The following is a 105,217-nucleotide window of genomic DNA, read 5'->3' as shown; positions in this document are numbered from 1 at the left end:
ACTTATTCCTGTACATTGACTCATTTCTTTACATCATCAACCCCTTTGGGATGTTAAGACGTTACATTTAAAAACCCTCCTTTGTTCCAGCAAACAGGTTTCCTCATGGTGTAATCTTATTGCTGCAGGTCAAAATGCTTTAAAAGCCAAATTACAGCAACCAGTTCACATTGTAGTTTTTACTCCATCACTGGGTAACACTGACCATGTCTGAGCTGCTGGGGGAAGGGTCACTGAAGAGGTCTAATAAAGGATTCCTCCACATTTCTTTTGAAATGCAACAGTCTACTTTCACATCAATATGTCTACTCTGCATTTTGTGTTGATCAAAGACCAAAGGGCACATATGAATATAGCTGTGATGTAAGTGTACCCAGGAATAATGCGGGCACTGTGCAGCTCACAAAAGAAATGAGCTGTAAAAAGTCTCTTTAATTTCCCTTTAAGACTTTTTTTAAGGCTGTAAGTTTGTAACTGAACGTCTGTCAATGCTTAAACTGTACATGTTTATTCTTGTCCACAGTGATCCCATTCTTAATGAGACCACTTGTCTGAATAAAGGATTCATTTGAAATAATAAACACACACTACCTGACTGCCATTAACTGCTCCACAACACTGCCTGTTTGTCTGTTTGCTGTCAGACATGTTTCTCTCTTGTATTTTTTTTTTACCCTCCCTATCACTTGAATTTACAATTTAAGGCATTTTAATATGTTGAGCAAAGTGACAGCACCATGACCTCTGTCCTCCTCATAACAGGGTGGGGGCAAGAGAATATCGACTTTCCTCCTGTCGCAAATAGAAAGCAATTGTCCTACATTGCAAAATAAAGCTGAATACGACATAAAAGACAATCCCTCAAAACGCACAGCTTGACTATACGACATCCTGAGGACTCTTTTAACACCTTAATTGGCTAAAGGGAAGCGGGTCTGCTGGGATAGGAAGCTGGGGGCAGGGACGAGCCACCAGGACAGAAACTTTGGCAGTTGGCTGAATGAAGGATAAAGCAGAAACGATGAGAGCTAATGGGTTAATCCTCTTTTTTTTCTTTTTTTTTAAACCCACATTTGAGAGGTGGAAGATTGCAAGGTCTGAGCAAACAGGACAGAGTGATAAGAAGGAGAGCTAAGGGTCTAACTCCAACGAGATAAAGAGACCCACAACGCCTCAAATACGTGCACATACATACAATACTGGCTGCCTGCGTAGACACGTAGCCTGTTGAATGTATTCTAGAAACAGGCATCAAATCCTTTGGATGCCACAACTGCAAAAATTCATTCATACTTTCTGTGTGTTTTTTTTTGTTGTTGCAGGAAATCACTGACAACTGTTTAACAATTCACATAAGGTGCTTCCGAAAAACAGGTTTTGATAGTAGAATAAAAAAAGGTGCTCACTCAGACAGCATAAACACAAGGGTTTTTCCTCAGTAGGTCGTTTTCATGTGCCAACATCAGTGCAGATACATATCTTGCATTTTCAACATTTGGAATGAAAAGGCTTCATTTCCTTTCATGTACTGAGAGAAGAAACCATCTTTAGCCCGATAAAGCAGTGCGGTTTGAGATGAACTGGGTGAGGTCTTTGTGAGACTTGAAACTAGGTATTAAAATGAACGTCTGCCTGTTCTGCTTGACTGGAAAATCAGAGACAACCAGATTCTTAAAGTGGTAATCCACAAGATTTATGTTTTTCCTCTCCAACTCTGCTGCTGCTGCTGCTGCTGCTGCTTAAACGTTCTCTCTCTCTGCTGGCGTGTCTGCTCCTCACTTGACAGATCAGATGTGTATCAGCGTGGGTGGTACTGTAATGTTCCCCATTGGATTTTTTTCTGTTGATGCCGTTTTGGTACTTCATGTACTGTACTGTATTTATCAAATTATCTATTGCATTGATGTTCATGTTACACCCTGTTCTGAACAAAAGTTTTTTTTTCTTTTCTAGCCTGACCTGTAGCCTGCAGTTGATGTCATAATCATACATGTACATAGATTGTTGTCAGGTTCAATCATCTCGTCACTCAGCGCCATCGTGCACCATGTGTCAGTTTGCTCTATGCTGCAGTGAAGGTGGTGAAACAGGTTTTGTACTGATGTTCCTGGACAAATATACATGTGTGTTGTTTTTTCTAGTTTAGGTAGCGCCTGTAAGCTTTTTTTTTATTATTTCTTCCGTCCTGCTCTATTCTTTTAATATTAATAAAATTATGTTTGAATGTGATGCAATTCTGACACTTGAATATATGAGACACTTCGGTGCAGCACAACACGCTAACGATTTGAACACACTTTGGTTTATAGTTAAGTTTATGATGTTTTAATGGGGGGGGGGGGGGGTTATTTCCTTGTTTGTTTTTTTGTGCCGTTACATGATGAGTGATACTACAATAAAAGATGTTGAAACAAGGAGGTAAAAAGACACCTCCACACCTTCCCTACTCCAAAAATCAACATGTGAAACTCAATTGCAGTTGTCACGTTTACATATATACATTTTTAAATAGCAGGGGCAAATATTTATATGTCCCTAACAAGCAAATGACCCAAGTTGCAGTTTACTTGTAGGCTGTTTGTTTTACTCTAATCAACAGTTAGTTTGCTTTGGATAACAGCTTTGAGCACTTCCCTGCGGTGACAATCAAGAAGCTGGTGAGATGAACTCGTAACCCTTTTTGTTCCCTTCTTTTTTTTCCAGGGAAAGTGACTAATATATGAACACACACAATAGACTGCATGAGGGGTAACATGATATAAAAATTAGCGCCGTTGTTGTGAGCCTGGCATAAATATTTGATGTATATACAGCCAGGATCTCTCTGAAAGGGATGATGATTGACAGGAAAATACATTTCCGCACGCTTCTTACATTTAAATGGTGGTGAAAGTGCAAAAAACTAAATGTAAATCTGAAATGTCTGAGGTATAAATGAAAAATATCAAAGGAATTCTGATTGCACCACCCTCATAGTCACAGTAGTATTTAATGTAAATATAAGGTCATAGAAGAGGATTAATTTAAAGGGCCAGTATGTTAGATTTAGTGTCATCTAGTAGAACAGACATGGCAGAAATGGAATTTAATATTAATAAGTATGCTTTAAATAGTTTATAATCACCTGAAAATAAGAAGTTTTTGTTACTATAGAGTGAGTCCTTTATATTTACATAGGGAGCAGGTCCTCTTTAAAAGAGGCCGCCATGTTTCCGTAGCCCAGAACAGACAAACTGTATCTAGATCTTTTTACATTTTTCATGAGTTTCGCAGCTGCTGTAACTTCTCCTACACACTTAGAAAGGGAGGTGTGTTCATTTGGTTGTAATCTGCAACCTCACTGATAGATGCCACTAAATCTTACACACTGGTCCTTTAATGAATTGTGTTCAATTATATTTAAAGTTACATTTGATTTCATCCACTCAGTTTCATTCAGCAAATGTCTTAATTTTAGAGGATAACTGTTATGTACTAACATGCTATTTATTTAAAATCAGCTTTTGTTTGTAGTATTCATTCATAATGTAAACACTAGTTAGCTTTCAGTGCAGCAGACATTAAAGGGTAACTGTGTGGGGAGTAGCCAAACAGTAGCCATTCATGATCATTTCTACATAAAAAAAGAAAAAAAAAAGGCATAAAAACAAGTCGGTCAGTGGTGCTGGTCTTGATTATGCATCCCTCTCTCACATTCCTTGCAGTATTACCTCGCAAGGCAATAACACAGGCTCCATTGAGCTCCATTGCACCAACAACAAGATCATTGAGGAAGTGTCGCACAGGCTGGTCACGCACTTTCCACTGACCTCTTCCACCGAGCTGCAGCAACACAGCGAGACAAATCTGATTAGCCCCAGCTATGCCATAAATTAAGTGGGCATATAGCAAAAATAATCCAGTGATCCACTGCTCAGCAGTGAAATCTGTGGCCATCTATCAAGCAACAAGATTCAGCTGTGCTAGAAGGTATCTGTTAGAGCCACATGTATGATATCAGGTTGGCTCTTATAAATATTAACTATGTGGATCCAAGTGGCAGCGTAATGTTTTACTCTTGGAAACAGGCTACGTGAGAGACATTTCTCTTTGCTGGGATGTTTAGTGCACACTTGCACAACAGTTCAAATTTAATGTGTTTATTTGTCCATGCGTGCTTTACACAGAGAACAATATCAGCAGCACAGAGTCCATTATTGAGGTTTTGCAGATTTAGACAGCAGCCTTAGGTTAATGTTTCAGGGGCTTTTCCAGTCTTAACACTGGTGGAAATGCTTGTAAATCATATTAAAAAATACATGGCACCAGATATCAGATAAGAGTGGCTCAAGTGAAGAAATCAATGTATGAAAAATCACAATATTCAAATCTTTGTTCAGGAGTGGGTCAAAGACACCAGAGGCCACACATGGGGTGGAACAAAATATTCCTGTGTAGGTTGCATATACATGTTCAATAAATGCTATTTAAAGACAAATCAGCCCACAGGGAAAATACACACAAAACATCAGAGGCCAGCTTTACGGAAGGACTTCATGTAGACACAAAGAAAAGACATTAGATCTGAATCTCTAAAATGGGGGAGAAGTATCTGCTGATTCAGCAGAAATGTTCGCAGGCATTCATGTTTGCCGCCCATCTGGTGGATATTGACCTCTCCATGTTACAAACCTACCAACAGCTTCACTTGGAGACAGTAGTATTATGAGAGCAAACATAAATCTCATGTGATGACGGCTCTGGCGGAGAAACACTGGTCCTTCTTATAAGGAGGTGATCACTGAAGCCAAACTACGTCACTGTGCGTCAGGTTTTCAGCTCCGTTCTGGTTGAATTGTTGTATTTCCAGCTCATGCTCATTGGCCCTCCCCTCTTTTGTTTCCATACAGTCCAATCACAAACTCAATCAACACATTTCTGACACAATCTTGACAGCAGGTGAACAATCTGTGCTTGAACAATAATAGAGCTGAATGTGAGGTTATTGTACTGGATTGCATTAGTTTTGTTTAGCTGTGCATTCAGTGCACACTTCACTTCAACAGCTTCCGATTAGTCAGTTTCACAAGAGAAAACAATTTTTACACATTTTGCATTGGGAAAGCATGTTTCCTGGAATAAAACATGTTACTAAATTGAATTAAGCTGTAGCACCTTTACAACCTGCCTGTGACTCACTTTCAATTAGCTGCAGAGGCAACCAAATTCCTCCTGTGTGCAAGCTGACTTTGCCATAAAAAATACCCGGATTCAGGAGACAGCCTGCGTGTTGCTGCTCGCAGAGTTCAATGCACTGCTATTGTAACCCTAGACTGACGGTATGATGATAGTTCCTCTAGTGTGGGAGAGGTGGGTGAGGGGGTTTGCATTTTCATTCAATGGCATGAACGTCCCAAACTGGATTAACTTGTTGGTTTATATGGTGACTGTGCGGTCGCGTCATTGTATTGTGATCTTTAACAATCAAGTCTTTTGTCTGCAGAGAGCAGTGGACGAGTGGAAATCTTAGATAAAGAGCTTTACGCAGTCTACATGGAGACATCCAGAACAGAAATGGTCACATCTATGCTAAATGCATATGCGTGTACACCTCATCTAATAAAAAACTACAAGCTCACAAGGGATGTGTACTTTTTGGAATGGATCTAAATAAATTAGCTTTAGATTGCTTGGGCAGGTTGCCAGTGCCAGCAGGACACAAATATGAAATACAAATGCTTCAGGTTTGACGGACATGTCAGCATGTTGCAGCTGTGTGTTGGTATCCAGGCAGACATGTACCAGGATAGATCGCGCTGGCTGAAAAACACAAGACCTACAACTGTCCTAGCAGCTCGGCTGAGAAACTGCAGGGCATCCCAAAACCTTTCCTTAGGCTGCACTCTGCCTGCGTCACCGTCAGCCCTGCCGGGATTCCCCCATGGCTTCTACCCAAGCAGTGAAGTAGCTTGTGATTTTTTTTTCTTGTGTTTTTTGGCAGGATAACACAGTTAAAGCCCCACGTGCCGTGCAAGCCCTTCAGAAATGTAGCTTTTGGCACAAGAGCAGCTGAACGCCAGCCAAGCCACGCTGCCTCCCACTTCTTTAATGGCAGGAAAACTTGTGGTGCACAGACACAACATGCAGCCACTGTAACGCAATTCTTGCTGATATTATTTACAAGTGGGTTATTACTAAAACATTTAAGTAACACCATGTAGGCCTTAAGCCAGAGCCCACACCCTTAAGCCTTGAAGAGAGATTGGAATCTAGTGACAACATAAAAAGCTGTCTTTACAACCTCGCTACACAGGATTATTGTTTGATAATGAGAAAACAAACAGGCGCCGGACCTGTTTGTCTTTGTCTGTGTATGTCATTTATTCACAGCAACTAACCAGTTTAGAGGCCAACTGCCAGTGACTGCCGCTCGCTCAGCCATGATGCTCGGAGCCAAACTGACTGATATTTACTAAATACACTTGTTGCTAAATGCTCTAAATATTCTTCACATACCCCACATCCTGGGGCTGAGATGGGATGGGCTGTATTTCTGCTTGTCCATCTTGAGCCTTAATGTTGAATAAAATCAAACACACTCTGAGGTGTGAATTCACAAACATCAATCACTCTGACAACAGAACGAGACCTCTGGCTCAAGATGAGATACAGATGACAGATATAGATGTCTTTGTGTAAACCTGAGTTGGTTTCAATACAGATCACACCAAAAGCTCGATTAGAAAAAGAGGCCATAGGGACCAGTTTACACGTCAAGAGGAAGAAAGTATGGTAAATACACTCCGGGGAACCAACAGTATGTTACATCAAAACAACAAAGCAGCGAGCAGGCATACCACCAGAAACCAAATCTATGAGAGGACAGATGTGACCGACTGCCAAGCAGCAACACGTGTCCCTTATGTTCATGTGGACCGCTGATAGGAAGACAGTTTGTCACTGACTGTAAAAATGGTCTTGAAAACAATAAATGAATATTAATAAAAATTAATATTATTCGGGGCTACACCTAACAATTATTTGCATTATTGATTTAACTGTTCATTATCTTTACAATGAATCCATCAATATAGTTTCGAAATGCTCAGAAAACAGTAAAAAAGAGAAATCCATCACATTTTCCCATAATTCAGGGTGACAGCTTCAAACAAAGTGATTAATTTACACTTATAGATATGTTTAATAAAAGTCAATGTTTGAATTTATTTCGTATAAGTGACTTAAAAGATTGATCAATCAATAATTAAAATTGTTGACAAATTGCTACTAGTTCTATAGATGTAATCTTTTTGAATCAATTTCATAAAAACACTCATTGTCCAGATGGAGTTTCTATTTTCTGTTTCAGAGGCTTTTTCTCCATTATAAGAACATTTTCCTGGAGGGCAATACTTGACATTTTTAGGAGGCTATCGACGGCTATTGTCAACAACAGTCAAAAACTATCAATAGAGACCATTTAAAATGCTTATTAGCACTTTTGGTGCTTGTATTTAGATGACCAAGCTTTAGACAGATGTTCATTTTATTCTTTAATAGTTCAGATATGTGCATCCTGTAATGGGTTCACAAGTCTGTCTTAAAACCTTAGTCAGGTGCCCATTAATGTGTATTTCCGTAATCATTCCTCCCGTTCATGCTGACTTTTAGAAGATCCCTTCATAATGCACTTACAATGTAAGTGATGGACGACAAAATTCACAAAAAATATATATTTAAAAGTTTATCTGAAGCTAATATGAAGTTTCAGTTTTCGGAATGAGTCAAATCAAGTCAACATCTTTCAAAGTTACAGTTTTTATAGTGCAAATTTCCCTGTTTTTGTTACTATCCTTCCTCTGCAGCTGAACAGGAAAACATAAACCTGTGGATTTGGTCAGTGTGAACAGGAGGAACAATCACAGCGAGGAAAAACTCTTTCAGTTTTCAATTGGGTGCCTGACTCTTGTTTTAAGACAGACTTTAAAAAAATTGTGAATATATTATTTAAGCCTTGAAAGACACAATAATCAAGTATTATTGTCATTGTTTACTAATCAAAACCCTATATCATTTGATGTCACAATACTGATATTATACTGATATATGGCCAGGTTAAAGTCTGCTTATTTCAACACCTTCCTTTGATGGGAAATGACAAAAAAGAAACCCAACACAAGCATCAGTTCTTCAAATCAAGCCCAACCACAAACATTTTTATGTAAACTTGGTTTCATAAGAGAGCGTGTTACTGATTAGGCCAGCTTACATTATGCAAAAGGCCTTTTAAGAAATGAACTTGATCGCTGGCTATACGTTTCTAATCCACAATGGGCCAATCGCAACGTAAACACCCCCACCCCCATGCTGCACAAGTATTTCTCTCCATTTGAAACACTGAGCCGGTGCAGTTAGCCGGTGCTGGCCTGAGGATACCATATGCCAGATTGGACCAAACAGATTAGTGCAGCAATTTGTAGGCAAGCCCCTAAGGTGATTGGAAGATGGAGGGGTGTGGGGTGCGATAAAGGCCTGGAAATCTCTCTTAAGAATTTCAGTGCTTAATAATCACATTGGGAAGCCACAGGTGCCATGTTCAATTTAATATCTCACATTTTCTTTCTCTTCTTTCTCTGCACTTTGACATGAAAATCACGCACATTTTAAAAAGTCACACCAAGTCACACCAGGAAAGAAGATGTTTAGTCTCCTGCAGTTATGGCTGATTGAATAAGAAACCAGATGGAGTAAAACCTGACAAGTATTTGTCTTTTTCAACTTCTTTTGCCACAATAATCTGTGAGTAAACTTCCACCACTCTCCTAGCTTCCGTCTTCATCCAGTTCCTGTCGTTCAGATCTGTAGTTCATGTTGTCAGCTTTCAAAATCTCATTTCCTCATTGCTTTGTGGCATTAACGTTTGTGTGGGTTAACATAAACTTTTATCATGCTAAGGATATTTTGTAACACTGTCTAGCCGCATTCACACCAAACTCAGCAATGCATGGTGAACAGCACTCCTCTCATTCATTTGAATGGAGTAAGTGCATTTATGCAGTGGCAGCAGGGAGCACACAAAGCTCAGCAAAAAAACACAGTGGCTCTCTGGCAAGAAGTTCAACCACACTTGACTTTTGCCGAAATGCAACCCGACATCATGCCTCAGCAGTGGCCAATCACATGCATGCAAGCGCACATTCTTGGTGGATTATTTTGTAACTTGAACACCGTATTCGGCTGTTTACCTCGTGATCATCGCACCGAAAGATAAAAGTCGTGAAAACTTTTCGAGTTGTAAAATCTTGGAAAGTAGGGAAAGAGTAGAGCGGGTCCTGGTAAAGTAATGACCCACTCTACTCAGTCCCTAACCCTCCATACCCTACTTTGCCTCTGATTGGCTTCCCCTGATATTTTACCAATCTCACTCCTCATGTGTAAATGTAACAAGCCCAACCAATGAGAGTAACCAGTACAGAGAAGGGTAGGTCATGAATCTGCCCTCCTAAAGGAAAAAAATTTGACCACAGATACCTCAAACAACACCCACCCACCATTGTAACCTCCGGCATCTTAGCGTCACATTGCCGGATTTGTGAATACAGTCTTTCTGTTATCTGAGTTACACAGCAGAGTGAAACATATGGGACAATATCTTGTGTCTCTTCTATCCGTCTGAAAGCATTTCAATACAATAAAAAGCACAACTGAAACCAGACATATTTAAGGTCATCATGACAACATACTATACTATACATTTCCTTAAAGCGAAACCAGATTCCTATGTGTGTACTTCCCCACCCCCACTTTTCAGTGAACCCCTGGTGAGAAACTATAACACCCAACCACAAACCAAATGCCCATCACTGTCACAGTTTTGGTTGTGAATTTGACCTGTGAGGTTTGTCAGCTTGGCACAACCCACCGGCTTCTTTTAAAAGAAATACAGTAAGATCCCGACCTCTACATGGGATGAAAAGTTGCCTTTTTCAAGTCTGCTGACGTCATACAGTGGAGTTTCCCACCACCATGCTGTAGCACTGAAGGCAGCGCATTGTATCCACGTCTCTCCCCTGACATGCTGGACTTGTCTTGTGGATGTTTTGACATGACTTGATCTTAGCCACTAAGAGATGCAGAAACACTTTTTTATCCACCTACTGCACGTTTGTGTTGCACTTCCACTGAAACAGTTTTAGGGGATTTACCTGTGAGAAACCCACAACATAGACCTAAAACCTTTTTCTGAAATCATGGTAATAATAATAATAATAATAATACTAATAACTTTATTTATATAGCACCTTTCAAAAACAAAGTTCACAAAGTGCTTTGACAGACAAGGCAAGCAAAAGCATTAACAAGACACACAACACAGAGAGAGGTAACAAGACTGGCATTGGCAAGATAAGAGTAGAGGACAATGGAATACAGTTGGAGAAGGCTTCGTGCAGAGAAGTCAAGTGTCCAAATGAACACAGAAACAGGTTTTGCTGGCTCTAATTATACAGACCTCTTCATATGCTTTCAAATTAAGTGAGCAGAAATTTATTTTAAAAGTTCATCTCAAGATAATGAGGCCTCAGCTGTCTGAATTAAATCAAATAAAGTTGATATCTTCCACAATTACAGTCTTTTAGTAAGAAAGTGTGTTTCCTGACAGACAGCGTTCAGCCACAGTGGAAGGATGGGTATAAAAACACAAACTTTTACACTAAAAAGGCAGAGGATGAAGCTCCATATTATCTTGAAACACATTTGTAAATACATTTTTGTAGAGAAAGAGAGCTGTGGATTTTGTTCTGTGGATCTCTTACATTGTAAATGCATAATGAAGGGATCTCCTAACGATGAGTATGAACAGAGGAAACGTGTCAGTGTTCGTTTAGGGCACCTGACTATTGTTTTAAGACTAACTTGAAAAATTGCGAACCCCGTCTTTGAAAGTTATTCTTACATTTTTAAACACACGTAGTCCATTTAATACCTGCTTTGGTCTTAAGTATGACTGAAATCTCTATGAACCTGGTCTGGACAATATGACCCTGACGTTACTACTACTACTAGTGTTTTGTAAATGTGAATAACAGAAAGTCGTAAAGGATATCAGTCGTAAAGTCGTTCCTCCTTTATTTAAAACTTATTCTTACACGTTTAAACACATGTCCATTCATTGCTTGCTTTAGTCTTAAATATGCCTGAAATCTCTCTCAGATTTGGACAATATGACCCTGACGTTACACTCTGATACATTAATGTGAATAATAGAAAGACCAGCTGTAAAATGGTTCATGAACACACCTTTAGACCCCCCATAGCATGACATTTTAACAAACACCAAACTTTCTGTTAAGGCCCTGCAGTCCAGCATTGTAGCTGCTGTCACATGCGCTGGCTTTTATATAGTGACTTAAAGGGGGGCAATATAAAGGGGGGGCAATATGATGTGTAATATGTAATGTTACACAATCATGTAGAGCGTGTTAAATGGCGTAAAAAAAAAAAAAAAAAAGACAAGCAGACAGCAACCCACAATTATTAAAAAACGTGCAACCCCCATTGTAGACAATGCGTTTTAAAACACAAAACTAAACCCACTTTAATTAACACTTTTATAACATTAAATCTTTAAAAGCGGACTCACGGGCAGCGGGTTTATCCATTATTAGACTCTAAACTAACCGGATAACGACACTGTAAATAATCAGCTTGTATTAAAAACTGAATCCAAGTTACGAGTCTAACACTGTGAGAGACTTTTGGTCACGTTAATGGAGGAAACCCGACGAGAAAAGACGAACAATTGCAGCTTTTTTATTATTTGACTCTTTATAATCACGTTAAAAATCGATTAAACCGCCTACAAATCGCGAACAAACGTCAAACACACGCGCTTATGTCACATTGTAATAATATAAATGAATCTGCAGGAGTACAGGTTGTGTTATATCTGCTGAGGTGACATAACCAGACTATCGATCAGCTCATTTGATCAGCTACATTGTATCGATAAAAAAAGAAAACGACGTCGCGTCCTATTAGTGACTATAGAGAAACAGAAGGAGAAGAAAAAAAGAAAGAGAAGCCATGAAAAACAATCGTTTAAAAGACTGCACAAGACAATAAATTAAAATAAAGAGAAATATAAACTTACCACACCGGCTTCCGCTCGGTTTTTACACTCTTTGGAACCGGAAGAAACATTCCTGCTCTCCGTCTCTCAATCCTTCTCTCTCTCTCTCTCTCTCTCTCTCTCTCTCTCTCTCTCTCTCTCTCTCTCTCTCTCTCGGTTACACACAGAGAAGAAGAAAGCACCAATGCTGGGGGGAAGAGGAGGAGAGGTGGTGTTGGTTGGTGTGTTTATCGGCTAGAAATAAAATGGTTTCATGTGACTGCATGATATATCCACGGGTGTAATTGTGCGTTTTTCAGAGTTTGCGTGTCGCTATGAGTGAGAGCCCGCATCAGCTCAGACAGACAGACAGGCGGATGGACGGATGGACGGAGGGAGGGAGGCGTGGAGACACTCGCTGGCCTGCACAGTCAGATCATTGGTTGACAAACAGCAATCAGATGCAAATTCCTAACCTCTGAATCAGCAGGGGCCAGACCCCCTTCATGCACCCCCGCCCCCTCTGGGGCAAGGGGCTGTCGGTAAATGCAAGGGTGTGAACTATATAGAGAGGCAGAGAGGTGGAGGAGGGTGGAAAAGGTGCAGGTTGTGTCATTTATAAGCCTTGTATTTTCTATTAATACAATATCTGAGTCTTTAAAGAGTCCATCCAGACATGTTTTAAGATGTTTGCAAAATACTCTACTTTGAATGTGTGTGGTTAAATAGTCTTTTTAAGTTTCCTCTCATTCATTAAAAATCCAGACATTCACATTTACAGTGAAGGAGCTCTCCAGTGCAGTCAGAATGCAAATTATACAAATATATTTCATTTAAAAATGTTACATCACAGAAAATGTCTCCTACTTCACTGTAAGGTCCATTCTCAGTGTTTGTGCACTGGAGGCTTTGAGTTTCCACATCACACTTGTATGAATTGAATATTTGGACCAGAATTGGCACTAAACTATTTTTAAATAGTACATTCAAATGTTCAATAACATTTGTAAACAAACTCTGCACATGCATCGTTCTGCACAGTGACACTCAAATATTCAACTAGGAACAAGAATTTTTTTTTTTTTTGAGTTTTACAGGGCACTTTCTCATTCAGGTAGTTGTGGGGCAGGGGTCCATGATTTTGCCCCCTAAAGTCCGGATTATTTGGCTAGTGTGAGTGCAAGTGTACCGTGCTTGAGTACACTTCCCTGGCACGGTACGCTTGGAAGAGGTGTGCTTGAGCACGGTACACTTGGTCACTCATGCACACTAGGGATTAATATTTTTCCCAAAAATAAGACATTTTAAATCCCGGGAAAAGAAGTCAATTTTCCCGGCCAACGAAAATCAACGATTTTTAAAAGGCAACACTAGCTGAGCCCTGGTCATTTCAAGCAACACTGAATGCAACGAGGAGACATTATGCATATATGGGTTCCCAATCCGAGTTTATTGTCTGTGACTATGACCCTCATAAAAGTAATATTTTACAAATCTGCATTATATAAACTAATGAAATTAGTTAAAGTAAGTCATTTGGCGACTTCTAAGTCATTCAGTTAAACTAAGTCTATTCCTGCGAGCGTGAATGATCACTCGAAGTGATCGAACTTTCTTACTTTTACTGGAATAAAGAGTTGAATCAGTTCGTCTGCTTTTACTAGAGTCTTTTTAACACGAGTATCTGTAGTACTGCATACTACACAGGCATGGCTCAGAAGAACATACTTGCACTTTTTAATCATAGTGCGTTGTGTTAATTGACTGGCAGTGTTGTGTTTTAACACACACGTGTGCATGTTTTATGAGAGTAAACTGTCTGCCTGTTTTTGCACAACGTATGTGTCGGAGGCAACCGTGCTTGAGTACACTTGGGTTTTGAGGTAATGGGAGTGCGGGCCAGTGGGGGACAGGGGAGGGGGGACATTTGTGCTTCAGCACAGTACGGAACAACTGGCCCTAGTGTGAGGGCGCCCTAACTATTGACAATTCATGTCCTTATTAAGAACGTAACCTGTTAAGGAGGGCTCAGAGGCAGATATTTTAAGGAATCAAAAGTCAGTGAACTTGTGAAATGCTGAAATATGGGAATGTTTGGAATGAAAAGTATAATCTTTATGAATGTTTCCAAAAGGTTTTAAATTCTTGGGAAAAAACAGTTAAAAATCAAGCAACTTAACCCCATCAAGGGCTTAAACTCATTAATACAATACATTTATATTTTATGCATGCAGTTTGCTATAAATATTTTTTTAAATAAATTTGTACAGTTACAGTATATATATATATTGTTGTATTTACATTTCTTGCCAGTGTTTATTTTTGGTGACGGTCCCTTGGTGGAGACCTCAGTACAACAGGGAGGCTGAATACAGTGTTTGGTGTAAAAACTGCATAAAACAAGCTTAAAAGCAAAGTCCAATACCCCAACTGATCTAATTTTGTTTTCTCACTGAAGTATATATATTTAATTGAGTTATTTCACTTTTAAAACTAACATAGTATTTTTAGCATATATATTTGAAGCCATGTCAGCTGAATGAATGTGTTCAATTATTAATAATAAACACAAGGCATGAGCTATATCACGCTGCTGCTCCTGGTCTTATTTGACTTATTTGACCTTACCTCAAATAATATGACAGAATGTGGAAAACCCTCAGTGGAGGAAACTAATGATTTTTTTCATTATCAATTAATCTGTCTCAAAGATATTCAGTCTACTGTAGTAGAAAACTAAAGAAACCAGAAAATATTCACATTGGAGAAGATAGAATCAAATTAAGTTTACATTTTCTTCTGAAAGAATGACTCAGAACAATTAATTAATTATCATAGTTGGATATTAATTTAATAGTTGGAAGCTAGACTGACTATTTGTTGCAGCTCTACCTCAATGCAACTGTCTGTTATCAAATGTTCTATTTATGAAACTATCAAAAATCTCCAGTAAACGCTAAAAATGGAGGGGGAGGGGGGAATTGTATTCAACACATTTTGCTGCATTATATTTCAACAATTCAATACTGTTTTAGGACTATCAGATACTGGAATTACATGTTAAAAATGTAAAAAAAATCCATCATAACCTTTTTACAATAACTATACCCTTTAAAAAAAACTTTTCCAGCTTTGACAGCCTGTGTATGAAACACAGGGACTAATTATACACATATTTGACAGTGAAAAACCCACAATGTAAACAAAAGGCCTGGGTCTTCCATATAGATTAAACCATGTGGTAAAAACGGCAATTTTAGAAAGGAAAACTCTGAAAATAAACCATTCAGCTGCAGATAAATAAACTCAGAGCAGGAAATTGTCTTTTTTGTCCTCATCTCAGGTATGTTGACAGCTTCTAAAAGTCACTGGTCACGTTATCTATTTCCAAATATCATTTTACACTTGTAAGAGAGGAAAAAAAGCCTGTGAATGCTGAGTGGTCTGTAGCTGGTTGAGTCCTGCAGCTGTTTACTAAAATAAAGAGCTCGAGATATTTAAAACAGAAAAACGATCCTTCATCTGCCTCATCAGATGTAACAGGATCCTGGGCAAGAGCGTGCTCATTGCTCTGACGCAGTGACAGATGAAATTAGTTAGAAGTTCATAATTTGACACTTGATATCAAAGTAATTAAAAAATGTGCCGTTGTTGCAATTCAGCTTGAGGGTGCAGTCAATGCAGGACAGAACTAGTTTTATACCTGCGATGACATTAAAGTAAAAATAGGATGGTAGATGAAAACGGTCGATGAAAGTAAAACATAAATCATCAGCTAGAGCCTGCTGGTGAAGACAGACTACTTAACTAGAACCAAAATACTTCAGTTCAGCAACATTTGTGCAACTTGGTGTTAATTTCCCAGAGTGCAGAGAACAGTACAGAGCAATACAACAAGTAGAAAACCTTCTTAAAACTGACATTAACCACATCTTTTCCTGCTGCTGTTAAATTACTTTGACTTCCAACAACTTCAGTAATGGTACAGCTTTGAGTATCTCTGGTTTCCTGTAAATAATGAAGTGTTTGTCATGCAAATATAACTTTAGTTTTGGTCGTTTATTTGGATTTGAACCTGTTTGTACTACTACATTAAAAAATGTGTTCAGCCTTTACTCTTAACTGTTATTCATATTTTTAATGCATCAAATTAATTTAATAAGTATGTGCTCTTATGTCTTGTGTGATTGTTTTCTAGTTTATGTTATGAAGCCAAATTCCTATATAATTATAATATTTCAGTTTGAATATACATGATGTATACAAACTTTAATATTTGTGTAAATAACATAGTTCTACTTAACTGATGTCGTAATCATACTGTATAGTTTCAGCTCGTGATTGCTTCTCCTATATGTTGTTTCAGTTCCTGTTTGCCATATGATGTCATGGATTTTGAGACTGTCCCTCTCGGCCTTATTTTATAGAACAGGTTCGCACTTTTTCAAGTTTGTCTTAAAACAGTGGTAATGTGTCAATATGAACACTGAAAAAGGTTTTTCTTGTTGTAATCATTCCTCCTGTTCACTTATATGAGGCTTCAGCAGTCTGAATTGGTCATATCAAGTCTTTTTAGCTTCAAATTCCCTCTTTGTGTTTTTCTGCTGCTAGTGGAAGTTTAGTAAGCTTTTAGAAGCTGAAAGATATCTACTCGATTTGACCAATTTAGATGGCTGATGCTTTGTACTGGCTTCAGATAAAGTTTTAATAAATACATTTTTGGCAGCTTTGGCAGATTTTGGCCCCCATCATGTACCTTATAAGTGCATAATGAAGGGATCTTCTAACGGCCTGTGAACAGGAGAAATAATGGTAGCAAGAAAAACCAGTTTCAGTGTTCATTTGGGTATCTGATTTTTTCAAGATGGATTGAAACAATTGTGAAACTGTCAACAGTCCTTTAATTTTACAGGGTTTTGGACACTGTGGAGCTGTTACTTGTCGTGCTTTGAAAACGTCATCTCTAATAGCTGACAAATACTAAGGGTCATCCATCCAAATAGTTTCATTAACATAAGTCCTTTTTGATTAAATGTTTACATTGTAGAATACATTTTTATAATTGATTCTGTAAGAATCAAACTGATCTGTTGCAGCAAATTATGCGTGCAACAAAAAATGATCATATCATTGATCATTGAAAATGAAGCATGTAGTGGCTGATGGCCAGAATTTCTTTGTACTATACTGCCATCTAGTGGATATAACCACAGCAAAACCCACAGAGCTTTCCTCTAATGTTGACAGAACTACTCTAAATCTAAAACCTAACTTTATAGAGACATCAGAAAAAAAATATATAAAAAAGAACGTTATTAAGTTAATTTAAAAAAAACACACACACTAATATCTCTTAAAATAAATAATAAAATGTCATTATTTGGACAACATCCTAAAGTCCCTATACCACTTTTGACAATTTTGTTGTCAAAGCATCATGGTTGACACTAGTTAGTGTATTCTCCTTTAGAACACAACCTTTTACCTTGAGGTTTGGTTTGTAAAGTTAAAACATAATTATAAAAAATGAACATTACAGTTTAGCCTAATTTCAAGCAAGAAGAAGAAGTAGTAGAGTGGTAAACAAATTGTCTAGTAATTTTTCACATGAACAAGTATGTAGTAATGTGATAAGAACAGAACCTAAAGAATGTCAGATATGGAAGAAAGACTGATGAGATTTGGAAATTAAATATATGAAATAAAGATGATGAAAGACTGAACTTGTTACTGGATCATAAATGGTTTTTAAGAAAAGAGATGATCAGTGGAATTAAACTTGTATTTATTAAAACCGTCTTTTCAGACATGGCTTTCATCTTTCTTAATTACACAATTAAATGAAGAAAAAAAAGTCTTAAATCCTTTAATAGTTGCAGTGATAATAATTATAAATAAGTACAGTAGCACACACATCCTTATATACACAAACATGTCTTAGGGTTTGGCTGACCGAGGGGTCTCCTGAAGCAGAAGATGAGCACTGAAGGGCCATAAGGGCAGCAGCTTTGGTGTTAACTGAAGCAAAAAATGGGTGTGAGAGAAATTTGGGGAGACTATGGAAAAGAACTTTTGGTTAGCCTTGACTGAGGACATCGTTGGGCGGTGGAAGGAACACTTTGATGGTCTGCTAAACCCGACCTACATGCCCTCCATGAAGGAGGCAGAGTTTGACGACTCAGGGGAAACCTCACTCATGTCCCCGACAGAGATCTCTAAGTATTCAAATAGCTCCTCAGAGGCAAGGTGCCAGGTGTGGATGATATTCTTCCTAAAATGCTGAAGACTCTGGACACTGCAGGCCTCTTAAGTGTCGCATGGAGGTGAGGGACAGAGCCTAAGGACTGACAGACTGTGGTGGTTCCCATTTCTTAAAAACGGGCCTGGAGGGTTTGCTCAAACTATCAAGGGATCACACCACTCAGCGTCCCAGAGAAAGCTTATGCCAGAGTCCTGAAGAGGCGGCTCTGGTCAATTGTCGAATCTCAAATTCAGGAGGAACCATTTGGATTCTGTCCTGGCTGTGGGACAGTGGACCATTTCTTCACCCTTGCAAGGATACTTGAGGGGTCATGGAAGTTTGTACATCTAGTCTACATTTGTTATGTAGACTTGGAGAAGGCTTACAATCATGTCTCTCAGGGCACCTTGTAGGGGATGTTGTGGGAGTATGGGGTCCTGGGGCTGTTGCTCAGAGCCATTCGATCCTTATACAACTGCAGTGAGAGGTGTGTTTGCATTCAGAGATGGGGCTAAGAGCTTGGAGATCTAGGGGGACCTCAAAGTAGAGCTCCTGCTCCTTGAAAGGAGCCAGCTGAGGTGGTTTGGGCACCTGGTTAGCTGGCCTCCTGGACACCTCCCTCTGGAGATGTACCAGGCACATCCAACTGGTAGGAGACCCGCGGGTAGAGCCAGAAAACGCTAGGGATTCCCCCAAGAGGAACTAAAGGGTGTTGCCAGGATGAAAGCTGGGTTTCCTTAATTAGCCTAATGCCAATGTGACCCCATTGCAGATAGGTGATGGATGGATGGATGGATGGATGGATGGATGTTTGAGTCGAGTCTATAAAGCTTTCAGACTATTACAGGATTTTTCAATGCAAACGTTGGCACAAGTCAGATACTTGATTTTACTATTTACAGCACAACTACTACTTCATGTTTTTTTTAAGTTGGCAGAGCCCCAAGGTGCTGGGGTGAACATGCTCAAAACAATTTCATCTTGAAGAGAGTACACAGTACACATAAAACTGACACCATGTGAAATCACAACATGACATTCAGAGTGAGAAAGTTGACAGCCTGAGAAGTGGATTTCCACGTAACAAACACACAAACTTTGGTTGTTGACAAAATGCACCGACAGCTCAAGTTTTGATACACTGCAAACAGTATAAAAGAATCAGGGATATATCTTTGTTTTTAAATAACCTGGATATATGTTTCCAAAATCCAGTAAGTAGAAATGTAGAAATATATGTACAGAAAAAAAACATAGAAACTTGTATTTATAAGGCAGAAGTGCTTCTCTGGGGTAGTAAATAATATTGAGATGAAACACAGAGTTGAAGCTCTGCAGTTTTCACCATCAAAACACCTTACATCTGGTTATTTTTCCATCAATGTAACATCTACTGTACATACAGTATACATTCAAAACTGTATCACCTGTCTACGTAGAGAGAGTGTAAAACGAGCACCGTACATTAAATCTTCAAGTGAATGGCAACTTTAACAATAGTTCCTTATCTTTTTTTTTTAAATATTGACATGACTGGAGTAATGTTTGCACCTTGTGTACATCAGTGTGCAGTGAAAGCAGAAGTAATGATTTATTTTACAGGCCTGTTAATTTTATACTAACTTCCTAGAAATTTTTGTAATTTAGAAGTATTTTAGGGTTCACTTTCATTACATTTGACAGAGAGCATGGTGCAATTTGATACAAATTCTAAGTAAAAACCAAAAAGGGTGAAGTTGGTGATTGTCCCTCATTATATTTGGATTTATACATAGTTGATAAATTTACAGAAATTCTTATAAAATCAGATTATTTACAATTCTTTAACTGACGACATATTTAGTTTTCAGTGAGTAGTTTTGTGTGACAAGACTACATAACCAGCAGATACTTTTAGGAAATTATTGAAAAGCCTAATACACTGACATATTGTTTGACATGAATTCTTATAAATTAACATTTTTGCATGAATCCAAGTATAATGAGAGTCATTAACCCATTAAACCAATTCAACACTTCTTTCCCTTGTTGTCTTGTACCATATTGCACCATTCTGTCAAATTTAGTGCAAATTACTCAAAAACCTGCAAGGAAATAAGTATAAAATTGTTAAAAGCTTTAGCAAAGCACCAGCTGCGTCTATGTGGGATATGTTCAGCCACAATACTGCACACTCAGAAGCGTTTTGACAAAGCCCAGAAACAAGTACCCACAAGTATGTTAGTGGACCGTGTAAATGGAAATAAACAGACTTGCAACTGAAGCCTAAAACAACATTTCAGGTGGAAATGTTATACAGTTGTTACTCTCTTATTTCTCAGTCATGTTCTGTCAGATGACTTAAAAAACGCAGCTGAGACACATCTGGTGTAGACAAGGCGTTAATGCATCAGAGACCAAACTAGCAGAGATAAATACAAAGAAAATATGTTTTCCCCCAAAAGTAGATCCTGAAGAAATTGTACCTAAAAGGCTAGATTTCTTCTCATACATATTACAGATAATTATCCAAGATGGTTTTTTTTTTGTTTTTTTTTAACTTACCAAGCATATTAGAAGCTGTTCTTTCACACCACCGACAAAAAAAGACATTTACTTCTGTACCTATGAAGAGTAATGTGTCTGCACATATAGTGAGATTACTAATATTCATGCATCTTATCTCACTATTGACACAAATCCTACTGGCTAATTGTTTAGGCAGTGTTGCAGTTCCTCTGTCTTAGCACCTGTACACACTGTCAATCATAAATTAGCACTAAAGACTCACATGTCTTTACACAGCGAAAACAGGTTCCAAGTAAATCTTCCATTCATTTTACATCAGTACTGTCAATCGTTAATGTTTTGACATTTTAAAAAATATATTATTACTGACGTTTAATATGAGCTCCCTACCCATAACTACGACTTCCCACCAACCAGCGCTGGAAGATGTTATCGAAACTCATAAGAAACATATTATGGATATGATGACATCAGTTTGTAAGAAAACTTCCATTGACATTAAAGACAACAGTATGGCAATAATGTGAGATTTACTGACTGTTACTGTGAGATTTGATGTTGTCTAAACTTATGTTGTTGAATTCTACTATTTGCACTGTAAAAGACTGCAAGAAAAAAAGCATTGCTTAAAAGGATTTCTGGCTTATAAATCCATTTTGACCTAATGCTATCATCCTGGTAATGACAACTACTCCCATCTATTTGATATTTGCCTGAATTGTATCATGAACACCAACTTAAGTGATCAGATCATGAATTTACCACATTTTCACAATGTAAAGAATCATTCCTCACAATTATATATATTACTATATCCATGAGTAATTTAAGAAAATGGAATTCATGTAAATGTCAATGCTGTATGTGAACAGCTGTTAATTTAAAAAAAAAATCAAGAGTAAAAGTTTATAGCGGTCTCATGACCCTGTAATGCCTATTATGCACCATATTATAAAACATACTTGATAAGTCTAATAATATGATTTAATATGGGGCAATAATAATTGGCTTGAGAGATGTTACCTAAATCAAAAGGGAACATGTCGTGTATAGCGGCCGTATCAGGTCATCTCAGACTGAAGCTGGCCAACTCAGCTCTGTTAGACGTGGCTGAAATTTAATCAGATTAAGATTTACATGTTAACTTGTGCTTTGAGCTGAATGCTAATGCATGCAAGCATACTAGTGTTTGTGTAGAATTTAATATGTATGTCCTCAAGAAGGTGGACTAACTGATTTAGTTCATAGATAAAATGAATGGAAAATTAGCTACAGAAACCAGAAACCAACCAGAGAAACCAGATCAAAACTAAGCAGGTATTTTTAAGTGTGTGAGACATCGAGCTTGGCAGACATTACACAGACATTACGCAAAGACTGCGTACTTTAACTACATCTCGTGGAGCTCCTGCCTGCAAAAGATCCTCATGGCGGGAGAGGGGTAACAGAGTACGGTCCTTGTCTCAGCTCATCTGCTCCAGGTAGGCAGACAGCAGGAGGCCTGGAGGCAGGAACACCTCTTGTTTGTTCACCACTTCAGTCTGGCGTGACCCCTGGTAGTCGGTGCCTGAGTGTTCAAACAAACAGCAAGCAGACTTTGATCACGCTCGTGTGACAGCGACACATTAAACCAGTTTTGTAAGTGCTGCTCACCTGTGTAAGCATGATTATGTAAACAGGAAAGTATTCATAATTTATAAAAAAGCATCTTTATTAAAAGCCTTATTAAAAGTTGTTTATTTGCTATTGGCATGTCTGTAGGGTTTTGATGGATAATACAGATTAACTGATGGTTTCTGTCTTTACTTTTTCTCCTCTACCAAAATGTATGAATTGTCAGTGTAGAAAAGCTGTGAAATGGTTCAGAATAATCCTCCAAGACCAGCAGGGAGACATTAATATCTGTAAATGGAGAATTCATTTACAAAAATGTCACTAAACAAGCACAGAGCAGAACTTTCTTTACACAGATAGTAAATGAAATGTTCTGGTTTTTTAAAATCATATTAAAGGACAAAATACTTCCATTAGTTTGATACAATGGCCCAAAGTGTCCAGCATGTGTTTCCACTCACTTGCAGAGATGAGATCCATATACTGGCAGACGGCGTGAAGCAGCAGTCTCTCAAAGCTGATTCACAAACAACAAACAACAAAGTCATGATTCCACACACAGCGTCTATTTACAGAAACAATCAACTTGATTCAAACTGAATACTGTGTTCCTGCTGGAGTGACCCAGTTTCCCCAAAGTGGCACTAGTTTGCCATTTTCTCACATCTTGGTTTTTGTTTGCTGTCTTGTAGTTCCAGCTGCTGCGATGATGCCATTTCCTCACATGTAATGTAATATAAAATGGATTTTCCAGGTGGGGAAACACGACTAGTTTCCATCAGCCTGAGCTTGGGTATTCAACCTGTATATTTATAATGTGTTGAGAAGTATGACTGTGTGCGTGCAGAGGTTTTAACCAACCACCTCCCACAGCTTTGTACCAAATTATGTCAAATACAGTTAATCTGGGAAACAGTGGGGGGTTTAGTTTTGTAACAATTTATGAGAATAAGGCTACATTCACACCGCAGTTAAAAGTGACCTGAATCCGATTTGTTTGCTCAAATGTGACCCATATCTGATTTGTTTCTGACAATGTGAACAGCGCAAGTCGCATAAAATCTGACATTTCCAAATCCGATTCAGGCCACTTTCAAATGTGGTACTGAATCGGATCCATATCGGATTCTTTTGAATGCGACCACGATCTGAACAGTTTAATGTGACTTTGACGTTATTCTGGAGCAACACACAGCTAATGCTCTGCATAAAGACATCATTAAAGTATTCATTTTCTTTCTCCTCTTCCTCCTTTTTAACATCACCTGCTCACAAATTTGCCGGCTGCCGCCACACATTGTTTTTGACATTAGACCATAAATGAGACTACCAGTAACTTCACCAGCTATTGCTGTTGCCATGTTCTCTTCCGTAAACACTGTTCTGTGCGTGACGTCATTAATGATCAAATAAGCATGCGGGTCACTTCAGGAGGCCACATTTAAAAGTGTAATATGAACAGCCAAACAAAAAATCGGATTTGAGCAATACATTGGAATTGAGCATTAAGGCCTGCAGTGTGAACGTAGCCTTAGAGGTTGGATGTAAGCTAGAAGTTAACATTAAAAAAACAGATGTGTAATTAATGGTTTCTATGCACTGGAAACCTGAGGATTTTTACCTGCTGGCGAGGTTGGTTGTGTAAACTGAGTGAGGTTGAGCATTGAAGAAGCTCACAAGGTGCTCCTCAAGCACTTCCAGAGTTCCCTGTGAGGAGAATCAAACACATCAGTGGGTCGAAGGAAGAGAAACACTATCCTGTAACCACAAAGTCTCCTAATGCATGATTAGTGCTGCAGCACATCGCCCATGTGCTGTTTAGATAAAGTGCATTAGTAGATTTTCTTCTTCTTTCCGGTCATACACCAAACTTATATTAGGAGATGATTTATTTACAACTTGTATAATGTGGGTAGTTTGTAGAAATAATCTGAATCCTCCTGAACTGTTTTAAATGTATTTGTCATTTGTAAAACTGCATTAAAATGGACAGAATACACTTTTTTAGGTCTTAAAACAACAGTCACATGCTCATATGAACACTGAAACAGGTTTTGCTTGTTTTGTTAATACTGGCCAATAGAAGATCTCTTCATAATGCGCCTATGATGTAAGTGATCTGGGCCCAAATCCACAGTCCTCATTTAGAGCAACAAATTTATATCATTATTATTATTGTTTTTATAGAGCAATATATTTAAAAGTTTATCTGCAGCTAATATATGACTTCAGGCATTCTGAGTATGTCAAATAAAGTAGATATCTCAAGTAAAAAAACCCCTCTTTGTGTTTTGACGGATATTGTTTTCCTGTTTGGCTGCAGAGGCATGACTGAAACAAAAAGAGAGATTTTGGCACCAAAAAATCAGTATCAATGAAATATGAGAGGTGACACTCACTATGGGGATTTGTTTCCGTTTCAGAGTTGCTCGCAGTCTTCGATCGATCCTGTGGAAGCAGTCCTGAGCAGTGAAGGCAGGATTTACTGTGGAGAGCAGAACGGCTTTTAAGCATCGTCGTTAAAAAACAAAGACAAATGATGACATTTTTAAAAATCTGGACACTCACCATTCCTCTGGTCTTTAAGGAGCCGGTTGGTGTTTTTCTTCTTGGCTTCCTCTTGCTCGAGAAGAGACAACAGCCTCTCCTGCTCCTCACCAGAGCAATTCATGAAGTCGTTCCAAGGCTACAAAAACAAGAGGAGGATTCATTAAAAACTGGACATCATGTCTAGATGAGTAATGACAGAGACTCTTTAAACTTAAGACGGTCAATAGTGCTTAAAAGGAAAAAGGCAAAGCTGACCACGATGTGACCGCAGCTGACTCACCTCAACATAGTTTCCGTTGGTGCAGGCTTCAGTGAAGATGGACGGGATGGCCGGATTACTACAGACCTCCAGATCATCTTTGGAGCACTCATCCTTCTCAAGAAGATTAGCAAGATAGCGCGCTGATTTTCAGAAAAGCAGAGAAGAGTCAGAAGGAAAGTGGTGATATATGTATATATGACACACAAAACTGCAACAACAGATTCATAAATTTTAAGTTTTTATTCTTGAGATCAACATGAAATACTAAAATTTTGAAGCACTGACATTTATTGTAATGTAGTGATTCAATGTAAATATTTTTTCCTTTAAACGTCAGCTAACTGCACACTTAACAGCTTTTCCTGCATCATTCAGCCTGCAGCGGACGCCAGTATCGTCTAATCAGATGATGTGAAACAAGATCTTACTGTTCTCCTGTCGGCGGAGGCTCTTCTTGCCTTTGGCCCGGGGAGTGAGGTCAGAGTTGCGGATGGCTTGGTTGATAAAGAACTGCTTCTTTTTGGTGGGAGACACTCGCTTGGCGGGAGAGCTGGGCAGGGAGCTGCATTTACGCTCCTCTATCAGGCTGCAAAAACACACAAGATGTCATTTTAATCCGTAGTGCCTTCATGACACTGGATTGAAATTTGCTTTGTGTTGTAACTTTTTGGTAACCCAACTCTTATTGATCTGATTTATATACTTCTACTTCAGTCAGTGATTATTTTTTTATTTCCAATGATGCTCAGGAAATAAAATAATCTGTGTCTAATGTAAGAGGACACACAGATTACAAAGAGCTTTTATTCAGTATACAGGTTGATTGATTTCAGGGGTGTTATCCTTTTTTAATGCTGTGTGCTCTTCTCAAGCATGCAGGTCTGCAACTAACAATAATATCCATCATCAATTAACCTCTTGATTATTTTTGTCCCGACCAACAGTCCACAACCCAAAGATATTCAGTTTAGTATCACAGAGGACAAAAGAAACCAGAAAATATTCACATCTCAGAGGCTGGAATCAGAGAATATGGATCATTTTCTTTAAGTTTAAATGATTATCGATTATCAAAACAGTTGACAATTAATTTGCTGTTTACTAATCATCTAATCGTTGCAGCTGTACAATGATCATTTACATTGTCGATTCATCTGCCAATTATCTTGAATTAAATCATCACATCTGAGGAGCTAAAACAAGCTATAATTTGTTTATTATTCGATTATGGAAATAATGTCAGATTAATCTCCTGTTTATTGATTAACTGTTGTAGCTTTACATACAACCAAGGAGTGTTCAAAGTCCTCCAGCACTCGTTCTAATGAGTCCAGGTTCAGTACAAAAGTCCAAGGTTGCAGCACTTCAGAGAAAACCTGTCCGTCTCATCAACAGCTCACTAACAGCGTACCTGCCCACTATAAATAATAACCTCATTTACTGCTGGTGCTTTACATCACACAAACATTCAGATTTTCAGCTGGACTGAGAATAGAGCATGTCATTATACTGCAGTTTTGTAATAATTTAGAAACTAACCCAATTACAACAACAAAAAAAGTGGCCAAAAAAGGTGAAGCAGGTCACCACCCTGCTAAAACAAATTGGTCTTAAAACAACGGTCAGAGGAATCAAATGAACACTGAAACATGTTTTTCTCACTGTAATCATTATGAGATCCCTTCACATTGTGCGTTCAGTGTTAGTGGTGAGGACAAACTCCACCAGCCTTGTTTTGTGTATGAATGCTTTGAAGCTTATCTGAAGCTTATATGAGGCTTCAGCTGTCTGAGTTAGTCAAATAAAGTGGAGATCTTCCAGAGTTACAGTCTGTTTCCTCTTTGTGTTTCCCTGTTGAGCTGCAACCATTAGTCAATTAATTTGTTTGAAAGACAATTCATTTAAAACTAGTATGACAATGGAGTAATCATTTCAAATAATTTAAATGTGAATATTTTCTGGCTTCTGCAGTTGTCATGATAGCAAACTGAAAACTTTGGGGTGCTAGAGCTTGGGTTGAACAAGTCATCGATATTTTAACGAAATTGCAAAATGGCCTAGTGCAATTGCCAACCTGCATGAAGCGTAATATTTGTCAATGAGTTTAAATATGTACAAATTGCATTTTAAATTACATATTGTTGTGCTGCAGAGATGTCCTGGCCTACACATTATATCCTACAGACTTAAAAAAACATATTTGTTTGGTACAGATACCAGCAAAAAAAAAACAAAACAACTATAATCCCATTATAATCATTTTAATATTGGTTTCAATGAAAATGAGAATAATTATGTAAAAAAATAAAAAATCCCTCTAATGATAATAATAATAATAATAATAATAATAATAATAATAATAATAATTTAGTTCAAAGTCATTCAGCAATAGTAAAACATTTTAGGTTGCATCTTGGGCTTTTGGGAAGTGCTCATCAACATTTTTCACAATTTTTTAGACAAAATAATTCATTGTAGGAGGCTCAGATTAAAAAGGAGGGATGATTAAAGCAAGACAGTCAGGTTTCAGTATCCATTTCAGCACCTGACTGTTTAAATCTGTATAGTATTAATAACCGGATCATAGTGAGAAGGGGGCGTCCTATGGCAGCCTCAGATGTAGGTCAGTGTGTTGTGGCCTCTCTCTCTCTCTCTCTCTCTCTCTCTCTCCAAAACAAGCTCAGCTGATGCAATTTTTAGCCTGCAGGTCAACCCCACTACAGCAACCCGATAGTTAAAAGGTTTACAAAATAAGACACTGCAAAACTCAAGTGTAAAAACTAGGTAATAATAATAACAGGCTGCAGGATTTATAAGCATTTTAACTATTTTCCTCTCACTGAGCTTCCTCATCTGTCACACTATTCCCTGATGCAAACCAGGAAATCTCTACAACATCTGAATTTAAGGGGGGAAACACTCAGATCTTTGTCTTTAAAACACACTGAGGTTATTTTACAGAATGACAGCTTAAAAAACAAACAAAGCCCACACTAAAACACACACCAACATATCCAGATCAGCTAGTTAGCAGCTAACAGGCTAACGAGGACTAACCGGTAAAAACCTAAACATATAACCATAACTTGATTATCAACACGGAATTTATCGACTTTTATTGATTTATGAGCACGACAGTAAGATTACATGGTTACAACTCCTAACCTAAAGCTAAACTATCAATTTAAATGGAGTTAAAGCTAATGCTGCTAACCGTGAAGTTAAGAGACACTCACATATAATCCTGGTCTTCATTGTTATTTGTCAAAACGACCATCTTATTGAAGAGAAACAGACGTCAGGAAGCCGCGTTGAGGCTCTATTTTGAAGGAGATGCGTGAAAAATAAGCAGAGAAGTAAAGATAAATAAAAGTTAAAGGGTGTCTGCAGCTCCTTTTGTTAGCAGCGGGCTGAGCCTCCCTGACAAAGACCAGAGGACAAGGAAGAGCTCTCACTCTGTGGCTAAAAACAAGACCTCAACATCTCGTCACTTCAGTGTACAGAAATATGAGGGGTGGAAGTAACACAAATTCATTGATAAAAATGGATTTGAATTGAAAAATAGAGGGGTAAAAATGGATATGAAATGAAAAATAGAGTGATAAATTATCAAAGGATTTGATTAATTTAAGGTTGATTTGATTAAAACAGTCGTGATATAATGAAAACAGCCATGTTTCATCATTTTCTCTGTCTTACATTCATCATTCATCATTCACAACACAAAATTGCCATTTATCGTTTAAGAAAAGTGGCCTCAAGGGTAGAAGTAACAAAAAATAATTTTAAAAAATGGAAGTGATTAAAATGCTTATGAATTAATAATGGAAGTGATGAAATGTATGTGTATTGAAAAATAGAGCGATAAATTGTCAATTGATTTGATAAACTTCATTTTACTATTCATCATTCACCACACCTAACTGACGTTTATCATTAACAGCAAGCAAGTTTTGTTACTTCCGCCCAAATGTCAATCAAAAATCACGCTCACTGACGTAGCTGATGTAGTTTTTGGCTCTCAACTTGCAGCCAAAAACTCCATCAGCTGGTCAGATTCTGTGACTTGCAGTGTTGGAAGAAGTACTCAGATCCAGTGATGCCCTTCAAAAAGTCTGTGCACGCCACTTAAGTAAAAGTATCTGATATAAATTAAGTTGGACAAAGTATATCATTAGCAAAATTAGTACTTGTACTTCAGTATTTAAAGTAAATTTAGCTGGTAAGTGTGATTCAAATGCAGGTTGTTTTTTTTTTAAAGAAAGGGAAAAAAGCCGCTTGCCATTACTGGAAACATGGCTAATGGGAGCAGTGAGACTGAACAAAATGGTGAAGCTGCATTTGTGAAACCAAAACAATAAACTTGTAGCAACTACGCTCCAAAAAAAAGGCAGCTGAGAGACTTATTAGGCTCTTATCTGTGACACATCCACACAAATCCATGCTGAAGTCCAGATGAAATTTTAATAATGTTTATTAAATGAAAAAACTGTTGCACCAAAAATATTAAACAATACCTGATGTGATACGATTGTGAGAATGTTGTGACTATGACGATGATGGTCAACAGAAAATATCAGAGTCCTACTAACCTCCTTTTGTCTAAAACTCCTGCTGCCACCCAAGTGAACAGGTAAAATAAGAGGAAAATGCATCCATGTGTCAATCAATGCAAGTAATGCAATATGTGCAGCCCAAACAAGTATATAAACACAAGCATTTATGTATTTTGACACTAAAATGGTCGACAAAGCTGATCATTCTCAGTGGGTTTGTCACATTATAAATAATCATTTGAGTCATTGTTGATTTTGATATGTGCAACTTTAAAATCAACCAGAAACCAGCTTTTCTTTGGATAACCTTCCATGTCTCCACAGCTACTACTAAAAATCACCATAAAGAGAGTAAATGATCATTTCTCTCCTCTTGTCAGAGAGTAATTCTGTAAAGCCAGCTTGATACAAATGTGCACGACTGTAGTGTGAAACATGTTTTTTTAGCTCCTGAGTGATTCATCTTTAAAATAGACAATCTTCGGCACAACTCATCAGCAACAATTCCTGTCATATCTTACAAAAAAAGTAACTTCTGCCTCCCTCACCTGTAAAATCCAGCAGCTTTGAGTAGTTTAAAGTCAGAAATGAACCCCTTTTCAACCCCGAATTGAAACAACAGTGATTTCCCCCCTACTCATTAGGAAATAAAGAGTTTGTGTGCATGTTACCATAACAGCCAGTTTATTAGGCCTGCCACAGTCGTCTAATTGTTCTATGCTTTTCTCACTGCTGCCTGCAGCTGCAGAGAAAAGGAGTTGTTCAGTGTGATATATCCGAGAGGAACATAAACAAAACTCTGTGGACTTTGGGCAACGTTTTATTTCTTCAGAGGCTGTTTTGAGAGATGTTTGGACCCATTCAGAGAAGAATCGCAGAGGCTTTACATTTTTTGGAATGTGGAAAGAAAAGAAGACAAGGTCAGAAAAACTAGAAAAACATGAACCAGACACATGTCCGATGATTGTGGGTGAAATAATGACATCAGCTCCCAGGATGAGGACGGTAAAGTCAAAAGAGAAGATTAAAGTTACCACAGCTAACAGAAAACCCACCACAGGCAAAGTTACTACGACATGTGAGAAATCAGGGAATATAATGAGGATTTGTGTTAACTTGATGCCTGTTTTAGCCTCAGCCAAGGAGCCTGTGGAGGAAGAGACAGAAGAGGAGAATAACTGCGTAAGTGAAAAGGAACCAGAAACCAGCAGCAAAAATAAACTACCTGAAGAGACACATGATGATCCAAATGTCTCTCACACAGGATTAACTTCAGCCAGACTCACAGAAACCAAACAACTAGTGAGTCCACGATTTGTTCTGCCACCGATAACTCAACCTAAACCAACTCCTGAGTGTCAAGATTGTCAAAAGGCTAAGAGCTGTCACACACTTCTACCTCCCATCAGTTCATCTGAACAAACTACAAACATCTCTTCCAACGTGAAAGCTGAAGACTGTGGAGGCGACAGAGCAGTTACAGAACAAGCAGCAGACAGCAGACCCTGGTTAGACAATCCCCTCTACTCTAAAACTGTGAGTTAAAATACAAAAGTTGTTTTTTTACTTGTTTTTACCTCAGTGAGGTCCATATGAACACTGTAAGAGGTTTTCTTCACTGTAATCATTCATCTGGTTCATACTGGCTGTTAAAAGATCCTTCAAATGTGCTTTCAATGGAAGTGATGGAGGCTAAATTCAGTGTGTCCAGTTACACTGTGCAAAAATGCATTTAAAAGTGTGGCTGAAGCTTATATGAGGCTTCAGCAGTCTGAGTTAGTCATATCAAGTGGATATCTGACACATTTGTCTTTTTAGTATCAAATTCCCTCTTTGTGTTTCCCAGTTGAACTGCAGTAGAAGTACAGTAACAAAAAGAGGGACTTTGGCACTAAAAAGACTGTAACATTGAAAGATACAGTATCTACTTGATTTGATTAATTTGGATAGCTGAAGCTTCATATTAGCTTCAGATAAACTTTTATATTTTTGTATAGAAGTAGGATGGTGGATTGTCCTCCTTCACTTTGTAAGAGCAGGAGGAGTTATTACAGAAAGAAACACATGTCACTGTTGTTTTAAGATAGGTTTGAAAAACTGTGAACATATCCTTTAAAATCCTAAACTAAGCTACTCAAACAGAAACAGTTCAGTTTCAGTAAAATGGGTGTTAGAGAAAATTGGATTTATTAGTTTATCAGCATCTTGCATCATCACACACAGGTCTGATACCACAGCACGTGATTGAGACGACATGATTAAGTCACAGTTTTTCACAACAAGTGTTTTATAAACAGGAAATTGCAGCAGCTTCCTGAGCAGTGATTGAGTTACTGGCATTGTTTAGAAACAACAGGTATGAAACTTCCCATACTGTGCATATTTACGCAAGTAAACATCTTTGTTATTGCCACGTTGCATTGGTCAGAGTCATCAAAAAGACATGAAGAGGCATCAGTGTTCCAGATTTCACCATCAAAAGTATTCAAATATCAGTGTAAATATCATCTCATTATCAGGTTTTCAAATTCTAATAAACTCAAGAACATTTCTTACAAAATTAACTTTAGAGAGTAAATACATAACACATTATGCAGGCTGTTTACTAAATCAGAAGACAAGTTTTAGATATTGTGCTCACTAGGGAAAATGGCACATAAATTAGTGTTCTTTGTGTCCAATACTTTCAGAATTTGTGGATTTTATAATCTGGGACACTGGCTTAGAAATACATTGTACATTATCTGCCAAAATATTCTGAAATGTGCATACCCATATTTGGTCATTTAATTTAGTAGGCCTATAACTGTTTGCTTTCTTCGTTAGATAGATTTAAAAAAGTAATAGCCTGTGTGTGTAATGTTAACCAATATCATTTATACAGTATGCATATACTAGTTAGCTTTAAAATAACTAAATAGAAAAAGAGATAAATTCATTGGATCTTAGTTGTCCATCCTACATTATCCAAAGTTGGACCCCCCACCCATCTCAATACTCATCCAGTGCTGCAGATCACTTTCACTTCACTTTCTTTCTATTTGGCAAATGCATCACTACAACATCAATCCACCAAAGTGTACCGCACCTGTCTTTTAAAGGCCAAAACACACCCATGATTAATTAAGAGACTGAAATACGACCCTTTTGAACCATGCGCTTGGACCACCGACCAGCTTTTCCGCCATTAAGCCATCAAAAGTGGTTTTGGACACGCCCTTAATGCACTTGAGTCATGCACTTCAGACATTGCCCTACAATAAGGCACTCAGGCACAAAACACACAACAACAAACAAAAAAATCCCCTCCAAAAAATAACGAACAAGAAAATCAATAATTTGACAATTAAGAGCAATTATAAGACACGATTTAGAAAACTGTAATTAAAAGTGAGTTTGTGAATAAAGTCTGGTGCATCTGCATCTGGCTTTACCTTCAAACTATTTACTTTAAAGAGTATTTTTGATTTTTTACCGTCTTCTGCAGCGATCTGCAGAGTTTTGTCTTCCTGACATCTCCTTGTCCAGTCTGGAGGCTCTGCTGCAGACAGTCACTCAGAAGCTGGGGAGGAGACGAGGAGGACCGCAGAGACTGGTCCAGTCTGACCACCTCTTCACTTCCTCCTCACACAGTCTCAGTGAGAAGACTGGACGATGCACTGAGGAGGGAAACCTGAAAAAAATGTATGTTTGGTGGTTCTTTGGTGAAATTTGGCAAAGTGTTTTATTTTCCCTGAAGTATAAACAGGAAATGTGGAAAATAATATCATAGAACAAAATGATTTGATGACATGGTCTTTATGAAAATAGATTGAAAAGTCTAATCTGCACATATTTATAATATTTTAACAGTTTGTTGCTTCTGTTTTTTGTAAAGAGTATACCTATTTTAAAGGTATTGATTAAAATATTGGTGACTGTAGCCTAAAATTGACATAAATTGACCTCAAATACAAAACTGAATGAAATCAAAAGTGCTCTTGCTTGATGTATAGTTTGTTTCATTGATGTAAGAATGAGTAATAGGTTTATTGTTCTGAATAGCAGCATCTTCTATTTGACCATCTGGATAATTGAGACAAATCTTCACAGTCACATGAATAACTTTAATAAATGGAAGTGTTTTCTGGTTTTACTTTAAACAGTCCAGCAGTTTCAGGCACATCAGCAGGAGGATGGAGTCTAAACAGGCAGCGGAGGCTCACTCCACTCTGCCCTGCACCGACACCAACGCTCGTCCTCACTATGACTAAGAAAAACCTCCTAAATCCTGACACGTGGCACTGACTCATCAAAAACAACAAACTGGACTCACAGAAACACTCACAATGTTCGTACAGTACACCCATGTTTTCTTTACTAGCATATTTTCAGTATACAGCGTACATCTTACATTAATGTTCAAGTAGAACTGTTCAAGCATAATACCTTTATAGTACATTCAGTAGTAAAGACTTCACTCCAAAATGAGACATAGAAAACTTACTTTGATTACTTTTTTTATTTGTTTGTTTCAGCCTTTTTTTTTAAAAAGTCAGTTGAGACTTTTAATGAACTTTTCCACATATTAAAATTGGATTATTTTAATGCAGCAGTTTGCATTTTGGAGTGAAACCCTTCAGTTTGTCTCATGCCTATACTGTAGTTACATCATGTAACACACTTCTGTATATGTAACAGTGCATTACAGTGCAGTCACAACCAGCTTCACACATTCAGTTGGCTGTGTCTTTTTTTTTTTTTTTTTTGGTTTGAAAATAAATAGATATCCAGTGTTTTTGATTAACAGAAACATTTAACAAATAAAAAAAAGCCAGAAGTTGACCAAAGGCATTGTTGTTGTTGTTGTTTATAGCTCAGACTGGCCATGACAATTAATTCTATTTAAATGTATTTATTATTTATCCAATAATTTAATATTTTGCGCATATTTCAATATTTTTTCTAAGAATCTTTCTATGTTGTGATTATACGTACATGGAGAAATAACACAAATGAGAGAAAATACCAGCCAGGTGTTTTTTTTTTTTTTCACCCTCCATTTGAACAGTGATATTGTCACTAAATGACAGATCACATAAATAAAAAAGGTTTTTAAAAATTCATGTATAGACAAAATAATGATTTATAAAACAACAACACTTGTAAATATCATCATTAAATATTTAAGAGGTATTCAACAATGATTGTGATATACTGTATATTATTTTTGAACAACCTCTTAAATACTTCCTGATATATAAAATCAGCTTAATAATGATGTGTAACAAGTACTGGAGCTACTATTTGAGCGCGTGCAGCATTTTCTTCAAAATGAAGATAAGATAGCGAGAGGTCTAATGATTGAGCCCTGAGGAATGCCACTCTTTGTTTTGAACCTATAAATATTATTTGAGGATACATAAATCATAACTTTGGAGTGATGAAACTGATACAGAAAAGAAAAAGACAGTGTAGGATTTATAAACCCAACTTGAGGGTGTAAAGCTGCAGATCTGTTTACGGGTGAACAAGGCACCGAAGCCACATTAGGAAGCATTAACTTTTGGTTCTTTCTTCAGGAGGTAAGGGGATGGATTTACCTCTACGGACTCAGTCTCACAGTAACAGAAACACTTTCCATGTCCATCTTTTCCATTGTCCACTTTTCGATTGTTCTATGTTGCATATGGAGGTCGCTGCCGGATTTGAGCAGCATTCAACTGAATATAAACAAAGAGATAAAAAGCTTTTTAACTGTAGTTGGTCCTTTCAACCTGAATCCTCTGCTCACGCTGCACACGTTCACTTCACAGCGAGCTGTCTTGTGTGTTGGTGCCGATTATAAAGAGTGCAGAAGGATCCTTGCTGGAGCTCTCTCCTGTGTGTTTGGACCCACTGGGTTTACTGGTTTCTCCCTGAGCACCACTATAACTGCTGTTTGAGCCACTGCTACTCTTCCGGCTCGTCACTGGTTGAGGTATTCTGCTCATCGCCGTGTCGCTGCTTTTCTCTTTGTTGCCTTCTTTAGACTTGCCTTTACTACTTTTAGCTTGTTTTGATGTACCCTCTTTTGGTTTCCTGTCAGGTGATTTCTTGTGCTGCTGTGGGGTCGTACTGGGCTGAGGGGGTGTGATTGATGGCGGTGCTTGGATGGTGGGTGGGTTGATCTGGGTACACAGGCTTGCCACATTGGTCTGTATTGTCCCGTTGCTGATGACTACGTCTGTGAGGTGATCGTCATCAGTCTGCTCTTTGGCAAAGTTGACAAACACCTACAAAAATGAAGAAGCTTTAATGTCAAAGGAATCATATGAGCTTGTTCAGCTTTTGAGATAAGGACAGTCATCTATCCGTCACTTTCTTTCCAATAACAGAAGTAGCATGCATGCTAACAATGATCTGTGTGTTTGGGAATAGCAATGTTCTGCTGTCTGTGCAATCTGCCGGCTCTTTTAAATAGAGATCCCTGATAATAGCCGTAAACATGCTGTATAAAAGAACCATATAATGACAGCTAGGAGCACTACTGCATTTTTTATCCTTAGTTTTATGGTATACATTTTTATATTTTATAAGTCAACATACAAACCACAGTGAGACGATGACGTACATTTCTTCCCTGGTATCTTTTTTCTGTTTTCCTGTATTTTTTGTCTGTATTTAAACCTTTTTAAGAAACAACATCCTCTGACCAACTGACACACTGCTACATAAACAGAATATACCAGATCAGGGCCATTTCACCAGAGTTACGCCAACATATTCATTACTTAACACGACCTCACCTGGTCTAGAGTAGTCTGAGAGACAGAGAAGTCAACGATGCCCAGCTCCTCATAGTTATTGGCCAGCATATCAAAGGCACGAGCCAGGTAGCAGGCGTGTGAGGGCAGCTGGTACCGCAGCACGTTCTGGTGGCGCTCCTTCAGCTCGATGCTGGGGAAGGATGTCTTCATGTAGGTGTCGATCGGGCACGAGTCTGGGTCGGTGTTGGTGTCTGCCAGATGGAGAATGATGGTGTAGCCGTCACCAAACCTAAATGATTAAATGATGAAGGATGGAAAGAGAAACATTATTTAAAGTTTAATACTTTACATCATTACTGTTTATAGGAATTGGCTTCTGAAAATAATCCAATTTCAATAAGCAGTAACAAGATTACAACAAAAGTTATAAAAAGTTATTCTGCACAAGTACATACAATAAAATCATTCACATCATACAGTTGTTTTATGAGACCCTTAAGTGTCATAGCTGTTACTTTTAAATTGCCTGACTTCTTAGATGGATGGTGCTACATTTTAGTCTCTATTTTATTAAGTTTAAAATGGGAAGAAGCAGCTGGTCTGTCAGGCAGCTGAGTGAATTGGAGCCTGTGGAGGAAGCGCTGTGAACGTCAGCGATGAATCAGCCTCATATTGACAGAAATATTCCATTCAGGCCGATGCTGATATTTAATTTTAAAGCCTTTATACGAGCTGAAATTATCATGTATCCCTACATTAAATACAAAATGACTTTCACTTGGTTGAGCTGCACAGACACTGACAGATGAGAGAATCATGTGCAAAAGCTTTTAGTTTTAATGGCAGTAATGATGACTTGCATGTAAATTGAGTAAAAATATTGTGGAGATAAACAGTCTAAGTGTCCTTGTTGCTCTCTTTGGTGATTTCTCTTGTGAGAAATCTCATCAAGTGACTCAGCGTAAATTTAGTGTTTGACACAGATGATGTGGAGTGAAATCAGGTGACGTGAAGATGTGAAATTTGTGTGATCTGCTTAATGCAAAAGAACCCAAAACATTCATTTATAGACTAATCAAATGTATTTGGAGTGTAACATTTGTGACAGTCAGACCAAAACTATGCAGCAACAGACCAGTTAGGAGTGCAGTGTGAGGTTACCTGTTCTTCAGGTGTTGTACAGATCCAAGACACTGGAACCTGCCATTGACCATGATGGCCATTCTGGTGCAGAGAGCCTCACATTCCTCCATGCTGCACATACAGACACAGGATAAAATCAGTTTTGTTTCACACATTGAGGAAACTACCAGCCAGAATTCATGCAGTAGTAGATAAAGTAGTTACAGTAAAGACATAATAAGCAGTCTGAATTGATATAAAATTCACTTTCCATCAGTGTTTGTATTTTTTTTTTAAAGAGTTGAATCAGTACATCTGCTTTTACGAGAGTCTTTTTTACACAAGTATCTGTAGTACTGCATACTACACAGGCACGAGTCAGAAGAACATGCTTGCACTTTTTAATCATAGTGCGTTGTGTTAACTGATCAGCTGCGTTGTGTTTTACCGGCACACAGCACGCGAACACACACCTGTACATGTTTTATGAGAGTAAACTATCTATATGTTTTTGCGCAACGTATGTGTCGGAGGCAACCGTGCTTGAGTACACTTGGGTTTGAGGTAATGGGAGTGCGGGCCAGCAGGGGACAGGGGAAGGGGGACATTCGTGCTTCAGCATGGTACGGAACAACTGGCCCTAGTGTGAGTGCGCTCTTAGTGAATATCTCCTCCTACCTGTGGGAGGTGAGAACTACAGCTCTTCCCTCTTGGGTGACGCTGAGGATGCAATCCCACAGAAATCTTTTAGCCTTTGGATCCATACCAGTGGTGGGCTCGTCCTGACCAGAAAGAAAGAAAACAAAGATGTGAGAGAAAATACAAACGCCTATATGCACATTTTGAGAAAGGGTGCTAATGAAAAGTTTGTGTCAACATTTTGCAACATTATTTATCTGTATGTTTTTTCATGAAAGGGTAGTACTGTGTGGTATTGGTATAAATGTTTGTCTTACAGTATAAATGTAGTATTTGGCTAATCATCATATTTTGTATCATATTAAGGGGAAAGATGACAATAACAATTTATCTTCAGCTACATCTGTTTACTACCAATAATGTTTACTCTATTTGGATGGCCATTAGGTGACTTGAAGGGTTTCAGCCTCAGTGTCTGAGAGACAATTTTAGTTTAAACCTCACCAGGAATATAACAGGCGGAGCCCCGATGAGGGAAATGGCAGTGGAGAGTTTCCTCTTGTTGCCTCCACTGTAGCCTCCGGCCTCTCGCTCAGCATACTGGGTGAGTCCCAGCTTCTTCACCCCCCACTGAGCCACCTACAGGACAGCAGTGGAAGAACATCATTGTGACATCCTGCAGACTACACCTAAATATGCCGAACCTTATTCATTTTAGCGTAGAATAGAAAAAAAGAGAGCTGACCGTGACATGTAAAATGTTATTAACATGAATGTTATAAAGAGCAGTGAAGTATCTTTTTACATTTGGATTTTTAAAACTTTTGAGATTCAGTGTAATTTCATTTGAACACAGTACAGGTAGTTAAATGTATAAAGATTGAATGAGAGGATGTTCATTCACATCTCTCCATCATATCTTGCTGTTTTTACTTCAGTTTTGGGGTGAACTGTTCCTTTACAGCACCTTGTTGACAGACTCTTCTGGCACCCCTCGCAGGCGGGCGTAAAGCTCCAGATGTTCACGACCTGTCAGCAGGTCACTGATGGCATCAAACTGTGGACAGTAACCCATCAGCTGGTGGACTCGCTCCATCTCTGTCAGCACACTGAGCAACCACAGAAACAGTTTAATACATTTGTTCTGCTTGATGTCGTTCAGATGAAACCTTTGTAGACATTGGATTTCAGTTACTGCAGTGGGTGTTGTTGAGAGTTTATTACCTGTAGCCTTTGAGGAAAGCCTCTCCACAGGTGACGGGTGTGTCTCCTGTCAGCATGCGAAATGTAGAAGTTTTCCCTGCTCCATTCACCCCCAGCAGGCCAAAACACTGAAGGACAGAAACGCAACAGTTACAACATGTTACAAATGATATATTCATACAACAGTACAACCAGCAGCTGGGACCTCTATACTATCGGAATTTATTTAATCAAAAAGTAGTATGAATAGTAGCAGTTGTGGTGATAGTCGCTACAGCAGCAGCAGTAGTTTAAATACGGTCATAACAAATGTAGGTCTGGATATAGCAGTATTTTTTAGAGACAGCAGCAGTGGTGATTGGAGTAGTAATAGCTGCAACGGGAACTGTTTTAGTAGTAATGATAACAATAGAAGGAGGAGTATGGCAGCAGTAATAGTGGCTCTACTGTGGTAGTGACAGCAGTCGTAGTTGCAGTTCAAGAAGCAGTAATAATTGTTTTAACTGGGACTTGGATTGCATTTGGTGTGATTATTTCTCACCTCGCCACGAGGAATCCCCAGACAGAGACGATCGACTGCTGGCTTCCTTCCTGCTTTGTAAACCTGAGAAACACAAAAACACTTTGTTACATTGACGACCAGAGAGTCACTCACAGTTTAGGATCAACTGAGAAGGTTTATCCAAGACCTTGCACATCAACACGACTTAATACAGGACTCTTTGACACTGTACTCTTTGATTATCCTACTTGTTCTTCCAACCTTGTACCAACATGCTTTTTGGAGGAATTACTCTCCGAATGTTTTTGATGAGATATATTTTAATCAAAAGATGGATTCAGTTCCCATTTATGTTCCCATTCAGCCGTAAGAGCCTGAATGAAGATGACGTACACAGTTTTACTTTTTAAGGCTTGTTTGCTGGCTGTACCTTGCTGAGATCTATCATGGTGAGGATGTCAGCTTGGGCCTTGCCACTTTTGACCCTCTCTCTCTCCCTTGCCACGTCCTCATCTTCTGGGCCGAGAGGAGGTATCTCAGGCTCGTTCCACCACGGCCTGAACAGAGCAATGCAACACCAGAGAATTTAATGAAGATTTTACTGCTTTACTACTGTGGAATAGAGTGTAAAAGTATGACAGCTTGAGACAAGAAATACATTTGAAGAGCACATGCTGAGTCTTCTGTTCATGGAGACAGGAGGTTTGAATATACCTGTAGCGAATAAAGAACTTGTACTGCAGCAGTATGGTGAAGATGAAGAAGATAACGCCTTCAGCTGCCATCGCGAAGAGGTTCTTCCCTACAAAGTCCCACTGAAGAGGGTCCAGAGTCTGTTTGGTGCCTGGAGGAGAAATAATAGCACAAAGACATTCCTGGAAAAACTTTAACAATACAATATGCAGTATAGTCAGTCAGTCAGTCAGTCAGTCAGTCAGTCAGTCTATTATTCCAACTGCAAAATCACCACAATAATAATGAGTAAACATCAACAGTGAAAACATTTGTGGTTTCTTAGAGTACAGAGTAATACTTTCTTTTTTATATATATACTATACAGAATATAAAAGATTTATACTAAATAATAACTAATAAAATCCCTCCTCCAGTCTGTACCCAGTCTTTGAAAGGCGTCTGCCATGGCCTGGTTCTTGGCCATGTCAATGAGTCCTCGTCCGAGACAGAAATGAGGGAATATGAGGAACACCTTCTTCAGGATCCTGTTCACCTCATTCAAGTGCTGAAGAGAAGAAATCAACAATAAATCATACTACTTTTAGCACTAGTTAAAGCACTAGATAATATATATATTTTTAAATCACTAAAATATTACTGCTCAGTGTGCTGCAACTTCTGGCTTTCCTACCTTTGATTACTTTTACTGACAACATTTTATAAATTTCATAATTAATTTATAAATTCCCAAACTTTTTAAATCCAGAGCTGGATGTGACTGAATTCATACTGATTGATGAAAACAACGTTGCTATAACGACTAGCTGCTGTGAAGTTCAATGTTTATGTATGACTGGTGCAGTTTATACCTCGTCTACAAACAGCTCCAACACGAATGTGGCGATGCTGCCATTGATCCCGATGAAGAGGTTGATGGAGGTCAGAAAGACATAGGCCGTACTGGGAACGGAGAACACAAAGGATGCTGGGTACATCAAAGGAGTGATGGACCACCTAAAAAGGAATGATAAGATAATCCAGTAAGTAAAAACAGACACTTTACTTTGGTCACAGACCAGGATCCAACTGGCAGACTGGGACAAAAGAACCTTTGTCTACATAGAGACCTGAAAATTAGAAAATCATGTATCACCATAAATGTAAATCCAAGCAATATGGAAGTCATTTAAATGTTAATGAAAGGATTTGGGTTCATTTAATTCCACCATAAAATGTAATTCTGTGACTAAGAAGATAATATTAACGATGAAAACGTCTCTGCCTCTGTAGTTATGTATGAATGAAAAAACTAAATGAAAGAAAGGTCAAGATCAAGACGAGCACACAGGAAGGCTCTGAAATTAATCTGAAGCAAAAGAAATCAGCAGATCCTGGAGTACGGGAACAGATATGAGGCACTCTGATTATTCAGTCTGCTGAGATATGATGATGTATGATTTTAGGAGAACAGCAGTATTAAGAGAGGTCAGTGAAGTCTGCTTGAACATACCCATAGAGCAGTAGGAGCAGGATGAGAGCAGGCAGGTTGGTCTCAGAGACGTACGACTGCTGTTGGAAACTGATGAAGATCAGCACCACCATGGTGGCGGGGACAGTGTAATTCAGCTGATAAGATGACAAAATATAATTTCAGAAAAACAGGAAGAAAGAGGAAGAATATTATTGTTCACTGAGCATCAATTAATGCTTAAAAATACAAGATCCAAACATGCTGTAACAGTTGTACTAGTGCTAAAAGAAAAACTGAGTTTATCACAACATCATAACATTCAAGTTAGTGATCGTTCATACCAGACCAAAAACAGTCCTGTGTTAAGAGAAGGAGCTTTGTTGGTTGAGGCATGTTGTTTTAGGAGGATGAAATTCAACAAAATGAGGCCAGAGGGAGCAATAGATCCATAAAATTGAAGGCTTATGAGACTTGAAACACTTCCCAGCTCTTTATAATACTATGAGACAAGATTTTGCACCACTGTTATGATGGAAAGAAACATTTTATCCTTCATTTTGAAGATTGCCAGTTGAAATAAACAGGCTGTACTCTACCAGGAATGTGTGCTCTCACATATTAGATGCTCTGTCATGTCCCATTTGCACTGCAGCATATGTTGAGCCAAGTTGGATACTTTTAGTTGGATTATGTATTGGTTATTTTAATACTAATACATTTAATAATTAGAATGTTTTCATTTATGATAGAAAACCAACTAACCATAAATGTGGCAGTAAACTATTCGTTCTTGATTATCTTAAAGTACATTTTATGATATACAGAAATACTATTTTGACATTAAAATATGAATATATTGTAGATGGAAAGTAAACTGGTAATCTGTGGCTCTTATTAAACTCAATGTCGACGCTGCCCCTGATAGAATTGATTCTTTTCTTAGTGTTGGTTTCTTCTCTGGTGATGTATCATATTACAGCAGACACATCCCTCCAATGAAGCTGGCCCATAAAACGTGATAAATGACTTGACCTACTTGTCTAAGAACAGGATATTTTGAGATAGTTTTCTGAAGAAACACTTGTCACATTGTCAGAATATGTGTTAGACCCTCATTTCTCTCCAGTACTGACCATGTCCCAGGTAAAGTTGGCCAGCCAGTAGAGGATTGGTTTGACCCCGCTGACAAACTGAAGGTGTTTGGCTTTGCTGGCTCGCTCTTCAATCAGAAAAAGGACAAAGCTGGCCGGCACAAAGGACATGGCAAATATCACACAGATAGAAACCAGAACATCCACCGATGTGGCCACCCTGAAAGAGAAACTCAGAGTCAGGTAAACATAAACAAAACATACTGTGCATTATGATTAAGCAAAGCTAAAATAGTTATAGACTGACCTGCTAGTTCTGACTGCATATTGCAATTATTAAATTATCTTCTTCTGTGTAATTGGCTCAAGGTTCTCTTGGTCAAACTATTATGCATGCTATACATTACTGCCAATTAAAGCAAATCATTATATTGATTTTGATATTGATATTATACTAATTGAGACAAATTCCCCACTTGACAACTGATTGGGGAAAATATATGAATATAAGTACCCACATCTGCCAATAACAACCCCAAAACACCACAGCAGAGAACTAACATGGCCATTTCGGTGAGTTGTTCCTTGGTAAGGTTGAGTGGGTGGTTGTAGACAGTGATGCCGTGTTTTCTCCTCTCTGAACCTGATGGCAGGCTGGCTCTCAGCAGGCCGTTGTTCATCACGTTAACAAATGACACCATTGCATGCCAACCTTTGTTATTGTACCACACCTGAGTACAGCAGAGAGAGAGAGACACATATTTCACTATTAGACTTGACTGCACTGCTAGAAATGTCTTCACATAGCATATGTCTGTTTGGCCAGTTATTGACAGGAAGAAGAAAAAAAGAGACACATGTTTACCTTCACATTGTTCTGACTGTTTAGTCCTTCGAGAACACCTGGCAGTCTGTTTAGGAGATTATCCAGTGAACTATTCTGTGATGCACCAAAAAACATCAAACATTAGAAAGATTCAGGAAAACAGCAGTGTTGGTTAAACAAGCCTGAAACCTCACTTCACCTGTGGAACTTGGTAACGAGTCCTGATTGCCAAGATCGAGTCTTCGACATGATGCACTTGAGATAAAGTCTGGGTGGCGCTGCCTCCGAGAGAGAAGCCTCCATATCTAAAGCACAGTGATTTAACTTTAATTAACTTCTGGAAATGTGCTAAGTCTGATGGTTTGTTTTGTGCCTTTTCTTTATAAGAGTTTAAACGGGTATAGAAATCTCAAGTTGCAAAATATTAAAGTTACAGGCACTGAAGAGGTTTTTCATGACAGCAACTTACCTGAATTCATTCACCCACTTCTTGGTTTTCAGGCTGTGAATGACACATTAAGGGGAAACTGTAAATCTGTGAGGAAAATTTACTTGAAACTTGAAACTAATCAAAACTGTCTTGTTATATGCAAACTACAAGATGAAACATATATTTTTAGAAACATGCAGATATTTCCATTATTTTGTCTGACATCATCAGACTTGATTTAGGGTCACATGTTTGTCTGAACATGATTTGTAAAATGTAAATATTTTGCATATGATCAACATCAGCTATTAAAAATAAAACTATCAATAAGGTTCTATAGTATTTATGCTTTATGCTATTTATGAGCCATTTTCCTTGTTGAGAAATAAAAAATAATTAATTATTTAACAAACAAAACTGGTATTGACATTAAAAACTCAATTTACAAAACACAAATGGAACAGAGAAGACAGTGATGGAAATGTAGTTTGACCCTTGCATTTATCCTCAATAAAAGTGAAATTGAGGATTGTCCGATAAGCTACATCAAAACTTTGACCTAAAATGAAGAAAAGAACTTTAAATATGATAGAAAATATTCGTACTGTATGAATGTTATAGGTTAAAGTACCTTTTCTTAAGGATCTGAGAGTAGGTCTTCACCAGATAATCAGAGACGTTATAACTTGTCAGATTTTGGAGGATGTCTCCAGTTAGCCTCTTGATCTGAAAAATGATAAAATGAAAAGATGTCAACTGAAAGCATTGAAGTTAGCTACATGAACAGATGACAGTATTGTCCATAACATTCAAACCTTTAATAAAGATGTTAGAAGGCTGCAGAAAACATTAACTATGTTTTAGATTAAGATGCATTTTGAATCATCCCTTTAAGTACTCTTAAGCTTACTCAGCTCCATTTCAAGTGAACAAAAATCAGGATAATTTCACATGTAGAGGATGATGTTTTCAGTCTAATCTGCATGTTGTCGATGCAGAGCTCAGATCCTTCAACAGCACAATCTCATCTGACATCAAACTGACCTGTGGAGGCGGAAGTCCACCAGCACCCCGCGGACAGTCTGGGAGCATCCGGCGAATTTCCTCTGTGCTGCATTGACAGTCAGGAGAGGGTCTCTCTTTGCTCCAATTGCCTCTGCTGAACATTTGCCAGGTGGAGTATGACAACTGTGGCCGCATGAAGAAGCTGCTCCGCTCGCTTTCACACTGAGGGCTCCTGTAGTGAGAACATATAGTAGAGTGAACGTGACTGAAGGTTTTTAAAATAAAATTTGAAAAGTTGCCTGAATATAATAATATTAAAATAAAGTGCACAAAAACAATGTGAATATTTATGGCTACAGTTATAGATTTTCATAAAACCAGAGACTTGTGTTGACAGAGATAAAGTTGAAAAGTAGATGTTGTGGCAATTTCTACTAATGCCAGTAGAGGTCACCGACAACTCAAATCCAGACTTTTATACTGTGTGAAGATTCCACAAGAGACAGAAAAGTTTAGCTTCACCTTAAGCAGTAAGGTTTTTAGTGTAATGACTACATTTGTACTTGTTTGTATTCCTATGTTTTTAATTACTAAACAGTTTTCCATTTGAATTATGCTGAATTGTCCACAATGAAGAAACCTATCTTTGATTTCCACCACATAAATAAGACACAACTGATCGATGGCCTTAGGTCGCCTTACGTGCTGTTGTCCTTTTCCTCTTTCTCCATGCACTTGGTACCAAAACCTGGCTGGTCAAGCAGAGCCTCCAGCAGGTTCTCCATTGCCGGGTTTCCAGGGGCATCATTGCTGTAAATATGAAATCAGAGGTCTAAATAACAATAACAAAGGATCAAATGAAGAAAACATAAAACTTAAACCGCCAGTTTGTAGTAGGTTACCACTGAAAGAGTAACAATGTAGACTGAGATCACAGATTACCACAGTGTTTTTGATGAACATAAATATTTGTAATGGTGAATATTTGGGTGCAGGCCCACCTATAGAAGGTATACTGCTCTCCATACATCCAGGGCTGGAGCTGCAGAGAAGGGTACTTCCCAAACGGCGGTACGATGAGACTGAAGAGCAGTGCGATGAGCACAAACACAGCAGGCAGAACAATCTGAAGCACAAATCAAACTTCAGCTGAGTAACTTCTCCAGAAAACGTACAGAAAGATTGTCTGATGCTTAAAAATGATTAAGTGTTTCCAGAGAAACACTGAATAATAAGTCAATGAGGACCCTAATAACTTATTAGTAACTAACAAAGCAGGCACAGCCCTTGTTTTCATTATGGAAACTATGAATCTTGTAATGACGGATGAACTTTGAATCTAGCCTTCTAACAAGCTGCTGCTGGACATCACCTGAGCGAAGAAACCTCTGCGGCTCCTGCGAGCGTAAAGCCAGCGTTTGATGAAGAGAGCTCTCAGCTGCTGCCAGGTCAGCCACCATCCAGTCAGGGGTAACCCGCCTTGGCCATCTCCGCCTAGCGGGTCTGTTTCATCATGTTCTGCATGCAGAGAAGGTAAAATGTGAGAGCTACCACTGATATGATGGGCTCAGATAAAACATTCAGTGCTGTCCACCTCTGAGATGATGAACGTTCACATTTGATTGGAACTTTTATTCAAAAACAGTACTGTATTCCAAATATCAATAAAAATAAGTGCAATGGCTTACTACTTGAAGTGCTGAGTAATTCTACAATTTGACAGTGAAATATAAAAAAAATCTATAAAAACAGAAGATTCGATACAAAAATGTTGGTGTCCGTGTTAACTTTCATGAACCTATGCTCAGTGGAAAAGGAGCGGGACAATATTTTCAGACACATCTAATATGGGCAAAAATTAAAACACTATTTTTTCTATCGAATTCAGATTTTCAGTGAGGGGTGATCTGAGGGTACCTTGCTTACGAAGCCTTTTCCTTCCTGGCAGCATTATGGAAACAAACAGTCAGACTAGGAGACAAGACAGCAGACTGACTGACACATGAAACACTGTGTGATACAATACAATACAATACAATATACTTTATTGTCCTGCTTAGGGAAATTTGTCTTGGACTCAGCAACTGCGCCATAAATGCCTTGACAGCCACAATGACAACAGACAAAACATCACCAGCCATACCATCCCAACAACAATTACATAACAGTATTGCACATATCCCATAACATTGCACACAACACATACATACACCAATGGGAAAAACACATGCTAAAAGATCACCATAATAAAAGCACTATAAAATTATTGCACAATCTTCGGCCTTAAGCAGCATTGTTTATGAGTTTGATGGAGGTTGGAACAAATGACTTCTTAAAACGGTTGAGTTTGCAGTTAGGGACTCTATATCGTCTGCCTGAGGGTAGGAGCTCATATTCTAAAAGAAGAATACGGGATGGCTCAGTCACTATCCTCTGGGCTTGCCTAAGAGCAGTTTGCTCATAAATGGACTGCAAGGTCTGATAGTCACTTCTTCCTATCATCTTCATGGCCGCGTGCACCAGACGAGTGAGTTTAGTTTTCAGTTTGCAGTAAGGTTGCCATATCAGGCTGACATCCCATACCTAACCCTAAGCTCTCTAGTACCGCCTAGTAAAATAAAAACATGATGCTTTTGTCCACACCATACACTCTCATTCTGCACAAAAAATATAGTCTTTGCTGTAAACGGGAACACAGACTTTCAACGTGGACAATGGGTGAGTCGTGTATGACAACAGGACTATAGTCCCCTATTGATCTCGGGTCTAAGACCATCTCTTTAGTTTTTTTGACATTGAAAATGAGATGGTGAGCATCACACCATTGCACAAAGGATTCTATTTCAGGAAAATAGGCTGAAGGGCTTGAATCTTTGTGCAGTAGGCTAAGGATGGCTGTATCATCAGAAAATTTAAAAACAAGGTTCCCTGGGTGGCTATTTGTACATTCATTTGTATAAAGTGTAAAAAGGACCGGGGAGCTGACACAACCCTGCAGGGCACCTGTGCTGACTGATTTGCACTCTGAGAGGGTGTTATTAACTCTTACCTGCTGACTTCAATTGGTTGAAAAGGAAAAATACCACTTGATTAAAAAAGGGTTGACACTCCTCTGCCTCAGTTTTGAGATGAGCAGATGGGGTTGGAGTGTGTTAAAAGCTGAGCTAAAATCAATAAATAAAATCTGTGCATATGCTTTAGGCCATTCCAAGTGATTGGCAGTAAAGTGGGTGATGCTGTTGATGGCAACATCAGTACCTCTCCCCTGCCTACCAGCAAACTGGTATAGGTCAAGTGCCAAATTGACCTCTGCCTTAAGCAAAGACAACATGTATAGCTCTTCTGCACATGCCTTTAAGAGCAGTGCAGAAATGCCATCAGGGCCAGTGGATTTTTTAGTACACACACGTTTAAAGGTGGACTGAATCCTGTGCGGGTCAATTACAATCCTACGGCTAGCATCAGTTAAAATAGTTCCCATGACATTATTACATTCATCAGTCATGGTTTTCAAACCTAAGAAAAAAGTCATTCAATTCATTTGCTTTCCCCAGATCATCATCAGTACTGAAGCGCTTCTTACATACATGTATTTGTGTGACTGTGAGTGAGTACAGACCTGTCTCTGGTTCTTCAGCATGTTGTCTTTCTACTCGCTGCCCTGATTGCTGCTGACTGGGGGAAGGTTCATCCTGCCGCTCTGGTTCAGCATCCACACCGGTTTCCTCTGCAACTTTCAGAAAGATCTGGAAAAGATGGGATATCATGATAAAAGATTAAACTCTTTACAAACTGAATTAGATGCTATTTGAAGTGATATAAAGTGTGAAAGACCTTTTATCAGGTCTAAAACAAGAATTTTGTCAGTGAAACAAGCACCCACAGGGTCCTGACAGCAGGTGGCAGTAAAAGAGCATTCAGAAGATTTAGACAGAAGTCAGAAGATCAGGGAGAGAGAACTTAATAGCTCAAACAGAGCTCTTATCAGGCTCCATAAATCCGCTATCAGTGTTAATCTGATGCTAGCGTTAATCCCATTATGACCATGGCTGCTCCACAAATATCCAGCCTTCCTGTTAAAACATGGCTGAGATCACGCAGGTGGGAAAGCAACACAGATGGTGGGTGTAAGGGTTAGATGGAGATTGTGTTACAACACAAATCCGTAGTGTATACATACACAGTTAACACACTTATAACTTGGTAAGGTTAGCGCAGAGGTGTCTCAGGATGCACTGTTGTGTGCTATGATATTTAAGCTGGTGGCAACTGCTACTTGCACTGTTTCATAGCGGCAGCAGTTTAATTGACTATTTTTTACATCGATCCTTGTTGGAGCTTTTGTCTCCCTCTTCTGGCTGTCAGAGTAATTAACGTGATTATGTCATAGGCTCCACCATGTTCATCCATTTAAAAGAATGTAAATGTAAATATAATGTAGATACTTACTTTTTCCAGTGTGCTGTCTGACAGGCCGTAGCTGCTGAGGCCCAGCTCATTCAGCCTCTGATCCAGTTCGGCCAGGAAGACAGCCAGGCTGCTGTCCTTGGCGGACGTCTGTGGCAGGTTGATGAACTCACGCCCCGACTCCTCCACCAGCTTTGCATCCGGGATGTGGTGCTGCGCCAGGGCGAGCAAAGCTGCCAAGTCTGCCATGAAGATGATGATGATGAGGAAGGAGATCATGTGGTGTTTTATTCTTATTTAATGATCACTTGTAGAAAGTGAAAATGCATCAAACTGTACTTCAATAATACTGAACCATCTCAGTTAAGAGAAAGTTTAACACTCACATGAGTTGCTCTCCTCACTTCCCAGCCCTGTGTCTTCACTCATGGAGGACTCGCTGTCCTGAAACACACAACACACATTTACAGAGTAGTTAAATATGATGGTGTGACACAATCTGCAAAAACAGCCAAAATGTCTGTGGATTTTGATTCTTTCATGAATTGTAAATGTCATTATTTTTTCAATGTTAAGAGGCTTTTTCTGTGGTTCTGTCATTTCACTCCTGCACTGCTGTTATCACCTGGTCAATGTAACAAAATTATGTTTATTTTGTTAAGATTTTTGTTTGTTTGAAGTTTGTTTTTCCATCATCTTTAGGAAAGATATTTTAAGCTAATTACATATTTGGTGGGTTTTTTTTTTCCTTTCAATTTTTGGACTTAAAATGAAGTCAAGTGAAGTTAAGCATTGTTGAAAAACCTTGGTAAGAGGAGGCAGCTTGTTGGTGCTGGTACTGGTACTGGTGCTGATACTGGTACTGCTGGGCATGCTGGTGTCTAGTCCAGCTCTCTTGACCACAGTGAGGTCGTAGCCAGATCCCTGTTTAGTTTTCAGAAAGAGTGGCGAGCCACAGCAGCACAACTTCCCCTGAGAAATGATGGCAATACGGTCACTTAGCAGCTCCGCCTCGTCCATGTAATGAGTGGACAGGATGATGGTCCGATCTGACAGAAAAAAACATGTTAACTTTATTTTATTTCTCATACATTTTTTGGTCTGTACACTGCAGTTTATAGTGCGAGGTGTGTCAGATTAGGAATGGGGGTTTGAGAGTAGCAGATCAAAGCAGTTGTGGCAAATGGTGAAAGGAAAAAAAACATTCTTTCTTAGGAAAACCATAGACAAATACTTTTGACAAGAGAAGCAATTACATTTTGTCAAGCAGTAAACAATGCCACCAGTATGAGAAAGAAACAAGCAATCAATCTTCAAGCAATCCTCCCAGCAAAATAGACCAAGGTGTCACAGTAATGATTTCAACACCTTTCTTAATCCAAAATGATTATTTTTTTCTCATGTAATTCTTCAATTCAAGCTGATGAAAGTATGAGGTTTCACACATACCCTTTCATAAAATGGATTTCATCTGATCTTAAAACAAGGCCTACTCTCAACCCATCCAGGAAAACTAGAAATTACCGCCTCACAGTTCTCAAGTAATATTGTATGAGTTGTATTGTATTGAAGACTGAAGGAATTTAATAAAGTTCATCCTTGAGTCCAAGTGGACTTTTGTACCAAATTTGAAGAAAATTCCCTTTCACAACATGCTGCCAGGTCCTGACCCCCCCAGGCTGACACAACTCTACAGCCCCGCCGGCCCACACCTTTACGGTATTTGAGCAACAGATCCCAGATCCCTCGCCGGGAGTAAGGGTCAACGCCAGCTGTAGGTTCATCCAGAACAACCACCTTGGAGCCTCCGACAAACGCTATTGCAACAGACAGCTTCCTCTGCATCCCACCTGACGGACAGACAGGGAGGATTTTAGTTTTGGAACAGAAAATAATTCATCAATAAAGAGTTGACACCTCCTTTATATTCACACAGATTTACACACGAGAGGGTCAAGTCATGTTTTAATACAGAAGTTAAACCAGTGAGTTTACCAGAGAGGTTCTTGGTCTGTTCATGTCGCTTTTGCAGCAGACCGACGTCGTCCAGCAGAGTGTCCATCTCAGCCTTCACCTCTGCTTCAGACAAACCTTTCAGACGCCCATAAAACCACACGTGCTCCTCCACCGTTAGACTGAGAGAGAGACAGACACAGAGAAAATATGAAAACGTGTAAATCAATAATAATGAGACCAGTTACTTGCTTGACAGCTTGTTATCAGTATGAGCAGAACACAGCAGACACAGCTGAAATGAGTCTTACATGTCGAACAGGACATTATGCTGTGGACAAACTCCCAGTGTCCTCCGGATGATGTCCATGTGATAGCGGATGTCCATCCCCTTGATATACACCGTCCCCCAGGTGGGTGGAAACAGTCCAGTCAGGACAGATCTGACAGCAGATACAAGAGTATAAATGCTTTGTTTATTCGATCCTGATCTCATACATGTAGCAGACTTTCACTTTCAATATCTTTAACGAACAAAAATGTACAAGACATGAGGTGACAAAAGGTAAAATCCTATAGAAATAAACTCTACACTACCCATTTAAACATAATCATCATCTTTCAGTCCTCAGATCTTACATGGTCGTAGTCTTGCCAGCTCCGTTGTGGCCGAGAAATGAGGTGATCTGCCCCTCGTAGAACTTCAGGTTGAGGTGGTTGACGGCCGGCTTGGCTCCCTTCTTGTAGATTTTCACCAGGTCTGTTATGTTCACTCCAAGGATCAGATTACTGGGTTCTGGTTCAATGTGATCTGATAACAGACACATGTATTTAGTCTGGACTTGAGTTCTGCTTGAGTTCTTAAACTGTGTAGTCAATGGACTTTTTGTCTTATCTCATTAACTTGATTAGTTTTAATAAGCTTAAACTCACAAAACTACGAGCAGGGTCGTTTAACTGGTATGAAGACCAGATGACAAGACAGCAGTAACTGGGCAGGATAACAAGTTACTAAAACTGTCCAATTCTACTTACAATGCTATAAGATACTTATGAGTCATGTGACTTCTGTTTACAAACTGATGGTAGCTTGCACATCTATAAATACATTCAGTGTAAGAAAACAGCAACAGGTGCTGATGTACAGCAGCTTCCTAAATCTCATACTTTCATCCTCTTCTGTTGGCGCAGGGGGGATTGGCATGCCCGCCTCCAGGGGGACTCCAATCCAGAAGTTAACCTGGAAGATGAAGTACCAGGGTCTCGGGATCCCATATTCACCTGGTGTAAACACACACAGTACTGCACACATTCAGCTGAGGGAATTGTTTGGCATTTTCAAAACTGGATCTAAATAAAGGTCAGGCTGGTTTATTTGTTTTAAGAAAGATTCTGTTTAATCAGAGATTCTTAAGCCACAATTCATTCCTCTGTAAAGCTGTTTTCAGCAAAGCACTTGTATCTGCTTCAGCTATAAAAGTGGTGACTTCAGAGTTATGCTATTCTACAGATACAGCGGCCAAACACACAGTTACAAAATTATCAAAAAAGCAACTGCAGCACACTGTGGAAAAAAGCATTTTGTCTATCATCAAGATTTAATTTGACTGTTTTAACAAGATGAAACAAATTATTTTCTTTTGTTATTATCTTTGCACTGATGAATCTAGTCTCATTCTGACAACTTAACTTTAACCTATCTCAGCAGGAAATAAAGTGTACACTACACTTTTGCCATTACCAGAGCTTAAGTCCAGTCTGCGGCTTGTTTTGAAGCCAAATAAAAGTTATAATAAAAGTGAATGCAGTCCTACCAGGGAACACGGCTTCGATGTACCAGGCTGCGATAGCGTAGATGAAGGCATCCACGTAAAGCATGACTATAGAGGTAGTGAAGCTGTAAGAATCTCCTTCCACAGGACTCGAGTGCAGGTTGTACCACTGAATGCCCACGCCTTGTTCCTCATACTGAGAGAAGTACTCACAGCCGAACCCAAATGCCACAGGGGAGAGGAAACTCTGAAGGGAAAAGGGAAAAAAAACATTTTAAATCTTGTTATTAGGAAAATTTTTAATTTGGGCAAAAAAGCCCAAACGATTCACATTAAAGGAATTTCATATATTTTAATTTAATGTAAAGTTTTCTGAGTTAAACTGTACATTTATTGTACTAATAATACTAAATAAATGTAATGATTGATCATTCATTTTGTGCAGCTATAAATCTTTTTCTGGAACTGTACATATCAAACTATGAAGGAAGGAAACTTTCTAATTGTTTCCATGACTATTTTACTCACAGCAAAGACTCTGTGAGTGGTCTTGAGGTGGTCTCTCCAGGCCACACACAATACATAGGGCAGGTAGAGGCTGAAGTATATGACCCCCCCGCAGGCAGCAGCTAGGTTGGCCTTGGAGAAGAAGGTGCTGATGAGGAAACACTGCATGATTGTGGCAGTGGCAAATGCCGTCAGAAAGAAAAACACAACAGCTGGGTCGCTGTATGGCAGGATGTCCCCCCACTGAAAATAAGGAGGAGAATAAGGAAGAGAAGATGGGTTAGTCATTGGCTACAGGATGGAAAAAAAGGGTATAAAGTAAAATAAAGTTGAACGTTAGACACTAGCTGTAGAGCTATAGAACTTGAATTTCATATAAGCCCTCTCATTATTTTTTATAAATCTGGCTAAAAGCCAATAATATTTTTTCTGGATGGTCAAGATGAACAGCATGACGGTGAGATTTTAAATTTTCTCTTGATTTTTGCGGTGTCACATAAATATCATTGCTGTTATTTTCAGCCGAAACTAAAATTACAGTAATTAGCTCAACAATTACATATTTTTTCACCTAAAGCAAACCAGACTGATCACACCCAGCCTTCTAATCTGTATAGTGTGTATTTTCCTTCTTTGAGTAAAGTGAGTGGTCATCTTGCCTTGAGCATAGCAATAAGGAGCGCTGCAGACCCCAGGAAAGGAACAATGCTGCTGATGAACCAGCTGAGCCACAGCGTTCCCGTACTCAGACCCATAATCCTCATGGTTTCCTTCAGCCTTGCCTCCTTCTCGTACACCACGCCCTTGATGATCATGGCCACTGAGTAGATCCAGGCCAGTGTCATAAAAAGCGGCAAAGAGCGGTTCAGCACTCGGAGGAAACTGTTGGAAAGGTAACCAACATTTTTATTTATTTGGTGATGCAAAATAAGATGCATCTATTCAGCCTGATTGTGTGAGTTTGAGGCCTTAAAATCCTGTTCAAATCCACACATCAAATGTGGAAATGGGGAATGATTAAGATTGACAGCTGTCCCTGAACACGGCACTGAACCCTCAAACTCAGTGGCTGCACTGGTCTGTTCCCACAATCTATGAGTGGCACAGTGACGTATGACTCACACATCATCCACATAGCAGGGGTATGGCATCTGCTGGATGTAGATGCCAGTTGTTTGTTTAACTCCGCTCAGGATGCGGGTCACAGCTCTTTCCACCAGGTCCTGGACATACACAAAGCCGCCCCAAATGTAGCGCATGTCGTTGAACGGGTCTGCTGCTGGACCAGGATCCCAAAACCTGAAGAAAAAACAACAAATATATCATTAAAAAAATATTTTTGTTCATCCATGTTTAAGTGCTGGTAGGTAATCTTTTAATGGTGGTACAACATGAATATTGACAATATTTCACCTTCCCAAGCTAAAACTTTGAGAACAGATCAGGTTTTATCATAATCTGAATAAAGAAGCAGCATCAGCAGAGAAAATCAAATACCCTAATTCAAGCATAATTCTCCATAATGTCCATGTTTCATATGTTCCATTCAAATAAAAACTAAACTGTTTTCTCACAACTTGCGTGAAAAGGTCTATAAGAAGTAGAATATAAGTGGGATGTTCTGGGTACCTGTCCTTAATTTTATTGGTGCGGGTAACATCATCAATATCCATTCGGATCTTGTAGGTGATGTGAGACGGCAGCTTAGGAGACGAGGAGTTGGGAAGCATGAAAACCACACCTGCCCAAAACTCCCTCTCCTCCAGTAGCTCCAGCGCCCTGTCGACCAACTGACCTTCAGTCTCAAACCCCTCCAATTTGTTCAGGGAGAAACACTGCAGGAGATGAAAGACAGAGAAGAGCTGTTACATGTATTCCCAGTAGAGGAATACATTTCTGACTGAGCATGAAAAGAAACAAGAGTGCTTAAGGAAAATGAAAGTAGAACCTCTGTGACTTGTGCAAGCATGGTAATGGTGTGGCTGACGTCGTTGTAGATGTCCAGCCAGGTGGGAGGTGCTCCAGGCCTCCGAGGGGTGTCTGGCGAGGGTGTGGACAGGAAACGTGTGATCCGTGAGGCTGTCCAGGATGTGTTCTCCAGGCGCATGTTGACCAGCACTGCGACCTCAGGCCGCTTTAACAAATCCTGCAACACACACACAGCCATACACACATTATATCAAATCATACACGATGAGTCATATAAAGTCTTCCTTACTGCAGCCGGTGAGTCAGACCTGCAGAAGCTGAATCTCCACACTGCTCTCCATGTAATTCTTGATTTGTGGTCCCACTTCAATCCAGGCTTCGTTCAGCTCCTGGAGGATCTGCAGGTCCTCGAAAGTCTTGTTCACCTTCAGTAGACAGAACTTCTAGTTACCTTAAATGGATGAATTTACATCATTTGCCAACCTTTGGCTGTCTTACAATAAGTACAACAGAATACTTTCATTTAAATCCAGAATACTTTAAATAACTGGCTTTATATCTGAGGACATTTTAGTGACATGATGTCTTGAGTTAAGCCATCAGGACATGAACAAAGAACACGAACTCTAGAAATCTAAAATTTAATAATTTAAAATGGTAATCAGGGTTTTGTTGCAATGTGAGACACAAAACCTGAGCATTTTCCATTCGGCTATGCTATAAAATGTTGTTCTATTAATGCACATTTTTTTAAAAACAGGATGGAAAAAGGATGTTTTGGTTACATAAAATGCCAGCACAGTAATGTTTCTACCACTTTATCATCATCGGAAAACAACTATAAGATTTGTTTTTGATACAAGTAAACAATTTAATGATTCTAAACTAAAATGATCTCATCTGAGTACTTTTTCTCTGTTAAGATAAAGTCAAGGGTCATTTCTTGGACTCTCTAATATGTGACTTGTACCTCCTTCATGACTTGTTGTACTTCAGGAGTGTCTGGTGTGTACAGCAGTTTTCCGATGAACAGAGGTTTGATTCCTCGCCACACAATGCGAGACAGAGGGTTGGACTCCAGACCCTGGATCAGACTTTTACAGAATGGAGCTGAAGGGAAGAAAGAAAAGACCAAACAGGAGAAATGTTAAAAATATCTAGTTAAATAATTCAAACAATACATATAGAGCAGTCTGTTGTTCATAATGTCCATTGATGATTTTTGTAATTACTATTGATTTAAAAGTTTACAAAGAATCGAATCATGAAAGTCATTTGCCAGCTTTCAGTGTTTTAAAGCTATTCACTGAAACAAAAATAATGTCTTCATCTGCATCATCTGCATGTTACGTCACTCAACAGAACAACTTGTCAAATATTAGTACAGATTTCATTATAGAAGGTTGTAGAAAGCCTCTCACTGGTGGTGTTGTACTGGTCCAGGTTGGTGTCCTCAGTGCCATTTTTGCCCAAGAAGGACTTGATGTCATTGTCTTCATACCAATTGAGTGATGGGATTTGCTCGCCGCCAACCTCAGGGTGACCACACATGATACTTGAAAAAGCCCGGAAACTTTCCCTGGGCAGCGTGGTCCGATTCTCCGGAGACAGAAGACGGAGTGCGGTGCTCATTTCCGTAAAGCTGGAGAGAGAGGAGAACTGAGAGAAGACAGAGAAGTAAGAGTGAAGGTTGTGGAGGAAGAAAAAGGAAACGGAATGCACGGAGACCTGATATATTCCTGTGCAAAAAGTATATATGGAAATGAAGATTCAGGTTTGTGTTCTTACATCATCCACGAGGACAGCCAGCTCCTGAGAAGCTGAGGTGACAGCTTGGCTGATGACCCTGAGGTCGCCAGCGTTGGCCATCAGACGGTCTCTCTGACAGAGAGGAAGGGAAAACAATCAATCCACTGAATTTTGTGCTAATCAATGCTCAAACAGATGCATATTTCAACAATTGATTATCAAACACAAACAAACAAACACTGTGATAGCACTTATGGGGCCCCATCTTGCGGTCAGCACACAGTGGACGGCGGGCGTGGCGCATGTGTCTTTGTTAGTTTCCCCCAGCGCAGTTGTCATTTTCTCGCTCTGCGCCGACGTTGTCTAAATAGCAAATGCACTTGCACCAGTGTTGGTCTCAAAATGACATGTGGTTTGGCGCATTGCTATTTTGAGGCAGAGGAAAGCGATTGCGCTGAAGTCACTGGCACATATGTCACTGTTATTTAAGGGGTAGGGTGCAGCATAAAAACATGCAAAACATCACTAATAAAAGGACCACAATGTGAATTCGTATTATGATGTACATCAACATATTAAAAATACATGTCATATTAGTTAGTCATAATATTTATCAGATTTAAAGGATAATTACCGTTTTTTACAACCTGGACCTTATTTCTAGCATAAAATACGATCATTTACTCACCCAGACAACTTTGGTGTCATTTGGAGTCGTTCGGACGAAATTAGCTCCAGTAGAGCGCTGCGTATATCCGTATCATCCGGGGTCTGTAGGTTGACCTACTAACCTCTGATCTGGATGATGTCATTTCAGATGATGTTAGATCAGAGGTTATCTGTGAGAGGTTAGTAGGTCAACCTACAGATCCCGTGGTGGCATGTTGATAACATGCCACCACGGGCTCGGAGGAGAATAGCACTAACGTATCATAACAAAATATTGGTGAAATGAACTAGTTTCGTGGCAGATAATGTGTTATATAGAGGCTGCGCTTCGGTGCCCCGTGTACTTGCATTATACGGATATACGCAGCGCTCCTCTGGAGCTAATTTGAGTATTTCGTCCAAACGACTCCAAATGACACCAAAGTTGTCTGGGTGAGTAAATGATCGTATTTTATGCTAGAAATAAGGTCCATGTTGTAAAAAACGGTAATTATCCTTTATTTATTTGTAAAAAATGGAGAGTGCTGCTGCAGACAGTCCTAACAACCTATAAAAGTCTGTAGCCTCTGAGATGCTGCACAAAGCGCAGTGCCATTACACACAGCCACTCACTGTTTATTAAATCAGCTGATGACATCAGACTGCTACAGTATAACCACACACACCTCTACACTCATCAGATTGGTTAGTTATATCTCCATATTCTTCCATTAAATGTCATGTCATAATTAGCAGCTCACCAGCCAACTTTCTTTTCAGCAAAAGTAACTGGGAGATGACACTCTGATTGGTTTACCGCATGTTATGCCCAAAACACGCCTATGATTAATGAGGGGATCCCTTTTAGACTGTGCGCCTGGTGCAGTGACCATTTTTCCGCCGTTAAAAGAGCAAAAGCGGATTTGGACCCGCCCCAAAGGCATTGTGCCACGCGCTTCACCCCATGCACTATAGATCGTTATAATGGGGCCCATTATGTCCACTGATTCCTACCGTGAAGAACTTGGTAAAGTCGAGCTGAGAGATAAAGCGGCGCTCAGCCTCCTGCAGGATGTCAGCTGGCAGGTCACACAGCTGAGTCTGCAGGTCCGTCATGCTTGCTTCTCCTCTGTCCGTCGTCAGAAACAGTCCTAACATGTCTGCGTCACACACCAAGTCCTTCAGCTGGGTCTGACCTCCAACCACAGCAACCTGGATGGTTCACATTGATATTTCAACTTTAACAAACAATATATAAAACTTGCTTCTTACTTGCAATTGCCATCTGTGTTGATGGTACATCGTGTATGTTACACAGTTATACTGAACGGTGTTTAAGACTGACTTTACTTCATATAACTTTACATGGTTTCCTTCATTCTGCCGAATTCATAGCTGTGTTTTTTGTACCATTTACTTAAATAATTTTCATTATTTGTGCATTAGGGCTATAGATTGTAGGTATCTATGGAATTATTATTGAATTGATTACATTTCATTTTATGTGTCTGAAATGCAATTAAAGTACCTTTGACATTTTTTGGGGGGAAAAAGGTGATATCTCACCTGAAGATTGAGACGAGCTTTCATCAGCTGGTCCACAGTCGCAGGCGACAGGCTGCCATTGGTCAACAGGAAGGTGGAGAACGTCTCATTGGGTCTCAGGTATTCTTCTACTGGGAGATCTGTAGTGGAAACACAAACATTAAGTGCCCAGTGTTACACTTAAAACAGTATTTCAAACAGAAGTCTACAACAGAATATCTAAAATAGATTGCTCAAAACACAAGCTCTCTCTTTCAGACACTACCAGACATTTTTAAACTAGGATAATTAAAGTTAATTAGCTGTTTTTCACATCCTAAACTTAAACTGTTTACTTATATTTCATATCTACAACTGAAAACATATATACTGTGTTTGCTTGTTGTTAGCTAACTCTGGTCTGCTCTAGCAGGCTCATTAGTAGCTGTCGAACCATTTCAGGAAAACCCATTTTTCTTCCAGTACCAGAAATCTCCTGTATTCCCAAAACTCAAATAATAAAAAAAACTCAGTTCTGAAAGCGGAATCAGTCCTGTTGAGTTGACTGATGTTTGCATTTTTCAGCATTTCTCAGTTAGCCTGAAAGTTAGATCTGAATGATCAGGTAGGCTCAGTTCTGGCTTGATTGAATTGAAGTTTCAATTACGTAAACCATTTATACTGGCTACAGTTAAAGACTCGATGATATTAATTTCCTCCTCTCATCATTTTTGGGATTTTCAGTGAACATCAGTGTAATGAAAAAATGAAAGAAAACAGTGCTTTATTCTGCGCTGTGAGGGTTAAATGAACAATTATTTTTGCCTCCTAAAGAGCTGTAACAAAGAGAGAATCTTAGTAAGCTAAAACTGCGAATTCCCTCAATTAATATAAATAAATAAATAATGAAAGAACAGTTTTGAGTTTAAATAGTATGATCTTTACTGTATGATTAGGTCAGGATTGTGGGAGCCATCAGATGTCTGTTGGAGCATTTACATGGGATTTAAACCCCACTGAAGGACCTGCTTTCATTCATTCAATTGTTTGTCCTGGGTTGTCATGTAACTCAATCTGCACACAGCAAGGAGAGGCTGAACAGCTACTCAGTACTGCTTTCACAACCAGCTCAATAAATGGTTGCATTCAGCCGGTCACTCGACACCTGTTTAAAGCCATTCATACAGATCAGTGACTGGCTGCTACAGTGACACTTCAGATGAGTCTGGGAACAACACTCGATTAAAAAAAGGAAGAAGAAACTGTACGCTTTCTTGTTGCTGATGGCCTGCAGAAACTAACCCATGTCCTGCAGAAACTAACCCATTATATCACACAATTCTTTTTTTACAGGTGTTTTTTTTTGTGAGACCTGTTTGACTCCCTGACGTTAGTTGACTTGGGTTTTGGGTTACTCGACTGAATTGCACATTTGCGCAACAATAATACATGACTGAATTGCGCAAATGTGCAATGCAGTCATGTATTATTGTTGCGAAAATGTGCAATGCAGTCATGTATTATTGTTGCGCAAATATGCAACTCAGTCATACATTATTGTTGCGCAAATGTGCAATGCAGTCACGTATTATTGTTGCGCAAATATGCAACTCAGTCATGTATTATTGTTGCGCAAATGTGCAATGCAGTCACGTATTATTGTTGCGCAAATATGCAACTCAGTCATGTATTATTGTTGCGCAAATGTGCAATGCAGTCATGTATTATTGTTGCGCAAATGTGCAATTCTGTCATGTATTACTGTTGTGCAAATGTTGTTGATGTTGATGTTTGTTCTTAACTATGGCGACAGTGGCCTCAGCACTTAGAGCCCAAGACAAGACTGTCTGTCTGTCTGTCTGTCTATCTATCTAATTGTTTTAAGAGAGATTGCTTTGGAGGTGTTAAGAGTTCCATGTGCTGTATTCAAACATTGTGTTTATCTAGTTTTCCTAAAATCAACCACACAATGACTGTTTTGTTTAAACTGCACTACAATTTTACTGACAGAAGCCGAGGCCCTAATGGGTTTCCCCATATACATAATCTATTGTGTTTCTTGAAAAGCAACATAATGATGCAGTTGTGTCCAGTTTGTGTGTGTTTTGCCTGCCACAATAACTGGATTCCTTCATTATTGGTAATCTAATGTTATGGATTCAGTCTAATTAAGAAACTAATTATCAGTGTTTAATTATCATGTGTTTAATAGTGACTGTGTAAAAATGTCAAGGTGTCGCTTCAGATCAGTGTTAGTGGAGATTCAAACAAGCTGTGGTACTTGGCCAGGCTCCAGGTCTCTCTCCCAGCCTCCAAACGCTCGCCATCAGATCCTGAAAGCCAGAGAAGCTCCGGTTTCCACTGTAGGACAGAACCGACTGGGCGTCCACGAAGAGACGAGAAATTCTGGAGGAAAAGGACAGAGAGAGGAGTCCTTACCGACACATGACCAGTAAACAACAACTTTCCATCTAAGAAGACTACTAATAGTGTTCAACCAAGAGCCCAGCAGACCCCAAATTTAAGTAATTTGCATGAAAAAAAGATTATTTGTTTCTTCTTCTATTATTATATAAATCTGAAGAACAGAGAACAACTAAGAGGAGATTTTAACACTATGACTGTCATTGTTTTGCAATAACAATTCAAGCTCCATGCAATGCTAAAATTTGGATTTGAAACACATTTACTTCATCATAAAATAAGACTTAATGTACTCATTGAACATTTTCAGACTTTTCAGGTCTGACTACAGTTTGTCTGTTCATCTGTACTACTGTATCCTACAAAAAATGATCCTCTTGGATCCGCCACTCCAGACAGCTGTCCACCTCCAATCTACCTACATGGAGTTGTCAAAGTTGCCAACTTGGCCCGGTGTCTCCCCCGGTGTCGGGCTGTGGAAGCACGGATTGTTGATGTTGCAGATAATGCCCTGAATCCAGGGCAAGGTGCCTGCTGATGGCAAGGCTTTGTTTGGAAAGTGACCTACAAGTAAAAGACAAGAAGTACAAACACAAACAGTTCATTAACAGAAGATTAGCCTGGGACACAACACAATGAAATTACTGTGCAAATGACCTGAAATACAATCCCACCAACAGTTCTGTGAACACATACTGAGCTTTTCACATAAATCATAATGTTATGATTCTCAACCTGTTGTGAACTGTCTTTACATGCAAGCCTGAAGAGGACAAAACAAACAGAAGATTAAGATTTGTCTTTATGTAGGTAATGTCTACATAAAAAAACACTTGCACAATATCCATCGTTTGTATGTTGTGCAAGTTTTTATCCTCACAAGCAAAATTTACTGTATGTTGCAGCAGGTAATACTTTCAGAATACATTCAAAGTAGTAAGAAAGTAGTAAAGTACTTCTTTATATTAAAGCTGCACCTAATAAATCCATCATAAATAATAAAAGTTGGTAATATACAAAGTTTTGTTTTTGTGCTTTCTTTTCCAACTTGTGAGTGTCTCTGGAAAATTTAAATTATCTGAAAAAATTAAATAACTAGAATGCTTTAAGGTGTCATAGACAGTTTGATACACTCACCAACTGGCCTAAATTGTGTTACGTTATATTATATTACCATGTTATGCTAGGTCACCCTATGATAATGCTAATGCTAATGCAGAACTTCTCAAAGAAGGTCAACAGCAGAGCATGTTAGGAAAATAACTGTGCGTGCGTGGCACAGGAGTCGCTCTCACTGAGCTAATCCTCTTTATCTTGTTGGCAGGAGGCCATTTTTCAGACCTGCAAGTCTTTTTCTGAACTGCGAGATAGAAAAAACAGTGATCACATAATATGACTCACATTGGCTCTGTTTGTAAGGAGGGTGAGAATGACGAACAGAGATGAGGATGACAAAGAGGAAGAGCGGCCAGAGGAGCTCGATGATCAGCTGGATCTACATAAGAGGAGAACATGAAACTGTTACAGGTTAAGTAATCCATGACTTTCAGCAACGTCTGTCAGACACCTACGCGATTGACCCCCAACCCACACTGGAACTCACATGGATAATTTATTTCTATATTTTATTTTCAAATTTTAGATCTAGGATATACAGGATATAAAAAGTACACCCTGGTTTCAACTGCCCTCGCTGTCACACCCACATATATACACACTGAAAAAATACTATTACTTACTCTAAGGAATAAGTAATAGTCAATTAAAATAAAAAAATACAGAATAAATACTGTAAAAAAAAAAAGACTCAGTCAATTTTGGAGGGTCTCATGCTGGGGAAAGGATTTTGTATTACAGACTTATACACTGGTTTTTATGGTAAGTCAAATTAAATCAATGTATAAATAAATACAACATATCTATTTATTTTATTTTCACACACATAAGACCCTCAACTTTTTTAAATTGAGGGGAGGTTAAAAATAAAATAAAAAAGAGACAATGCAAATAATCCTATTTTATTTAGAGACGACTTGTGTTGTATAGACCAATACTGGATTTTTGGGGCTGTTGCCGATACTGATATTAGGGAGCAAAACAATTGTAATATCAATATATCAGCCTATGCATAAACACACATCTTTGGCAATGATCCCTCAAATAAGGTTATAAAACACTTGCTCAAAAGATATGTGATAGAGGAATGATATTCTACAGTTTAACAATAAACTTTATGTATAAAATGACTTTACTGGGAATCTGACAATTATAAATAACGATAAATAAAAAAACAGAACAAAAAAAAAACGTATGTACATATGTAACAAACTTGAATTACGAAAAAGGATCAAATATACATAAACTGCTGCCTACATAGCTTTAAAAACAACAACAACAACAACAACAACAACAACATATCGGCACATATTGGACAGTATATAGACCTCAAAATAATATTTTCCTTTTTTCCTGCAAAATGATTTTTCCGAACAAAATCGACAGACTATTCTTGTTTCTTTCCAAGCAGTAAAAATGTTGGCACCTTGTTTCTCCTGCGGTATGTGATGTTCTTCCAGAGCAGGAGACCGAGCTGCCTGAGAAATCCCATCGCTCTTGACAGCTACCTACTACCTGGCCATAATAGTTTACTAGAAAACACACAACATGGAGATGGTGAGAAAAACAAGAGGTCAGCACTTATATTTTCAAAGATCTTGCGAGAAAGAGTTGACTTGTATATAATTGTAATATTCAACATTGAAATAAAATATCAGAACTTGACATTTGGTCAGTTAAGTTTTCCCTTTTGCAGTGTTTCTGTCCTGGGTTGTTCTTTAGGAAACTTTTTGTCATTTAGTGTGTGTTAAAAAATACAAACATACATAAAAAAATCATCTTATTCCAACTTCTTCAAAACTTTGTAAATTGCTTTCTGATCCTGACTACAAATAAGCTATCATTAGTGAGATCACTAGTGTTGAACTGTATCTGAACCTTCCCCTGTAAAGGACAAAACTACAGGACAACTGAGCTTAATCCTCAGTAACTAAATGCTTTTTTTTTTTTTTTTTTTTTACAAACTGTTTTATTTCGTGCTCTTGCCACAGACACAAATGTGTTGGAGGGAGTTAAACTTTGGATTTAAGAAGAATGCGAAAGGCTGTGAGTGATGGTTGTCTTATTTAGCCGGTAAGATCTGCTCAGGTTTGGCAATCCCCTGCTTCATCCTCAAATCCTCCTGATCCCAACAGCTTACCTTTGCAGACTTTAACATTCATTTTTGCTCTGCCAGTTGCCTTTTACAATGTGGATGTGTCTTCCTTGTGTTTTGGTCTGTGCTCATGGTTTGTGCCAGATTAGAAAGCAATAGTCGAGGCTCATTTGCTTTGCAAATAAAAAACCTCACAGTCAAACTATAATTGTGCTTTGATCGATTTAAATATAAAAGCTTTGCAGATGTATTTCCCTCAAATAATTGCCCTTTGTGAACATCTCAAACAGGAAAACAGGTTATTACATCCACGTAACGCTAAAATAACTGTAACTTAATGTTGCTAGCATTATGTAATGCATATATATATATATATGAATAAATAAAAAAAATATATAAAATACATACAACTTAGCGTTAAATTAACACATGAAAAATAAGGCATTGCAGCATTTAATTTGGGAAGCAACTTAGTCAAAAAAAATGTAAAGTGAAATTATAATGTAAATGCTATAATTACTACTCTTGCCAGTTTATTTCACTGTTCTCATATAATGTTAACTACTAAATAAAATTATTAACAGTAAGCTAGGAAAGAAAACATTTAGCTAACAGTTAAGGTTACAGCTTCGTCTTCCTAGCATGTTACAATTGATGCTGTTAGCAAGCGAACAGGCCCTTACCGAAGAAAATAAATACAACATTTTGAGCTCCAAAGACTCGTAAAACTGTTATTAATTGTTACCTTTGTGAACTTTGGGCGATAAGGTCTCCCTTCACTGATTCGGACACACCGACAGTCGATTGCTTGACTCTCCATTTCCTTTGTAACACCAGGTGGAAGCTAAAGAAAGTCCCGCCCAAAGCCAACGCTGATTGGCTATCTTGCTTTGATAGGGGCGTATCACTGAAGCCGGTCTAAACTCTGATTGGTTATCGTCATTGTTTTGGGATCGGAGACAGCTGATTGGTCAGGCGTTGACAGTGCAGTGTTATGGGTAAATAAATGGTGTTTTATTGTGTAAGCAGCATATTTAACATATCATTAAAAAGCATTAGCAATGTTAATTAATGCCATTCACAAGTATTGCATTATATGCATTGCCTTAGATTATATTTATATAATGTAAATTTCAGGAACATTCACATGCATATCATCTCAGGAAGTCAGCATATTGCAGATTTATTTACACAAATATCCAATTTACTGTACATCTAGTATTTTATTTATTTGGTCCTATTTTGTCCTTATTTATTGTTGATTTTATTTAAGTACACTTTCACCCTTAAGCTGTTTTTTCCCACTGCTCTGGTGTGTCCATTTGAATTTCTCCCAAGGGGACCAATAAAGATACATCTTATCTTATTATTATTATTATAAAATCTGTGTTCAATTAAATTATCAGATAGTATAAGAAATAATACCAAAAGCAACTTTGCATGTGAAACATACTGATCGACCACTGACTCTCAATAAATAACATCCAAAAAATATCTTACATATAATTTTAATGAACATCCAAAACACAAAATTCTTAAAAATATACTTATCTCTCTATCAAGTAAGGCAGTTATCTTTAAATGTGCATATCTGCTTCCTGTCAGGTACAGTCAGGAAAAGCAGCGTATGAATGAACCAGAGCACCACACTAAAAAGTCTTTGAAGCTTGTGAATGACAATTGGTGACATGCACATCTACGTGAGGGAGTGGAAGTACATCACGATGAAATACAAAGATCCTTTATCCTCATTCAATAAAGTTTCCCCTGTAAGCACTTTCAGTTCAGGCACACTGGCAGCCCACAACAGGCCGGAAGACCAAAAACCCATATGTAGTAAAGTATACTCAACACTGTTCACCACCATGTAAGTTAGTGAAGTCGAAAAAATATTGCGTTTAGGCATATTTGCATCTCAGCTACCGCCTGCGTTGTTAAATATCTGATAAATATAAATTGCGAGCTAACATCTATCCCTGTCACTTTAAAATATGTTTTTACAATAATTCAATGCACTTTATCTTAAAAAATATAGCTAGACATATTTTGCAGTATTCAGTGGTGTGACAACAGCTTCTGATATGCTGTATGATCAGTTGCATAATATTTCTTGTGAGTTTGGCAAAAGTTTATGTGGTTTGAACACTATGCAGTATTTTTGTCCTGGATGAAGAAGGAAGTGTTTAAAGAAACACCGGTTGCTCTTGTCCCGTTAAGAGCCGATATGTTGAGGCTGGCATCGTCTTCAAGTGAATCTGCCAAGAGAGTAGAAATTAAATTTAAACTGTGACACTGTGACAATGTGATCCCATTCAAAAATGTAAAAACAATATAACTCGCACCTCTCCGACTGCATTAGTCAATATCTGGATGATCTTGTTGTGTGGCGTGGCGACCACGCTCTGCCCGTTGATTTCAATGATGCGGTGTCCGACACGGATGCCTCCTCTCTCTGCTATACCACCTCGCATCAGACTGCAGATCTGTAGTGGAAAAAGGAAAAGGTTAAGAACCTTTTATGCTTTTAAATGACCTTTTAACAAGATAATAGTGATTGAATACACAAGGTCGATTCTTAAAACCAGATTTTAAATTGTCAGCAATGAGTTCAGTGCCATTCTCAGATATCCTGAAAGTTTGCGTTCAGGTAGGAGAGCATTTCATGTTTACTTTCCCCCTAATATTCACTGGTGGTTTGTTTGATACAGCCCTTTAATCAGGAAACAACTTTAGCACCAGACAAATTCTGATCAAATATGTAAGTGTATGGTAGATTGGCTTCACTCATGGTAATCTACTGAGTTGCTGGTAAAAGTTGAACATTCACTAGCTATTTGGCTGATGAACAAAAATGTTTTATTTTGCAGCCTCACCACTAAACCTGTTGATGAGACAAACCTGAGTTCAAACCTGATATAAATTCTGTAGTGAAAGATTTAACAGATGAACATTGACTTACGATGCCGTCCTCCACACTGAAGCCCAGCTGAAACTTGGGATCTGGCCTCCTGATAATCGCCATGGTGACCGGAGGGCAGTGGACAATGCTGAGCTTCACATACTTTTGGTTTTTCAAGTCCTGAGATAAAAACAAAATGTGAATGAGAGCAACAAATTATGGGTAGAGTATTTGTTTAATGTACTGTCAATGTTTTGGGGCTTTGGGCCTTGTTTTCTTTTCTCATTGAAGACTTTACACTCATTAGGCCCTATCTTGCGATCGGCACACAGCGGATGGCGGACGTGGCGCATGTGTCTTTGTTAGTTTCTCCCGGTGCAGTTGTCAGTTTCTCGCCTTGTGTCCATGTTGTCTAAATAGCAAATGCACTTGCACCAGTGTTGCTCTGAAAATGAGTTGTGGTCAGGCGTGTTGCTATTTTGAGGCAGAGGAAAGCGATTGCGCTACTGACAAAAAAAAAAAACAGGTCTGAAGTAACTGGCACATATGTCACTGTTATTTAACTAATTTATTAGTTATCCTAACAATCTATGAAAGTCTATAGCCTCTGAGATGCTGCACAGAGCGCAGAGCCATTACGCACAACCACTCACTGGTTATTAAATCAGCTGATGACACCAGGCTGCTACAGTATAACCACACACACCTTTACACTCATCAGACTGGTTGGTTATATCTCCATATTCTTCCTTTATATGAATTAAATGTGAGGTTAGCAGCTCACCAGCCAACTTTCTTTTCAGCAAAAGTAACTCATGTTATATTATTGAAACGCATTGCTGGGTAAATGTGCTGTTATAATAGCAGTCCACCAAAGTGACAGCATGCCTGGATATTAAAGGTGGTTAGTTTACCGTGTGTTACGCCCAAAACACGCCTATGATTAATGAGAGGACTTAAGCCCATCCCTTTTAGACCATGCGCCTGGTGCAGTGACCATTTTTCTGCCGTTAAAATAGCAAGGTGGATTTGGACCCACCCAAAGGCACTTGCGTCACGCGCTTCACGCCATGCGCTATAGATCATTAAAATGGGGCCCTTACACTCTCAACTAAATAGAACCAGAAATATCAATAGCTGACATAAAATATTAGTCTTTTTGCAGGGTGCAAAAAACAGGTGTGTACATTATTTTATAATTTGTCCATCGCAGGTAAAAATGTGTCAAAGGCTTTTCAACTTTGAAATAAGGAAAACTCTCGAAACACCAACAAATTTAAATATTTAAAATATTGAATATCAGCACCAAATATTACAGTGGATGAATATTGATATTGGCTTGGAAACACCAAATCAATACTCTGATGCAGATCAATACTGGAACACTTATACTACATGGAAGCACAGTGCCATCTAGTGCATCCTGAGGACAGTACATCTTAGTAAGTATCACCACTATGATTATAAGTTATAGTTCCTCATCTTTCCTTCTTACCCGGATGATGTTCTGGCAGGTGGTGATTGGCAGACCCACCAGACTGGTGCCGTTGACGGACATGATGCGGTCGCCGATGCTGAGATCGCCGCAGCGCTCGGCAGGGCCTCCATGAAGGAGGTTGGCCACCACCACGGTGGGCAGAATGGAGCCCCAGCCCGACTCTACTACCGCCAGCCCCAAAATATCTCCAGGAGCCTTGGTGATGACGACCTGAACCACAGACACACAGAAATTATGGCATTTTTATTCAGTTAAGCAACAATTAAACTACAATTATCTACATTCGAAGGTTATGAAAAGGATTATTTTTCACTTTTTTTAAATTAATGGCAGAAATCATAGAAAACACAAACATAAAGCTAGAAAATAGTGAGCGATGAAGTAATTTGTAATGTTACATATACTGAAATAAGTTGGTCTCTCTGTGTTATATATATCTCATACTTTCAATCTGTTTAACGCTAATCCATTACATTAAATTCTTGTGTCTGTATTTATATTTATATTAAACACAGATCTTATCCACACAAATAGTAATAACTGCATGCTGTTTCCATGTATTTCCGCCTATTCAGCAACATTTTGTGGAAATCTGCACATTTTTCTTACCTCTCTAAAATGTTTATGTTTATCTGTATATACTGTAGTTTTTGTCTGTACTTTATGTCCGTCTCTTTTTAAGTCAAATCAGCTGTTCGAATGGAAAACATGATGTTTGCTTCTTTTAAAGAGGTTATTTTATACAAGAGGAAGAAGGCTCAGAAGAACAACGGTTGTCATCCAACTGTTGAGCAGCATTTTTCCCATGCGATGGTTGGGAACTTTGTCTACATTTTTTTATTTTTACTGTATATTATTTTGAGCGTTACCCCAAGCTGTCCTCTAATTACAAGCAAAATATGAACAAGAACATACTGAGCAGACAGATAGGTGACGACGAAGTGGATTATATTGCAGGAGTTGTATAAAAAGTTTTGATATTTCCTGTGAAACTGTAACTACCATCAGCTGCTGTCCTCTGTGATTAAGTTAACAAAACCCATTTTAAAGCCCCCCCTTTATTAAAGACAGACTGTTCGACACTTAAAGGTAGATTTTGGTTGAAGTATAAAGTCTGCATTAACATCAGTTCAGTTTCATAATGTATTTTTCAAGATGTTTTAAATCTGTGCCTTTCTGAAAAAATGATTCTGTTCATATTTTAATATAAATAATATTTTTTCTGTATTTCACAATCCTACAAGTCTACTAAAACAAATATACCTTTGTTTGTAGATATCTTGTTAAGGGCTGCTTTGTGCAATGGATGATTATGACGAGGTCTTTGTGAATCATAAGACTGCAGTTTATGTTAAAGAATGTAGCCCCAATCACTCTGCTTACGTCTCGGAGGTTCTGAGTGTCAGAGAAATGGGCCAGGTCCCCGTTGTAGAGCTCCTGACTTTCCAGGTAGTTGCTGTACTCGCCAGGCCTGAGATCGCTCGCCTTGATGCCGTTGGTCTGAAGGAACTGCTGGTAGGCCACTCCGAAAGCCTGACCGATAGCCTGGGCTATGATCTGAGCCTAGATGGAGAGACGGGAATGAGACTCTTGTTTCAACATTGTAGTTACATCTTTTTCTTTTCTTTTTTTTTACTTTTTTTTTTAAATTTTCAATATAAACAGCTACGATTCATCAGTCTTCACAGACTCAAGAAAGAAAAAAACATAGGATAGTGTAATTTCAATAAAATAAAATAAAATAAAGTACACAGCAATAGAGAATACACAGTTATGCCTTCAGTTCATCCATCTCAAGGTATTTAAGTATAGGACTCCAAATTCTGTCGAACATTTGTGTTTTGTCCTTGCTAGAGAACCTTATCCTTTCTAAGTGCAACACATTAATCAGCTCTCTTTTCCACATAACATATGTTGGTGCGTTATCTGACTTCCACATGCATATACCATACCATATGCAATAGCCTGACTTTCATACTTATTTATCATACTTAACACACTCATGGCTCCTAACACAGCAGGTACTGGGTTAGGTTCCCAGTTTTTATTAAAGGCTTTAGAGAAACATTCAAATATATTTTCCCAATAAGTAAACCATTTCCGACATGTCCAAAGAGAGTGCGTCAAAGCCCTCTCTGTCTCCTTACACCTACTACAAAAGGGGGGTCACCTCGGGGAAAACCCTGTGCAATCTGTCTTTGGAATAGTACAATCGATGTATTGTTTTGAACTGTATCAGATTGTGTCTGGAGTTAATTGAACATTTATGTACGCTTTCAAGACGTTCCTCCCAGGTCTCCTCATCCGTTACATCATTTTTAAAGAAGATTTTAAATGTGCACAGTAAGTTTCCTAAGGGATTTGTGTAGGAGATAACAACAAACTGCTTTCTTTTCTTATCCTCCATTTTAACATGAACAAACTGAAGCAAGGAATTCTTTCCCAAAAGATGCATCAATCTCCGAGTTGGACAAAGTTCCCTATTTTCCTGTACAAGGTACTCCATTATTTGTTCCATTCACCTTTCCAACACAAATAAGAGTTCATACTAAATGAATTCAATTAAGAAAAACTAGCAGCAGAAACATTGTCCTCATGGCCTTCAGTATCCTGCAGCTAATTAGTTTCTAAAAGAAACTCTTCCTCCTTTTCAGACTTGCCAACTGTGGGAAACTGGGACGACAGCCAGACCACTTTTATATTCAGGAGAACTCGCTGGCTGTCTAGAGGAAGGAAACCAGGCCACTGTTGTCCAACAGAAAACAGCTCATTCAATCTGAGGCAAACTCAACATTATGGGTCACAAGAGACACCTTAATATTTGTCCTGGGTTGTCCAGTTCAAAGCTCAAGACTAGAGATGAATTGAAACTATGAAGCTGCTGCCACTATGAAAGGAAATTACTCAAAGAGTGCAGGGTTCAAAATATTAGATCTAGCCTAGACAGCCACTATTTTGTAGCAGAGAAGTTTATTTAAGCTAAATGAATTTAATCTTCTTCCAAACTGTGAACATGGTATAAGATCTAAAAGCTGCCATGTCTGTGCAATCACTAACTCACATCATCTGAGGAGAAGACGTGACAGATCATTAAACACTTCTTCTGAGGCCCCGCGGAGGATGAAGAGGAGGGGTCGGAGTCGGCATCCTGCCCTTTACGTTTCCTTCGTGCCATCAAGACCACGATTTTGCCAATGTCTGCAATGTACGAGATCATCTGCAGAGCGTGATCCATCATGGCCTCCTGAGTGGAAACGAGACACAAAAGGGTTAATTATGTTACTAACATTAAGGAGGCAGGAAGGTCTGCTGTTCACTTCAACTTGCAGAGACTTGAAACTTGCTGTAATCCATTACAATGAGTAAAGCCACACCTATATATTTTTTTCCTTAGTTATCACCTTGTACTACATTTGCAAGAAGGGAACATTTCCAAACCTCTACTTATTGAGACATGCAAGGACGCTCCAATGTCAAGCGAATGGCTGCCAGAAAAGTGAGTTCAGAAGACAAAACTTGAACTTAATTAAGAAGACTATCCTTCAACAAAAGATTTCTCTTCAACTAAAAAAACTTCAAATTTACAATTGACTGCAAGTTATAATGTGAAATTAATAGTGACATTAATGTTATTTGTAATTAATAACTGAACCCACAAACACTATGATGATCTTAATATTTGTAAGTATGTTGGAGTGAGGAGCAACCAGCCGTGCAAACAGAGAGCTGGAAGTAAATGACCCACTTTTTCTCTCCTGCCGACTGAACCACACAGTGAATGAGACTCTACTGTTACTGCAACATTACAGCTGAGCTCTAATATTAAATCACCATCCAATTCTATATTAAGGATTCCCGCAGGATAGCTCAGCTCAAAGAGGAAAACTGAAGAAGTGCAATGCTTAAAACTGTACAAAATAAAAGTTCACATCATGTTTTTACTGAAAAAGATTTGTGGCATTTAGCTGATGCTCATAATGACAGAGTTGGTTCGGTGTCTTGGTTCAAGGAACTCATACAGGAAAAATAACAAACAAACAACACACAATGGTAATTACATGCTAGAGTCGCAACAGTTAATTGAGGGAAAGTTAATTGCCAAGTACTTTGATAATGAATTAATCGCTTCAAGCATGACTCCTCAATATTATAACACTTTACTCACAGGCCACAGTGTAAATACTATCTATTGTATGTATTTTTGGGTGAAGTAAGATGAGGTTAAGACATTTTTGAAGAACATTGTTGAAACTTGATGATTTGGACTCCAAAACTGTTCATAGCAGCTAAGAGCAAATCTTAATGTGCAAAAAAGAAGTATACTGTAATGATGTGAAGTGAAAAGAAACTCGATATAACAGCGTAGTACGAGGTCACATGACTTTTTGCGAGCAGCCAGAAAAACATACCTGTGTGTCAGCGGTGAGCACTTTGATCCGCTGAGTGGAGATGAACAGATCCACCTCTGTCATTGGCTGCGACTCACCTTCTGGAGCCTGAAACAAACAGTCAGACTTTACCAGTGCTGCACCCATTATCAATATTATTATCCTTATTATCATCATTATCATTATCACAGCACTGATATAAGTATATTCAAATATGTGTTATAATGGAAGGACTGTGATTCTGTAACAGTATTTTTAGAGGAGAATAAAAATCAGTACTGCAAAGACACAAAGATAAACTAACAAATAACCTTGTGTCTTTTTTTAGCCATGTCTAGACAGCAAGCGTGTCAGACATGTTTTGCACGTGCATGTTACGTGCAACAGATACATTCACATTTAAATTGATGCAGCTGTCTGCACCGGCTCCGAGCAGACTCTCAGCCGTGTCTCACGGGTGTAACCATGACATGAAGTGTTCATTTATGCTTCAGATCTTTTTTTTTCTTTCAAATCTAGTTTTAAGCGTGTCACTACTAGTCATGTGTTTTGAGCTCTGAGCTCTCCAACACTCGGGTGACCTACACTCAACACTGCACCTGAATGCCTTCATTGTAGAGACACAGATGGAGCACTGACTGCTGCTGCTGCTCTGCTGACGTGCTGCTCATGCAACACTTGCTGGCTAGACACAGGGTTAAGTTGTCACAGTCGAGGCAGGTGTTGTGAAAGTGTCATGTCACTGTTTAAAAGATATATTCGTGATAAGCTGATGATTTTGGTCCATCTCATACTAAAGTTTACCTTTATGCGATCCACAGCCTCCTGAGCCTGGGTCATACGGGCATTTGTAGACGGGTTCTTCTCCGATTTGAGCTGGGTGGAGCCCAGGTACTTGGCACCAAATATTACTCCCTCTAAAAGGTCTTCAGGGTCACACGGACCAGGCACTAAAAAGCACATTAAAATCATCCAGCTTTTTTTTCTATTGTTAATGAGATATTTAACATATTTTTACACTAATTTTGATTTTCACTGAGAAGAGAAGCACATTGGAGTGACTTACCGTCTTTATATGATGGCTGATCATCAGCACGCTGCAAATACAGTTAATACAATTAATGAATTGTCAAGAACAGAAATGTAAAAGATTAATTCTGATATTCAATCAATTTAAAATACCAAAAGAAGCTGCATATCTATGCTTTACAAATACAAAGCAATCTTGGGTAGTAAAAATATTATTTAAACTGTACTTAGAGATACAAGGCTCTGGTAACTTATGATGATTATTCAACATGAATTTTGAAATTTGAAACTAAGTAATTAATTGATTTAAACAACAAAAAGTAAAGTGAAAATAATAGTTTCAGTCATAACAGAAGATATAAATAATAATAGCAGTAGATGCAGTAAGAAGAGGCAGATAGATATCCCACCTGCTCGCTCTCTGCACCGGCTTCTTCCTCCGGAGGCTCTTCCCCCAGCTTCATCCACACCGGCTCAGGATACTCATCGTCAGGCAGGGAGGTGAGGGAGTCTTCTCTGTGCCGCTGCTGCCGACCGTTCCCATAATGTCCCCAGAACCTCTGGGCATCCTCTTGGCTGTAGGAAACTGACACGACAGCGTCCACCTCCCCTCTGTGTGGCAGGCAGGTGGGATGGGATGGAGAGCTGAGGTCTGTGCACTGCAGAAGCCCCAGCAGGTCTCGCTGGTGGTTTTCAGAGAACAACAGCCCCGTGGTTTCAGAGCTGTCGTCTGTTAACAGGGAGGGAGAACATGCCTGCGGGTCAGACAGGCTGGAGTACTGATGCTGGGAAATGCACGGTGGCTTCCTGCAGCTAGGATGAGGCTCTTCCCCCATCAGCTGGAGCTGGCTGAGCAGGGTGTGGATGCGGGTGTGGTCTTCATCACCTGATCTCCTGTTAGAAATATCCTCTTCAGTAAGTATATTCTCCACATCCCTGACTGTTATCTCCTCCTGGTGCTCCTGACTTCCCTCCAAGTCCGCCATGATCTCTCCTTCCTGTTCCTCAACTACTTCATGCTCTTCGTCCACATCCACCTCAGGATCCTGGACTAAGTCTGTGTTACTTCCCGTAAGCTCCTCCTGGTTCATGTCGAGTGAAGCCACAGTGGTATCCACGTCTAAAGATACTAAAACTGCCTCATGTGGACTCGCCTTGTTCAGATCATCAACAGCGGGAGGGAAGCCTGGGTCGTCTAGATCATCTGCTGAGCCCACTTCACTGGAGGAGTCAGACTTCCAGTCTAAAGGAGGAGGCTCTATCAGGTTGTAAGAGTCCAGATCCTCCACCACTGAACCTTCCACCGACCTGTTGACCTCGACAACCCCAGAGGCTTCATTGACAGAGACAGAGGCGGAGCCCTGGGCGTCTGAGGGTGCAGGAGCTGACTGATCAGCAGAGCTCAAGTCCATTTTGTAAGAAACCCCGTCAGAGGAAAACTGGCATTACTGTGTTGAATCCTGGTTGAAGTCACGATGCAGGAGACTTTCATTTAAAGCCATCAGGAGTGTCGTTCACTAAGTTTCCAACTATCTGAATTGCACTGAAACAAAGCAGTAAAAAATGATGCTAATCATGCAAACAGTCAATTTAACTAAAGACCGTCTTATGTCATGTGTTTATTACTAGTAGGCTACACACAACTGCATCAGCTAACCCAGTATTTTGTGACACAACACCTTCTGGACCTATGATCATCAAGATAGAAGCAGCAGCCTTAAGCTCAAAGGTCACCGATAGCACATGTGGGAAGAGTAACAATCAAGAGTAACCATCATACACACCCCTAAATAACTATTAACTAATAACTAATTATATATGTAAAAATCATTCAGTTTTCTTTTCATTATATGTATATACTGTAAGTACCCTACAGTCTGGCTGCTTCGATAACACAGTTACGCCGTATTAAATCAAATCTGTAATTTTACATTTGCTACCACCCGGCACTGACAACAAACTCTGATCATTTTCAATATTCCTACCAAATTAATTAAAATAATTTACTGCTTTATTGTTGTCTACTCCACATATATGTGCATGTGTATTTGTACACACATGTAGAGATTTACCTTTACATTTGCCATGAAACCATATATGGTTTAATTTTTCATAGGTGACTAAATCTATACAGGTGTTCTCTGATCTTCTGTTTTGTATTTACCTTGAGAGTTGACTAAGAGGTAAAAATATCTATTCAATGTTGCTGTTCAGTAGTGGTGTTTTCAGTACACGTAGATAATAGTTTTATTTTAACAGGTTTAACGTACATTGGATTGTTCTGTCATTTATATATGGTTTTTCCCTCAGGGTTCATTAACTTATCTTTGGGTCCTCTCTGTAGAAATCTGTGATTGTTTATTCTAAACCATTATTATTATACACTACAGTCGACTACTCTACTATGTATTAATATTTCTTGTTGTAATTTACGTTATTCCATTAAATGAGTAATTTAGAAGGGGGTTTGAACACTTGCAGGGCATTGTATATCAAATTCTCATTATGAGCTGAGCCCCCCTAAAGGTCTGATCCTAGAATCACCTCTGGTTTGGATTAAATTATAAAACCATGTTTACAGTGTGAATTAAAGTTGTCGCTATTCAGAAGAAAATGATGCAACTTTACTGCTTTATACATGCTCTGAAATTAACAGTGACGCTTTAAATATGGAACATGTGGATGGAAAGTGGATTTGAAACTCCAAATCAAACAGTAGTACTCATTACGAGCCACACACACACACACACACACACACACACACACAAAAAAAATCCCCAAAAACCTCAAGTAGTCAAAAACTTAAGTAGAGTTCAGACACTGAGAGTCACAATCAGCTGAGTTGCTAGCTGACGTTAGCTGTCCAAGTAGCCTAAAGCTAACCGGTGTGCTAATAAAAACCCAGCGTCCTAAGAGCAGCTCACTGATGAAATATGTACTTTATATCCAAATAGTAAAGTAGAAGTAAAAAGAGGAACCCTCACCTGATATTTAAGGTCCTTCTCGCTTTCTTTGTGCCACGACTGATAAATTGACGTGCTCCGGGATTTGAGTCTTTCCCAAAACTTTGGCTTTATTTTATTCGTCATACTAACAAAGCCAAGGCACCGTTAAATGCTGTGTAATGTCACATAATCCCACTGAAAGGAGTCTCGGTGTGATATAGTTTCTTTACTGTCGCTCATGAAGTCGACCGATTTTATTTATTCGCTGACTCTGGACTTGTGCTGCTTTCAAGTACTCCTGTATTTTACCAATTCACCACCACTTCCCCCCTTTCCCGACGCTATAGAGGCTTGATCATATATATCTAAGGGCTAAGATACATTTATAGCACAAACACACTTTGTTCTGTTGAAGTACAATAATAATAATTACTTGTAACAGGTTCATTACTCACAACTTAATCACCCGATGTATAATGAGCTGTATCGATCATTCTGGTGTTATACACTTTGTATTATACATGTAGTAAAGAGCAGGTTATCAACCCTACTACTACAACATACTGAGAAAGGTGCTTCTATCAAATAATTCGCCTTTTTAAATCTGTTTAAAGGTTGTTTTTTGATTTCTTCTCTCAATTACGACCCGCCCGTTAATTCGTGAACGCAACGGTTGTTCGGTACCCAAACGTCACCGCTGAAGCGTTCAGTCCCGCTCAATCAAACATAGATAAAAATGATCCAAGGACGAAAAGACTATTTATTTATTTTAAAAGTTCATTATTTTACATAATTGCACATTACTAAAGCAGCTTCTGTTTCACTTGACTAGTTAGAAAGACTGTTTCTACACAAAAACCCCACCAGTGTCGTCCAATTACTTTGCATTACAGCTTTCTTCTATTGATTCTTTAATGTAAATCATATCTCTGCAGCAAATTTCTAGGTTGTCATAACCACAGCAGCCTGATAAACTGGTTGCTGTAGTGTAGCTAGAGGACATTACATGATTTAAACAAACACTGAGGGACTTTAACACAGTGGCACAGAAATATCTTCTTCACTTGAGCAACTACAGCAGACATTAAATCACAAATATGTAACAATTAATTCACAGTTTTCATTGTATATGAATGTGATATTAAAAAAACAGGTGTATGGAGTGCATGTCTAAGGCAACAATTAACAGGCAGGCTTCCACACATTCGTAATCCTCTTGGACTAATCTTCCATCTGCGATCTTTAAAATCAATCGTTTTTATAATCATAATTAATCATTTAGCTACTTGTGCACTGACTTTCTAGGGTGATCCACTGAATAAGTAGTGACAAATGTGCCTTTCCTCTGTGCTTAAACCTACTCATCCACATAATGGCTGTTGAAAGAATCAATCTGTGACCTGAGAGGAGCAGGATGAAGGCTTGGAGGACTTTGCATGTTGAAAAACCACTGAGGAGATGTGTATTTCTTAGGGAAAAGAGTTGTTGTCTCATGCAAATATTTGGACACTTGGTTGCACTGAAAGGGTGTCAGACAACAAAAAGCTAGAGCCATTACCTGCCCAATACTTTCTGACAATCTCTACACTGCAGTAATACGCTGTTCTCATGCTTTTATATGTAAAACAACATTTGATTATGTTGCTACAACAGTCAGCTGAGAAATGTGAATGAAAATTTAATTGATTAATCTCATTATCAAATCATATCTTTTGACTGACTTAAATCTAAAAAAATCTTTTAGATGTTTTTGATGATGTTCACTTATTACTATTTAGTTATAAGTCTAGAGGATGTTGATTCATGTTTTTTGGACATTTTACTCAATAGAAAACTGCACTGAATCTCCACAGACAGTCTGACTTGAGTCTGACCAGGTTAAAGAATGACTCGACATCCTTTCGCTCAGCTTTTTCCACAGATACATGTGATTCCTGCAGTGCTGATAAAACATCTCCCCCTGTGAGGTGAGGACTAGGCACTTTCAGATTGGTCATTGCTGCCACCGTTCATCTGGATCAAACCAATCACAGATGAGGTGGTACCCATCAGTCCGACCAGCCAGCTGGGGAATCGTCCTGCCCACAGGAAGCCGGGCGGCATCCAGTGAACGGCGTTACTGAGGTCAGCCATGCTGCTGAGGATGGAAAGCAGCTCTCCTTGCATCTGCCTGTGAAGGCGAGAGCGACTACGGGAGAAAAACACAAAGTTAATCAGGACAAGTAGTTTCAGGGTTTCAGACAGAAAGACCTTCATCATGTCTAGAAGCATGTCCAACTTTATTGAAAAAGAAATCAAATATTTTTAAGACCACCTGCTGCCAGTTCCATCTCTCTCACATCTCTTCAGCTTCTTTTTCAGTAGCAGCAGAACTCGTAGCGACCTGCAGAATGAAGAAGTCACATGACCCTCAGACTGACACTGTTTATGCTCCATATTCAGCAGGTAGAGAAAGAGACTGGAGAATACTCAAGGTTACAAAGTGCTTCACTTTAGGCTTGAAAGAAAGTGTTATTTACACTACAATTAAACTTTGAACACGATCTTTACTTTTCAAATATTAAAAGAACCAGTAACATATAAATAAGTTCAGTGAGTCCACTTGTCATCAAAGTGCCAAACAGACAGAACAACTTTCAACACAGCATACTGTTTGAATGAGAAAAATACCTTGTCATAAAAATTTAAAAATTGCTGTAATAAAATGCACTAACATTAAAGTCAAACCACTATTTTGAATGTTAACAATGACCCTTTAAATGCCATAACTAAAGTAAATATTTCAATAAACAGCACTGTCTTGTTTTGGTCTGTTCTGGTGTCTTTTTATGATAATTATCAGTAAATAAAAAAGACTAAATTATTGCGATACCCACAATGTAGAGGGATTTTTCGGCATGAACACCAGTAACTATCACCCAAAGAATAGAGCATTATGTATGTCTCCTGAGATGTGAAACACAGAGCAAAAATCCCTTTGTCGTAAAGTTTAATGGCTGTAACACACACTAATAAATGAACATGACTCAGGTGAGAATATTATTAATCTAATCAGAGCTTCTGTGGTCTGGATTTTGGTGGTTGGACATTTATAGGCTGATGTTGGGAGTTATTTTAATGAATGAATAAAATTGAAACTGAAAAAGTAAGGGGTATTTGAAATAGGACAATGTAAATTATGCCCTTGCCTACAAGTGATATTTGTCATTTCTGGGACTCCAAACATTTTGTGTCAGTGTGTCATCTGTGGGAAGATGACGTCACCTGAGTATTCCCAGCAGCAGCGAGGTTCCCCACAGCACCGTGCTGAACAGCCACCATTTATCAGACTTCAGTTTGATCAGCTCAGCGTCTGCAGCCCAGGCGATGTGTTCACAAGGGTAGTAGAGCTGGTCGGCCACGTTGTTCAGTATTGATATCCAGCGAACGACTGTGTCCTCTTCCTTTAGAACACATGCAGCATGTTAATACCTCATTTTACTGCCACGTTGTAAAGATGCTTTACATGTTTATATATCAAACACTGAATTTACATATGATGACATTCATAAATGCTGCCTCACATAGGATTGAATTAAGAAGTGTTTTTATGACCATATTCTAAAATTAATTAGTACATACTGCTGTATGTGCAGGTCATTTTATTAAAGATAACTATGATTTTGTTAGTCTTAACTCGATAGCAACATATCCTACATAGACCTGCAATGTTCCAGTTTTTGAAATGTGAGGATTTAATGCTCCTCTGTGTCATACATGATAATAAACTGAATATCTTTTAATAATTATAATTTTGGAGTGTTAGTCAGACAAAAGAAGACATGTGAAGACATGATCTTGGGTTTGGGGAAATTAAAAATTTTATAGACAACACAGTTAATTGATTAACTGAGAAAATAAGGCTGGGTAATTAATCATACAGTAACTGAAACAGACATTATGACTTTTTAACCAGCCTAACTGTAGTCATGTGAATATGTTTGGTAAATCAGGAGGCTGCAGCAAATCTTTGATTACTGTTTATTTTTTAGTAAAAATAACTAATAAGAGCTCCACTGTGAGGACAGAGGATCTTGTGCACGGGTGTAATTAATAATGTGGCAATTCATTGAGATAATGATTTAAGGTGATATTGCACAGCCTTGGTCAGCAGATTAATCAACAATGAAAATATTTGGTAGAAAATATTTGGTAGTTGCAGCCCTAATCCCTGGAGGAGCACAGTGAGCGGAGAGGAGTTGTGTGGCCCACCTCGGCTCCAAACCCGTAGCCGTGTGAGTAAGCCAGCATGGACAGATCATCGAACAGCCTCAGCACCGTCCTGCAGTGACTGAGCTGAGCAGAAAACAGCAGCAGACTTTTCCCGAGCTGGCGTGATGAAACGTCTGCTTCTGCCTTACGCGAGAGAACTCCTCCGACCAGCTGGGAGCCATAACACATCGTCCTGATCTGCAAAGATGAACAGGATGTTATAAAATGTTTCAGAAACTTTCACACTGACATAGATCTGTACAGTTTGTATATTTATTTTTAATTCTCTTATCTGATTAAAACACATTTGCACTCAACATATTTTTGCTGTTTGTATGTTTCCTACATAATGACATGCAGTATTAATGCTGTAATTCAACCATAAGTAATATCACACAGTAAAAATAAGCATTAATAAAGGAGAAAAATGAAAATAAGTATCATTTGGCTGCAATAGTACTGAAATCTCAGTATTACCTTCTTATAAGCCAGCCTTTCTACAGGTGTTATATGTTGTATCTAAATCTCTAAATCTAAATTTTCTTTGTCAGACATGACATGATGTAAACTAAACATCTTTCAAAACAAGACATCTGAAGACCTTTAATCGTTTGACTTTGATAAACAGTAATTGCCTATTTTTCTCCATTTTCTGAAATTCTATAAACCAGATAATTAATCAATTAATAGAGAAAATACTCGACAGATTAATTGACAATGCCAATAATCGTTGGGTGCAGCCCTAATTAATAACACTGATGTATAATCCCACAGCACACAGTCAGTTGTTTATTTACAGCCCTTAAGAACACTGACAGCAGCTGAACACTCACAACTTTGTCTCTTCCTCTGTAGGACTCCAGCAGGCGGACCAGAGACTCCACAGCCTGCTGCATGTCTGCAGCTCTCACACACTCTGTAAAACAAATCAATCTATCTGATCTATGAACTTCTGTGAAGAGCCCCGTTCCTGCACGACATCCTCAGGTTTTTCTGATCAACATTAAACCTTTCATCTACTGGACTTTGAACAGGAAGCATTGCGCTGCTGCTGCTTCTTCTTCTTCTTCTCTTCATTGAGTTGTTTTGGTTGACTCGACGCTCTGCTGCCCTCCTCAGTTTGACTTTCTTACTGGTGGTACTTCAGGATCTGAGTACTTCTTGCACCACAGACGTCGACCGGACGGTGTTGCATGGCTCTGCAAAATGCAATCCAGTCACTCTATTGAAATTGACAGTTCCTGGTGATGCAGCAAAAGAGCCCCGGACCAGACCCAGAGGCGGATCTAGGAGGTGACAATATCCGGGGCCAGAGTGCCCAAAGCACTGGTGGTTCACATGTGTAGAATTGAATTTGACTGCATTGTATGACAACTGCAAACATTAGTGGTAGTAGCAGTAATTTACTTCGGTCCTTATGAATGATTTTCCAAAAAGAATGCAAATTGAAATAAATCAATAACAATAGGGCAAAAGAAAAAAAGAAAACAAACAAAAAAATACATTAATACCTGAACAGAAATGCCTTCAGAAGTTTCACTATGAATCCAAATAGTTATAAACTCACTCAGATTCAGTCAGCAGCTGCTTGAAGTCACCATTTAGAAAACTAAAAAACCATTTGGAAGCCACCCCTTAGCTCAGCCCAAGCCAGAGAGTTTAACACTCAGTTGGGACACCTGTAGGAATGTTTTGCATCAACTTAAATGTGTGGCTTTATTTACTTTTTGCTGCAAAAAAGCAAGTTGTGAATCCCTTTTAATGATTTTAATAATAAGTGTAAGTCATGTCAATGGTCCAGTAATTCTAAGGTGCATTTTGTAGTAACGTTTTCTGTTGTTGTTGTTCTTTATGCATTTCTAAAATTCATATTACCATGTAAATCATAATCTGGGAAAAGAAAAAAGAAAAAAAAGAAAAGTGTGAGTTGTTCTTGAGATGATTCAGGACTTCGATTCAAACAGAGAGACACATATATCTGTCAAAAAGTTATTTTATTTATTTTAAATTATCTAAGAAGTCAAGCAATACACAAAGCTACAGAAATAGTGTATTCATCTTTTATACAAGCAGTTTGACAAAAACGTAATGGTGACATGTCTGTTATTCTCAGCATAAGAAAAGTGTGTGTGTGACTGATCTCACAGACTGATCTCTGTTCTCACTTTGTTTTCTGTTATTGTTAGTTTTGTATAGTTTGTTAAGTAGGTTTAGTCTGATATAAGAATAAGTTTGTTTGTTTGTGAGCCAGCCAGCCCTTCTGTTCTGTCTCAGGTGTAACAGGCAGCAGACTGTCAATCCTGTGCAACTGAACACAAATGGTGCAATCAAATAAAGCAAAATGTGTCTTCTATTTTCTAGTTTTATACAGTTATAGTTTGTTATAGCTCTAGTTTCCATCTTTCTTTCTCTTTCTAATTGTTTGAGTTTGTTTGTGCTTAGTTTGATGTTTTAAAAATCGTCGTTGTCGTAGATGTCTGAAAGAAGAAATAAATAAAAACAGATAAGATACATACATTAAACAGTCACACACATGAACTGTAAGTGAATATTTCAGTTTGAACAAGACATTTCATAAATAAGGTTAAAAAAAACTATAAACTAACCGTTTGCACAGTCAACATCGTCGTAAATGTCTCCTTCCCTGTAAATGAAGATTGATGTTAAACTGACAGCAGAAAGTTGTTTTTCATTATATTTCTTTTCAAAATCCATATCCAGAACTTTACTAACGGGTAGTTTATAATTTATTCACAGTATAAAAAGACCACACAAAGTAACACTAAAACTGACAGTGTCAAATATGAACTGATAATTCACTTACATTGGAAGAAGAAAAGATCTGGACACATAACCATCTGTGAAGAGAGTGAGCCAAAACACATTTTTATGTATGACAGTCAATTTGAATTTGTGAAACACAGTTCTTAATGAATTTATTAAATTATATCTGTATTTTATTTTTGGAAAATATATTTCATAACCATCCGACAAACACTAATCATTGTACAGTTTATTCCCCACAGTATGGTTCCACGCTACCAGCATGCACCAATCAAGCAGGGATTGTGCATCCACCTTTGAATACAAGAAATACACTTTTGTTTTGGAACCTTATGCCTGTATTTTAGAAAATAGTTGGTAGATTCATAATGAAAACAATCATCATTTGTTGCAGTCTTTTTATGCTTGACATGGTGTTCATTCATTGGGTGGATACAGGTGTTGCAAAATTCCTGTATGTGTTTTAATCACATAGCCATGATGACAAAGCCTCTTCTTAATGTTTGTGTTGTGCTCTGATAAGGATAAGAACTTCCGTCCTAGTTCAAAGAGCAGAGGCACTAACGCAGAATGCTGCTCTTTCAAATGAGTCATGTAATAAATATGGGAGTAAGAGTTTTGCTCACTGACACACTGAGAGGACATGTGGCTATTTCTGGACCTCCTGGTTATGCAAAAACCTCTCATCACCAGGTAACCTTTACACATGCCATTATTTCTAAAGCCAGCCACAGCTGCTCATGTGTCACAGGGTCTGTTCGAAACCACGTACTTTCCTACTAATCGTACTCTGACGTCATTTGAAGTATGTAGTGTGTTTCAACTGTGTAGTATGTGATTTAGAGTATGTGAGAATGATATACTAGATTCGCCAGAAATGCGGAGTATGCACATAGACTGTATGAGTATGCATCAAGAGCTGACTACTCACACTCAAATTACCCAAGATGCAACGTAACTTCTGAAAAAAACCCAAAATACAAATGTCACAGATCACCACCTCGGTGGTTTCAAGTTAGCTATAGCGAGGGTATGTTCGCTTCCTGTTTCCGAATTCGCAGGAACAAAACTTTAAACAGGTGTTATTTGGACAAATTAGCGTCACATTGTGGATCTAAAGGGCTACTTTCTCGCCTATAAGGGTTAGATATGTGGATAAAGTGGTATATTTACAGAGTTAGAGCTAAAATGAAATCAGCTTCAGCCTGCTGATTTCAGCTCAGGTAGGAACGAAATGCAGTGTGGGTTATCGCGTAGTTTACTACAGTGTAAACGGTCTGCTTACTATCTGGTCGTTTAGTGTGTAGGATGGAAGTATGTAGTATAGAAGTATGTAGTATGTAGTATGCGGTTTCGAACACAGCCACAGTGCAGATCAAAATAACAATCACAGAGGGATGTCTGTGTTTACATACATTTTCCAAACCGGTTGCGACACAGAACTTTCTTGCTGTTGGTGAGCTGGATGACGTCCAAGACTTCTCCCTGAACCACAGACAGATCCTTCGCTCCTGGTTTCTTTATGACGCTGTTCGGATCCACCATCACGGTGTGCAGCACCTTGAATGGCCCATCAAACTGAGAAACAACAGTTACATTTAAGGTTTACTTTTTTTTTCATTTAGCTTTTCTTTTTATTTATTGCACAGTTTAGTCATTTGTGCTCTCAAATAAATTATTTGAACTCTTAATTTAGCATTACCTATCACCTTCATGCCATTAGTCTTATCTTGCGTGTATCTTTCACATGCTCCCTCTTGGATTCCTTTATTTCTCACTTTTTTTAAAACATTTTTTTCCTTTATTTGGAATCACATGTCAACAACGTTACATACAGTCATTGTAATTACGTAATTACGTAATTACTTATTTTTACACAGTGATCCTTTTTTTTGCTTAACCAACATTTTTAAACTTAGTGAGAAGGTTTAAAATGTTCACTGTCTTGGTCAAGTCTACTTGAATAGGACAAGTAAGTGTGATGGGTATGATGACTGTTGCAAGGATCATTTATATAACTTTTTGATTAGATTATAAGATCAAGACATTTGATCTTCCTTTCACCGCTATGTTGACGACCCTCTGCTTTATCTACAATTAAAAACAAATAATCTGGTGTAAAAAATACTTACCTTGAATTTTTTTCTTAGCTCCTTTTCCACTTTGGGATCAATGCTGAAAGGAAAGATGATTTTACAGTTTGATAATTGAAGACAACAATAATCAAGTAACGCATTTCTCACATTTTTTTCTTTTCTAATTCTGTTTTTATATATGAACATCACCTCAACATCAAGATATCAGACCAACAATAAGATTTACAGTGCAGTGATACTGCAGCTACACATAGCTGTCAGTATCTAACCAGTTATTTCCTGTTCCTTTTCAGTGAACCAGATATGCATAGATACCTGACTTCAAGCGGTGGTGGGGGAAAATCCTCAGGTATTGGTTGAACGTCATCGTAGTCATCTGAGGTGAAAACACGGAAAAAAATAAAATAAAAAACTAAAAATATCTTGTCATGTTGAAAAAAGATGAAAGCTTTTCTGTAAATTATTTTTTAGTAAAGCAGCTGCAACTTTAAATTAGCGATATTAAAAACTTGATTCAAATGATAAAATAATCCATGTCAGTATCAGTGTGTTTAATAAAATACCGTTGCAAATGTACACTAGTCTGAACATTTTTTCCAGGACTTATTATCTTTGGCAGGTTAATTATACTAATATTTGGTGATGTATTTTCACTCAGATCAAATCCACATTCAACCCATATGTTGTGTTCTTCAGGATAAATAAAGAGTTTTGGATATGCTGTTTTTTGTCCAGTGAGTGAAATAAATAAATTCAGCAATATTTTATATGGCACAAATCCTAATCTGCCAGTGATGTTCATACATGTTGTGTTGTCACTTACCATCATCTTCAACCATGCTGCAGACAAGAGGAAACACAAACAGTTAGTTGGAACAAATGTGGGTGAAACTGAGAAAGCAATGCAGCTAAACAATTAAGTGTTCACAAAGCATGACTTTTACACCTTTAGAAAAAGTTGACAGAAGAGCAATATCTTATGATAGGAAGAGATAAATGTTTTTAATTGTGTTTTGTCACAGCAGAATGAACAGGATCTACTATACCTGTCTCTGTTATTGGACTCCAAATTTAACATGTGCGGAGGGTCTGGAGGTGCTGGAGGTAATGATATATCTGTTTTTCTGGACTGGAGTGCTTTGCGCTTGACTGCCTCATAGTCAATGTCCACACACTGGTTACTGATGTATCCGTCTGCAAGTTGACACAAAGACAAAATGACGTGCCATGTCTTTATGATGACAGTTCAATGTACAGGGCATTTCTTCATATAATCTCATAACATGATTTAAGTATTTATGTTTACATATTTTGGCTTGCAATTTTATATAGAAACAGTTTCATTAAATATGTATGTCACAAGCTTAATGACACTATTATATGCAAGGTTGTTTTTGCTTGTTCTGATAATGGTGGATTTTGATGTACTAGCATGTTGTTTGAATCAAGGATATGAACGAGAAGTTGTGAGTCATTGCATAGCTTATTTTTTTGTACTCTGCCATGCTGCTGATGGATTGGCAGACTTGTCATTCAAAGGAAGAAAAGTTGGTTAATCTGCAGAAACAAAGCTCACATGAACAATTCAAAGCAAACAGATGGGTAGATTGTGATACGTGTTTTGTTTTTGTTGAACATTTAGTCAAAAGTGGTAATCTATCTGAAACCCAATTACAGCTAGGTCAATGTGCAATAAATATTCTGTATATATATATATATATATATATATATATATATATATATATATATATAGATATATACATATGCATTAGTACTTCTTTATTTCCGTAGTTCTACTTGGCTATCATGTAAATCAGCGGGAAAGCTATATTAAACTGCAGGTTACCATAGCAACACTACGTTCATGTAACATTGCTCTTTAGCATACACATGAAAGAAATGAGCATTGGTTAAACTTAAAAATTATCTCATTACCTTCCACAGTAAATATAATACACCATCTTTGTATATACACATTTAAGTGGAGGAAACCATAGTCCTTTATAGAAATATCTAATAGTTTTTTTGTAAGCACATGAGCACACACACACACACACACACACACACAAACACAAACACACAAACACACACATATGCAGAAACCACTATGACTATTTTAAGCTATAGAATTTATAATGATATCATCTTTATCATTTATAAGCATACTGTAACAGTTAATGAATGGTTTGTTGTACTGTAATTATAACAATAGAGTAAAAGACAAGTGTATTATATCATTGCAATATAAATTCTGTTATGAATGTTGATATTGTACATTGATTAACCCTTAAAATGTCCTGATATCTTCTTAGAATTACATTATAGCATGTTATGAGTGAACTGTTTACATACTGCTTATTATTGTTGAACAGGGGACCTATAATGTTATTGGATATTTACAGAAAACTGGGCTACTTAGCACATCCACTCTGTAATCCATAAATGCCATCTTTAAAAAATATCAAGCACACAGTTTAAGAGTAGGCCACCATAACAACAACCAGCTTTCCATCTTTTTAAGATTATGTCACCTTCTAACGTTTTGATTTGAGCTCAGATGGGAAAGTTTCCTGCACATGCTTGATTTACAGTGAGATTCAAAGTGAAACTCACAGTTTCCGTTCATAGAGCGAACCAGCCATTTGCCTCCTGGGTTATTTTTCACTCGGATGATCTCCACGCTCTCGCCTTGTCGCACGCTGAGGTCCAATTTTCCTCCTCCGTTCCAGTCTTGCCGGACTCTGGCTGTATTGATAACTTCCACCTCCCCTTGTAACTACACAGGGATAGAGAGGAAAAGGTGTTAAAGTTGACAGATATGAATGAGATTTGCATGAGGGTGCAGTGGATGGAAACAAGCCTCAATGAGCCTCAATGTTTTCTTGACGCACAGAAGCTAAATGGTCCATCTGAATGTTCAAGAAGGAATAAAAAAATAATTAAACCAGGATTTTTTTAATGGATTCATGTTAATGGGATTCAGGATGTTGTTGAAATCATACCTGAAAGTTTTTCTTCAACTGGTTTTCTCTTTTCTGGCGCTCCATCTGCTCTTTCTTCTGCTGCTCCTGTAGCTTCTTTGCCTCTTTTTTGTTTTGCTTTTCAGCGTTAGACCGGTTCACTTCTATTTGGTCTCTGTAATTGTACAATCAAATGAAACATGACATTTTAGACAATTCCCCACATCACACAATGTACCTCCTACATGCTAAATATTCTCAGCAATTTCAAAAGATGTATTTTTATTGGCACATAAAAATTCACCCAACAAAACAAAAACAACTATTGGGCTGAATTTATTCACACACTGAGCATTTCTCAGTTAACAGTATCCAACAAACTTCATCCCCTTTCACTGTTTCAGTGTATTCTAGTTATGCTGATATTTAAACAGTTCATCCCTTCATTTTGTCATATAATCATAATTTTGCAGGAAATATCTTGAGTCACAGAAGCAATACATAACCATAAATTAAAGAAATATCATCAGACACTATAATCACGCATCAAGCAACAGCACGTATATCTGAGAGAACTTTTAGAGTACTGCTATAACAGCGGTTCTTACAATGGTGACCACTGCAGATGTGATAGCAACAGGTACAAAAATAACAACAGCAGTACCATAAATAATAGAAACACTGTTCTGCTTCATGTTCACGCAGCTGCAGCCACATTCTACTATAAGCAAGTCGAGTAGCATGTTAAATTCACACACAATTATTTAATTCAACTGTAAAAACAGAAAGTTTACACTCACTCATCAATGAACTCATAAACGTCATCAGCATCCTGCAAGAGAAATGATTTATTTGCACTTTTAATGAACAAAAAAAACAGGCATATCCAAATATTTTTAGATTGAAATGCAATAACACCTGCTGTCTTTTTGTGCCCTAGAACAAAATGCACTTGTGCATCAATGTCCTTGAACATGTTTACTTCCCAAATCTAGAAATCAAACAAATCAGTGTGCTCCATTGACAATTAATTAAGTTTGACATTTCAGCACATGTAAACTGTGATTTAAATTAAATTTCATCATAAAATTGTATTTTTAGGGAAGAGTACAACATGTTCTCACAAGAGGAGCTACCTGGTTTTGAATTCTTAAAGAAAATGGTCTTTTCACTTTATAGTAAATTAAGTTTAATTTCAGTTTTCTGTCCTTACCTCCTCCACACATTGAGAACTGTTGTCACTCCAGGAGTCTGTGAGATCACACAATAAAAAAGAAATGAACGGTAATCTTCCCTTTTAAAGAGGCACATTCACATTCATAAAGGCTTATTATCAGAACAATGTGGGAAGGATACAGTACAAATACAACTGAAGTCACTGGTTAATAAGGTATAAAAAGAATAAGTAATATTTTTTTCTAGGGATAAATGTAATTTTTAAAGTTAATTTGTTCCAACTGTATAAGATCACATTGTATTATCCTGCACACTATAGATTTGTGAGAACTAAAGGAGTTGCAGTCATGAATCATTAAAAAAAATCCTTGTGTGTGTGTGTGTGTGTGTGTGTGTTTTTTACCGGTCTTGTCAAAGCTTGCAATGTCATCATAGGTGTCCTGAGTGTCCGCAATGTCCCTGCAGTAAAAACATGAATGAACATTATTTTACTGCTCCCTAATCAGAAATAACTTATAGAAGAAAGAAAGAAAGAAAGAAAGAAAGAAAGAAAGAAAGAAAGAATATTTTCTTCAATATCACATCGCTTTTCCTTAATTAGGTAACTTAAAATAAAGCCTGACAGGAGGATAGAGGAGAGAGCGTGATGATACCTGGATACTCAAAATTTTGTCCCCAGAAGATTGTGACTTTTCCACACATTGCAAATATTCTATTTATACCTCCATTTGCCTAACTATAATTTACAGCCTCTTATATGATTTGTTTGGCTGTATAAGTGCATTGCATACACACAAACACACTATTTCCTGTCTGCCATCATGGCAGCTGTGATGGACTCTTATTTTATTCTGGCACACTCCTTGATTTTATTATTGCAAAATGCGTTGATATGAAATTAATAGCTATGGTAGATTTCTCTGTGTGCACCCACTCTACAGTTTGTGAAATGACAGCAGCATGTTGTGAACTTCAGTGAAATACTCACACAGAGGCAATCTGGTGCGGTAGCCCGCGGGGTTTGTTGGATCGTTGTGGAGGTTTGGGAGGACTGATTGCTGCAGGTAAAGACATTTTTCTGCCTGCTGAGCCTTGGGAGCCTGCTGCTGAGAGGAATCACAGAGAACATCCATATGTGAAGAAGTATTTTGAAAAATGCAATGGATTACATTCGATAAAAAACAGTCACACCGACAGTCTTTCTCGATTCTTTTCTTTCTAATTAGCACATTTCCACACAGAGATTAAGCACTCTGTGCTTTATACTTACTATACTTATCAGATGGATTAATTTAAGTATTTACTCCAATTTAATGATAGTTGCAGGTTAGTTTTTGGGATTGTACATACGAAGCACTCAGCGGGTTTATGAAATAAGATGGATTGGTACATTGATTTAATTACGCCACAGTATTTAAAATTTGACTAACTACAACATTAAAAAGGTGCGTACATGTGAATAATCTCCAATCTAATACAATAATATATTTATGTAATAATGCACACCTCAGCATTCTCTATAATTGGAACTTTTACTTCTAATAATTAATAATGCAAAGTCTCCATGGTTTCACTTAAGCAAATGTTTGACTACACAGTGTTTACAACATTAATTTTAAAGTTCAGTATTTATGATTTTACTTATGCAAACAACTGCACACAACTCTATTTAGGTTTTACAGTAACACTATCCAATAAACTGACTTACAGTAACTTTCCATTATTTGTGGTTTGACATCAATAACATCAGTGTAAGTTTAAACACCTGGGTCACCAGTACTACAAACAAACGTAAACACAATAGGTGTTACAGATGCATTAAAAAGTGTTTGAAATCAGTAAAAGAAAATATGAATATATTTTATCTATATCTAGCTATATATCAAGTAAAAATAGGCTACAAGATGTCAGGACAGGAAAATGTTGAGCTACGTATATCTAAATCCAACAACCTCTGTCACTATTTTGCCAACCCAAAAACAGACGAGAAGTTGAGTTTTCTGCTGTTAATGTGCAGGGGGAGAAATTAACGATTCAGGGAGACAGACTCACCATCACTCCTCCTTGGAGCAGGCAATGTCGGTGCTGGTGCTCCCCGGGTAACCCTCAGGAAGGGTTCCAGATTGACGTGTGGAGGTCGTTTCGGTTTTAAGGGTAGGGGTCCTTCAGGGGGAAGGGGTTTCCTCAGCGGGGTCACTTCCCCTGCACTCCTCTGTCTGGACTGTAGTCGGAGTGGGGCAGGAGTGGAGGCATGAGCTGGTGCATGACCCTGAGCTGGAGCTACAGGTGGAGCTGGCTTGATAACCGCAGGCTTCTGGTGCCTCAGCATCATGTTCTGCAGCATCTCCCCCGTCTGCTTGACCTTGTTGGAGTCTGCCGGCTGGAAGGATGGTCTGATGCCTGGATTGGGAGGCGGCCGATGGAAGGGACCAGGTCTGGAGGGGATGGAGGCTGCCATCATCGGCTCTGCCCTCGGGAGCCTCACCAGGCCTGGGCCAGCAAATGGGGGAGGAACTGTGGGAGACAGTCTTTGATGGGCCAGATTGTTCTCTAGTGCTGGGAGGATTGCTCTCCCAAACCCAGGTCGTGGAGATTTTGGGGAGCCGCTGTCTCGGCTGCTGCTGTCTGAAGTGTTGGCCTTGCTGTTGAACCTGGCCCTCAGAGCCTTGACATCCACGTTCTCCTCCTGACAACAAAACAGAATCAGAAACTCATACTGAAGCTGCTGCACTTAAGAAGCAGGAAGTTAGCAGCACGGCACAGAGCAAGGCATGCCCCCTACGCACACAATCACACTGCAATCGGCAAACCCCTACGCTTTCTTTACCAAGTGTGAATGCACTCTGCAACAACACAGTTTCCTGGTTGTTTTGATCTTCAAAAATATGATACATCTGTCTATGATAAGCCTGAGCAGACTCAACAGCAAGAGACTGAAAGCAGCAATCAGTCAGTGTAAATTCTGTCAGAGATTTCACAATGAAATATTATGAATAATTTTGTCACAACAGGTCTTTCTAAAATGTTATTTTTTTACACGATTGTCAAAGCCACTCACTTTAATTAAAAAAATACCTAATGTAAATAATTTAGCAGCAATTTTGACTTGTTTTAGCTCTTAATGTGTCCCTATCACGTCTTTCTTATAAGGACAATTGTTGTAACTGCATTAACAATTACATACTGGACATATGTTATATACTCTACATATTACATACTCTTTGCAGTATGAACTTTGCCCATGTATTCCTTCATTATTAGTGTCTTTGCAAAATATTGAACCACAAATATATTTGACATGTATCAATACCTTATGACTAAAAAATGCCTTAATAAATGATGATGTGATTAATCCATTTAAGAGAGCAGAGAGAGTATTCTTTAACTTTGACACTGTTTGTTCATAGACAGTCACACTAAATTATGGTCTCATGCTTCCTAAAACATGATGACATAACAGCATAACATGAATGTGAAGAATGCAACAACATACTGTTAAGTAAGTAAGTGTTGGTTTTCTTATTAAGCATTAGTCAACACTATTCCCACAGCTACATAATAAAAACCACAAACACTTTCTCATACTCAGTCAATACATAGGCCCTGAAGTCATGTCACTGCCTGCAGACATGCTACTGAACATTTTGAAACTGTACTTGACTATTTCCATGCTATGCTACTTTATACTTCTACTCCACTACATTTCAGAGGGAAATAATGCACTTTCTACTCCATGTCTTAGAAAAAGCAGTGTGTAGCCTGGGTTACATTTCAGATGTCTATGAGTTGTTAACAGCTACACCAATTGTGATTTTTTCCCCCTGTAAACTTCTCACATGGTTTGATTTAAATAAATGTTCAAATTATTCAATATTTCACCAGAAATCAAAGACAAGAGGAAAAGATTTGAGTACCAGAACTTTGTTTTGTCTTCTTTCCTCTCCTATTAATCATCTCATGAGGCCTCAAGGGCCTTTGGTGACCCTTTGGAGGGGCCCGACCCCTAGGTTGGGAACCACTAGACTAAACTAGTTAATTGTATATAAAATGTATCAAACTAGCTCCACCTCCAGTGGCTACAACAGTAACATGCTGTTGACACAATGATGCGTCAATATTAATAATCTAATGATGTCATGTTTAATAATAACCATTACTTTAACTGCAATACTTTAAGTACAAGCTGATAATACTATTTTTCCATGCAGGACTATTACTTGTTATGGAGTATTTGTAGATCACTGCACTGGTACTTTTATTTAAGTAAAGAATCTCTTTCCACCACTAAAACTGGGATAAGTATGTACCTGTGTACACGGCATGATGTCTATGTGCAGTTTTAATTTTTCAAGATTCTTTCCTAACATCTTAACTGTATAAGGTTCCTACAGGAGACCGTGACAAATGCGACATTATGGTCGGAACACGAACAGTTCTCATGGCAGTGTTAAGGTTCCCCTTGAACTCTGTCACCCTTGAATTCTGTCACCACTGTCCCAATGACATGCCACTTCATAGTTTCACTGTTTCATAATTCCTCATAACTACTCTTTACCTTGATTTGATTACCTGTGGTGACTTTAAAATCCCTTTCAATAAGTATGGGCCAAATTTATACACACAAATCTATACCAGCTGCACAAAAACATTTTTTGGATGAAATATTTCTGTTTTTGTATGTTCTGGGTCACTTTAGGACAAGTCATAAAGTACACTTCAGTGTATCTTAGGTTTCTACTCCCAGGACTCCACACCTGCCTTGTTCAGCTGCTGTGTTTTGCAGCATGATCTCCAGGTGTGGATGGATCAAACAGAACCTCAACTTTTGCTTGGAAAGATGTTTTAAAGATACCAGTATGTAAGACTTAGTGGCATCTAGTGGACTGGCTGGGCCTAACTAATAAGTTGTAGCTTACATATGTTTACATTTGTGGTTCTGCAACTATAGGAGATGAGGGATAATGTCACTTTTGTTGTTTCAGTTGTTAAAAGCTTAAGTGTACAATAACTGATACTGACACTAAACAATTGTTTAAATTAGAAAAGAAAACTTATTTTCGTTTGTCCACTACGAATATCAGTAACTAGTTCAGGTATGTTGTTCAATTAGTTCATTTGTTTCATTTGGTTTCCTTCTGTCCTCTCTTACTTGGGGAATATGAGTTGCGTAAAATGTGCTACATGTGGACAGATCGATGTATTTGTATGTATATACAAATATCTTTGTATGCCTTTGGGCCACACCTGCCATCAGATTCTTACTCCTTTGTACTGTGTTTCTGTATTTCATGTGAACACCCAATTACAAGAAATATTGGTAAAGATTTCATAACCAATGTTAAAAAGCAGTTATGCTGCAATCTTTGTAAAATGGAGAAGTTGCATTTTTTGTTTGGAATACTGGCTTTTTTTTTCAAAAGAGGAAAACATTTCTCATAATTTCTCGAAATTGAGATGTGAAGTTCTCATTTTTAGGTGTGTCCGTGGTGTTATTCAGAGTTTAAATGTTATCCATCACACTCAGACACATAACCAAACTAAAAGAGGGAAGAGAGTGTGAGTAAACTGCTCAGAGCAGTTTATCAAAGGAACAGAAATCGGCTGAGTTAAACTTCAGCAGGTGGAGTCAGGAAACATTGCTAGTTAGCTAACTAACCAACAGGATGAGTAAAACGTAAGCGCTAACTTAGTGAGAGAAGTGAAACTTTATGAATGAATAATTCTTGAACTCTGTTGTGTTGACAGAAAGAAAACAAGATGAGAAAGGAATGAAATATCTGTCTTAACACCCCATTGTAGCCTTTGCAAAAAGAAACTGAGGGTGTGAGGAAGAGCAGGAAGTGTATGCAACCACACATCTCTTTACCTCAGCCAGCAACCTGCACTGGTTGCCATAGAAACGCCCTCTGCTGTCACCCTTGCACCAATGAGCTGCAAGTTTTCCTTGCATCCGTCTCTCTCATTACAATGAAGAAAGGAAACAGAAAAATACCTTGTTTCTACACCACAAAACACACACACAGTCCTACTTTCAGTCAGCGAGCGTCTGCAGAACAAAGTGTGTGAGTGTGTACGTGTGTGTACATGTGTGCGTGTTGCTGCATTTGGTGGCACTGACACATTATCTCAGATGTGTTTTAAAACGGCCTTGCCACAGGCTGTAGCTGTGCAGGTGGGCTGCAGAGAAAATGTAACGAGAGTCAGAAAGAACATTTCTTCTTTTTTTTTTTAAAGAGTGTCAAATACAATATTACTTTTTAACTGAGGAGACACTTGCACTTCAAATGTATTTATGTATTTGAATTGGTAGCTTTTTGGAATATTGGTGAAGTTTTAATCTCTTTTAAGACTACTGCAAAATATGAAGGTAATAATCTTTTAGCAAATATTATCTTCCAGCCTGTCAGTGTTACAGACTTCATATCGGAACACAGCTACAGATAACAAACATGTGATGTAGTTCATTCATTAATTTAATTGTTCCTCTATTAAAGAGCTGCTTAAAATGAAATGATTACTGGAGTTTTTGAGTCACAGTGGATTAAAACCTATACAGGTGTGTACCCTGGTATGGAGAAAATCCAGGAGGAATCACAGAATCCTTTAAGACATAGAAATATTACAATTTAATGTCAAGATATGACCAATTGATTGCCTTTTCCTGACAGAAAAAGGAACTTTTATATAGGATATACCTTCTCTTCCCACAGTTGTTAGATAGGTAAATAGAAAAGTAAGAGTGCAGTTATGTTAATAGTGCTTTCAGTAGCAGAGTCAATCATTAACTGGTGATAACTGTGAAAGCTCTCTTTCATTAGCAGCACCATGACCATTTCTTCTGTTTCAAAAAATCCAACTTCCCCATAATACTGTAAAAATTATGTAATTACTGTAGAGAACTGTGACCAAATAATACCATGATACCAGAAAGTGAGGTTACACTCTTTTGAAATGTCTAAAAATAGTCTGTCACCCAAGTAAAAAAAAGCCTTAAGACACTTCACAAAGGTAAACTGAGGTATTACCCACAGTTATACAATAAAATCTGTTACTGGCCTTTCAACATCTGTCAGGTTATTCATAGCAGCACTGACGGTCAAAAGGAAATGGCCATAATTAAAACACTCTTTCATATATATATATGTGAACACAACCACCACAAATCTTTTTAATAACAATTGTAAGCAACTATTTCTTACCATGTTTGCCTTTAGTGATGTTGTTCTTCCAGAGTTAGGTGATAATAAAGTGCTACATGTCCAGCATTGATTCAGTATCCAGGCTGATGCTACTGTACAGACTGCTACACTACATGACCCACGCTCAGTTAAACTTACTGCAAATGAGGAAATGCTTTGTAATTCAGCCACTGGGTGACTGACAGCAGCACAACATGAGATTAACTGTGGAGAAACATTAAACTGCCAGTTTGTTTTGTGTCTTCTTAAAAAGTCAGGCTTTTATGCATCATATGTTTGATAATGTATATGGTATATGGAGATATTTTAATATAACAAAGAAAAATGAGTTTCTTTTGTCTCTCTGGCAAAGTGTGTGTTTATTCATTTTTATCTCCCATATTTGTGCATTTTTTACCATATCACGTGTGCAAAACATGAAAAGATAAAGAGAATATGAAATATTGTCTTTAAAATAATAATAAATGAAACCAAGTAAAATGAAGTAAAAGTAGGTTGTAAGCTTCTTTTGTGTTCTGTATTTTATCTTGTATGTACAATTTTAAAGACAATTTAAAAAAAGTATAAGGTTCAGAAATCAAAGAAAGGAAAAAGGAAAAATAATTTGAGGTACTAGATATAGTCAAGTACAAACTGTGAATATGCAGAAGAATATAAAGAAAGAGAGAAACAAGAGCAGGACAATTATCTTTTCAGATCTCCCATATTTTCCAGTTTAAACTGACAGAAAATTTCCTCATAACTCAACTTATTTTGGTGTTGTAATCTTTCAGTCAACTCAGCAGGTTTCCCCATCTTTTTTTACCATGTTAGTATGCAATATTTGCTAAGTGACACTAAACACAAAGTACAGCTGAGACTGATGTCATGAATTTGCATGAACCATAAATATTGATGAGATGACAGGGATGAGATCACCAAAGTTTTTACTATTCCTTACTTACTATTTACTACTAATGCTTACATTTCTGTACCAAACCTCATAGAAGCAATAAACATTTTACTAATACCCAAAATTGTAAACCTCATGGTGATTTTAGACAAATTAGCAATGTCATTAAGATTATTGTCTGGGAACCATGAAGGTCTGTACAAAAGTTTGTGCAAATTCATCATTTAAGTGTTGAGACATTTCACAGTATGAGAGAACATTTTTACTTGCTGGTGGCGCTAGAGGAAAAGGCAGCAGGATTCATCCTGTGGGCATCATGACTCTCTAAATATCAATAATTTAAGTTGTTGTTGAGATATTTCAGTCTGGATCACCCCACAAACCGACATTGCACCTCTAAAATCATTCCAGCTAAATTAAAAAAATTAAAATAGATGATAAAACAAAAGCAAAGCAAAAGCCATACCACTCTAACCATTTCCCCCAGTCTAACCAGTTTATCACAGGAGGAGATTCTGCTCCATAGGGGGCGACACTGACTGCAGTGTTGTCGTTGCAGGAGGGGGGTAGGCAGGGTTTAGAGGGGTGTGGTACCCATTAGCAGCAGGAGGCGGAGCCAGGTAGTTGATCGGGTTTCCTCCCATCGTGCCTCCGGACTGCAAGTTGTGAGCCTGAATCTGGCTGCCTGCAGGGGGAGCAGCGATGCCTGCTGCTGGCCACGGAGCCATGTTGCCAGGCATGGCGGGCCAGGGAGCTGCATCTATGGGACCTGCCCACTGTGTCCCCAGAGGCCCCTGTTGGCCCCACGGTGTGGCAAGGGGAGAGTACGCAGGAGAGGAGTATGGAGAACCCCCTACTGGCTGTGTGGGGTACATGGAGAGGATCTGAGAGGTGGACAACATTGGCTTTTGAGATTCTGGAGGAAATGAAGCAGAGAAAATAAGTTAATCTTAAAACTGAAATCTGCTTTAATTGAACAGTTATATATTATTGTCTGTTAACAGTCGACAGCAACAAAATACTCCCTCGGTCAATCAAACATATTCGCCACAACTCACTCGCTTAGGAGGATGCTGCTATTGGTGCTGAAACAATCAGTTGATTAATTGTTTAATACTTCTCTTGTTGCTTTTTCACTTCTGTTTTTATGGATCAACTAATGAACATATCATGTGTTAATTAGTAAGTTTTAGATGTGCTGGTAGACTAGCTGTTTACAGTCTCTTAATACTAAGCTACGCTAATCCTCTTCTGGTTTCATGTTTACTACAGACATGAGATCTATGCCTCTCCTGGCATTTTGCTAACTTCCAGATTTCTTTGATAAACTTTTTAAAGGTTATTTCACCTCTAGTGGACATGTGTGATTCGTTAAGGGACGTACAACCACTTGGTTAAAGTTGAAAGTCAAAACTGTTGTGATTGCTAATAAAATCAGACAAACACAAGAAAAGAAGACGTCAAACCAGGCCTGGAAGATGTACATATTGCCATCCTCTACCCTGACCTCTACACTCTGAACTTTAGCTGAACTACATGAACATCACACTGTCGCCTCCTCACATGTAGAAGAGGAGGGTCAGAGGAGGAAGATAATTTAATCTTCTAGTGTGGGAACTGCACATCTGAATATCTGTGAGATTATCTCTTACGTCACTTATGCACAGCAAACAGTTCACATGCCTCTGTCTTACTGTATGAAAATATTAAAACATGCCTCAACCATGGTTCTGTATCAGCTGTATCATGGGAATTATAGTATTCACAGTGAGCGTGCACGTCACAGAAAATGTATAGGCCTACAGAGTGATCATGGGAAAAAAAACTGTATGTTCAGGGAAATGTCTCCTTTCTCTAACCTCCAGGACAATTGTCAGTTGAGGGCCAGCTGTTTGAGAATCAGTGTATGTCTGAGCTCATGAATTTATCACAATGTATACTTATGTATATTGTAATAATGTACAGTATATTATGTACATGCGGAAGGTTAGGACTAGTTAGGCAGTACTTCAGCCAACCGATTGTGTGTAAATGTAATGAAATTATGAGGATTAAAAGATTTCTTAGGAGATATCCAATATTTTAATATATTGTATGTGGGTGAGGACGAAGTGTTTAGTTTTGACCTGATTAAGACTGATTTGTTGTTATCTGATGTGACTGAAGTTTTAGTTTGTAGGCTCTATACCACTACAATCATTTTCTACTGAAACACAGTTTCACCACCACAGTGTGATGTGTGTTTTTCACACTACAGTGTCAAAGCACTGATTCAATATGTCATGACGGTACCAAAGGCGAGTCAACTCGATGAGGGAAGTAGTGAACCTTTATTTGTTTTATGGTCCTCTAGTTTTATGATGGAACAGCCTGTTTCCTATGTGTTTATTTGCATGATGGCACATTACATCTGCATGAATGATGGCAACAGGGACTGTAACTACATACTGTATGTTGTGCCTTTAAAAATGCTCTATGTCCATTTTTTGGAGCTGTCCCTTTAAAAGAAAACCAACTAAATCCAGACATAACATAGCTAAATCTGTCAAATTCAACAAATTACAACTAATTATTAGTCGTAAGAAAAACCAGGAAATAAATGTGTTAAATTTAGAAGCCCAGTTTATTAAAGTTTATTGAAAAATGATCCAAATACATCCCATGTATTTCTGAAAAGCACATGTAAAGTCATTTAGTGATTTCTTGCTGTAATAATCTTTAAAACATTAATAGAGAAATTGAGGAAAGTTGTAAAAGCAGCTCAAAAAAAGGTTGTTTGGAAGCACTTCTACCCACCAACTAACTAAGTTAAATGCCTCATCAGAGGATTATAGCTGTCAAGAGTTATTCCTGTTTTTTAAGAAGAAAACCTGCTTTAACTAAAAACATACTATATCAGTTCCTCATCTCATGGTGTAACTAACCTGGCGGACTGGCACATTCGCTCTGTGTGGGCATCATCGGCCCGTCCAACTGGATGGAGAAGACTTCCATCAGCTCATTACTGGAAGAAGTCTGCAGACAAAAAAACAGAGAAGATTAAGTCTGTCTTTTTAATTTAGGAACAATAAAAAAACAAATACATTTCATTTGTATGAGGCAGATTTTGAGTTGTAGTTTTAGCTGTAGGACAATTTAAAAAATGTTCATATTTTTGTGTCAAGGTGTTTGGTTGGATCAGGCACTGTGGAGCAGTTTGGATAAAATCCCTCCCATGTTAGATATGAAGTGCTGTTACTGTTACAGTACCTGTTTAATTTGTCCAAATGAAGACTCTGGTTGTGGCCCTAACACGTGCTCATTGGCTGAAACCTAAAAATAATAGTGAAAAACTGTCAGAAACAAAAGAGTTTTGTTTTAACAACTGGATCCTCTTTTGTCTACAGATGTTCAATAATGAAACTCAGGAAAGCATGTGGTGCGTTTTAAAAAATGTGTAACATTTAATTTATGCCATTTACTTCAGGTGGAGGGGCAGAACTCTCATCTAGAACCAATAAGGCATCATTCTGTCAAAAGAAAGAAAGAACAGAAAGTAAAATTAAAATAAAAACATGGTATTGACGAAAAAGTCCACTGATTAAAAGAATTAAATAAAAGATTTTCTCTAACTTGTGTTGGTTCCTCTTGGTCCACACTCTGACAGACTTCCTTTAAGTCAGCCAGGACTGGATCTGCCTGATAAACACATATTATTAATATTAATAATAATAATAATAATAATAGTCGTCATCATATATAATAAAGTGCTTTAGTGGAATGCATAATAAAACAGAGATACGAGAGTAAAAGACATGGCAGATGTATGTAAAAAACAAAAATGTATAAAGTGTGCATTAAGTATAACAACATGTCAAAGCCAGTTGATAAAAATGAGTGAGAAAGTGAAATGTTCAGTGAGTTAAAATTGCTGTAAAAAAATTCACATTACTTTTTAAAACCCTGTTTGGATGTAAATGTGGCAAATGTTGCTGTTAATTTTGCCACTTGATAATTGCTCCTTTATAATCTTGCACTACAAAACTGCTGGTGGTGTCTGCAGCAATATTAAACTTCTCTATGGGAGCGCCCTGATGGTCGAGTGGTTAGAGCGCATGCCAAGTAATCACAGCGTCCCTGGTTTGAATCTGGCCAGGGACCTATGCTGCAGTTCGTTCCCCTCTCTCTCCCAATAAATAAAAAGCTTCTTAATGATCATGTTAAGGCAGTGTCAGCACTCAGTTAGGAAAGATCATAGTTTTGATGTAAAACAAAATAAGTCTGCAATGACTTAAAGCACAACATGTTTATCATCATTTAACCGAAACCACAATGTTTCACTGACCTTAGGTGCTTTCGTAGCTTAAACATTTTCCACAGAAACAAAGTTTTCTTGTGAAATAAAACCACTTGCTTGCTGGTTTCCAATCAGCTTCAGATAAACTTTGTACTACATTTTTGCTCAAAACGAGGACTGTGTAGTTTCTGCCCCATCACTTAAATTCAAAACACATTAGAAAAGCGTTTCTTATCAACAAGTAGAATGATCAGAGCAAGTTTCACATACTGATAGATGCATTTAAGCTTGCATCTGTCTGTCTGTTCATATCAAGAGAACCCTAACCCTAACCCAAATTTGAGAGGATGATTTACTGTCCTAATGTGTTCAATGTGGTTCAATGTGGCATTCACAGCGATTATGCAACAGTTAATTACTGTGGTGATGTATGTGTGGTTAGCTGAGAGTGAGCTGTATCTTTTATGAGATAATACACAGTTATCTTGTTTCCTAGGACTTTTTTCATTTTTATAAACATGACTGATGGCCAACCATTTCAAGAATTTAAATGTCATTAATGTCCCTTTGTTTCACTGTTCCTCCGTTTCTACTCTGTGTTGTTACCAGGTTGGCCATTCTGATGTAGAAGAGGCTGTAGGTGTCGTCTTCTTGGTAGATGTAGGCCAGAGCTCGGGGATCGGACTCATCTTTTGTTAAAGAGCTGATCTTGCTCCTCTCATGGTCGTGGAGTACAGCCTGGAAAACAGAAAAAATAACATATCTAACCACTTCACAAACATTCGGCAGTAAAACACCAAGGAAGAAAAGGGAATAGAAAGGTACAATTAGCCGCATGAAAAAGAGGAAATATGATATAACCATAAAATGTAACTAGATTCCCCTCTAAAGTAATTTCAAATGCTTTCTACTGACTCATTAACATGGTTATTGATTTTTTTTGCCTTGTAAATATCCAAGATAAGAACTTAATTCTAAATCCCGAGAGTGTATTTGAGGGAGAAAAAAAATCAATTTGTTACAATTTAGCTTTTTCTTTCTTTGCAGGCAGCAGTTTATGGTTGCAAAGCCTTCTTCTCTTATCACAGAAACCAAAGCTCGGACCAAAACAGATGTGGAACCAAAACCTCAAAACACTAACTTCCACATAAGGTGCAACATTAATTTCACATGCTACTTCCTTATTCAA

The 105,217-nt window shown here is 38.3% G+C and overlaps 5 protein-coding genes and 1 long non-coding RNA gene across 7 annotated transcripts; all 6 read right to left on the bottom strand.

The window, feature by feature from the left end:
* Nucleotides 1-17,939: 17,939 nt before the first annotated feature.
* Nucleotides 17,940-19,016, bottom strand: LOC128361607 (uncharacterized). The gene is made up of 2 exons (XR_008321591.1): nt 18,970-19,016; nt 17,940-18,920 (listed from the first exon to the last, which is right to left on the bottom strand). It is a non-coding gene; the product is annotated as an uncharacterized LOC128361607 (long non-coding RNA).
* A 2,789-nt stretch (nt 19,017-21,805) lies between these two features.
* On the bottom strand, nt 21,806-28,678 carry r3hdm4 (R3H domain containing 4). The gene is made up of 8 exons (XM_053323142.1): nt 28,500-28,678; nt 25,692-25,849; nt 25,282-25,403; nt 25,020-25,137; nt 24,851-24,936; nt 24,073-24,158; nt 22,913-22,968; nt 21,806-22,404 (listed from the first exon to the last, which is right to left on the bottom strand). Exons 1-8 carry the CDS (start codon nt 28,538-28,540, stop codon nt 22,301-22,303), a joined length of 771 nt encoding a protein of 256 aa, XP_053179117.1. The 5' UTR covers nt 28,541-28,678; the 3' UTR covers nt 21,806-22,300.
* A 6,869-nt stretch (nt 28,679-35,547) lies between these two features.
* Nucleotides 35,548-65,038, bottom strand: abca7 (ATP-binding cassette, sub-family A (ABC1), member 7). Its single transcript, XM_053323144.1, has 48 exons — nt 64,967-65,038; nt 63,826-63,919; nt 62,847-62,988; nt 62,282-62,406; nt 60,043-60,161; nt 59,491-59,688; nt 57,868-57,960; nt 57,501-57,738; nt 57,050-57,189; nt 56,388-56,504; nt 56,099-56,296; nt 55,780-55,985; nt 55,273-55,449; nt 54,810-55,032; nt 54,172-54,393; nt 53,686-53,890; nt 53,039-53,152; nt 52,511-52,682; nt 52,183-52,314; nt 51,914-52,053; nt 51,631-51,768; nt 50,723-50,967; nt 50,305-50,362; nt 49,961-50,160; nt 49,131-49,257; nt 46,884-47,029; nt 46,513-46,637; nt 46,214-46,321; nt 45,551-45,743; nt 45,138-45,232; nt 44,546-44,578; nt 44,276-44,381; nt 44,116-44,190; nt 43,812-43,981; nt 43,293-43,470; nt 42,199-42,314; nt 41,558-41,702; nt 41,130-41,253; nt 40,728-40,857; nt 40,444-40,570; nt 40,053-40,115; nt 39,533-39,639; nt 39,276-39,417; nt 38,813-38,947; nt 38,348-38,451; nt 37,709-37,801; nt 36,587-36,836; nt 35,548-36,073 (listed from the first exon to the last, which is right to left on the bottom strand). The coding sequence occupies exons 1-48, from the start codon at nt 65,030-65,032 to the stop codon at nt 35,609-35,611; spliced, it is 7,119 nt and encodes a 2,372-aa protein (XP_053179119.1). The 5' UTR covers nt 65,033-65,038; the 3' UTR covers nt 35,548-35,608.
* A 1,972-nt stretch (nt 65,039-67,010) lies between these two features.
* si:ch73-40i7.5 (amyloid-beta A4 precursor protein-binding family A member 3) lies at nt 67,011-78,658 on the bottom strand. Of its 2 annotated transcripts, XM_053323139.1 has the most exons (11): nt 78,434-78,658; nt 75,860-76,992; nt 75,487-75,517; nt 75,225-75,370; nt 74,442-74,528; nt 73,094-73,276; nt 71,416-71,595; nt 70,030-70,242; nt 68,595-68,714; nt 67,978-68,118; nt 67,011-67,890 (listed from the first exon to the last, which is right to left on the bottom strand). In XM_053323139.1, the coding sequence occupies exons 2-11, from the start codon at nt 76,859-76,861 to the stop codon at nt 67,819-67,821; spliced, it is 2,175 nt and encodes a 724-aa protein (XP_053179114.1). In that variant the 5' UTR covers nt 76,862-76,992; nt 78,434-78,658; the 3' UTR covers nt 67,011-67,818. The 2 variants fall into 2 exon arrangements, with proteins under 2 accessions (XP_053179114.1, XP_053179115.1); XM_053323140.1 differs by lacking the exon at nt 78,434-78,658 and having other exon boundaries at nt 75,860-77,038.
* Nucleotides 78,659-80,127: 1,469 nt separating this feature from the next.
* On the bottom strand, nt 80,128-83,673 carry pex11g (peroxisomal biogenesis factor 11 gamma). Its single transcript, XM_053323143.1, has 5 exons — nt 83,479-83,673; nt 82,646-82,843; nt 81,659-81,837; nt 80,709-80,777; nt 80,128-80,582 (listed from the first exon to the last, which is right to left on the bottom strand). The coding sequence occupies exons 1-5, from the start codon at nt 83,539-83,541 to the stop codon at nt 80,369-80,371; spliced, it is 723 nt and encodes a 240-aa protein (XP_053179118.1). The 5' UTR covers nt 83,542-83,673; the 3' UTR covers nt 80,128-80,368.
* Nucleotides 83,674-84,653: 980 nt separating this feature from the next.
* si:ch73-40i7.2 (FYN-binding protein 1) lies at nt 84,654-98,975 on the bottom strand. Its single transcript, XM_053323141.1, has 16 exons — nt 98,861-98,975; nt 93,714-94,347; nt 92,650-92,764; nt 92,065-92,120; nt 91,699-91,736; nt 91,286-91,317; nt 90,528-90,660; nt 90,139-90,301; nt 88,572-88,719; nt 88,349-88,365; nt 87,841-87,901; nt 87,562-87,604; nt 86,845-87,007; nt 85,470-85,503; nt 85,252-85,289; nt 84,654-85,122 (listed from the first exon to the last, which is right to left on the bottom strand). The coding sequence occupies exons 1-16, from the start codon at nt 98,861-98,863 to the stop codon at nt 85,097-85,099; spliced, it is 1,704 nt and encodes a 567-aa protein (XP_053179116.1). The 5' UTR covers nt 98,864-98,975; the 3' UTR covers nt 84,654-85,096.
* Nucleotides 98,976-105,217: the final 6,242 nt, after the last annotated feature.

The sequence above is a fragment of the Scomber japonicus genome, chromosome 7 (genome assembly GCF_027409825.1).
Source record: "Scomber japonicus isolate fScoJap1 chromosome 7, fScoJap1.pri, whole genome shotgun sequence".
Taxonomy (NCBI): Eukaryota; Metazoa; Chordata; class Actinopteri; order Scombriformes; family Scombridae; genus Scomber; species Scomber japonicus.
Note: the sequence above shows the minus strand (reverse complement) of the source record. Positions and strands in the feature narration are given on the sequence as shown.

Coding starts and splice junctions, on each gene's coding strand:
- r3hdm4 (XM_053323142.1), bottom strand. CDS start 28,540: ATGGTCGTTTTGACAAATAACAATGAAGACCAGGATTATAT. Junction 25,850..28,499: donor AATGAAGACCAGGATTATAT/GTGAGTGTCTCT, acceptor GTGTTTTTGCAG/CCTGATAGAGGAGCGTAAAT. Junction 22,405..22,912: donor TATGGATCTCATCTCTGCAA/GTGAGTGGAAAC, acceptor TTGAACACTCAG/GCACCGACTACCAGGGGTCA.
- abca7 (XM_053323144.1), bottom strand. CDS start 65,032: ATGGGATTTCTCAGGCAGCTCGGTCTCCTGCTCTGGAAGAACATCACA. Junction 47,030..49,130: donor TGCTGAAGAACCAGAGACAG/GTCTGTACTCAC, acceptor CTCTGCATGCAG/AACATGATGAAACAGACCCG. Junction 36,837..37,708: donor GTACAACACCTGAAGAACAG/GTAACCTCACAC, acceptor TTAATCATTTAG/GTTTGGTGACGGCTACACCA.
- si:ch73-40i7.5 (XM_053323139.1), bottom strand. CDS start 76,861: ATGGACTTGAGCTCTGCTGATCAGTCAGCTCCTGCACCCTCAGACGCC. Junction 75,518..75,859: donor CCGGTGCAGAGAGCGAGCAG/GTGGGATATCTA, acceptor CTGTATTTGCAG/CGTGCTGATGATCAGCCATC. Junction 68,119..68,594: donor TCAGTGTGGAGGACGGCATC/GTAAGTCAATGT, acceptor TTTCCACTACAG/ATCTGCAGTCTGATGCGAGG.
- pex11g (XM_053323143.1), bottom strand. CDS start 83,541: ATGCAGCAGGCTGTGGAGTCTCTGGTCCGCCTGCTGGAGTCCTACAGA. Junction 80,778..81,658: donor CTGCTGCTGGGAATACTCAG/GTGACGTCATCT, acceptor TTCATTCTGCAG/GTCGCTACGAGTTCTGCTGC. Junction 80,583..80,708: donor AGAGATGGAACTGGCAGCAG/GTGGTCTTAAAA, acceptor TTTCTCCCGTAG/TCGCTCTCGCCTTCACAGGC.
- si:ch73-40i7.2 (XM_053323141.1), bottom strand. Junction 87,605..87,840: donor CCACCACCGCTTGAAGTCAG/GTATCTATGCAT, acceptor CTTTCCTTTCAG/CATTGATCCCAAAGTGGAAA. Junction 85,504..86,844: donor TCGCAACCGGTTTGGAAAAT/GTATGTAAACAC, acceptor CTCTCTTCACAG/ATGGTTATGTGTCCAGATCT.